This window comes from Miniopterus natalensis, chromosome 20 (assembly GCF_054644295.1).
Source record: "Miniopterus natalensis isolate mMinNat1 chromosome 20, mMinNat1.hap1, whole genome shotgun sequence".
NCBI classification, from domain to species: Eukaryota; Metazoa; Chordata; class Mammalia; order Chiroptera; family Miniopteridae; genus Miniopterus; species Miniopterus natalensis.
Window position 1 is genome coordinate 13,254,754 of NC_142100.1, and position 112,325 is coordinate 13,367,078.

General features: G+C 44.9%; 2 protein-coding genes across 2 annotated transcripts; both read right to left on the reverse strand.

Annotated features, from left to right (window-relative positions):
• Nucleotides 1–8,035: 8,035 nt before the first annotated feature.
• MAPK1 (mitogen-activated protein kinase 1) lies at nucleotides 8,036–67,984 on the reverse strand. The gene is made up of 9 exons (XM_087828519.1): nucleotides 67,866–67,984; nucleotides 37,857–38,039; nucleotides 36,002–36,191; nucleotides 33,441–33,557; nucleotides 29,673–29,787; nucleotides 29,238–29,369; nucleotides 19,712–19,821; nucleotides 16,857–16,982; nucleotides 8,036–12,094 (listed from the first exon to the last, which is right to left on the reverse strand). The coding sequence occupies exons 1-8, from the start codon at nucleotides 67,982–67,984 to the stop codon at nucleotides 16,866–16,868; spliced, it is 1,083 nt and encodes a 360-aa protein (XP_087684645.1). The 3' UTR covers nucleotides 8,036–12,094; nucleotides 16,857–16,865.
• An 11,218-nt stretch (nucleotides 67,985–79,202) lies between these two features.
• PPM1F (protein phosphatase, Mg2+/Mn2+ dependent 1F) lies at nucleotides 79,203–99,133 on the reverse strand. Its single transcript, XM_016204315.2, has 7 exons — nucleotides 98,636–99,133; nucleotides 93,215–93,357; nucleotides 88,464–88,666; nucleotides 87,699–87,887; nucleotides 86,383–86,526; nucleotides 83,917–84,010; nucleotides 79,203–83,279 (listed from the first exon to the last, which is right to left on the reverse strand). Exons 1-7 carry the CDS (start codon nucleotides 98,830–98,832, stop codon nucleotides 82,900–82,902), a joined length of 1,350 nt encoding a protein of 449 aa, XP_016059801.1. The 5' UTR covers nucleotides 98,833–99,133; the 3' UTR covers nucleotides 79,203–82,899.
• Between the last annotated feature and the right edge of the window lie 13,192 nt (nucleotides 99,134–112,325).

The following is a 112,325-nucleotide window of genomic DNA, read 5'->3' on the forward strand; positions in this document are numbered from 1 at the left end:
GACACCCTTCAGTCTGAGGGTCTACACTCTAACCACTGAGCCAAACCAGCTAGGGCAATAGAGCCTTTTTTGTACTGGAGCCCAAGGTAGGTGGCAGGCATACCAAAGTGAGCAAGCCACACACAGTGTGCTTTCCAGGAATTTCCTGGCAGGGGGACAAGAGAAGGGGCAACGTCACTTCAGAGGAGTGGACAGAAATTGGCCTGATTTAGAAGTGTGGCTGGGATTTGCATGTTGGGGGATCAAAGCCTGGAGGAGGTAACATTAAGACACTTAAAACTCTGCCGTTGCTGTACCAACTTGCAAGTTTGCTAGGCCATTCCCTAATGCTTGGCATGGAAGCTGCTTTAATTTGTTCTTGTCATTACAAATGATGCTGGTGCAAATGCCTTTGTACATGTGGCTCTTTTCTCTACAATTATCATCTAGGGGGAAAAATCTCAGTAATGGAATTACTGAGTCAAAACACATCTTCTGATTGGCTCCAGTCTCTGCCAGATTTCCCTGTATTAATTTACAGCACTATTGGCAATGCCTAAGGTTACGTACTTCCTTACATCACATTTGGCTTTTATAATTTTGCTTTTGCTGAAAAAACCAGAAAGTAGGGTATGCACAAAATGGCATTTCATCTTTTTTTAAAATCCTCACCCGAGAAGATATATCCACACATACATATATAGATTGATTTGAGAGAGAGGGGGAGAGAGAGAGAACATTAATTAGTTGCCTCCTGGACACACCCATACCAGGGATTGAACCCACAACCTGGGTATGTGCCCTGACTGGGAATGGAACTGGCGACCTTTTGGTGCATGGGACAGAAGGCATCAATAGGAGCAGGTAAAATGTAAGATTTTTGTGGATAGAATGTCCTGGAATTCTCCGGCCTATATGCAGGCTCCCCACTTTGTGATATGGCATCTTCCATAAAATGCTTTTTGGTTCTGATTCCTTTACCATAGTAATACCAAGTATTAAGCCTCTTGATATACCTTTCTTTCAACTGCACTACATAAGTTCCCGTGTACCAGGATGCTGCCTGAAACTGGGGACACTGGGACAGTTCCTGTCAGGCCAACCCACGGGGCAGGGCTGCCATGCGTGGGGACCTCTGGCTTTTCCTCCATCCTTGTTTGCTCTGCACTGGAGCCGGAACACCAGGGGCAAATTCACCCTCAGGGCAGGTGCGAAGGGGGGAGCCCAGCAGGGCATGGGGTGGGTGGGCTGTAGCAGCAGGAGGGGGGCGAGGTCAGGGCCATCCACAGGAGGGACTTCACAGGGAGATCACTGTGACCTGACCTGGAGATTTGATTCCCTGTGACTGCTATCCAGGAGGGATGAAGGTGGGGACGTGGTGCCCCCAGAGTGGTGGTGGGGTGGGGGCTCCCTTAGGGACCTGATGTGACCTCCGGAACCAGAAATATACATCTGTTACCTTCAAGGAAAAGCACAACGTAAAGCCAAACCAACAAAGAACAAAGGCAAAGGCAAAGGCAAAGGCAAAGGCAGGGGAGCTCCGGGACGGAACCCACTGTGGGTGCAGGACACACGTGTGCTCGTGAATCCTGGGAGCCACTGGGAGGCAGGTTCAGTCATTCGATTTCACCAGTAGAGACCGAGGGCTGGGATGGCCTTGCCCGAAGTCCCTCAGCTCCTCAGCAGTGAGGTCAAGATCAGGCCCAGTTCTCTACCTGGCCCAGGGCGCGTCTGTGCACCTCGCACTGGGACCAAGTGGGGCCTAGTCAACAGCTCGGGGGCCAGACTGTGGCCACTCAGGGTGGACAGGGTACATCTGCCTTCTCTGTGGAACTACTTTGTCTGTAGACACCTGTGTTTTCTGATCTCAGGGGGGGCATCCTACCTCGATGACTGCGTGTTGGAGACCAGGGAGCTTGAACACAGCTCTATAGCAGTCAGTGTAGAAAATATGAGCAACAAAGGGGGTAAAGGGGCATCCGTGCCAGCTCTGCATGCTCCCCATACCCTGCAGACCAGGTGCAGTCACATGCCACCCTGGGGGAGGGAGTTAGCCACTGTGAGCCCACCATCACCCATCCAACAGGGTCTCTAGTGCCTACTGGCAGGGCAGTCTAACCCAGCACATCTGAAAACGGGGAAGACATGCCTTGGGCTTCGGGCAAGTCCAGGACCTCCTTTCCTTTGGACAGAAGCCACGTGGCCAGCCCTGCCCTCTCCCTCCCTTCGCCCCGGTTGTCGATCAGGGGACAGAGCTGAATGCATGTGTGCTGGCTGCCTTCACCTGTGAGAGGCTAAGGCCCGTTTTCTCTTGTCACGACATACCTGCCTTTATTGCCCTTCTGATTTCACTAAAATATAGGGGTGTGCAAAAGTAGGTTTACAGTTGTAATACAAATAAATACAGTAAGTAATAATACAATAATAAACTGTGTTTTGCATACTCACAACTGTAGACCTACTTTTGCGCACACCTGTACTATGCACATCACAGGCAAGTAGCTACTCATCTTTTCAGGGAAGGAACTTTGCCAGCCCAGCCCCTCCCGTAACTCACCCTTGTCCTGTGTGCCCTACTGCAGGCCGCTGTTCCAGCCTGCCAGGGATGGAACCTGCAAACACTGTCCCCCCAGTTTTATTCATCTTCTTGCTCTGGGAGGCCATTACTGAGCGTTCCACCCTCCTTTCTGAAACCTGCTGTGGCCCAGCATGTCCTTAACCAAGTGAGAGCCAACGTAGCTGCCTTTGCAGATCAACAACTTTTCAATCTAGCAGTGACGGTGCCTCTTCTAACAGTGCTCGAGTTCGTGCATCTCTCTCATGCCCGCGCTTGTTCTCCTTTAAGCACTTGGTCGATTTGTAGTTTCCACTATCGTGTAACTACTCACTTAATGCACCTTCCCTCCCAGGTTACCAGCACCATGAGGGATTGTAGTGCAACGCCTACAGCATGCAGTGGGGCCCCACACAAGCATCAGCACTGAATGCTTTGCTCTTCACTCCTTAAAAGTTCATCTTTCTAGAATACCACCTACTGCTCCACCCCAACCCCTATTTGCATGACGTCTCCAGGGGCCGGAATTTTTCCTGTACTTTAAAAACCAGGAGGCTGACCTTGCCTAAGGCACTCTCAAGGCCCTCTTGTCATGACTCCCACACTCCTGACCCCCTCACAAGCCCACCTCAGAGGTGCTGACAGTCATCTGTGGCTTGGTGTTCCTTCAACTGCTCTCTTTGTGGCAGGCATTTGCTCTTCTGTGGGAGGAGACAGGTGGGGGTGCTGGGCTACCCCACCCTAGCTTATTACTCAGAGCAGGTGAACTTTTACTGACTTCATTTCATAAAAGGGCACCAGTGATAGAAATATTTGAAAAGTTGAAAACTGCTGTGTGGGATGTATATAAGCAGCAAAGACTTTCAAAGGCAATTTTAAAAACCATAATCCTTCAAAAGAAACCAGCACTGGCTTTTTGGTGCCATCTTCACACTTCCTCATTCCTGAGGTCTTGCACTACTAGGGCCTGCCTCCTCCCTGGGTAGCTGGTTCAATCTCAGAAAACACACATTTTCTCGCCTGTAGTCAGCCAGTCCCGCATGCTCACAGAATGGGAATACTCTAGTGTGGAAACAGTGGCAACTCTGGGAAGTAAGAGCACTGTCGGGGCTTCAGAGGAAATAAAAAAAGGGGCACAGGTGATGTGGCCACTAGTCCTTGCCTGAATCTCCAAGCTGACCTCAGCCGTTGGCTGTGGTGGCCCACTGCAAGGGGACACCCAACTCATGTGCCTGCACTGGCTGTCTGCAGCAGGCCTCCCTGGGGCCTGAAAGCTTTGGCCCTGGTCACTGCACACTCCCTTCCCCCCACAAAGATGCACCTCCCTTGTCCTCCCACAGCTAATAGGATTCCGTTACCTTTTGGTCTTATTGAAAAAAAAGGGCCTGGCCGGGCATGGCTCAGCGGTTGAGCGTCAACCTGGGATCCGGGAGATTGGGGTTCGGTTCCCGGTCAGGGCACATGCCCGGGTTGCGGGCTAGGCAGCTGATCAATGACTCATCATTGATGTTTCTATCTTTCTCTCTCCCCCTCCTTTCCTCTCTCTGAAATCAATAAAGATATGTTTAAAAAAAAAAAGGAATTGGCTCCTTTGCTCCTCAGGCTAAGAAATTCAAGAGTAATCCTCCCCAACTCCCACCGAATTAGGTGCTTCCCCCCTTCCCTAATGTTTTTATTCCCCAATGTTTCCTTCCCAAGCCAGTGGGCTACAGCGCAGTCGGTCAGGGTTATCGAGCTTAAACAGCTGGGCTTTCTGCCCTTGGGCGCAGCCCAGCATATCACAGCTCCCGGCACCACGGCTGGACACCAACCATGCTCTAGTGGAAAGCATCTCTACACCCCTTGTGTGAACACAGGACATTATTGCATAGACACGTCTTCAGACTCTCAAGTTTAGAAATTAGGAAATGGAAGACAAAGGGGAAGAAGGAAACAGGAAGTAATTCTTCCAGGCACTGGCGATTAAAATGACTTTCATTCAAAATAAGGAGGTCCCTGGCTATTTCCTATGTGTACCCACAGAGGCTCTCAAGGCCCAGGTGAGGGGAGTGATGATGACCCATAGGGTCTTCCTGATCTCAGAAAGAAAACTTTGCTTCTAGATGAGAATACTTTTTCATATTCCCGTTGTAATCATTCAGCTTTTGAATCCATACACTTGTGGACCCCACATGCATACTCTTGCAAAGCCACTGGACATAGTTCCTGGCCTTTTACAGTTGAAAGGTTTCCTCCCTTCCTTCAGAGATCTGCAACATTAGGATTTCCTTAGAGACCATGGCTGGCTTTGCATCAGGTGTAGTATATAGCAGGTACTCAGTGTGCTGATCTCATCTGAGAGCAGATTAGTAAAATCAGCATGAAGTCCAGCAAAAGTAAATCCACACAACTGGTTTCTTCCACTAGGTGATTTGCAAATAGAAATGGACAGGGTCTCTTCCTTCCCTGCTCGCTGCTGACCATCTCCTGTCACATGAAAACACCCCAGTGTGACAAAGCCCACTGTGAGCCTCACAGTTCTCTGAATGGCCCTAGTCTAATGACTCTCTGTTCCCCCAGAGGCTCTAATCATGCTGGGTGAGTGCCTGTGGGAGGGCAGAAAAATATGTTTTGGTCTCTGACCCTGGTTCCTGACAGATAAGAGTGCTAGGAGCATCTGTTATTCTAACATTTGGTCTTTGACCCTGTTTTTTTTTTTTTTTAAATATATCTTTATTGATTTCAGAGAGAGGAAAGGAGAGGGAGAGAAAGAGACAGAAACATCAATGATGAGAGAGTCATTGATTGGCTGCAGCCCGCAACCCGGGCATGTGCCCTGACCGGGAATCGAACCCTGATCGCCTGGATCCTAGGTCGACGTTTAACCGCTGAGCCACGCCCAGCCAGGCGACCCTGGTTCTTGACACAGGGCTTCTGCAAACCTTGTAATTTCCTGAGTGCTGGGCTTGTCTTTTGTTCTAACGAGGCCACTCTGGGTGGGCTCCTGGATGAGGGCTGGTCACTGGAAACAACCGGCCATGATCAGAAGCTTAGAATCTTCAGTCCCATTCCTCATTCTTTGAGAAGAGAGAAGGGCTGAAAATGAAGTTAATGACTGATCATGCCTATTTGAAGCCTCCATAAAACCCCAAAGAAAGGGATTTGAGGAGCTTCTACACATTGGGAGGTTGACACCCCCCAACTCCATGGGGACAGAAGCTCCTGTGCTTGGGACCCTCCCAAAGCTCGCCCTACGTATCTCCTCACCTGGCCATTCATCAGTATCACTGCACCTCTTAATAATGTGATAAACTTAAGTGTTTTCCTGAGTTCTGTGAGATGCTCTAGCAAATTAATTCAACCAAAGGAGAGGTAGGGAACCTCCAATCTATAACTTGTTGGTCAGAAGCCCAGTGACAATCTGAGCTTGTGACTGGTATCTGAAGTTAGGGACGGGAGACAGTCTTGCACAATTAAGCCCTTAACCTGTGGGATCGGATGCTCTCTCTGGGAGGATAGCATCATAGTGAAGTTAAATTCTTGGACACCTAGTTGTTGTCCCAAGAATTGCTTGTTGTTGTATGGAAAACCCCACTCCACCAACATTGGAAACTTGGGTACCAGACCCCATACGGGGGGGGGGGGATGCCTGCCAAGGGCTATTTGGGTATTTATAACATCATTCGTGTGGGCCATACAAAATTATCAACTTAAAAATTAGCCTGCTATATTTGGTCAAACATTTAATATTAACTCACCCCTAATGTGATGGCTGAAACTGCTTCTCTGGTGAACCTTGGCAGGGCCAGACCAAATGATTTCGCAGGGTCGTATACGGCCCGTGGGCAGGACATTCCCCACCCGCCATGCAGCTTCATTTTCAAAGAGCATGACGGGGATTTGACCACTGCCTCCTACTTTTCAGCGTCTCTTACCATATCCCCTGCACCTCAGGCTCCCCTTCCACAACTGCATGGCAGCCCTCTTGGTCAGTCACCTCGCCCCCTCTCCCCAGTCCTCGCAGGCTTCTGCTTTATCCAGCTAATGAATGGCATCACCGCAAGAGAAGAGTGCTGTAGGCCCACAGGTCTACTCCACTACACATAGACTGGGTGGCGCCTCAGCTGGCTCCATGGTGCTGGGCACTCCCATCTCTGCTTCTATCGGCGGCTCCTCCTTTACTCTCCGCAGACTGTTTCCCACTTCACCTGAAAGACATGTCACCGGAACAACCTCACTCCACTGTTCCCTCCCCACCTAGAAAATGACCTTCTGTCTTCAACTCCCTTGGCCCTAGATTTAGAAAAAGCCCCTACAGTCCCTGTCCACCTAGACCCACTCTTTACATGCTCTTAGCCCTGCAAGGCCAGGCTCCATCATCCCATCACTGTCTCCCCCTCCTCACTTAAACTCAAAGACAGTCAAGTGTGTCCTCCAAGAAAACCAATCCTTTCATTGCTCCTCTGTGGACACAGCCACTCTCTCCTCCCTCCACACTCAGGACTCAGGGGGTCCGCAACTCGCCTCCACTTGCTCTGCAACCCCCATGACCTCGGTTTGGTTTCTGCTCTTCTCAGAGGACCGCTCTGCAGTCACTAGTCAGCTCTGAACACTCTGGTTCTGATTAAAGCCAGCCACTGGGCCACCCAGGGTGCTGGTCTGTCTCACCAGCTGGAATGGCCATATTACTGCTAAGGCAAAGAATTCATCGTAAAGTGGAAAAGAACATGATTATTAGATTCCTGTGTTGAATAAGGAAGATGAATATTTTAATTGCTTTCTATAGGATCTGGACAATGAACAGTGTTACTCTCAAAGGTAAAGCAAATGCCACACTCTCATGAGTATTTAAAATACTCATCATAAACTCCCAGCTTAGGTGGGATCAGCCCACTTCTCTGGAGCAAGCTGTGGACAGGTTTTCCTCTCTCAGATCAGTAGAAAACAGTTAGTTCAATTAGCAAACATTTTAGTGCCACCTTAACAAAATTTAAAGAAATAAAAAGCATTTAGGAAAATTTGCTACTTACTAACTGTTTTGAGGTCCTAGACGGTTGAAATATATTTTCATAATCCTTACCACATCCAAGAGAAGGATATTGGTTCCACTTTACAGGTGAAGGACCGGCATGAAGAACAGCACAGTGACCGGCTGTAGTTATAAGCAGAGGGCCCACTTATGGGCCTAAAACCTGTGCTCTTTCTATACTACATCAGAAACATTTCTAATATTTTGTCTTGCAAATAAATATCCCACTGCATGATGCCCAATATTGGCAAGAACCACATGTCCAAGAGTCCCTAATATATTCATGATTTCTTGGTCTGAAAACAGGCTGCTAATGACATCTGCTATGGTGCAGAGTTGCTGAAATTCAAGAAGGTGGAAAGAGACACACATGGGCATTGTGTTAGGACTCCCAGCACTGCCTTCTTTCCCCCATAGCCAGCGGTCTGAAGAACAATCTGGAGAACCTGATGGAACACTGAAATGCCACTGACCTTGAGAGCTCCAGCTTGTGGTTCTATCACTAATTACCATCAGCAAAGTCAGGTTAGGAAGATACACTTATTTGGGAAACAGTCTAATAAAGGACTAGAAGAGTTCATATTTTCACACATAAAATTCCAATTAAACTATACATGCACAATACTATGTTATTTTGGTAACACAGGGACACAATTTAATGTTTCTAATTTTTTTGTAGTTTTTTTTTTTTTACAAGTCAGGTGCCATAACATTCAAATAATCCATCTTTTAAAAAGTACGTTTACAACATCAAAAGAATTAAGATGAAATATAAACCTTTCTACTTACAATTTTTATACAGATTAACCAAATCACAAATACCACAAATAAATGTTAAATTGTAACAATATAATGAATAAACATTCAGATTCTTAATAAAATCTTCCTTTAACTTTTTTTTTTAAAACTTACCATTATACTAAATAATCTATGCAGAGTTTTGGGGTACAATACCAAGAAGGCACCAACAGTACAAAGCAGATACAAAGCAGTTTCAGAACTTTCTTGAGTGCTCTACACGGATAAACAGCACAAAAAAGGCAATGAGCTTTAGGTAAACCTGGTGCAACCCTAGAGAATTTGCTCTGGATTCCCAGTCGTTTCTGACCCACCCTGCCAAGCTGGGTTACAGCTAGAGAAACCACAGATTCACTCTACTGCTACATGCTTCTCATCTGCACTATGGGAGTATCATATTTCAAACACCAGCATAACAATTTTAAAGCACAAATGCTTTAAAAATGTAGAAGCAAAAGGATTGCTCTGATTTTCAAAACCACTACATTTACAAAAATATTTCCCTTAAACTTGGGATTGCTCCAAAACATTGATTTACAAATATAAAAGTATTATGGAAGGACCCAAAGCATGTGTGCATATGTAGGTGTATATTAACACACTGTTACCATACTATATAAAAGTTACCAATTTAAAAACCGTATTAACATATAAGCAAATAAAGGTAAAACAGTCTCCTCTGAATGGTCTGAATATTACGTGGCACGCAGTATGGGCAGTATACCTGTGACTCCTTAGAGACAACCACTAATGAACCACATGTGGCTCCAGAAAGCTAACAGGTACCTCCACACTCATCACCTATGCCTGCCTGCAGCAGAAGGAATCACTGTGAACACACCAAGCACTATGTACTGCACACAAATACAAAGCTATTCTTCAACCCATGCATCAAAATGGTGTGTCTCTATCAGCTCTGAAGACCTGTGTCAACACAGAGTCATCATGAGTTCTCTCAAATCTATCCCACTGGCTTATTAGGTATTTTATTTCACGCTAGATGAAAGAATTGGAATGTTTCAACAGGAATTTTTTGCTTACATTTTAGACACCAAAAAAAGCCATTAATCTGAAAGCTTATGTGAGCATACCAGTAATAGAAGTGTTCGGTCTCACCAATATAAATTTATGACCTAATCTGTACATTTTTAGATTTGCAAGAAGATCCAAATGATGTCTATCACACATAACAGCTAGTACTTTTCACAGGTACCCGACAATCCTCTGAACTATTAAACCAAGTTTGGCATGATTAATAAAAAGCACACAACCTATGGCTACAGTGATTCTAGAATGCAGTTAGTGGTTTCATGCCAATCTGACTCCAGGGTACCAGCAAAGAGGATGGGAAATAGCCCAGTCCCCAGGGATTAGTAACCAAGACTATGGCTTTCTATTTAGAGGATTGCAGATTAACTTCATAATACTACTAACATTCCATTGAAAAAGTACACAGAAACAAGAGTAATAAAACTGTCAATGCTCCTTTTAAAATAAACTGACTTATCAATGTATCAAGTAACAGTCAAATCTGTATCCTGTCATGTTGTGTGGACCTCGACATGCAGCTCTGAGCCTGGAGGTGAAGAGCATGTATTCAGGGCGAGAATCTAGACGTGGTTCCCGTGTCTGAGGATGAGTCAGCCATCCTTCTTTAGCCCGTGAGGTGTGAGCATCAGCACCCTGGGCCGGGTGGAGTGAGCTGAGGGATGCTGAGCAGCCCTTCCCAGTGCTCAGCTGTGCCTAGCAGCAGCTTTGGGGCACACAGGCAAGCCCTCTTTAGAAAGAACCAGAGAATCCAACCTGAGACATTTGGGCTTCTTCATCAGAGTTTGACAAAGTATTTTAGACCTATGATTTGAATAAAGAAACAGGTCAGAATGTATTTCTCTGCTGTGCAAGAAGGAAAAAAGGAAAAAATGCTTTCAAATCATTTCATGTAAACCGAAGTGTTGGGGCAGTGCCCGGGTGGGAAGGTGAGGCCTGTAAGCATTTCTGTTCTAAGCACAAACTGAACCTGACTGTCCCTTCGGACACGCTGATCCAGAGGAAATCAACACTGAATCTTAACATGAATATGAAGATAAAAGATGTACATTTATTTCCATGAATTACAAGTGCATTTCTATTCATATTAGCAGGCAGTCTTTATAGAACCCATTCTCCAATGCTGTCAAAAATCAAACAAGAAATAAAGGACAGCTGAGAAATGAAAAGCTAAAAATAGAATTATTCCTAAGTGATCTGCTGAATAGCATTTTCCGTGGAACACAACTCAGAGGTAACAATAGATTTTTCGTTTCAATCATAGGCATGTGGCACTTGGACAGTCATCTCTGCACAGAAAGCTGTAACAGTCATGCGAGGGTACAGTAATTATTGAACAAGGCAAATTTCTCACCACAGAGAGCAGTGGGGGAGTCAAGAGGAGGCACCGCACGGGGACAGAACACCGAGTCAACGCCACAGTGTACAGTGGCAGAACAAATACTTAAAGAGATCAGGAAAATATGGGATTGCGCTCCAAATGTGACTTAGTGCTAGCTTTTTCTGATGGTCTTAGCTCAGCATAATCAGAAACAGTTGAGAGTACTTGGTACTTGACGACAGAACAGTACTTCATGTCATGAGTGCATGAAGGCTCTATTACAAACTGTTATATCGTAGGTTGAAAAATGAACTTGAGATGCTGACATGCTGTAGGAGGAAAAGAATTGTACACTTTCTCATTTAAAGACGCAGTGTTTACCCTCTGCTAAATCCTCAGGCGCTGAATGTGGCTACATTGAATGTGGCACACCATGTGAAGTAGCTTGGGGTATGAGTACCCTGGGGCGGAGCTCCACCCAATGACATCAGGCAGCCTGCTGGCTACTTCATCAGATATTTTCCTCAGCACCCTGCTGTGACCTTTGTACATCTCTCATTATATCCCGAGTGAAGCTGCCACTTTAAAGCTTTTTTGCATAAGTCTTGCAAACACTCTGTTCTGCATATAACACATTTTGGCAAGTGTTATACCTCTATAAATGGTACAAGTAACCACAGTAAATCTACAGAGTGAAACTGCTGAGTGCAGTACATTTTTCTTTTATTTAGAAAAATGAGTTTTCTAAAAGCTGGGGAAATAGCACATACCTTAAATGTTAGTGATAACATGAGAAAAGACGCTGACAAGTGCCCCCAAAGATTCCCAGGATAGGAGCACTTGCTGTAGGCTGCAATGTCATCCCAGGTGTTTCCACCGAGTTCCTGCTCTGGGGAAACAATTACGGTGAAAAGGTGAAGTGCAAATAAGGGGCTGTCACTGACTTAAAGTGCCCTAGGTAGTAGCCTTCCCTATCATAAAGTGAGATGCCAGTGACGATGCCAACTTGGAAAAAAATATCTCTGGTGTGACTGAATGGGTCAGCAGGGTGTGATGTAAGAAAGGATTCAGGAGAGGGAGGAACCACTGCATCTTTCAAACCAGAAAGCGATTAGTGACTAAAGCAACGGTAAGCAGTAGGTACACTGAAAGTACATACTGCCACAGGTCACCAGTGGGTGACACACACAGGGGTGCCAGGAACAGTTCTCTGGACTGAAGGAATTCTTTGAAAGCATAAAAGCCACAACTACCAGAAACCGCTCCTCTGAATGGCTCAAAGGAGTCAAGGTGGATAAGCCGAGACGGGCTGAAGACAGGACCAGGGTCAAGAACTGGGAAGAAGAACACCGATGTCTGAGCACGTCCAGTCCTCTGATCCCTTGTCCTATCAAAAAACAAACACACAAACAAACCCATGAGTTAAGAGTGAATCACATTAGCGCTGGCTGGTTTGGCTTGGTGGTTAGAGCATTGGCCCACGCACCGAAGGGTCTCGGGTTCGATTTTGGGATAAGGTACACGTACCTGGGTTGCAGGTTTGATCCCTGGCCCTGGTCTGGGAGAGGTCAGGAGGCAACCGATCAATGTCTCTCTCTCACGTTGATGTTTCTGTCTCTCCCCGCTCCCTCCCTCTCTCTAAAAATCAATGGAAAATATATCCTTGGGTGAGGATTAACAACAAAAAAGAATGACTCACATTAGAACAGCAGCAGCATTAGAAAAATGTTAAAGTGAAAAGAATGAACCATATTAAAACATCACCAACAGCAGCATCATGAAAAACAGAAGTGAAAAGGCAAAGGGAAAAAACCTGCAAAAAGGTCATTTCCCTTAGAATCACTTGGGCATGTGTAACATGGCAGTTTTGAAGGGGTGGGGCTCTGCCTTCACTTCAAAGGCACCTCTCCTCAGATGATTCCATAACACTTGTAGGGGAAACACGAATGCACATGCGCACACACACACACCTGCTCACAGGCTGGCTGGCTTCAGTATACCCAAGATGCCTTTTATTAACCACATGATACCCACCATGATAATCAGAGTCTGAGGGTCTTTGTAAAATAATACAAAGCAAAAAACTCTTCTCCCTCTTCCTATTCTTAGTAAGTCTCTTTCTCTCTTGGTGAACAGGTAGGACAAAACCAACTATACAGGCAGCAGAAAGTGTGTTGTTATTAATGCTCAAGTTTCTCTGACTGTGATACAGAACAAAGAGCTGGTTGAAAGAGGGTGGCAGGCCCAGACTCTGGAAAGGTAGGGAACTGTGGCATAGTTCTCACAGGCAGGAGGGGGTTCTGATCATCCAGGTCAGAGTGGAGCTGACTCTGAAAGGCAGCAGGTGGTAACTTGCTGACAGCCTTCACTCATTTCCTACATATGACAGGGTTCACCTGGCTCTCCAGATGTTTACAAATGGGCCACCTCCAAAAGTACAAGCAGCACATTTCCTGCTTCATTATCCTAATGTCTTTATTTCATTTGGAGAAATTATATTCTGAGTCAAGTCTAACCATTTATAGGCTAGCAGTTCTCAACTTCGTGTGTCAGAATCCCCCGGAGGGCTTGTTAAAGCAAAGATTGCTGGGGGGTGGGCCATAGACTTCTGAGAACCACTGCCTAAAGCATCCACTGTATGTAATGAATTTCACCCCTAAGTCTCTCTTAGTTTTGTACCATCCTTGGGAGAACTGAAAACATTGCCACTCAAATCCCATTCTATGTTCTTGGTTCTGATGAGGAAGAATGGTTAAGATGGCCAAGGGGGTAACTTAAGTGTATCAAAATGCAAACAAGGGATCTTCTCCTAGAGGATGTTACTGGTGTGAAAGGTTTGCTAGTATGACGATGTAGAGCAGAATGTCACTTTGGTATTTCACAAAGCACTTTCCAGATGAATGGCTTTTGTGAGAGTCAGGACAGAAAGGGTGGGTATTATGATGAGGAGATGGGCTCAGATATGGGAAATGACCTCCATCTAGAGGTAAGCCATTTTGAACCGCTGCCAAACCTACTGACTACAGTCAGTTGGAAACTTCCTTTGAAATGCATGAAAAAGATAAGATGATTGATGGGTATAGGGAGGAACAGGTACATGAGAAAGCAAGCATAGTAAAATAATCATAGAATCTAGATGGTGGGAATATGGGTGTCTACAGTAAAACTCTCAACTTTTCAGAACAGTTGAAAATTGTCATTTAAAAAACACTGGGGGAAAATCAGGCTATAAGCATGTACTGTGCCTTCTGTGACTCTGGAGGAAGTGGCCTAAACACAGAGTGATTGTCTCTGCCACCCCTCCCCACTGGTAACAAGCCCCAGTCCTGGAATCTTAGAATTGGGGGGGACTCTGGGAGGGGCCTTGGTCTTTGTCTGCTAACTGGGACTTCCAGAGGCATCTAGCCAGCAGCCATGTCCTGTGGCCCCCTGGAGGACCCTTGCCTTCGTCCTGTTCCCTGTGCCCACTGCAGTGCCCTTCTCCAGCAGCCTGCCAGTTGTTCCATAGGTTCCTGCTCTCCGTGGTTCTCCAACATCCTTACTGCCCCAAGTCCAATGCTTCAGGACCTGAAAACTACCTTTAAGGGAGAGGGGGGCTCTTGAAAAGCCTGGGCTTCAGCCTAACCTGGCTCTTGTGGGGCTCCCACATGGGCCTGTCTCCCTGGCTCTACACTGCCATGTCCCTCCTCCACTTGTGGAGTGCCCCCTTCGCAGCACTGTGATGGCGGCCCTCCTCAATCTTTGTGGCCCGTACCCACCCAGGATACTGCACCCAGCTCCTTGTTGTCTCCTATGTCCAGCCATCAATCTGTGGGAAAGCAAAGCCTGGGTCTTACTCCTCTTTGTTTCCTTCTGACCTGGCACCAGGAAGTGTTCAATGGTGATTAAATGAATGATGACAAACTGATAACTATGTCAACCCCAGATGCTCTTTTACACGAAAAACATGCATGACAATTCTGTCCCCTACTACACAATGCGATCCTTTGAGGCCATGTTTAGGTCTTGTTTGTGCTGCTCACTCAGGTGTCTAACACAAGCCTGGCTTAGAGTAAGCAGGTGTATGTGTGCACTGAAACAAGGGGGGGAAAAACAGAGGCCACCAGCAGGTTTTAGCAAAAGACCTGTTACAGGGATTGTGAAGGAAGAAAAGCAACAGACACTGCCCAGCACAATCTTCTAGGCCAGGGGTCAGCAAACCTGCTCTGTAAAGGGCCCAGATAAAACTATTTACAAAACCTGGTAGCAGCCGATCTGGGTGCAGGAAACCTGACCTTGTGCAGGCACCGGGAGAGTCGAGCAGGCTCTTGGGAAATCTCAAGAGATAAGGTCCGCCTGCTGTGAGCACAGAGCAGAGGGGCCAGGAAGGAAGCCCCATAGGGACTCAAGTTAAGGTGTGAACATGGTTGGTTCCTAGGAATTGACTTTCTATCAGTGGCTGAATGTGCAGATTGTTGTATGTAACAAATACGTCAAGAGACTGCCACACCTGTGAGTTGTGAAAAGATACAAGAATTCAACTCTCACTAGACTCTGTCCTCCTCAGCGCCCTGCTACCATCTTCCTCCTTCTCATTCAGACTCTTCCTGGAGGCTGGTTATCAGAGCACAGCCCAAGTCCTTAAGTAAGCATGGGCTTCTGCAGCATTTCACTTGGTTTGAGTTTGTCTTTAGGGTGTGTACAGTATTAATAGGCTAAGAAAGGACTTAACAGTGCCAGCGTCCCTGCCCCCGACCCCTAGTTGCTAGGTTTAGAAAATTTGGAGTCTTTCAGACTTTGCCTTTCCTCCATTCTCCTGAATTCACTGCTTCTCACTGTGCAGCCCTAGTCCAAGACTACAATCCTTTGGTCTGTTCTGAACTCATCTCCCACCCAGGCTTCTCCTCCAACCCTTCCTGCTTTGTTGTCAGACTTCTGAAAGTACCATTTTTCACCCCCAAACTAGTAGAGTCCATCCTCTACCTGTTCCCAGCCCTCTTACTTGCCTGGCTCTCTGAGGCTGAGCAGGCCATGTCTGTTCTCAGCTCCTTTCTACCCTTTCCTTGTCCTCTGTCCTTAATGACCAGGATGGAAACCTGTCAACTGCACTGTAGGACTTCCTTGGCAGCTGGCTTCTGGGGAGATTCTGTCAATGCAGGCAATGAAAGGAAAAGCCACAGTTCCTTCCCTTTTCTGCTTCTAATAACACATGGATTTTCAGGAGGAGGAGTGGCTCCTGCATTTTAGAAGCACTGGCTGTTGATGGTAGTTTCAGACCCTCAAAATCCCTGATGTCAGTGGTAGTACAGGCTCCTGACCCCTCTTCCGTGATGGTGACGATGCTGTAATGGCTGCAATCACAGCAGGTGCCTACCACCCTCCCTTGTGTGGTAATCAAAGACCCTGACTAACACAATTTTCCCTTTTGTTCCTTTTGCTGAAGACTAAGGACAGCAGTTACCCATCTGCAGGTCTCCCCACCTCCCTCTTTTTGCTCTCCAACCCTTCTAAATGCCTTCTGACCAATCACATGCTCTCTATGAGAAAGAAACACCTGAGCAGCTTCTGCTTTCAAGCCTGGATGCTGCCCAACAGTCATGCAAGGATTAACCCTCAGCCTGAGCCATTGTTCTGAGACCCCAATATATGAAAATAAAAAGGACAGGGATGAGAGAATGAAATATAGATAAGAAACCCCCAAATGTGTACCACTTGCAGAATCCACTCTTCTTTAATGCCACCAGGGTGGCTTCCTATTCTAATACAAGCATAGCACCCTCTGGGCCACTTGCCTGCACTCTACAGAAGACACTGCTGCCTGCCAAAGGACACCTTCAGCCCCTTCATGCCAGTCTGTCCAAAGCATTTCCCCAGCAAATGCTTCAACTCTTGGTTGCAATTCCCTATTTCACTGTTCACTTTTACAGAGTTCTAACACAAGCCCTAGTCTCTCTCTTCCCCACATTCTCTTAAAATCAAGATTTGCATTTCCTTTTTTGAGCACTTGTTTTTTTAAAATCTACCAATATCACTGTATTGTCCAGCACACCTTATAATCTAAGCTCATGAAGCTTCCATGTAGGCCCATGGAAATCCCACTTTCTTTTAAATAACTTTTAATTTATTAACTCCCTCTCCAGGGTTTATTGTATGGTCAAAGTTCCAGGTACCTGACAAATTTAAGATCTATATCCTGGCTGGAATCTAGCAGTCTCTTCAAAAATGAGTTCTTTGAGCTTCTCCTTAGGCAAGTCATCCAATTCCATGTCAAACTTGAATGGTGCTTCAGCGATGGGCTTTAGGAGAAAACAAAACATTTAGAAGACATCAGTTGTTATGGTTAAGAAAACTGTTTGATTCTTAAAATAACTACGGCTTAGTCTCTGAAATTTATATAAGACTGACGTCTACTAAAGACCAAGAGTTATGGTAAGTATCCATGTACTTGTGCCCAACATGCCTGAAAGTGCACTTCCTATGAGCACTTAATAAATGGATAGAGAGCAACTGAATTCATTTTCAGTATTCATCTGAACTTATGCCTGGATAATTTTAGAATGTTTTAAGACACTGAAAGTTAAAAATCACATAAACTTATAGGGGTGGTAGTGAAGGTATGTTTATACAATCAAAACCCATGATACTTAAATAGATGCATTTGATTAAATACATTACAATATCTTTACATGAAGAAATATTATGGAACTGTTAAAAATGAAGCTGCAAGAAAGACTAGTACAGTAAACCCTCGATTTTGCAGACCTCGATTTAATGGGACTTTGGACTTAAAGGACAAAATTTCTGGTCCGAATGTCATATGTGAAAATTAACATCCTGTTAATTTTAAAGTACTTTTAACCAAGATTTGCTTATAATTAACAGGTTATTTTTTGTCATTAAGTCACTATTATTTTTAACAAATTTTAGCAAATAGGTCATACTCTGGAAAAAACACTGTAGTAATTTTGCCGACATAAATAAATATTACATATCTACAGCTACAGTCTACATATTTAAATCCAAGAGTCACAGCTCGTAACAATGTTCGGCAAATGATCAGCATGTAATCACATTGCATTCTGCACTGTAATTGTTCCTGTGGTCGAGTGGGGTGGCTTTCTGCAACAGTTTTAAGCCTGTCTGCCGATGCTCAGTAGTGCGCTAAGCCACGCCCCAGCCATGTGCATTTGTTTCTTCTCAGTGACTGGTGAATGCACCCATTTACTAGACCTATTCAGTATAAATTTAAAGTTACTGTAATACACATAGAAAACTTTTCTGTGAAATTAAACTTTTCATACATTACACAAATGTGTCTACGTAAGTAAAAACAGGTAAACTAATTTGTCAATTTTTTTAACATACCTATTTGGAAAACCTACTTTATTATATAATGGACTTTCGGCTTTAATGGACATCCCCTAGCCCAAATTAGTCCGTTATACTGAGGTTTTACTGTACCATGGGAAAATGACCACATTTGTGTTAAAAAGAATGAATCCTGTTTTATTTTTAAAATTTAGATACAGAAATGTAAGACTGGGCAGAAAATACTCCAAATTCTAATAACAGTAACTATAGACTACAAAGTGATCTTTCTTATTTTTTCCCTGTAAGTTTTCATCACTCTTTATAACCAGAAAGCTATTTTAGTTTTAAATTGTCTATTTATGTAAAAAAAACACCCAAACTCATACATAATCAATGACAAAAAATGAAATTAGTCAGTTAATATTATTTATATTTTGATTTTTAAGTATCCTCAACTAATACTATGTTATAGAGCTAATCTAATGATACCAGTTGTCTCACTGGATACCTAGTAGTTATTCATGTATTCCTCACATCAGACCTTATAGGAAGGAAACACGGACCCCAAATTGCACTAAGCTTTGGCCTCTTGAAAGGGGGAAAAGGATTCATGTCCATGAGTGAAGTAAATAGCTAGCTCTCCCTAAAGGATGGCTCTGTGTGGGATTACACAATGTGTCCTACCTACACCATCTGTCTAATCCTCCAAACCCCCTGCTGGGTATGAGGTAGCAACCCAGTTTGTGATGAGGACATGGGGGTTTTGGAAGTCTCTAGCTCACAGTAGTAAGCGCTCCAAAAGGTATACTCTCATCTAGTTAGTTCCCTGTTATTTGCTATGTTGTAGGTATCTTTGCAAGATGTCTTGTTTCTAGAGGAGGGGATAGAGGTAGAAGGGGAAGCTGATTAGTAAATACTTCTTTTTGATTTCTTCTCTTTCATTCATCAGCTTTTAGCTTTTATAGCTTTTCCTCGCCTCTTCCATTTTTCCCTTTAATTTTAATACACTCTCTTGGCTCTACCTCTTTTTAAAAACAGGAGTGTGAAGGCTTATTTTTTACACATATGAGTCTCAACCAAAAAGATCCCAACTTTGGTTCATACTGCATTTTTCTCTGCTATCTTTAATTGGATCTCCAGAATGCCCTGGAGACCTACCACATCAACCTGTGGACTCATCATTTCTCACCACACTAGGCGGCTCTTGTGTCCTCATCTTCAGTGAGGCACACCAGACATGAAGTCACCAAGCTACAGTGGAAACTATCCAGGCTGACCTCCCTACTCCCTTGCTCTTCATGATACCCATCCCCAAGCAGGCAGTCAACCTCCTCTCCACCCTCAGGGCAGGTACTTTGTGGTTCAGGTGTCTACCTGCCATAGACCATGACAATGGTCTCCACAGTCTTGGACCCCCCTTCCTTATCTGTGCTGCCCTTTATCCATCTATTTCCCCAGCCCTACCCCTGTTGCAGGGGGCCTGGGAGAAGTTTTCTAAGATAAAAGGGCTCTAGAGGGATGGGCAAGGGGTTTCAACCTGTGCCCATAGAACTAGGCCTTGAGGTGGAAGAGGTAGGCATGGTGGGAAGACTAGGTATGGCACCAAGTACCTCTCAGGACGATCTAAGCAGGACATCTGGGACCCTCCTGGTTGGACCTGCTGCTGGCTCACAGATATATTCCTGCAGAAGCAGCAAGGAGCACAGGCTCTTACCTCATCACTTGGGTCATAATACTGTTCCAGGTAAGGGTGGGCCAGCGCCTGTTCTACTTCAATCCTCTTGTGAGGGTTGAAGGTCAACATTTTGTCCAGTAAATCCAGAGCTACAAAGAGAAAGGTTTTGTAGTGGTTAGAAACCAAAGGAATAATCACCGACATACTTTCATTTCCTGTTTAAGTAAAGTGACTAAAAAACAACTGAGCTAAGCATTGCCTTGGGGAGAAGAGTCAGCACACTGGGTGCCTATTATATCTCTGAGCTTCTTGAGACTGTGACCATCTGACATTTGCAGACCCAGACTCAGAAAGGTGACATAATTAGCCACAGGCCAAAAGTGGAAGACTACAATTCAAATCCAAGTCTGCCTACTAAACCTGGACTTTTCCTAAATCACGACTCTGCTTTGTAGGTGTTAAAAGTAATGGTTTTGTGTGTGTGTTCTCTTAAGTCAGCTCTGAAGTGATTTCTGCAACAGTCAATTTATCTTTCAACACACAGAGGAGACCTCCAAGGTTATAGAAGAAAATGGTCACTTGTCCTCCTATGTGGAAGCACAGGTGCCCGGTCTACTCTGCAACTTGGCATCTTTCTCCAAGGCTCCAAACTAAAAGTATCCTCTTAACCTGACCATAGTTATCAGCTGAACATTTCTTTCACGTTGAGAGTATAGCAGCAGGAAGCAAGTGTGGGATCAACAGGAATAAGATTGGGGGGGGGGGGCTAATGAAGTTTATCCTGATGGACTCCATAGTTGGTGTCCAGGGACCACGCCTCAAACCATGAGGATAGCCAAAGGGATTGCCTAATTGCAGCTGGGACAAGGGTTAAGGGAAGTGTAACAGAACACTTTCTGTATTCAGTATTAGGAGTAGATTTCAATGAGAAACAATACATGTTAGAAAAGACATTACTGTTCTGATAAAGAGGTAGCAAAGGGGGGCTTCTTTTTTTAAATATTTAAAAAAAATTTTTAGATTTATTTTAGAAAGAGGAAGGGGCAGGGGGGAGGGAAGCAGGGGGGAGGGAGGCAGGAGGAGGGCAGGAGGGAGAGGAGAACATTGATGTGAGAGAAACATCAATCCATTGCCTCCCTTACATGACACTTAAACAAATAGTGGCATCTACTTAATGAAGTAGTGACTGTTTATTAGGTTACCAAGAGCAGAGAGGTAGAGAAAAATCATTGTGCTCGTTCTTTTAATTGTTAAGAGTGGCAGCCAATACACCTTCTGAAGGGGAGGGCTGAGGAGGCACCTAACTGCCCTGAGGTCACTAGAAGGGCATGTGTTTGTGTGTGCATGCCTGTGCATGCTCATCTGACTAATGACTCCCCTAGCTGTATGCCACCCATCTTATCTCCAAGAAAATTCAAAGATAATAAATGTGGTAAACCATATGTTGGACATAATGAGAAATTCCACATAACAAAGAATTTTTCGCACGTCCATAAGGTGAACTGTAAAAGTTTTTTTAAAAGCACATGTAATGAGTATTTGCCTCTATCGATAATGTTTTTAGCACACACGAGTGTACTTCAGGACATCAGGGAACAATGACATTTTGCTCTACAGTCTAGAAGACTTTTCAGAGCAAAGGAGGCTCTTGGGAATCTAGGCATGTTGGGCTTTGGCTAAAGCACTGTCTGGGCAGCAGAAGAGGTGTTCATTCCTGCAGCTGTGACACAGGGTCTCGGGCCTACAGCTGGCTCTGGGTTTCAGAGGCGGATCTCTCAAGGGTTAGGACAGTGCAGCACGATGGTAAAGAACTCAGGCAGCTCCTGCTCAAATCTGAGTCCCATGGAGTATCAGGCAGATGTGTGTGCACACAACACAACTCTTGCTGAGTAAGTTCTGGAGTCTTTCCTGTAACACAGGTGATAAAACCTACCTCACGTACTCCCAACCACCCCTCCCCACAAAGAGCTCACAGACATTTCCCCAAGAACTTTCCTGAGATTAGAAGTCATTTGTCCTTTTGCCCAATTACACAGCACCTGTGTTAGGAAAAGTCTAGGTAGGCCTGGACACAGGTCCAATTCTAACAGCATTATTTCCAAATAGTTGGGGCTGTAGTTTCCTACTTTAAGGCACCCAGATGCTCTGCAGTTTAAGCATTTCTATAATAGATCTGTTAGTTCCTTCAAGTTAAAAAATTCTAGGCCCTTAATCTTCCAAGTAACAATTTCAAAGGAAGATAACCTTTTATTTTGCCACTTGAAAAATAACTGGATCTCTAGTCTCCTTTTACTGCAAGTGCTATTTCTGCATTATTCACCACTACAGAAGGGGAAAAGGAGAGAAATGGGAAGCAGCTGGCAGGTGCTGAGCCCACAGTTAGATTGCCTGGCCTCCTTCCTCCCACGCCACACAGCAATCCACTGGCACCACTCAGATGGCATGAATCACATTGCCTGTGCTTATGTTTCACTGGATACAGGTTTTATCTTTCCTAAAAGAATGTAGTCTCTCTGGGCCTATGATCTCTGACACTCCCTGGTACCCTCTTAGAACCCACACCTTCTCTCTGCTTCAGTGAGTGCTCAACAACATAACCCCAACCTTCTGGCCCATCAGGCCCCCCCCCAGCCCCACTAGCCCAGAGTCCGTGGTGGGTGATCTGTCTGGCTTTCCATAGCACCGATTTAGGTCCATTTTTCCTACCCAGCAAAACTGATCCTGGATCAAGGCTGCAACCTGTCACTTCCATCCTCAATCAGAGTTTCCGAACAGGGACCAAGAAAAAGACCTAGCTGTGCAAACTGTGCCACCACAACTTCTGATCACAGAACCCTACCCTTAAAAACTACTGAAGATTGCTCTGGCTGGTGTGGCTCAGTGGTGACTGTTGGCCCGCACACCAAGGGGGTCTCGGGTTCAATTCCCGGTCAAGGGCATGCACCTTGGTTGCAGGTTCAATCCTTGGCCCCGGTCAGGAGGGGCATGTGCACGAGGCAACCAATGGATGTGTCTCTCTCACATCGATATTTCTCTCTCCCTCCCTCCCTCCCACTCTAAAACAAACAAAAACAAACAATTGAGGATCAATTTCAAAAAGCAGCTAATTCAGCTCATACTTCAAACTGCACAAGTGCTTTTCCTTGAGAAAACCACAGCATTCATATGTGGCAGATATGTTCTATGTGTACTTCCCATTTTGCCACATAGAACATTAAAAAGGCATATGAAGGATGGGGTTTAAGAAAGTATTTCTTACTGCTTCAACAAGGACATTCTGACTACAGCTGGCATTGGTTTTTAGCTGTGAGGGCATGGCACTACCGCCACCTTGTCTGGTGTCGAGGTGCTGGCAGCCTTGCTTACCACTGCTTCTGCACCAAGAATGTAGATGACAGCACAGAGAAAGTGTAAAAAATGCCTTATATTATTATAAAAATAGTTTTGTCCTCGTGGACACCCTGAAACGACACTGGGTGTAAGAGGTGTAAGAAGTATGCTATTGAGAACTCTTGTGGCACAAAATTGCAATATATATATATATATATATATTTTTAATCTCACGAAGGCCCCCAACAGCTCTGGGAAATCCCTGGTCATCCCCGTCTCTATTCTAAGATTCTTCTCAACTCCTACAGCTTGAATCATGACCTTCCTGTCAACTGGCCCTCATTACTCTCAGTGGATCTTACTGAGGGTGCTACTGAGATTCCCCGGGAGTGACATTCCCAGATGTCCCTCCACCCAAATTCACACATATCCTTACTGTAGAAAGAGATCTTCTCCCTAATTAAAGCCAATCCTCTGCGACATGTGGCCTGATCACAACCAGCTCCCCCTCATTGGAACTAGTAATTTCTGTCTCCACTTTCCATTTCAAACTTCTCACTTACACTAATGTTTTGACTGCTCTTATGTGGTCACCAATGGCCCCTTAATTAGAAGCCTCTTTGCTGCATGGAGACTTGCTGAACATGTCCTCTGTCTTATAATGCCATCTTCTGTTTCTGTGAAACACTGTACTGTACTAGTTATCTTCTTTGACCATTCTTTCTACAGTCTTCAAGAGTTCCTTCCTATTCTATTGCCCCCCGAAGGTTCGTGTTATCCAGCTTCTTATACATGTCATTCTTCTATCCTCTCAGCCTCTTGCATGATGTCAAATGCCATGTGTTAAATAACTGCCAGATCTATCTTTAGCCCAAGCTTCAGATTAATAAATATAACTCTCTGTAGGTAATAACAGAGGATATAGCTGGCTTGGCTCAGTGGTTAGTGTCAGCCTGCAGACTGAAGAGTCCCGGGTTTGATTCTAGCCAAGGACATGTACCTCAGTTGTAGGCTCCATCCCCAGCCCCGGTCCGGGCATGTAGGGAGGCAACCAATTGATGTCTCTCTCACATTGATGTTTCTCTCTCTCCCTCCCACTCTCTCTGAAAAGCAATGGAAAGAATATCCTCGGGTGAGGATAAAAAATAAAAAAAGGATATAGCTTATGATCACATTTATAACATATATACATATTTATAGGGAAAATAACAAGCACTAGAAGCTTTTCAAACAGTAGGTCATCTGAGGAAATGGAGAGCCTTATTACATAAACTATTATTTTTTTTTTTAATTAAAAAAAATAAAAGCAAGGGACAAAGAACAGAATTATTCAACTTTTTTAATGCAGAATTCCTCATTTCTTTTTAATTTTTTTTGGTTAATCCTCACCTGAAGATATTTTTCCCACTGATTTTCAGAGAGGGAGGAAGGAGGGGGAGAGAGAAAGAGGAGAGAGAGAGAAAAAAGCACTGAAGTAAGACACATCGATTGGTTGCCTCCTGCAAACACCCCAACCAGGGTCAGGATCGAACCTGCAACCCAGATACGTGCACTTGACCAGGAATCGAACCCAAGACTCTTCGGTGTGTAGGCTGTCGCTCTAAGCACTGAGTCACCCCGGCCAGGTCCTCATCTCTTTTTGTCTGTTGGCTTTGCTTGCCAGTGTCCACTGCCCTTTTAACCACATGGAGCTTCATTTGCCATAGGAGAGCTCTCAGGCTTGCCCACACTCCTTGGCTGTGGGAATGGTGACAATGGCTTGGCCAGTCACCTGGGTGGGTTCCCTTGGCCACAATGACTAGTCTGGGGTGGGTACAAAGAGACAATGAGCTGGGCTGGTGTGCCTCAGTGGCTGAGCGTTGACCCCTGAACCACGAGATCGTGCTTGGATACCCGGTAAGGGAACATGCCTGGGTTTCTGGCTCAATCCCCAGTAAGGGGCGTGCAGGAGGCAGCTGATCAATAACTCTCTCTCTCAACATTGATGTTTCTATCTCTCTCTCCCTCTCCCATCCTCTCTCTGAAATCAATAAAAACATATTAAAAAAAAAAAAAAAAAAAAAAGGCAGAGTGCCAGCCACATACTTGAGGTGAAACTATCAGGAAACCAGTCAGTGGGAGCCTAGAGTTGCTGGTGGCCATCCCGTCACCATGAGGAAGAGACTAAAAATAAAGATAGCAAAGAGGAAGGCAAGCTGAAAGATAAAGAAGTCCAGGTTCCAGTCAAAGTGACTGTGTCTGGGAATCCTAACACTACTGGGCTTGTCAGTTATGAGAGCCAGTGAAGTCCTTCAGGCTTAAGTCAGTTGACAGGTTCTCATTATATGAAACTGAGAAGGCCTCAAATAGCTGACCCTCTAATTCAGGTCTGCCAAGGGCCATTTCGATATTTACAATATCATTCACAGGCCATACAAAATTATCAACTTAAAAATTAGCTATGAAAAAAGCTCCAAGATTTACTGAATTTCGAGTACCACCTGAGGCTGCCTTGGCAGGGCCAGACCAAATGATTTATCGGCCATAAATGGCCAGAGGGCCAGAACTTCCCCACCCCTCTCTAATCCATGTGAATGATTCACCCAAAATCCTTCAATCCCAGCATCCACAGTCCCATCATTCAATGGTACCACTGCTAATCTTTGATGTATTTTACAGAATTTTTCTATCCATTTTCTTGTACATAACTGAGATCATACTATATGTAATAAATGCTGTATTATTTTCCCAGTAGATAGTGCTCATTAGTATTCTCCCATGCTATAAAACGTTTTACCCAAAACAAAACAAAAAAAATCACTTTTTTTTTTGAAAGTGGAAGGGGAAGAGGGAGAGAGAGGGGGAGAGAGAGAGGGAGAGGGGGAGGGAAAGAGGAAGAGGGGGAGAGGGGGAGGGGGAGGGAGAGGGAGAAACATGGATGTGAGAGACATTGATTAGCTGCCTCCCGGCCAGGGATCAAGTCTGCAACCAAGGTACGAGCCCTTGATCAGAACTGAACCTGGGACCCTTCAGTTCGTGGGCCGACACTCTAACCACTGAGCCAAACTGGCTAGGGCAAAAAAAAAAAATCACTTTTAATGACCTTTAATATTCCTTTAGGCAGATGCATCATAATTTACTCAGCCATTCAATAAACATTTGGCATTTTGTTTGTTTCTATTGCCTAACAGGTGTCTTAAATTTAACGTGGCACAAACTAAATTCTCAAATGCTACCCCCAAACTGCTCCTCCTATAGTTCTTCATCTCAGAAATTTCTTAATTGTGATTCTGTAAATTTCTAATTTGTGTCATTTCTATAAATTGTGTGCTTGTTCTTTGCTCATTTATTTATCCACTGAAATCTTAGATTTGTTTTTTATACACTAATATTAATAATGAGTCTAACATTAATAACTAATAATTCACTTAACCCTCCCAAATTACCCTATGAGGGGGGAAATGCAATTTGTCTTAATTTGAGATGAGGAAATTGTGAAATAGAGAGGTTAAATAACTTGCCCAAAGTGAAAGACCTGAGATGGTGGAGCCTGTTTGAACTCAGGAGCCCGACTCCAGAGCACAGTTAACCATTACGCTGTGCTGCCTTCAAAATGACAAGATAGCACTCCTTTAAATCTTATTCCACTTAGAACATTTTATCACTTAGAACATTTTATACCTGGTTGCCCACACCTGTTCCATCTAATCTATTTTAAGTTTTAAAACTTTTATGTGATCAAATCTACTATCTTCCCTTTATGTTTATTTTCTTGGTTTGTTTAGCACAGGAAGATAGTCATTCTCCATGCAGAGATCAGAAAAATATTAAATACTCTAAATACTGTTAGTTTTTAATGGTATGATTTTTAAAAAAGTATTTCATCATTAATTCTTTTGGATTTACTTTGATGTGTGAGTAATAATTTAAATTGGGTTTCTTCCAAATAGCTATTCAACTAGCCCAGCACCATCTGCTGAGTAATAATCATTTCTTCCTCCTCAAGATTTGAAAGAATCTGAAGCTAGACTCCTTTGAAAGAAAAATCTATAATACTGCTGGTTCAAGGGACTCAGCAAGCAGAAATTTCCAACAAACATGTGAAAAAATATTCATTCTCTTAATTAAAGAAAAAACAAATTAAAATGCCACTTCTTTCCAACTTGGTTGGCAAACCCAAAAGTTCAATACCCAGCCAGAACTGCTAGAACAAAAGACATGCGATAGAATTGCCAAATTGTCCTCGAGAGAGAAATCAAACAATTTGCACTCCACCAGCTGTCTCTGAGAGCATCCATTTCCCCATAGCCTTGATGATGCAGTGGGCTATCAAACTTATTGATGCTTGCTACTGTGATGAGTGGGGGAAAATGGAATTACTCACTTTTCAATGTTAGTATCTCATATAATGAATAAAAATGAGTACCTTACCTTTCCCTATATTTAAGAGACATTTACATTTCCTTTTCTGTGAACTATCATTAACATGATTATAATAACACTAATGTTTCAGTTTGAAAAGCTTTATACTACTTTATATCAGAGATTTTAAGATAGTTCCTCCTATATCCAAAAGAAATTCAATTTTAAACCACCAAGTGTTTCTGAACCTTGATGAAACAAATGCAACATCTAAGTAGACAGCTGTTAAAATTTAAAACACACACACGTAAAATAGCAAGAATTAGAAAAAGCTAAACTTTCAACAAAAGGTCAGATGAAAATATCGTAAATTCATTCAAGATAAACCAGATGTATATACTAACATGGAAAAATACTCAAGACAATTCTATTAACAATGACCTTTAGAGAGTAATTATTTAAGTAAAAATATGCATAAGTATGGAGATAGAGAAAATACAGAAGGACAGGCACCAAGGTACTGGCAAGCTGCTCTCTCTCTCTCTGGATCCCTGTTCTGATTCCTTCTTCTACTTTTAAGGACCTTGGCAATGACATTAGGCCCACCTAGATTATCCAGCATAATCTCCCTATCTTAAAGTCAGCTAAGTTTAAGCAACCTTAATTCCCCTTTGCCAGGTAATTGAACATATTCAGAATTTGGGAATTAGGATGTGGATAACTTTGGCAGTGGGGTCATTATTCTGACTACCACAGCTTTATATAATAGTATAAAGGTTTTTTTTAAAGAAGCTACTTAATATATTTAACAGATACATGTTAAATGGGAAATAAAGCATAATTATTAAACAAAGTTTACTTAAAAATATCAAAGGATGAAATCTAATGTATCTCTTATTTCTATTATAAATCATGTATAACCAAAGAACTTATATGCATATATGCATAACTCATGGACACAAACAATAGTGTGGTAAAGGCCTGGGGTGGGGGGCTGCAAGGAAGAAGGGGTCAACGGGGGGAAAAAGAGGACATCTGAAATACTTCCAACACTAAAGATACAAGTTTTAAAAGGGAAAAAAATAAAATGGCAAAAAATCATGCTTTTGGTATCCTAAGAAATTCTCACATAACCTAAGGTCTCAAAGATTGTCCTGTTTACTTCTCAAAGTTTTATAGTCTTGGTGGATTTTTGTCCCTTTTTTTCTTTTTTGCATATGGATGTCTAATTATTCCAACACCATTTGTTGAAGAGACTAACAAAAGTAACAATATAAATAAATCTCAAGTGGAAGAATTTAGGCATTAAAGGCTACATACTGCGTAAGTGATTTGTATGATATCCTGGAAAAGGCAAAACTATAGGGACAGAAATCAAATCAGAAATTGCCAAGGACTAGGGGAGGGAAGTGATTACAAAGGAGCATGAGGCAACTTTTGGGGTTGATGGAAATACTCCATTATCTCAATTGTGGTGGTAATTACATGACTGTATACATTTGCCAAAATTCAAAGACTTGCACAACTAAAAAGGGTGAATTTTACTTTACATAAATTATTGTTCAATAAACCTGACTATAAAAATAATCAAATGAGATGAAAAAAGACATAATTTGTCTTGCAGGATCCTAGACTTTCTGAACCCTAAAAAAGTGAATGTAATCCAAGTTTAAAAGTAGCAAAGAAACTAAAAGGCAGAAAACTAGACAGTCACTCCCAGACTCTCTTAACCTATTGCCACTGCTCCCAAATAAAAAGGGAAGAGAGCAATAAATAGGCATTATCCAACAGCCAAAGGCTAACTTTTCAGGCTAGTGACCTAATGATTTAACAAACAAAACAAACACAAAAACAAGAAGCTAAACCTAAGAAAAATAATCAAAATAATATTTACCTTTGGAGTCAGCATTTGGGAAGAGCCTGTTCCATGGCACCTTATTTTTGTGTGGGAGAGAGAGCAAATAGTTTCTAGCTTTTAAATTGATTATGCAGTTCAGGTCTTCCTGTGATGGAGATCCAAGAATACCTATCAGATAAAATAATTAGCTGTTAATTATCAAGACCAAAGTAAACTGACCACACACCATCAGCTGTAGGGCAGAATCGACCTTGATAATTAACATCCTCTCACACAACCTCCCAATGTTTACCTTTCTTTATTAAAAGTTTTTTATAAGGGTCCTTATCACTTTAAGTCAAGGAAGGTTAAAAACTCAAGACTGTCATAGGTTAAAGAGTTGTTAAAACTCTTAATTTAATGAAATGACTGATATAGCTGTGGGCAGATGAAGTGAGTAAATCCATCCCCTACTGTGCTCGGGAACCTTACCCAGAATGTGGTTCAGCTGGTCGAGATAATGCTTCCCTGGGAAGATGGGCCTATTGGACAGCATCTCTGCCAGAATGCAGCCTACAGACCAAATATCAATGGACTTGGTATAGCCCTGCAGTAGAAAGGGAGAAAAGGCTGAGAATGATATCTGGTATTACATGTCACAATGAGATCTTCCTAACGTGACAGGCACATGGCTGTCAGGAGTTTTAGCTTCTCCTTTGGCTCTATAATTCAGAAATAAATGAAAAGAGATGAAGAAACCAATAATAATTTGGCTTTCTTAGAGAATGTTGAAAAACCAAGACTACTTAATTTTATTTCTCTTCAAAGTTGATTAACTTTTTATTAAATGCCAAGGTATACTTCATTCCTTTTTTTCATGTAATTTGAGAGAATTAGAATCCTTAGAAGTTGAAGCTAGAAACAAGAAAAACAGTCACACCCCCATTGCTTTAGAACATCTGTGGATCCACTCACTCATTTTGGAAACCTGGAAACCACGTCAGAAGGAATACTATTACACTTCCAGAGTATGTTTTATCTATTTTGCAAATCATTTACAAAAAAGTCAAGCTGAAAACCTTTGATTTCTGCAAGAAAAAAAGTGTGTGCTGGCTCCATCCTAACTTAACAATTCCTATTTCTTGTCTTCTATTCATTTTTCAGGCATGATTTTTCTTTCAAAGGAATTCTATGAAAAAATATGGAAGAATTATTTGTTTAAATCATACAAGTGCAAAAAAAGTTTCTCGAAAGGGTATAAAGCTGAATTTTATGGAAAATGCTAGACATAGTGATAAATGAAGAAATTTAAAAAACAGAAAAAGAATTCAGCTAAATATAAAAGTTTAGGGAAACATAGCAACATTTTTTAGGGAAAATCAATTAAAGAATTAATGAATAGATATATGGCTATGATAAAATAGGCTTGAATTTCAAAATAATTCTTTCCGAAATTCTTGTAATCCAAAATAACTTTTGTTTTGGGCCAAAACTATATAAAGAACAACTTTAAAAAAAAAAAAAAGTCCCTTTTAGCTCAGCCAGGCATGGCTCAGGGGTTTGAGCATCGACCTAGTATCCAGGAAATCAAGGTTTGATTCCCAGTCAGGGCACATGCCCAGGTTGTGAGCTCGATCCCCATTCGGGGGCATGCAGGATGCAACCAATCAATAACTCTCTCATCACTGATGTTTCTCTCTCTCTCTCTCTCTCTCTCTCTCTCTCTCTCTCTCTCCCCTTCTCCCTTCCTCTCTCTGAAATCAATAAAGATATATATATATTTTAAATGCCCTTTTAAATACAGTTGTATGGATCACTGTATTATTATTGGAAGTCAGATTTTTAAATTTTTTAAAAAAAAATTTATTTTAGAGAAAGGGGGAGAGAGAGAAAGAGAGAGGCAGACAGACAGACAGACATGGATGTAGGAGAGAAACATCAATCAATTGCTTCTGCTGGGGATCAAGCCTGCAATCTGGGATGTGCCCTGACCAATAATCGAACCTGCCACCTTTTGGTGTATGGGACAATGCTCCTACCAACTGAGCAACACGGGCCAGGGCAAGAAGAACATTTAAAACACAAAAAATAACTAACTAAAAGGAACCAGGGCTCCCTGGAGAAATGACTGCTCCAAGTCTGGGACAGGGAAAGTACTGTAAGGTAAACCTGGAACATCTAGTGCCAAAAAGCAAAGAAGTACAATGGGGACATGTCAAAAGTGGCTCCTACTGGAAAATCTGGGACAGTCTGAGCATCAAAATACAGAATGGCAGGTATGGACTGAATGGTAGATATAGATTATAAGCCAATGAATAAATAACCATGAATTAATGAAGATAACTAAAACAAAGACCAACAGAGTTATAAAATCACCAATGGATAGTACAACTAGTGGGTGCAAGTTTGCTGAAGAAGATAAGTTACACAGTCTTAAAGTATTTCTCCACAAATTCCTATTAATTATTAACATAATAATTACTATAATTAATCATAATTATGGTGGAGACTTGGAGGACACCATCTTAACCAAAAGATCAACATGTACTCCACTAATACTCACATAAACCAGATGTGCCCCTGATATGATGCACTGAGAAGAAAACATTGTTTTTCTGGTCTTCATGCCCAAAATACATGACATAAAACAGGTTCATTCTACAAAATAGCTGACTTACACCCTTCAAAAAATGTCAAGGTCAAGAAAGGCTGAGGAACTATTTCAGATTAAAGGAGACTAAAGAAACTGCAATTATGTGAGCTTAGATCAGGGGAGAAAAAAGGTATAAAGGTTATATTGGAAAAATATCCAAAATCTGAATATAAACTGTGCGTTAGATATTGTATTTAGTGTTACATTTCCTACTTTTGATTACTGTACTATGGTCATTTTAGAGAATATCCTTCTTCTAAGGCAGGGTTTCTCACTCTTGGCATTATTGACATTTTGGGCTGGAAAGATTTAGTTGTTATGAGGGCTGTCCTGTGCATTGTAGGATGTTAAGCAGCATCCCTGACAGCTAACCACTCAACGCCAGTAGCACTCCCCTCTCAGTTGTGAAAACCAAAAATGTCTCTAAACATTGCCAAGTATCCTCAGGAAACATCAGAACCACTGTTTCTAAGCGGCAAAGGAGCACATCTACAAATTATTCTTAAATGACTCAGAAAAAAACACAGAGAATGAAAAAGCAAATGTGATAAAGGATAAAGGCTTGGTGAGTTTGGATCTGGGGTGAAGGGTATGCAGGAGGTCTATCCAGGAGAGCTCTCCAAGGGTGGTCCAGAGGCCCAATGCTTGCCACCTGTTTCATAAGCCTAACAAAGATATACTTCACTTTTTCTTGCTTTTATACACTTATTAATGGTTTTTTAAAATTGATTTCAAAGAGAGGAAGGGAAAGGAAGAGATAGAAATATCAATGATGAGAGTCATTGATCAGTTGTTTCCTGCAAGCCCCCTAACTGGGGATCCAGCCTGCAACCTGGGATGTACCCTGACTGGGAATCAAATCGTGATCTCCTGGTTCATAGGTCGAAGCTCAACCACTGAGCAATGCCAGCCGGGCATACACATCACATACACATACACATACACATACACACACACACACTTTTAAAAAATTATTTAACTTAATTTTTTTCTGACCCAGACCTTATTAGAAAAGTTTGCCTGCGAACTCTTCACAGCCACTTGGATATCAGAGGAACACATGTCATTTGGAAGCAGGATTATCATATAATTTTGAAATAATCCAGAGTAATTCCTATTCTTTCCACATCTATGTTTTTTCCAAATTATATAATAATTTTGCTGAAGAGACATTCTTATTATCAGCTAAATCTGACCTTTACAGAACAGCTCTGGTCCATGTTCACAGAAAGACACCTTACTGGATAACCTCTAACACCAACCCAGCCTGCACCCAGCAGTGCCAGCAGCAGGTGTAAAAGCTGCTACAGGTAGAACTTCAGCAGAGCTGTGCAAGGACAAAGACCATTTATTTCAACGGTGACCAGAGAGGCATGCCCTCCAACTGTGTAACACGTCAGCACTATTCCAGCTGAGGTGGAGAGGCCAAAACCCAGGGCCTAGAGTTCAATGCTCAACAGGAGATTATGATAGCACCTTGGTTCTGGTCATACAGGCCAAGGCTGAACCCAAGTGGAAATAGGCTTACTGAGAGGGAGGCTTACTGTAACATATGTCCAAAGTTCTTTTGCTTCCTGGTTTTCTTTTTATGCAAACTTGCTCCTTACCTTGGAATTCAACATAATTTCTGGAGCCCTGTACCAACGTGTGGCTACATACTCTGTCAGGAACCCTGTATGATCATGGTCTGGATCTGCAACGCGGGCCAAGCCAAAATCACAGATCTAAGAGAGAAAAAAATGGACACCTTAGAGATTCTAACCAATTTAACATCAAAACATCATAAAAATAAAAAAGACAATAGCAATAATGATGGTAATACGTAGTTGCTACTATTACTATATGGCAGGTACTTTGCTGGGAATTCTATATACTCATTCTTAATCTTCACAACAACCTGAAAGAAGGTAGAAGACACCTTTATTACTGGCCTTGATTCATTCATCACATAGTGTCCAACGTGGATCAGATGTCCATAGGAGCTATCTCAACTCTTTCCCAGCTATGGCTACCCCTCCAGTCCAGATGCCAGGCTTTTGTCCATAACACTAGGGAAGCCAACCCTACCTTCCCAGGAGTTCCTGGGATGCTGAGGATCAAGACTGTCCCAGGATTAAAACTTCAGTCTCTCCCATCTTGGCCAGGGGTTCTGGGGAGGACAAGGCATAAGCCTGCACGATCATCTTTTGGTTTCATGACCATTTAAAAAATAGAAAAGATGCCCTAGTGGGTTTTGCTCAGTGGTTAGAGCATCGGCCAGTGGACTGAAGGGTCGAGGGTTTGATTCTAGTCAAGGGTACGTACCTTGGTTGCAGGCTTGATCCCTGGGCCCCCATTTGGGGCATGTGTGGGAGGCAACCAATTGATGTGTTTCTCTCACAAAGTCATCTCTCTCTCTCTTTCTCTCTCCCTTCCACTCTCTCTGGAAAGCAATGGAGAAAATATCCTCAGGTGAGGATTTAAAAAAAAGGAAAAAAAAGAAAAGACAAATATTTCACAGTTTTTAAAAAAAAAGGAGCCTGAGGAGAGAGGCTGGCGTCCTTGGTCTGGGGAATGCCCTTGAGGCCCAAGCAGCTGTGTCCCTTGAGTTCTGTAGACCAGGCCACAGTGCCCCAGTGTCCTGTCACTGGCCAGCGCTGTAGGGCCAGCTGAAGGTACTTCCTTGCAAACAGCAGCATGTTTCAGATGAGCTTCTTATCCACCAGACGCAGGAGATGAGATGGGGACAGTGCACAAGGTAGGAAGCCAGAGCAGCAGGTGCTGAAAGCACTGGGGCTGGGACAGGTACTGGGCCTGCATATACTCAATGAGGGCCACCTGCGCTTTCTCTTAAAGGCTCTCCATGTGCGCTGCATCTAAGAGGCTACAGGCACAGGGTATGAACAGTGTGATGGCCTTGAGGCAGAGGAACTTGGCTGAGTCGGCCTGCAGGTGGCCCAGCTCGTCTACCTGTTCTTGGAAGGTGCACATTCAGTCCACAAAGGCTACAGTGGCCACAGACACCGTGTGCAATGGCAGTGTGGCCTATGATGCATTCAGCACAACGAGCTCACTCTAGCTCAGGCACAGCAGCACCACCTGTTGGGCCACCAGCAGGTAGGGGAAGAAGGGCCTGTGGCACGCCCAACCCAACCTTGCTGAATAGCGGCTCTGCTGCCAGCTCACACACGTTGCCTATGCCAAGTCTGAAGCCCGCTCCACAGCTGCTGGTCTAGAAGTGCCAGGCCAGGCCTCCACACAATCAGCTCTGACACCTGCTACCTGAGGGAAGAGGTCCCTGCCCACCTCTGCTGCTGCCAGCACAGAGCCCAGGGGGCTGCCCAAGGATATCTAGGTCTTCTTGAATACACATGAATTTTTATCAGACTGAATCCATACCCCTTCACCTTATCTAAGACATCTATAGATTTGCCTACTCATTTAGCTCTGCTACCTATTAAAATAGAAATATGTATACACACACACACATATATGGATATACAGACATGCTGCCCATTTTCAAGAGAATTCTCAGGACTACAAAGGATCTAGAGTTTCCCTGTTTACCAGGAATATCTTATTTGGGTATTAAAGTCACTGAGGTTTTCTGAGTATTCTTTCTATAAAATTTATTAAAGAAAAAGATCACTGCCTGGCCAGTGTTGTTCAGTGGTTGAGTGTCGACCTGTACACCAAGAGGTTGCTAGTTTGATTCCTGGTCAGGGCACATGCCCGGGTTGCGGGCTCAATCCCCAGTAGGGATCGATTCAGCAGCCAATCGATGTTTCTCTCTCTGTCCCTTCTCCCTCTCCCTTCCTCTCTTTCTAAAAATCAATAAAAACATATTAAAAAGAAAAAGGGTCACCAATGAAACAGATGATTGTTTTAACTAACACATAATGCACATGATCCTATTTTTATATATAAGTATAAAAGTATACATTATGTAACAGCATAGAAAAAACTTTGGAAGAAAATACACCAATCTGTTATAGTGGTTACCTATGGAGAGGAAGGAGCAATGGGACAGAAGAGAAGAGAAATAGCACTCTTGAATTTTTTTGCCATAAAAATGTTTTCGCGTATTTCTGGTATAATTTTAAATATGAGTAACAATAAATAAAAATATGCCCCAGTAAAAGTTTTTTCAATATATATATCACCCTAAAATGTAAATACCCTGCCTGACCTTGAGATCGCAGGTGGTGTTGAGCAGCAGGTTGGAAGGTTTGAGGTCACGGTGCAGTACGTTAGCTGAATGGATATATTTTAACCCTCTGAGGATCTGGTAAAGAAAATAGCAGATATGGTCGTTGCTGAGGTGTTGTGTCTTCAAGAGCTTGTAGAGATCTGTTTCCATGAGGTCCTGTACTATATATCTGTTTGGACAGGTTAAGGTAACATACCAAATAGCTGGTTACAGTTAGCAAAGCACTGAAAACAAATGAACCCTCTCCCCAAAAGGTTCATTATTACATCATGAGGACCATGCAGGAAATGAGAAACTGATGAAAACTTAGTATTCCTTTTATGGAAGGAATCTGAAGTAGTTAACTCTTTTTTAGGTCCTGTGAGACTTGATAATCACCCGTTACTGACCTAGACTAAGACCTGAAACAGGCTGTTATGGAAATATTCACCAATCTTGAAGTCCTAACCTTCTTGGTCACCAAGCTGTCCACCATCAAAAGGCGTCTCCAAGCCTTGTTGGGAAGAGCTGGGCAAGTGTGGTGACCATCAAGCACCATACACTCCCTCCTTTCTTTGGCCCAGCAACAACTTGTAATGTCACTGCTCTCACTTCTTGTTCTCTTCTTCTCCTCAAAAATCAACTATAAAACTTTTGGAAATACAGGCCTAAAACACGTTGCTATTAAATTCAACCCTCAGTCTATCTGCTTGACTCTTCAATTAATGTTAAGATCCTAAGTAAATAAGACTATGAGGAATTCATACCAAGAAGGAGCTCATGCTAGTTTTGCTCCTCTTGCTTTCCTGCCATGTATCTAAGCATCTAGTATTTTAGCTATGGCTAACTTCTTTATAGAAATTAAGTTATAAAAGCCTTTAGCTTTTAACTTTACCATAATACTATTTCATTAGCAATTTTTTTGCATTTCTTTTATTCATTTCTGTGTTAATATTAATGTATGTCTCTTACAGATTCATGCTAGATGAAACACAGTACGGGATTACAAACTTGTCACCTAAAAGAGATTTTACTTTTATGGCAAAAGGTAAAGCAGGACAACAGGTGGTAGGGGCAGGAGGTATTTCACTTAAAATATCACTACAACTTAGTAACAGAGCTATTTAAATATGGAAAGAAGAGATAGTGAGCTACCTTTCCCTGGAGGGGTACAATGCAAAATAAGCAAAGAGGTAGGAATCCTGCACTATCCAAAACTACAACTTTTTCTGGCAGATCCTCTTCAGTATATTTAATGTCTTTATCTTTCAAATGTAGTCTTTACCCAGGTAGCATCCTCTGTACCTCCTTAGTCCAGATTTCTAAATATTGGTCATATAGTTAGTAACATAATTTCAGAGGTGAGTCGCCTTAAAGATTCTGAGGGCTAGTACCTTAATTTTAAAGATGAGAAAACAGACCTAAAGGTAAAATGACTTTGTCTAAGATTAGGATGGCCTGGATTTGACCAGGTGATATCCAGGGTACCCTCTTTCTTAGTCTACAACTCTTTCTTTTCTGTCTCACCATCATAACAAACCACACCTTGAATAAAGAAAGCATAACTGGAAATGGCATTAACCGGGACTTTCCATAACTACACTTAAAGGAAATTTTTACTGAAATTGACGAAAAAGTGGATTTGTTGAAGAGACACTAAAAATAGAACTGATAAAATGAATCAGGGAAAAGTTTTATATAATGCAAGAATTATAGTAAGTGGCTAACATATTACAATTTCCCCTTAAATGTGCTTTATATATTTTTCCTTTACTCTGATAAGTCCAGGGCATTTCAAATTACATTTACTCAACAAGGTGACCAAGCAGTGGAGCCTGCTGTCTGCAAAGGATACACATCTTTCATTTGCTCGATGGTTGGTGCTCGAATAATATCATTGATTCCAATGATGTTCTCATGTCTGAAGCGCAGTAAGATTTTTATCTCCCTCAGGGTTCTCTGGCAGTAGGTCTGGTGCTCAAAAGGACTGATTTTCTTGATAGCTACTCGAACTTTGTTGACATTATCATAAGCAGAGCTTAAAAAAAAAAAAAAAAAAGGAAAAGGTGGGGTAAGAGATGGCATTAAAAATAGTTCTCAGAATATCTTGGTAGAAAGACTGAAAACTGGTAAAGTATTAAGTGTTTAGCACTCTGGTTAAATACTTGTTTAATACATGTGAAGGCAGCACACATAGGGAAGATGCAGCTGGAACAAGGTAGCAGAGGGCCTGGCCCTGGTAACTGTGGATGCCCATTTTTATAAACTTGGCAACATAGGTTTCTCTCTCACACACTCACAAATGCACACACACTTTCCCACTGTTTTTAACAGCAACTGCATTCTGGTGAGAGCAATCATTTCTGCCTTCAAAACAGCTTCCTACTGTTGTATCAGATTCCTCTGACTCAGCAAACATTCACATGACTATCAACCACAATTTCATCTCTGACAAAAATGGAACCAAGAGGACACACCTTGAATGCTTTTTATCAATTTTGTCTTACTTGCAAATTGACTCTTTCTGCCCCCCCGCCAGAAGAAATTTAAAAAAAAAAGTTTTTATTGATTTTAGAGAGAAAATAAGGGAGAAGGAGAGAAACATCCATCAGCTGCCTCCTGGGGATCAAGCCTGCAACCTGCACATGTGCCCTGACTGGGAATCAAACTGGTGACCTCTTGGTTCACGGGTTGATGCTCAACCATTGGGCTACACCCAGCCCCCTGGAAGAAATTTAACTCAGATGTGTGGGTAGTCTTATAGCAAAACTTATAAAGTATTCTTCAAAAAAATATTTTTAAGCCCCAACAAAGGCCCAGTTCTTTGCAAGTTGTCATTAAGGTCTGATCTAAATAGAAATCCAGCAGAAGCAATAATAACTATATCTTTAATTTTATGATCAACTTGAATCTTGAATATATATATTTTTAAATACATTTCTATTGATTTCAGAAAGAGGAAGGGAGAGGGAGAGATAGAGACATCAATGATTAAAGTCATTGATCGGATGCCTCCTGTATGCCCCCTACTGGGGATTGAGCCTGCAGCCCAGGCATATGCTCTGACCGGGAACTGAACCTGTGACCTCCTGGTTCATCGGTCCATGCTCAGCCACTGAGCCACACTGGCCTGGCTGAATCTTGAATATTATTACTATCTGTATGAGCAGTATTCTATTGAATCTTTTTTGTAAGAGCTTTTCATATGAATAAATATCAACATCTGGTCCACTGACTGAAGCACTGAAATAACGCTGACAGGCAATAAGACATTACTTCTTGTTTCCTCAGGGTTAGTGCTAGAAATAGAAAACAGTAAAATAAGTTTATTTCAAGTTTGTGCTTCTATAATGATATTTATCAATCTACTTATTATTTTTTTTTAATCTTCACCTGAGGATATTTTTTCCATTGCTTTTTAGAGAGAGTGGAAGGGAGGGAAAGGGAGGGGGAGGGAGGGGGAGAAACACATTGATTGGTTGCCTCCTGCACCGGCTCCAGTTGGATCGAGCGTACAACTGAGGTATGTCCTTGGCTGGAATCGAACCCTGGACCCTTTAGTCCTAGGGCTGATGCTCTAACCACTGAACCAAACCAGCTAGGGCTATCAGGCTACTTATTCTGAGAATTATTTGATGCATTTGTCTGACTCTATCACAACTATGCTGTAGGAGGGGCCTTATCTTACTTGGCTTCAATTCTTCCACATACCATTAATATAGTGGACACAGGTACCCTCAATATCTCAAAATGAAATATATTTCCTAAATACAAGAATCATTACTCAAATCTTATTTTGCCTTGGTTTTGCTGAATGAAGATCTAAACCACTGATTTGCAGGTAGGCAGGCAAAGAGATATGTTAAGCAAGCTTGTTCAATATTGGGAATAAATCTTTTTAGAAATTAAAACTTTTTGGGTAATTCAAATTATAGAAAGACCACAAGTTCCACAAAAGGGAACATAGGTTAAAATAGTTGTAAAATATTGTTTTAAACTCAACACTATAAAATTCTACTTTTACCGAAACACAGTAGTCAGACATGACCATGACCATAAATTTGCTTTCAAGAACAAGACTGTTGCAGGAGGGCTTTATGGTCAGTGTGTCCTTCCAATTATATCAATACCCAGTGATGAAATAAAAAAAACAACAGACCTGCTTTAAGTGAGAAGGCATGAGATCATTCTCATTAATGCCCACTTGGAAAGAAGGTATGACCCTATCTATGAAACTGGGTCTGTTCCTATCTGTTCTACTACTCCATTCTGCTGCCTTTTTGGCTTACACAATCTGCTGTAGAACAAATCACAAAGAGCTTACGCTCTTCCATAATAACTCTATTTGCTTATTTCTCCTTGGATTTCTGTTTTGTTTTATATATTTACTGTTCTGATACTTGACAAATATATTTTATTGGTATACCTTTTACCATGGGTTATTTGGTGTCTCTTAATAGTGTTAGTTTTAAAATTACTTTGGTACTGCCAACCCCGTTTTCCTTTTTTCCCCTCTAAGAACTTGATCTTTGCTCATCTGTCTTCTCAACTATTGCTATGCTACAGCTTTTTTTGTGAGTTCTATAAACAACTCACGGCTGCAATTTGGGATCTTAATCCAATCTGTGACTACACAGTCTTTGGGTGGATTAATTTTAGATATTCATATTTTTCTTGTAGCTGATAAACTTGCTCTTTTCAAAAATAAAAATTCAAGGTTAAATAAAGTGCTCAAGGTTAGGAGAATGAAGAGTTTCCTAATTCATCCCTGTAAGGTGAATAATCATTGGAAAGAAATAAAATAAAGACTTCCAGTCCAAAATGGCAACATAGAAAGACCCTTGACTCACCTCTTCCCACATCAAATTTACACCTACCGGCAAAACAATTAGCCCGAAGAAGAAATGAGGGCTAACTGGACAGTTTCTGTACAACAAACCAGAGAGAGACCACACAGGAATAGGTAGGAGAGACAGAAACAAGGTACCATGGGAACCACACTCCCAAAGCACTGACCTGCAGTAAGAAGGGATCACTAAACGGCCTGTGTGTAGACTTGCCTGTCCTGGGGCACAATGAGAAACAGTGGTTTAAAAGACACTTAGACTATACTGAAAGGGCATCCATTTACTAACCCTAGCATATCTGCCAAGTGGGAGGGGAACTGCGGGACCACTTTCTCACACCATATACAAAAATGAACTCAAAATGTGTTTAAAGACTTAAATGTAAGACCTGAAACTATAAAACCTCTAGAAGAAATAGGAAGTAAAGTCTTTGACATCCATCTTAACAATTTTTTTCTTTTAAATATGTCTTTATTGATTTTAGAGAGAGGAAGGGGGGGAGAGAGAGAGAAACATCAATGATAAGAGTGTCATCGATCTGCAGCCTCCTGCATGCCCCCTACTGGGGGTCAAGCACACAACCTGGGCATGTGCCCTGACCAGGAATCGAACCACGATCTCCTGGATCCTAGGTCAACGTTCAACTCCTGAGCCTCACTGGTGGGCTCAGAGAGCATTTTGGAAAAAAAAAGGAACCTTGGGTTCCTTGGATGCATGGTTTATTCCTGGGCTTGGGTGGGTGGGAACAGACAGATTCCAGAAATGTGGAAGTAGAAGACCACAAAATTCTGGAGTATATTATTTAACAGATGTTTTGTGATCACTTAGGGAAGAAAGGGAAACCAGAATGAGTCAATTATGAACAAGTCATCCTAAACTAACTTCATTTCCTGTTGTGATAGGGTTACCACAACAACATGAGAGCGATGCCAGAGTTGCGGTAGATTCAAACCTCACTTGTCAAACACTTCCCATTTGTGAGACTTCATGTTAGGACTGGTGGCAAAAACACACAATAATCCTGCTCTTAAGAAGCTTGCACTTTAATGAGGAAAGACGACAGGAACAGATAACATACATACTGCCTTTATCATACTAAACCACATCTGAAACACAGAAGAAGCTGGGTAGATACAGTCCAAATAAGGGTTTTAAGAAGAGGATTAAGGACGAGCAGGCTTTCAAAAGAGGAGCAAGGCTATAAAGAAAGGTAAGAGGAAAATGAGCAGAACATCTATGAGAATGATTGGCCCTCAGCCAGCCATGCCCCTCCTCATGAGGTTTATGGGGTCCAGGGAACACGCCCATCAGGAGCTCCAGAATCCCCATTTCCTGAGTCCGCTCCCAAGGAGGTGTGTGCCTCCTGCATGATGGCTCTGCTGACAGCAGAATGTTCCTCCAATGTGTGCACAAGGGGTAACCAAGGGCCAGCACTTGCAGGGTGTGTACTGAGCCTGGAATATCTGCCCACAACCATGCATGTGTCCTGACTGGGAATCGAACCAGTGACCTCTTGATTCATTGGGCCGATGCTCGACCATTAAGCCACACTGGCTGGGCTCAACACTGGTTTTAAAACTAAGCAGTAGAGCCCTAATGGGTTTGGCTCAGTGGTTAGAGTGTCGGCCTGCAGACTTAAGGGTCCTGGGTTTGAATCCGCACAAGGGAACATACCTCAGTTACAAGCTCAATCCCTGGCTCTGGTTGGGGCAAGTGCAGGAGGCAACCAATCAATGTGTCTCTCTCACATCAATGTTTCTCTCTCTCTCCTCTCTCCCTTCCACTCTCTCCGAAAAGCAATGGAAAAAATACCCTCTGGTGAAAATTAAAACAAATAAAAATACTATGCAATAGGCAACTTCACAGCTGAAGGAGATGGTCATTATAACAAAGTGAAACCATATTCTGATGCCTAAGAATTAGCTTAGAACAGTTGTGGCTAGAAACTTACAATATTCATCTCATAAAGAAAGCAATTATTTTCAGATTCCCACTTGCACAGGTAGGAATACTTTTATATATTCTGGACTTGGAGAAACAGAAGAGCCATTTCAAATCTACTACTGCTTGCCAGTCAGGACTGACAGCAGCACGTTTAGAAGAAAAAATATGGAAGAAAGGCCTTCTCCAAACTGCTGTATGAAAACTGTATTCTTATACTTTAAAAAAGCAGTATTTCAAAATTTCAGGATTTCTAGTTATTTGTTTATTAGAATTGAGGAACTAGACTTTACTCTTAAGCTTCTATTCATTTGAATACTTTCACTTTTTGTGGTATAGTTCCTTTCACTGATAGTATTTCGAGTGTGTCTCATATTAATATTTCCCCTGCTGTCCTGAATGTACTTGCTTATTCTAGGTACATTTGGGTCTGTCCATGGCCCTGAAAGTAGGGTGCTCAGCACTATCACCCCTCTCCAATGCTGGTGCTGCCCACACAAGCTCAGGAAGTCAACCTGATTTCTGCAGCTACACTTCTAATACAGCTACTGCATTCTTACACAAGCTCTCAGTGCTTGGTTTGAGGAGCTGCTCCATACAGCTGGCTTGCTTATACTGCAAACTTTAAAAAAAAATTTTTTTAATTGATTTTTAGAGAGGAAGAGAGAGGAAGGGAAAAGGATAGATAGAAATATTGGTGAGAGAGAAACATCATCAATCAGCTGTCTCCTGCATGCCACCTACTAGGGATCAAGCCTCCAACTCAGGCATGTGCCCTGACCCGGAATTCAACTGCGACCTCTTGGTTCCTGCGCTGACACTCAACCACTGAGCCATGCCATCTGGGCTTATATTGAGAACTTTTAATACTGTCTACTCCTGATCACATCTCCTCCTTTCAAGGTCTTACTTACTACATTGTAAAAAGCAACAACAATTAACACAGTTGATGTTGAACTTTCAAGTTTTGTTTCCCCCATGTCAAGACTTCTGTTTTTGGTATATATTATATATGAGGCAGGTAAGTACTCAGTAACAATTAAAATATAAAAAACTTAGAATTCTTAGGAGCTTGAGGGTTTTGTTTTATAATAAATGATTGATAGCATTCTAAATCTATCATACCTAAGGATTATTGGTGGTTTTTGTGATGACTAAGGATCAGAAATGTACAGATCTATTAAATTATTTCCTCATTGTGCTGATATAAAATGAATAAACATTCAAATCGAGATCAAAACAATTTTCTAAACATTAATCATTTATGTATTCACTGTGTACTATGTTTGCTTACACTTATTGATACATTTTGCCTTGTTTCCTATATGTACATCACTCAAAATGTTTATAGTTTACTATTGAGAACTAAGTGGTGGTAATAATAAAAAGAAGTCTTATGATTATTATTTAATAAGAGCTATAATTTATTGAGCATCAAGCGCTGCTCTGTGTTAATACCTGTGGAACTCTTTCAGAAGGTGGTATTTTAATGGTAGCTTCAAAAGCAGGTAAGGTTTAAAAACAGGCAGTCAATGAGAAAGACCCGTAGAAAGGAGAGCCGCAGGAGTTAAAGCATGGAAGGCCGAGTACAAGTGCTAGGTTATTCAATATGGCTGGAGTTTAGAACCCATCCAGGAGAAAAGCAAAAAAGGTGACACCAGGCTGAGAAAGCTGAGAAATCAATACTTTGTTCTGATAATCGAAAGAATCCTTGGACCATGAGAATGACACTATCAGAATATAGGCATTTCTGTAGACTGATGGAGGTTAAAACCAGAAATAGTTAAGACTAGTGAGAAGACTATAGTTATAATTCTCAAAATATTTATATTCCTTACTACTTTGAAATTACAATTGATCTTGCTACTTAAGGTATTAATAAAGAAACACATACATTAAAGATGTATTTTCTCCATATTTAAAAAGCAGTATTTCTATATAACTGATTTCCTTGGTAATTGTGCATAATTTATTTTATCCATTTAAAAACATTAACCTGAGATGAGAAGGAGCCATAGATTTCACTGACTGCCTAAAAGATCCATGGCAATAAAGATTAAGAACTCGCTCCCAGCTGGTGTGGCTCAGCAGCTGAGCATCGACTTATGATCTAGGAGATTTGAGGGGTAGCAGAGAAGGTTAAAGTATTCTGTCGAGCAGGGAGGGGTTAGGCCTGAGTCTCTGTAGACCCAAAAGAAGGCCATGTGGCTGAAGTATACCAAGCAGAGAGAGAATGGCTCACCATGAGGCCAAAGAAATAGGCAGTAACCTGGCAGTTGTGCTAAGGATTTAAGATTTATCTTAAATGCACTTCCCTTTAAGCTGGGGACTAAAAGTGCCCAATTTATATTAATGATTTTTCCAGCTGTGATATGAAGAATGGATTGCAAAGAGGAAAAAGGGAAAGAAAAAAAGAAAACCATCTGAAGCACTGCAACAGTGAGAGATGACAGTGGCTTGGACTAAGCAACAAGCACATAACCTGCATTTTAAGCAGGTCAGTTCATTGTGTTAAATCATGCCACCCACTGCAGGACATTTAACATTCCAGGCCCAAGGGCACTATGAACCAGTAGCACTCTCAAGTCAGTAAAATAATTGAAAAAAGAAAAACAACCACACCTTTGAGGGGAGTATTAAAGCCCCTGGAGTCTACAAGAGTGATAACAGTGCAGACAGGAGGAATTAGCAAGACTGGAAAAGAAAGGTGCTGAGTGGGATCTTGTGAATGAAATGGGTGGACAAGCCCAATAATACCATCAAGGCTGAAAATGACCTGTGCAGACAGGAGAGAAAAATTTGCAATATGTATTTAGAATATATATAGAACTCTTACAAACTTCAAAATAAGAAAATACAATATTTAAAAATAGGCAAAAGATTATAGACACTTCTGTGAGATAATAAACACATGAAAAGATGACTGGTGAGTCATAAGGGAAATGCAAACTAAAACCACATACCCATGAGAGAAGAGCTAAAATAAAAAGACCTGACCATATGAAGTGCTGATGAGGATGTAGAAAAGCTTCAACTCTCAGTCTGCAGATGGAACTGCAAAATAGTACAACCACTATGGAAAAGTTTGGCACTTTCTGAAAAGGTATACGTACACTTACCATATAACCCAGCAATTCCATTCCCAGACGTTTATTGAAGAAATGAAAATATATGTCCACAGAGACATGTATACAAATGTTTGTAGGAGCTTTATTTATAATAGCTGCAAACTTGGAACAATCCAAATATCCATCCACAAGGGAGGGCAAACAAACTGTGCGCCATCAATACAATGGAAGAGTACTCAGCAGCAAAAGGGAAACTACTGATATATGCAACAAGGATGAATCTGAAAAGCTGCTAAGCTAAGTGAAAGAAGCCAGACACAAAAAGGGTACAGACTTTAAAAATCCCATTTATATTTAATTCTAGAAAAGTTGAAGCTGATCTACAGTGACAGCTGATCTATGGTTACCTGAGGTGAAGACTGACTGCAAAGGGGCACAAGAAGCTTTCTGGGGTTATGTAATGTTCTGTATCTTCACTGTGGTAGTGGTTACACAAGTATATACATTTGCCAAGATCCACTGAACAGTGCACATAGAAAAGGTGTTATTCTACTGTACATAAACTATACCTCAAAAGGTGATTTTAAAAAACTGAGCTGTGCTATAAAATTATGGTTAATTTTCTTTAATGATTTAAACAGTATTACTTATTAATAATTTTATTTTCCATACGATGAACTGTAAACCTACTTTTGCCTCCACCCTGTATACTCATATTGAAGGCAACTGCAAAGGAAATGTTACAAACTGGTTTTGAGCAATGGCAGGATCATTAGAATAAATGCCTTGCCTTTGACGGTCATTTTCTAAGGCTTTCATATAAATATAAAATTTCTGACATGTTCAGATTTTCTTCCTATCCTTTCCAGCCCCCTGTCATTAAAGTCATTTTATAACAGAGACTCAATAATATTTGTGAAAAATAAATTGTGTCTAAGTAAAGTAGCTATCTTATCATGCACAAACAACACATACTGTACCCGGTGTTAAGCAACTAAAATGCTACCTATCAGCTGTGAATGGGTTATTTTTAGAGAAAGCTATTAAGCTGTTCTCTAAGCTACCCATTTTGGTGAACTTTAATTATCTGAACATAAAACTACAGTACTTCGTTTCACAGATAAAAATTAACTTGTCTTCAGATGCTAAGTTAGACTGATCTAAATTAATGTTCTAAAAATAAGTAGGCAGATAATACAAATGACTGTTTTAAAAGAAAATATATTCCTTATTTTAGCTTAGTTCTCTCATAATTTACTAGCCAAGAAAGCCAGTGCAAAGTTTTAAGAGGGTGCAAATGATTAAATGAGCAAATAAAAAGCTAAAGTCATTTTACCTATAAAACCATCATAATTTTACATTATCTTAAGAACCAATACTCCAATATACTACAGATATCACAGCTAAAATATGATGTCATTAACATGTATGCAACCTCTCTAGAAAAGGTACACAGCTGAGTTTGAACAAATTTGTTTGTTTACATATGCATTTTTTAACCTCTTCAAAAGTAATAAAACACGGCCAAACAGTCAGATGATTTGCAATTCTGGCCCTTATCCCTTACTGACTGAGACATCGCTGAGTTACCTAACATCTCTGAGCAACCATTTCCTTGGCTCAAAAAAATGAGGAAAGCTTTTTTTTAAAAAAAGAAAAAGAAAAAAAAAGAGGAAATCTCAAGGGTTGTAAACAGTGTAGAACAGCAGATGCAAAACTGAAAGATATTAGGCCTTCCCCCCAAAAGCAGTATAGCCATTTTGTATTACTTTATTTATTATTATTATTTATTACATTTATCACCCTAAAAAGGAAGAAACATCAGACCTCAAATCAGGAGGTCTGAGTTTTAGACCCAACTTGGCTCTACCCTATATGTCTGCTCTGATAGCATTGGTCAAGTTACAAAAAGGAGAAGGTTCCATTATTTTGTCAGACTTCTTCCGAACATTAGAAGTACAAAATAAAACAAACAAAACACGATTTATACAAGAGAATGGGGAAAAACCCTCACGCACAGTTGAATGTACATACATATGTACGCATAGATATAAACATACATATAAAGATGAAGACTTGTAGTGACTTAGTAAAGGTTCCACACATTTTTGGTGGATTGAAGTACACAAATTATTATTTTTTTAAGTATAAAAAAACTTAAAGCCCGGTCGGGCGTGGCTCAGCGGTTGAGCGTTGACCTAGGATCCAGGCGATTGGGGTTTGATTCCCGGTCAGGGCACATACCTGGGTTGCGGGCTCGATCAAGGACTTATCACTGATGTTTCTATCTCTCTCTCTCCCTCTCGTTTCCTCTCTCTGAAATCAATAAAGATTAAAAAAAAAAAAAAAGATGACTCCTCTTTAAAAAAAATTAAATTAAAATTAAAAGAAAAAAAAGAAAAAAAAGTGACCTTTGAAATTAGACTGTGCTCTGAACTTGTCATGAGGAGAGAGACTTTGATGAAGGAAAGGGGTTACTCACTTTTTGATCATTCCCCTACATTTCTTTCCTCCTCAGTTATTCCCTCCCACCTTCACTGGGCAAGAATTTTGGAATGGTCCAAGTCAGGCTGGCTTGCAGTGAGCTATGATAACAGCTAGAGGTAATCAACATAGACTAAGAGTATCAAGTCTTCACCAATGCCAAGCATTCAAGGGTACCAGCACAGGCAGCTCCATGTGCCTCTGGAGCTGAAGTAGAGAGTGAGAAGAGACCTCATTAATCATAATGACCATTATTTACTGGACACTTAGCACAGTGTTAGCTTTAGAAAAATCCTCACATACTGTCTTCACCAGAACCCTTTGAAGCATAAACCCTTATTTTATTTTATTATTTTTTAAAAAATATATCTTTATTGATTTCAGAGAGTGGAAAGGAGAGGGAGAGAGAGAGAGAAACATCAATGATGAGTCACTGATCGAGCCTGCAACCCGGGCATGTGCCCTGACCGGGAATCGAACCCAGATCGCTTGGATCCTAGGCCGAAGCTCAACCGCTGAGCCACGCCCGGCCGGGCATAAACCCTTATTTTATAGATGAACAAACTGAGGAAGAGGGGAGGAATCAATTAACTTGTCTATGGTTATATAACTAGTAGCTAACAAAACCAGGATTCAAACCCAGGTGTGCTGACCTCTAAAACCCATGTTCTCAGCCACTACACCATACAAGGGACAATAGTCCTCCACAGGCAATGCTCCCTTGGTGTTGATGAACCAAGGTTAGCCTCATAATTGAGCCAGATTCTGATAGGTCAACTGGAAAGAAATTGAAGAAGGCAGACAGTGATGACAAAAATAAAATAATCATAATGATCATGATACAGAAAATGTTCTGCTTCCCAAAGTAGCCTACGCATTTCAAAGGCTCTCACTATTCAAATCTTAGTCCTGAGGATAAGCCAAAACCTGTCTCCCCCGAAACAGGCAAATATGTGCTGTAAATGAGGTGTGGGAGAGCAGATTTGAAGGCAGAGGATGGAAAAGCAAACCAGACATAAGGGGGTAGGGAAGGGACCTGAATGAGGACAAGTCAGGACAAGTAAAAAGATCATATTGAACACCAGTGGAAATTAGTACCCAGAGATTTTCAGTGATGGCAATCATGACAATTAAGTTATTTTCTCCAGCATATATCATCAGGCTGTGAGCAAGATCAGACAAAATAAAGTTGGGTTCATGTACAATGGGAGGGAAGAGATTAAGAGAAAGTTAGAATCTGGTCAGCGGAGAGGTCAGCAGACAGAATCCAGATCAAGGCTGGACAAGACCAGTAGACTGGGAAAACCACTGTGAAGGGTCTCAAGTCAGGGGGCACAGGGGAGAGAGGGCAGGAGGGTAAGGAGCTACAGTGTGAAAAGAGAATGAATGATCTACTTCTTAAGGCTGAACCTTGAACACCTTTGTAAGCTGTACCCAAACAGGTCAAGGGGGAGAGGCTCAGATGACTGTCCTCATTACTGAAATGTAAAGGAGTCAAGCAATTCAAATCTCTATAAACTGCCTCACTGTCAGAAATATTAAACACCTGCCTCAGACATGTGGAAAATGACTCCCTAAGATAAGGAAAATGGTTAAACTTGCCTGCAAGCGGTGATATATTACATAACAGATTAACTAGGTGAAGTAGAAAAATGTAACATATAATTATAACTCTAAACTGCCTGAAAGAAAATCTCCAGGCAGCTCTGAAAAGCTATTTTTACTTCTTTCCATTAAAAAAGTTTCTGCAGGTTTTCTTTTTTTCTGCAAACCATCATGATAGAAGGGGACATAAATAAGGAAAGAAAGGCCCTGAACGAAATTTGATAATCATTCATAGGTATGTGAAGTTATAAAATATATGCAAGTAACTCTCATATATTGCTGGTGGGAATGAAAATTATACAATCCTTCTTGAGAGTAATTTGACAATATCAATACCTAACAAAATTATATATCTGTGCATCTATCTTTTGATCCAGCAATACCACCCGTAGGAATCTACTATGAAGAAAAATTCCAATAACATGAAAATACATATACACAAGGTTATTCACTGCAGCATAATCTGTAATTGCAAAATACTAGAAACAACCTAAATGGCCATACATTGGAGGGAGGTTGAATAAGCTATGGTACATCCATATGATGAAGTACTATGCAGCTGTAAAAAATGAATGAGAAAAATGAACTGCTATGGAGTGGTTTCCAAGATATACTAAGTGAAAGAAAAAAAAAAAGGTAAAAAGATTTATATTGTTATTTTTCATATAAGGAGTTGTAAGAAAATATACATACATATATCTGCTTATATGTATGACATAAATATAGAAAGGGTAAACAGAAACTAAAGAGACTGGCTACTTACAAGGGAGTGGGTAGTGAAGGGGTGAAGGGTAGAACGGGAACGGGTGGTAGGGATGAGGAGGGAGTAATACTTCTCTGAGTATACCTTGTGTATAGCTCTGCCCCTTAGAATCATAGTAATGTATCACACACTCAAAAAATTAAATGAAAAATTAAAACCAACCAGGATGTGGAAAGAATACAAAATGCAGCACAAACAGTAACAAATGAACCTAACTACAAGAATAACATAACCATACTGGAGGGCATGAGGAAGAAACCAGTCTAAGCAACTTCTGAAAACAGTATTTTAACTGGATACTATAAAGCTAACATCACAAAAAACTGCTGATAAATCCCTAATGCAGTTAGTAAATTTCTTTCTCACAAGGATATTTGGTTAGCAATTCTGAAACTATTTCATGTATAGCATGGGACTGAAGAAATATGTAAACAAGTGGAAGATGAGAGCCAGGTTGGTGAACGAATTACAAGCAAGAAGGAAGGCTAAAATAAACTGCAAGTGTTGGATTAGAGTCAGAGATTATCAGTGTGAACTCACAGTTTTTAACATACACACAGAGTAGGCGATTTAACAAAGACTCAAGGTAGAAGCCCTAAGAAATTAAAAAGTAGACTTCTGGGGAAAACAAAAGTAAAAAGTCTTAAAATACCAGGCAGAGTTAAAAATAATAACTAGACCAATGAACAACCAGATTCCAGAAAGAACTAAGTAAATATCTATGTTTAATATGAAAACTCATGTGAAATTAGACAAAGTAGAAAGCAATTTATAAGTAGTGATAAAACCTAAGCTATTAATATGGAATAAGATAAATAATTTCCACACGTTAAAAAGCTAAATTTAAAGGTTAAAAGTCTTAGCGTATTTTACCAATTCTGAAGCAATAAAATACATAGCAAAGAATTAGTTAATGAATTTGATCACATATTTTTAAAGCTTTCAGAAAGTACACAATACCCAGCTTCTAGTACATAAATGGTCCATTATTTTAAATACAATTCAAGCACCATATAAGTGAGTAAAACTTAGAAAAAAGTTTAGCCTTACAAATAAAACAAAAAAAAGGCAACTATAAGGTCCTACCTTACTTCTATTCAATTATAAATAAAAGAATAATACCATGTTGTAACAACAAAAGGGACACAGGTGGAACAATGAGGGACTTTTAAAGATTAACAGTAGCAGAAGAAATTCAAATGCTGTTTCTGGAGAACAATCTGGCGACATACTACATAAGTTATACTTTTAACCCAGTCATCTTATTTTTGAGAAATAGGTTCCAAGAAAATTACTCAAAGGAGGTGAGATGGGGAGCCTGTTTGTACTAAAAATGTTTATAGCTACATCACTTAAAAATAGTTAAAAACTGAAGCAATTCAAATGCCCAACAAATGGGGAACAGCTATGTAAACTACCTGTTTTTGTTCATTTGTTCACAGGTCAATGTTCAACCTGAGCCATGCCGGCCAGGCTAAACTACCTGTTTTTAATAAAATTTAATGTTACATTGACATTCCATGTTGGATTCACAGATGCATGGAAAGGGGAAAAACAGGACACAACAGTATAAGTATTTAATAGGTTTAAGAAAAAAGAAAAAAAAAGACCTTGCTGAGAACAGGTCCAGAAGAGCAGATGAAACTGAAGGGCAGAACAGTGGGAAAAACTAGAGCAGACAGAACGATGTCAGTGCCTGGAAGGGTACTGGGGGGTTGGCCCTTTTTTTGGTGTTTGTTTTAGGAGAGGAGACATCAGGAGGTAGGAATTTGGATGAGGTCATCCAGAGAAATTGCACTGAACATGAGAGAGCCCAAAAAAACTAAAAACAAAGGGTCATATACTTGGAAAACCGGTTGTGTTTCAGCAACGTGGATGAAACTTTTAAAAAAGAAAATGGTTTATAACATCAAATCTCTAGAAAGACCAAAAATTTGGGGGGCGGGGGAGGCTGTGAAGGTCCTCTTCAGGAAAAACCCACCAATCCAGAAGGATCAAAATTGAGAAAGACATAAAAAATGATCAGAGCATCAGTTCTGAATGAAGTGCTGGGTCTGTAGTCTGGCTGCAGTGAGCACAGAAGGCAAGCTCAGTAGCAAAGGAAGCAGTACAGATCATTCCTGAGAGAATCTGGCCATAGGGAGGAGTAAAAGGTTCTCTTTCCCTCTTTCAGATTCTGGAGAAAAGCACAAGAAAGTTCAAGACTAAATTAAACAATGAAAAAATATTGGCTAGAATAACAAAAACTGGTATTTTCAACAAGTGTTTTACAACAAAAGGCTTGTTTTGTTGATTTAAAAAATCTTTCATCGTAGACCTAGCTGGGTGGCTCAGCATTGTCCCATACACCAAAAAAAGTTCCATGTCCAATTCCCAGTCAGGGTACACACCTAAGTTACCGGTTCAATTCCTGGTTGGGGCACATATGGGAGGAACTAATCAAATGTTTCTCTCTCTCTCAACTCAATAAACATATCCTTGGGTAAGGATAAAAAAAACCTTTCACCATAAAACTGGCTAATTCAACTTCAGAAAAATAAAAATATGATTTTAAATAATAATTATTTTAAATGAAAAGAAATACTGTACAAATCCATAGTAATTTAGGAGGCCTCTAAGATCAGGAATAAGATAAGGATGTCTCATTTCCCAACATTTCTCTTCAATATTATACTAGAGGTTCTAGCCAGGGCAATTAGGAAAGGAGAGGAAAAAAGGCACGCACAGTGGGAAAGATGCAGTAAAATTATCTCTATTTGTAAGTAACAATCTTGTATATAGGAAATTGTAAGGATTATAATAAAGAACTACTAGAATTAATAAACAAATACAACAAGGTAGCAGAATACAAGATCAACATACAAATTATACAATATATAAAATCAACTGTATATATTTCCAACGAAAAATGCAAAAACAAAATCAAAACAATACCATAAAAATAAATAAAATACTTAGGAATAAATTTAACAAAAGAAATATAAAACACTCTGAAACCTGTAAGACATTGATGAAAAAAATTTAAAGATTTAAATAAATGGAAAAATACCCCTTGTTCATGGATCAGGAGATATAATATTGTTAAGACGGCAATACTCCCTAAATCGATCTAACTAATCAACACACTCTCCCTCCATCAGAATCCCAGCTGGCTTCTTTGTACAAGCTGACATATTGATCCTAAAATTCATATGGAGACTCAAGGGAGCCAGAATAACAAAAACAATCCTGTAAATAACAAAGTTATAGGATTCATACTGCCCAATTTCAAAACATATTTCAAAGCAAGTAATCAAGACAGTGTAGCACTGGCACAAGGACAGAGATATAGCAGATGACTTCCCTAATCTCCAAAAGCTTCATTTGCTTCCCCCTGGAATACAGGCCAGTTTTAGTGACTTGCTTCTCCCAAATAAAATGGGGTGGAAGTAATGCTACATGTCTTCTGAGGCTAGGTCATAAAGAGGTGCTCTTTCTGGGGAGAGCCTGACCAGCCACAGTGTAGTGAGGATACTCAAACAGCTTATGGAGAGGCCTCCATGGGGAGAACTGAGGCCTAGCCCTCTGTCCCCAACAACTAGCACCAACCTGAAGCATGTGAGTGAGCTGCTTTGGAAGTGGACTTCTCAGACCCAGGCAAGCCTTCAGATGTCTGCAACCTGAAATCTTGGCTGCAACTTCAAGACACCCTGAGCCAGAATTGGCCAACTAGGCCCACTCCTCAATTCCTGACCCAAAGAAAGTGTGAGATGACAAATGTTTATGGTTGTTTTAAGTCACTAAGTTGTAGGGCATTTATTAGACAACAATAGAATAGTAAGACAGCAATGGAATGAGGAAAAACAAGATAATGGAAAACTTTGTAGATGTCATTTGGTCTGGAAAAGGAATGCAAAATATGAATACTTTAAAACTTCTTCCTTCTAGAACTGGAATATTAATAGCACTACAAAGTGGCAGGATCAGTTACAGAAAAACATGAAAAATCCTCTTCTAGGTTGTTAGCAGTATGCTTTAAAAAGTAAAGTATTGGGGGGGGGGGGTTCTAGTCAAGATGGCGGTGTAGGTAAATGCGGTACCTGACCACAACCACATCAAATTTCAACTAAACTACAGAACCATCATTCAGAACCGCCTGAAATCTAGCTGAACAGAAATCCTACAACTAAGGATATGAAAAAGGCATGTGAAGACTGGTAAGAGGGGCAGACATGTGGGATGGCCCCATACCCACGTGTGGCAGGTAAAAATTGGGAGAAATATCTCAGCGGCAGAGGTACTCCCTGAGGACTGAGGGGTCCCAGCCCCACACCAGGCCCCCCAGCCCAGGGTTCTGGTGCCAGAAGAGAAGTCCCCATAACTTCTGGCTATAAAAGCCAGCAGGAATTGTGACTGAGTGAGACAGAGGGCTGCTGGAGTTCCAGGCATTCTTCTGAGGGGCCCGTGCATGGACTTATTTCGACTCACTCATTCTGAGCTCCAGCACTGGGGCAGCAGTTCAAAAGGCAACAGGGACATATGGGTAGGAACTGAATTACCTGGCAACAGGGTAAGAGCTGGACGGGCAGCTTTCTCCCAAAGGTGCTGGCAAAGGCCACTGTTCCTTTTCTGAGCCCTCCCTCAACAGAGACAGCAGAGGCTGGTGCCATATCTGGGTCTACATAAAACTGGCTAACATTGTTGGCCCCACCCTGGTTATTCTGAGACCCCACCCCACCCAAGCTGTTTCCAGTGGCTTCTCCATACAAAAGTCCTGTCTTGGCTCATGCTTCGTATTTTCCTAAATTCTCTCAAAGCAGCAGCAGCTGACCTCAACGTGCCCTGTACCTCTTGCTAACTGGCCCCGCTGGCAGCCGGCAGTGAGCTTGGCCTGTTCTGGGCACCTCCAAACCTAGTACAAGTAGCAGCCACCTGCAGATTGCTTCATAGTTCATGCCGGGTGGCCCCAAGCAGGGACAGGTGGTGGCTGACCTTGGACCTCCTGGGAGGCCCTAGAGCCTGCACACGTTGACCACGTCGAAAGACCACCCAACCACCTCCAAAAACAACACATTTAAGCGAATCCTATTCTGCAGAGTAGGCCCCTGCATAGCAGCTCCTCTGCTGTGGTTGTGGCCACTCCTTGTAGTCCATAAGCCTGGGAGTAAACCCCTCCCACTGTTGTGCCAACAGCTATCAAGGCTCAACTACAACAGGAAGGTGCACAGAGACCACGGGGTTGGGGGTGGGAGGAGTACTTGTAATGCCCAGCTCAGGTGACTGAGGAGGCTGTACCACTGGACCAATAGGACACCTACTACATAAGGCCACTCTACCAAGCCTGGGAGATGTAGCAGCTCTAGCTAATACATAGAAACAAACGTAGGGAGACAGCCAAAATGAAGAGACAAAGAAAGATGTCCCAAATGAAAGAACAGAACAAAATTCCAGAAAAAGAACTAAACAAAATGTAGACAAGCAATCTGCCAGATGCAGAACTCAAAACACTGGTTATAAGGATGCTCAATGAACTTAGGGAAAGAGTAGAAGTTAGTAGGAACTTAAAAAAAAAAAAAAGGGACAGAAAGTATAAAAGTAGAAATAAAAAACATAAAAAAGAACCAGTCAGAAATGAATAATACATTAACTGATACGAAGAATACATTATAGTGCCCTAGCCAGTTTTGCTTAGTGGTTAGAGTGTCGGCCCATGGACTGAAGGGTCCCAGGTTTGATTCTGGCCAAGGGCATGTACCTCAGTTGCAGGCTCAATCCCTGGCCCCAGCTGGCATGCGAGGAGGCAGCCAATCAATGTCTCCCTCTTATATTGATGTTTCTATTGCTTTCTCTCTCTCTCCTCATTCCACTCTCTCTGAAAAAGCAATGGGAAAAAAATATCCTTGAGTGAGGATTAAAAAAAAAATTTTTTTTTTAAAAAAGGAATACATTATAGGGAATCGACAATGGAGTAGATAAAGCAGAGGATCAAATCAGAGATTTGGAAGATGAGGAAGCAGAAAATACCCAAGAAACACAGCAAAAAGAAAAAAAAGAGGATAGTATAAGGAGCCTCTGGGACAACTTCAAAGGGACAAACATTCCCATCATGGGGGTGCCAGAAGGGGAAGAGAGAAAGGAAGGAATTGAAAACCTATGTGGAAAAGTAATGATGGAAAACTTCCTTAACCTGGTGAAGGAAACAGACATACAAGTCCAGGAAGCACAGAAAGTCCCAAACAAGATAAACCCAAAAAGGCCCACACCAAAACACATCATAATTAAAATGCCAAAGGTTAAAGACAGAGAGAGAATCTCCAAAGCAGCAAGAGAAAAGCAGTTATTTACAAGGGAGCTCCCATAAGACTCAGCTGATTTCTCAACAGAAACTTCGCAGGTCAGAAGCAACTGGTAAGAAATATTCAAAATGATAACAAGCAAGGATCTACAATCAAGATTACTCTATCCAACAAAGCTATCATTTAGAATCAAAGGACAAATAAAGATCTTCCCAGACAAGAAAAAGCTAAAGGAATTCATCACCACCAAACTAGTATTATAAGAAATGTTAGGTCTTAAGAAGAAAAAAGATAAAAAATATAAATAAAATGTCAATGAATACATGTCAACAATTACTTTAAATACAAATGGGTTACATGCTCTAATCAAAAGACATGGAGGCTGAATGGATAACAAGATCTTTACAAATGCTGTCTACAAGAGACTCACTTTAGATCGAAAGACACACACAAACTGAAAGTAAAGGGATGGAAAAAGATATTTCATGAAAAGAAAAACAAACAAAAAAGCTGGGGTAGCAATACATACACCAGACAAAAAACTTTAAAACAAAGGCTATATAATGAGAGACAAAGAAGGACCCAGTAAGTCCACTTCTGGGTATTTATCCTAAGAAACCCAAAACACTAAATTGCAGTATTATTTACAACAGCCAAGATATGGAAGTAACTTAAATGTCCATCAATAGATGAATGGATAAAGAAGTAGTTCATATATAGGGTGTCCCAAAAAATATATATACACACACTTTGAATAATTATAAAGGCAGTTTTTATTAAAATACATTTCATTTTCAAAATTGAGCTATCAGCTGTTAAAGTGTGTATACAATGGAATATGACTTAGCCATAAAAAAGAATGAAATCTTGCCATCTGCAAAAACACGGATGGACCTAGAGTGTATTATGCTACAAGAAATAAGTCAGACAGAGAAAGACAAATACCATAAAATTTTACTTATATGTGGAACCCCAAACAACAAAATAAACAAGACAGAAACAAACTCATAGATACAGAGGACAAACAGATGGTGGCCAGATGGAAGAGGAGTTGGGAGGATCGGTAAGTAAGGGAACAAACTGGCAGTTATAAAGAGTCAAGGGATGTAAAGCACAGAGTAGGAAATATAGTCAATAATACTGTAATAACTATGTATGGTGTCAGATAGGTACTAGATTTATCAGTGAGATCACTTAGTAAGTTATATAATGTCTAATCACTGGGTTACACACCTGAAGCTAATAATATTGTATGTCAACTGTAATTGAAAAATAAACTATTTAAAGTAAAAAAAAATATATGCACAATATGGATGATTCTTGCAATGCCAAATAAAAGAAATCAGATACAAAAGAATACATACTCTATGGTTTTATTTCTATAAAGTACAAAATCAGGCAAACTTATCTACATGTTAGCTGTCAGGATAATGGCTACTCTGGTGGGTAGGGGTAGGTAGTGACTGAAAGGAAGCACAAGACAGACTTCTTTTTCTTGACCTGGGCACTAATTACCTAGGTATGCTCAGTTTGCAATAACCCTTTGGGCAGAACAATTAAGATATGTGCACTTGGCCCTGGCCGGGTGGCTCAGTTGGTTGGCGCATCCTCCCATGCATCAAAAGATTGCACGTTTGATCCCCAGTTGGTGCATAGGAGGAAGTTGGTCAGTGTCTTTCTGTCTCTGTCTCCCTGCCCCTCTCTAAAATACATTTTTAAAAAATCTTAAAAAAAGTACTTTTATAAATGTCCAGGAACAAAAGGCATACTTGGGAAAACACACACACACACACACTCTCTCTCACTCAGACTTCTAACTTGTAAGCTCCCTACTGTATTACAGGTTCCTCTGAGAAAAGGACTGAAGTCTTACATTTTTATTCCAGCAAGTGCTTAACAAACTATTTGTTGAGTCACTCCATTTAAGCCGACAAATATCTACCGCTGATTGATGGCCACCAAAACCCATCAAAATAAACTCTCCACCTCATACTCGTTAGAGTGGATACTATTAAAAAAAAAAAATTGTTGACAAGGATATTGAGAAATTGGGACCCTTGTGCACTGATGCAAATGTAAAATGGTGAAGCTGCTTCAAAAAACAGTATGGTATTTTTTCAAAAAATTAAACATAGAATTACCGTATGATCTGGCAATTCCACTTCTGGGTAGCCAGCCAAAGAATTGAAAGCAGGGTCTTAAAGAGGTATTTATACATGTATGTTTATAGCAATATTATTCACAATAACCAAGAGGTAGAAGCAATCCAACTGTCCACTGGTAACAAGGAAGAAATTCTTGCAACAATACAGATGAACTTGAGGACATTATACTTACTTATTTGAGGTACCTAGAGTAGTCAAGTTCATAGAGACAGAAAATAGAATGGTAGTTGCCAGAGGCTGAGAGGAGGGGAGAACGGAGAGTTTGGTTAATAGATATAGAGTTTCAGTTTTGCAGGATGAAAAAGTTCTACCAATCTGTTGTATAACAATGTGAATATACTTTACATAACTGTATACTCAAAAATGGTTAAGACTAACTTTTATGTCATGTGCATTTTACTGTAATTAAAAAACAAATTTAAAACTCCAAAACGAGCTTCACAGTTATCTGCTTAAACAGGTGTACCCCTGAGTCATTCATTTCAATGCTTTATTCTCTAGCCCATTTTGGGACGTAGGAAAAATTGCTCTAAGGATTACATAGTGGTTTAGTTGATGCAGTTATTTCAACAATCAAAAGACAAGATCCCTGTTTCAAAAAGTGAAATAAAATTCTGAGAAGTTAAATGACATGCTCTAAGTCACCCAGCTATTAGTCCCAGAGCTGAGATTTAAAATGCAATTTCTAAATTCATAAATGAGACATGTTCCCTGCTGCTTTTAAAGAGGGTTACATGCCCTAGCCAGTTTGCACAGTGGTTAGAGCATTGGCCCTGGGACTGAAGGGTCCCAGGTTGGATTCTAGCCAAGGGCACATACCTTGGTTATAGGCTCGACCCCCAGCCCAGGTGGGGTGTGTGAGGCAACCAATCGATGTGTCTCTCTCACATCAATCCAACCCCCCCTTCCACTTTCTCTGAAAAGCAATGGAAAAAATATCCTTGGGTGAGGATTAAAATAAATAAATAGGCTTACAGTTCAGTGAGGAACTTAGTTCTTCCTTCATTTAGGTATTCAAATAATATACAGAAATGAATGTAAATGTCACAAGAAGGTGAAAACTATGAGGACAGCATAGAGCTAGCCAGCCTCAAATGGACTGATACTATTATATCTGCCAAGCTGGATGAAATTCTCTCCCCCCAGGAATCAGGTTCAGAGAACTGAAAACACATACACCTTGGGGAAGCTTGGGTCAGCTCTCTTAGCTAAGTGCATGGGGAAGTGGTAAAAAATAAAAGGAAAAAAAAAACCCTAGCTGTGCAGACATGCAGGGTGCAAGATTTTATAAATGTAAAGGAGGGAGGTAGGTGCCTTCATCTATTTTCTAGGTCCTGGTTGCAACCATACCTGAAGCTTTAACTGTACTTCCTCCTTTCCCCTTGGTAGCATGAAAAGACCCCTGGATCTTAATCATAAACTCAGTATCTACAAGGTAGTGCCTGAAACACTCCAGGACTCGACTCTACGTTTCACTCAGCCAGCTCCAAGTCATTCTCCAGGTCCCAGCTTAACACCACTTCCTCCAGGAAATCCTCCCAGACTACTCATCAAATTTAGTCCACCTTTTATACCCTCCGGTAGCACTCTGCACCACATCATACTCAGTAAATGTTATTACTTTCCTGTTGGACTGTAAATACCAGAGTAAAAACCACTTCTGTTCACTACTTTAATCCTACCACCTAGCACATAAATCAGGTACATGCTTAATATTAGTAAATTTAAAAAAAAATCAGGAAACTAGTAGAGGTAAGTAGGAGTGAGAAGAAATCAATAGTCCCCTCCGGATAAAAAACTAAGTTGCTCTGACCCTATGGCGCTCATCCCTTCCAGGTATTCAGTTTTTCCCTCTTCACCCTCCTCAACAGGCTCAAGTCAACTCTGACAATCATTATTTTATACTTCGGTGCCAATGGAGGAACATAGGCTATATGCAGGAAGCATGTTTCCAGGCAGCTTGGAGTAACAGAGGAAGATCTATAGTAATTAAAAAACAAATCACAGGTTTTGGGGTCTAAACAAATCTCAGTTCTGCTTTGTATTTATTGGCTGTGAACCTTGGACAAGTTACCTATGAGGTGGTTTCCTTTTTTTTTTAAATATATTTTTATTGATTTCAGAGAGAGGAAGGGAGGATAGATAGAAGAAACATTAATGATGAGAGAGAGCCATTGATCGGCTGCCTCCTGCACGCCCCCTAGTGAGGATCGAGTCCACAACTCAGGCATGTGCCCAGACTGGGAATCAAACTGCGATCTCCTAGATCATAGGCTGATGTTCAAACACTGAACCACACTGGCCAGGCAAGACCTGGTTTCCTTATCTGTAAAGTGAAAAAAATAATATTTGAAAGATGAGGATGAAAATGAATTTCACACCATATCACCTAAAGCAAAGGCTTGCAGCAAATGTTGGTGTTGGTCATGGCATATCTCATGCAGACCCTCATCCCTACATACCACTTCCTAGCTCCTACAGGCCATAGGCTTGGAACCCAGAGTCTGCCCTACAACTGAGAATCTGAGAGGTACCTTAGAAGACATCTATCCTGTTGGCTTTCTAATATATAGGAGCCCCAAGAATGAATTAAGAAAAGAGAAGCAAAAAGGGGTAAACAGCACCTCAGGTTTAGGCACATAGGTCGGTGAAGCAAACTGGATGTAGGGAGGAGAAGTTCTGGATATTTATTGGAAAATCAATTTTGTTTTTTATAACTTAGTAAGTACATTAATGTAAGGTGAGAAATAAATTTTATATATGGTTCCTGGGAAAACCCAACTTGGATGCTTTTCATAAAAATGTTTTTATAAACACTTGAAAACTGAGAACATACAGATTAAATTCATGGGAATCACCCTAGCTAGCTTCTAGTTTGGCTCAGTGGATAGAACATCTGCCTGCAGGCTGAAGGGTCCTGGGTTCAATTCTAGCCAAAGGCACATACCTCTCCATCCCTGGCCCCAGTTGGGGCATGTGCAGGAGGCAACCAATCAATGTGTCCCTCTCACATCGATGTTTCTCTTTCTTTCTCTCTTTCCCCCTTCCACTCTCTCTGAAAAGCAGTGGAAAAAATAACCTCAGGTAAGGGTTAAAAAAAGTTTCATGGGAATGGTGTATCAGTTATGGCTAACCACCATGAGTACATTATTTGGGATGTTATAAATATCAAATTTAATTTTGTTCTGAATTTTATTTGCACTCAAAACTCTGTTTAGAAACACTGGATTTTCTGTTACTCATGTAAGTTGGTCTCCTCACATCTTTGAGCTCCAAAAAGCATACAAGAGACTACTTTATTAAAAATTAACAGTTAACAAGCAAAACTAAAAATCTGAATCCAGATCTGTTCCCAAGTCTTGAGCTTTTAAAGATAATACAGTGGTACCTCGGTTTTCGAATGTCTCCGTTGACAAACATTTCGGTTTACAAATGCTGTAACCCGGAAGTAAATGCTTCGGTTTCAAACACGCCTTGCAAGTCGAACATGCCGCACAGCTTCCGCTGAGGGCAAGATCCTGAGGCCTAGCTGTCGACTGTTGATCCCTCGGTTTTTGACCATTTCAGAACTCAAACGGTCTCTGGAACGGATTGCACTCAAAAACCGAGGTACTACTGTACATACTACTGGTGGCCTTGCCTTTCAAACAGGTGGTGCAAATACCCAGTCAAGTTCCAGGGAGGGAGGAAGGTAGCAGTATAGCAGGGAGTAATAAAGGCAAGTTACAGAGCCGATGAGCCTTAAAGGAAGGCAGGACTTGAATAGGGTCCAGAGTCTCTCGAAGGTGGACTGGAGGGGTGTACTACTGGTATCTTGACAAATACTCCCGGACAGGGGAGTAAAGACACACCCAAAGTACCTCTAGATAAGCAGAAAGAGTAGCACAATGGGCAGAAAGCATAAGAGACAAAGGGGAATACAATTCACAAAATTTGATGAGAAAGAGGGCCATCCTTTAATGGCTCTCACCTATAACATCAAATCCAAACTCCTTAGTACACAATGTCCTTCAGGACTTGGCCTTGCCCATCCCAGCTGTCTCAACCCCACCTTTCTCCCTAAGGCACCCTATACTTCTGCCATCCCAAACAACTTGTGGTTTTCTTGACCTGATGTGCTGTTTTCAAATTTCTGTGCTTTTGCATGTATATTTTCCTCTACCTAGAATGCACTTCTCAAAGCTAACTCCTAGTCATACATTAACACCCAGCTCAGAAGTATGTGAAGCCATACAAAGACAACCCCATGCCATGCAGGCCTTTTTTCTCACAGCACTTCACAGATTCCTGTATAGCACTGGTATATTCTCTGCATTATTGCCCAACTCCACCCCACTATTTGGACTAAGAGCTATTAAAGAGCAGGGAACATGTGAATCCTGGCACATAAAAAGGTGCTCAATAAATGTTTTCTGAGTGAATGACCTTGCATGAAAGGTTTTTAAAACGACTAAACAGTGATACAAGCAAAAGCAGACAATAGCTATTTTCTGTTATTGGAAGCATATATTTTTTTCAACTCTGATCTTTGGTTGAGTGTCACTTAGAAACTACACAGACTGGGATGCTCTATTACTTCCTAGCTGTGCGTCCTTGGGCAAGTTAACTAACCTCTCTCATCTCCTCACTTACAAAGTAACCACCGTTGTAGTGTGGTTATGAGGATTAAAGAATGTTAATATTTTAAAAAACAAAACAAAGTGCTGACTACATGGTAGGTCTACTAGTTTGTCATAATCACGAAAACCTTAAATAGAACAGGATATTGTACTATCGGAAATGTGATCAGAATGAAATTTTGGTTGGAACCATCTGTTTTTTTTGGGGGGAGAGTTGAAAGTCAACAAATCCAACAGCTCTGTCTTCAAGCTGCTTTGTTTGCTCTATAAGTATTCTTATTCAATACCAGTCCCTTAATGCCCACTATTTCCCTTGGTTCCTTTGATAATGCGCACTCAGGGTTCTCTGGTCTTTCTGAACACACTTCCTCTGTCCTCTTCTGTAACTTGTCCTCTATTGACACCTAAAGTCAGGCATTCCTTTGGCTAAGTTTTCACATTTTTCCTCATCTTGTCCACTCTCAAGGCTTCAATTAGTATCTTTATGGAGATAGCCCTATAACCTCTCAGTCATATTCAGAAAGTGTTTCAAGTTTAACTTATCCAAAGTAGGTATTTCTTATCTTAGTTAATTAGATAATCAAGTGTACAGCTTCAATTTCTCCTCTCGTACCTTTTCTTTTTTTCCTGATTCTTATGCATCTCACCAGTCCTCAGGTTCCTCTTCCTTTGCCTACCTCTTAAAGTGTTTGCCAGAGTTAACTTCTTCAGTCTTTCCATTCTACCTCAGTGGCTCTTAACCTTTCTGGGATAATGGGCCCCTTTGAAAATCTATTGAATGCTATGGATTGTTTACTAAACGGATGAACACACCCAACATCTGTTTGCAATTTCACCTAACCAATGACCTCAAATAAGAATCTGTGCCCATCCACATAAGACTAAAACTTATACAAATTTTCATCTCCAGGTTCTACTTCCTTGTTACAAATTTCAAGATGCCTTCTGTATATAGCCTAAATGGCCAACAGGCACCACAAATTTAATCTGAACCAGAACTCACTATTTCTCCCTAACAAACCTGCTCTACCTCTGGTAGTCCTTCTTGGATAATGGCACTACCATCCTCCAAGGGTCCCAAGCAGTGGAATTAACAACTATGCCCATACTCTTGTCTTAAAAATTCCTCTCAAATCCAAACCCCACCTCTCCCAGCCTCTTACCCTTTAAGATCTCATCATTTGCTTCTTCCCATACTTGGCCATGATTAAAACTTCCTACCACTCTTCTGACAACAGCCCCCATTACTAATTCTATCTTTATAAGGTCTTATTAAGTCTCTCACCTCCATCTGCTACCTTCCACTGCCACTAGATAGTTACAATAGTCTGACTCCCCCACCTGAGTTTTTTTCTTATGTCCACCAGTGTTGATCTATCTTCCCCTAAAATTTTAAAAATGACCATGTGACTAACTGCCTCTATTCAAAAACAATGATGCTTCTCCACTGCACAAATATACAAACTCAGTTTTGCCTCTAGAGTCCTCTACAATTTGACATCCAAGATCAGATTCCATTGTTCACACTGTCACTTGTGCCTATTAGCTGTCTATCAAAATCACACTCACTCTTCAAGGCTCAATTCAAACTCTGCTCTTCATCTTTATATCCTCCACAAAATGATTAGGAAAGAGCTCTGCACAGAAAAGGTAAAATTCCTAATGAACTGATTCAGGAAATGAAAAAGAAAAGCTTGAAAATCCTTAAAATCTTCTGGAAGCATTATGTTTTTTAAAATATTGTTATTCAAATATTAACATTTCAATCAAGAAGCCCTCCATAAACCCAGCATTGCTAATCAACATTTATTAAATGTTAATAATGTGCAACATAACTGAAGTCTCACTAGGGTCCATCACTGACCTGAATATAAAAAGCTACAATCCAGAATTTTAATTCCAATTATATTTCTACTTTACTTAGGAAAGAAAAATTACAGTAAGAGGACTTGGCATTTCACCTGATAAAGACTTAGAAGGTCAAATAAGTCTACAGCAGAGATATAATTACCAGGTCTAAGTCATTTCAGACTAGTAAAAATCCTATCAGATAGAAAAACACCACCAAAAAAACCCTTTCAATTAAAATGTTCTAAACATAGCCCTGACCAGTGTGGCTCATTGGTTAGAGCGTCCACCCTGGCACAAAAGAGTGCAGGTTGGATTCCCAGTGAAGGGCGTGTACGTGGGTTGCAGGTTCGATTCCTGGCCCAGCTGGGGCACATCTGAGAGGCAACCAGATGATGTTTCTCTCTCTCTCCTCCTGCTTTCCACTCTCTCTAAAAGTCAATAGAAAAAATATCCTCGGGTGAAGACTAACAACAAAAATTGTCCTAAACCTAAAGATTGTTTCAGTCCCTATTTTAGAGGCTAATTTTTTTTAAAAAGGGACGAAAAACGTGATAGGCAATTCTGAGCCTCTGAAAATGAGACATTTACTGGCATACTTACCAGCAGGTGCAACAGCAATCACATGTATGACAGAGAAATGATGCTGCAGGCAGTACTTTCCATTACTTTCTAGTGCCTTATTTCTTTTAAGCCTGACCTAATTTAATTTCTCTTTTGGCTCCTAAGAGTCTGAGTTCATGTTAATTTCCACAGTTGTATACTGTGAAGCATTTTGCTCCTGAAGAGAATGAGAATATTCAATACTGAATTAAAATGTTTTTTTTAAATAAGAATTTTAGCTAGTCTTTCTATCTAGCTAACATACTTAGTAAAATATGCCCTCTATGACATTTCTAAAATTATGACCAAATTTGAATGTTCCTGAAATATATTTGCTTATAACAGTAAAATATGCTAGAATTGTAAAATTAGTAACACCATTTAAGGATAGCAGGGTGTAATGGCGAGAGCGGCAGCATTTGAAATAGGATCTTAGTATACAATCTCAAGTCTGACTCTTTAGTTGCATGACTTGCATGACCTTAGGAATTGGCTTTGCATCAAAATACTTTCTCACCTGAAAGTAGGATATCACCACCTTTCCCTCCCTCGAGGTGGATGTTCAAATAAAATGAGGTAATGCACCTAGCACAGTATCTGCCACTAAGTGTTCAATAAATATTAATTTTGTTCCTTCATTCGACACAAAAGACAGTCACAAGATTTAGGTGTGAAGAAGCCTACACTTCCACAAGTCTTCATCAGCATAACACATTACAGCTAGTTGGTTCTAATAAAAACAATACGGTACCCTCATTCCAAACCTTTCTGAGGGATCTGGATTAAGGTGGGGGAGCCTGCATGTGACTGCAAGAACTCCACTTAAGGCTGCCTATATATTGGCCATTAAAACATTAACAGTAAAAGTCCACAGTAATTGTGCTATACCGTCTGGATGTATTTATGCTGGTAAGAGCTCACTCGGGGTAAAGGAAAAAAACACACGAAAGTGTCAAATTAGGCCCAACGCCAAACAAATCTTCAATAAATCAAGAGAGCGATGCTGACTTACTCTTCCTGAAACGTCAACAGTACGATATTAAAATCCATTTTAAAACTTCAAGATTGAAATATTTCACAACTAACACTGTTACCACTAATGCTTTGTAGAAAGCCTGCTCAAGAGAGCACCATTAGCACTACCGAAGATGGTTAATGAAAGCCGTTCGCGGAAAACATTGGCGAGGTGAGGAAAACAGATCATTTCGGTGTTCTGGCATACAAGCCGAGGTGAACCGCTTTCACCACCAAGGCCCCTGCCACCACCGACAAGCATCTGGAGGAATTCCCGACTTTATAACCGGGTGTCAAAAAGAAGACTATCATACAGCAAATGATGGTCTTCCTGGGGGTCCTGGGTCTAAAACCGGCGCTGCGCCAGGGTCCTGGCCTCCGCCCCCCGCGTCCCTCTCCGCGGCGAATGAAGGCCGGCCCGCGAAGTGCTGTAAACACCCAAACCTCGACCGGCCCAGGGCACCGCCCGAAGCCCCGGTGCGCGGACCGCGGGGAAGCCCGGGGTCGCGTGAGCGGGGGCGCCGGGGCGCGGGAGGCCCAGGCGCGGACGAGGCCGCGGCTTCGTCCGCTGCGGCCCCGAGAGGTGGGGTGAGCGGGCGCGGCCAGGCCTGCCGGCGGACGTCGACACTCACCACACCATGCCGTAGGCGCCCTCGCCAATGTAGGAGAGGTTGGTGTAGCGCGGCCCCACGTCAAACACCTGCCCGCGGACCATCTCCGGGCCCGCTCCCGCCGCCGCCGCCGCCGCCATGTTGGCTGCCGGGCCGCCGCCGCCGCCTCCGCCGCGCTGGGCTTGACGCTCTGCGGCCGTCGCTCGGCCCACGCCGCGCCTCCCGGAGGGACTGCGCCCCCGCCGGTGCAGCTGCCGCCGTTGAGCGGGAAGGAACAAGAAGGGCGCCGCTCAGAAAAGCTTCAGAGCCCACAGCAGCTCGGACCGACTGTCTGACTGACGGGCGGGCCGGCGGGCGGAGGGCGGGGCGCACGCAGAGGAGGGCGCTGGGGCGGAGCCAAGCAGCGTGCGCGTGGATTGGCTCTCCGCGGCCTGGGGGCAGGGTTGTAGGGCCGGCGGATGCGGCGAACTCAGGGCGGAACCCGGCGGCCCGCGGCAGCAGCGGCACCGCCCTACGCGATCACGTGGGCTGGCGGGGGAGACTGCGCGGGAGGCGGCTCATGAGACTCGGGACGTCTCGGAGGCCTCGGGAAAGAACCCGCAGGACACGTTCTGATGGACGGTCGAGGGCAGGGAAAGCCCCAGAGTGCGGTCCTAATTCAGCCTGAGAGCGACCCTGGACTGCCCGTGAGCAACAGCGACGCGCCACACACGGGCTTCGGACCTGGGCCAGGCCTGTGAGAGCGTGTGGTCCCCGCAGCAACTTGCGGATACTGAGACCCGGGCAAAAACCGAAAGGGCCCAGCCGGGCGTGGCTCCCGACCTAAAGATCCAGGCGACCGGGGTTCGACTCCCGGTCAGGGCACATGCCGGGTGTTAGGGCTCCATCCCCAGCCGGGGGCGTGCAGGAGGCCGCCGATCAATGACTCTCTCACCACTGATGTTTCTGTCTCTCCGGCTCCTTTCCTCTCTCTGAAATCAATAAAGATATATTTAAAAACAAAAAAACCCGAAAGGCATGACCGAGACCTAGAAAGACATTTGCATACTGAGAAAGTGTGAAACACAAAAGGTGGGAGGATCCTATAATCAAACAGAGGTTCTTTCAACAAGTGTTTGTTGAGCCAGCTACCAAGTTAGCTGGACCTCCTCTGTCATAGAAGTTACATTCCAGGGGGAGGAGATGGACAAATCAATATGTGTAATGCTGAAGTTGCGATGAGTGCTGCGAAGAAATATAAAGCAGAGTAAAGGGTTATGGAGTACAGTAGTAAGTCCTCAACACTTTGCTGACCACAAGATAACTCTTGTCTGTACTTATATTTAAGTAATTTTAAACACCTTGCTGACTGGTTGGGATGGAAAAGTAGCTGGCCGATCCAGCGAGTTCTGGCTCGAAATAGTCGTAAGCAAGTTAACATTGTGGAAAGGTTCTGAGATGTCAAGTGAAAGAAAGTATAAGGGAACCAATTATACCACAGGCTAATTGATATAAACAAGAATTATTTCCCTACAGCATCTCATCAATCACTATAACCAATCCACCTTATTTGAAGACTTGCTGAACTAGGTTTAGACAGGAGAGAGAGACTGGGATTCAGAGACTGAGACTTAGATTGATATAGAGGGATAGAAACTTAGAGGACATATTGATATATAAATAACAAAGCTGGGAATGCTAAACCAAAGCTTCAAGATCTAGAGAAAGTGAGACATATACACTGAGGCTCAGAAGTAGTCACAACAGAGATTGAAAAACAAAAATTGGAATCCTGAAGCAGGTGAATGCCAAGAATAGCTAAGACAAGACAGAAATGACCCAGCCACTGCTTCTGAAACATTTCACATGCCATCTTCAGAGGGGAGTAAGAGTGGAAAACCCTGCATCCTGATTGCCCAACACTGTGATCTTGAAAGCAGTCAGCTCTGGACTTGCAGACATCTGCAAAGATCAACTAGTCAAACTTGAAGGTGAATAAACTTATTAAAGAGCCCCGTGGGAAAACCATATGTGGCAAATGAGAAAAGAAAGTGCTAGAATCAAAAATTACTCCTTTGAAATCTATTTAGTCCGTGAAGCAGAATCCAATTTTAGAAAACACCTAATTCTTATTCTTGGTTATAAGAGGACATTGCATCTCTTAAAAACAGGACAAGATAAATGGAGAGTACTACAAAACACCACAATAACCAAAGTCAAATTCATTGGTCAAAGTGGTAAAAAACAGATTTGACATCCGTAAAAAAACAGATGTGGAAGGGCAAATCAGTAATATGGAACATAAACAATTGAGTGATGGAATCTTTAAGAGAGAAGAAAATGGATAGAACATCATGGAGATTCAAACTATAGGCATCTCCCAAAAGGAGACAGAGCAAATAAATTAGAGGGGATAATTAAAATTGTAATAGAAGAAAACTTTCCTTAGGCCTAAAAAGATGAGGTGGAGGTCACCCTGGCTGGTTTGGCCCAGTGATAAGAGCATCAGCCTGCAGACCAAAGAGTTCCGGGTTCAACTCCTGATCAAGGGCACGTACTTGGGTTGCAGGTTTTGATCGGTCGCCCGGGTCAGAGGTGTGTGTGGGATGTAGGGGAGGCAACCAATGGATTTGTCTCTCTCACATCAATGTTTCTCTTTCTCTCCCCGCCTTTCCCCTTCCCTCCCTCCCACTCTCTCTGAAAACCCAATGGAAAAGTCCTCCAGTGAGGATTTAAAAGAAAAAAGATCTGAGGTGGAGATTGAAAATTGAGTTCACTGGGATCCAAAAGCAGTAAGCACAAACCAACTTCAAGACATAATCTAGGAAAATTCTTAAATTTCAAGGATAAAGAACAAACACAGTATCCAATCAAAAAAAAAAAAATTATTTACAAAAAAGCTAAAAACTTTTTTTTCTTTTTTCAGATTCCTCCTCTGTAGTAGTTAAATGCCCAAAACAACAGGGAGCAGGATAGACAGAGCTCTGAGGTGCAGGCTGTAATCCTCAGAGGTTTCCTTCCCTCCATGCCTTAATTCCTCCCAGATTTTTAACCATTGCTCAGAATCTCTCTCCTAAACCCCGTCCAGGTCAGCATGTCCCCCTGGACAGCTCAATGTGACAGGCCACAGATGCTCCAGCTCGGCATACCCAAACTGCCAGTGGTTAACTGTACGTGCTCTGCATTCACGCTGCCGGAGGGTTTGAATCTTGCCTGCTCCACTTAATACCTGTATGACCTTGTTCTTCAGTTTCCTCCTCTTCAGAGAATACGTTTGTGGTACGGAATAAATAAGACAGCATAGGTAAGGAGCCTGGTGCATAGTGAGTCCCCAGTACATGTTATCTGTGGTTATTATCTGCCCCACCCAAACCTGTTCATCCTGTGTCTGTGATTAGCATCACCTTCACTCACACTCATGCTGGAAGTTTGGGTACGATCCTTAAGAACTTATTTTACCCCCCTGCTAACCCCTCCCCTACCCAACCAAACACAGACTCTTGTAAAATGTATTTCTTTAATATTTCTGAAATCATTGCTACTCAAAACGTGGTTTCCAAACCAGCAGCACCAGCATTCTATAAGGGTTTGTTAGGAATGCAGCGCCTCAGGCCCCACCTCAGACCTACTAAATCAAGATCTGCATTTTAACAAGATCCAGGTGGTTCTTACTAAACTTTGAAAAGCCCTGTTTTAAATATATTCACTTTATTTCCACTGCCCTTCTGCCGCTTAAAGCCTGCTGTGTCACCCTCTTACCTAGGCTGCCCTAGTAGCATTCAGTGTTGCCCATCTCCAGTGACCTCTCCTTATTCATACCCAGTCTTCCCATAACACAATTGACAATATCATTCCCCTTCTTTTTTTTTTTATAATTTTTTAAATTTTTATATCTTTATTGATTTCAGAGAGAGGAAGGGAGAGGGAGAGAGAGACAGAAACATCAATGATGAGAGAGTCATTGATCAAGCCCACAACCCAGGCATGTGCCCTGACCAGGAATCGAACCCTGATCACCTGGATCCTAGGTCGACGCTCAACCTCTGAGCCATGCCCGGTTGGGCTCATTCCCCTTCTTAAAGCAACTCAGTGGCTCCCAGTGCTCTCAGAGTGAGGACGTGGCTGAGCATCCCTGCACTCCAACTCCTTTTATTCGGCCCTTCCATGGTCCAGCAGAACTAAACCACTTTCAGTTTTCTCTTGTGTTCCAGTCCTAGCACGTACCAATCTCTCTCCACTCTCCCAGCATTTGTGGACATTTTAGAGCTACCACACTGTCATGGCATGATGCACCTGACAGCTGATTTTCTCCAGAGAACTTCTCTTGACTGGTTCCATGGGCACTAAGCAACCTTGTAATTAGAGATCGGCATCATTTGTGGTTTTCTGATAAAGTACACTTACCAGAAGACAACCCTGTTCAGGTCCTGTGGCAATTACTGCTCATTCTAAGATGGGTTTTAGTTATATATCAGTCTCTACCGAGTCAGATTAGCATGAGCCAGGTATAGAGGGAAAAATGATCTAGCTACAGGGACAACAACAAATTTCTGGAACCACAAAGGTGAGAACTAGGCTCTGGAACACTGAAACCAAACTAAGCCACTATCAAAGCATTATACTCAGATGGCTAGCTGGCCACCTGAATGTCTTCCCTATTGTCTTTCTAGGGTGGTCACAATTCACAGATCTGTAGAATCTTAGAGAACAATGGACATCTGCCCGGCAGGGCGTGGCTCAGCGGTTGATTGTTGACCTAGGATCCAGGCGATCGGGGTTCGATTCCCACTCAGGGCACATGCCCCGGTTGTGGTCTCGATCCCCAGTTGGGGGCGTGCAGAAGGCAGCCAATCAATGACTCTTTCATCACTGATGTTTCTATCTCTCTTTCCCCTCTCCTTTCCTCTCTCTGAAATCAATAAAGACATATTTTTTAAAAAATGAAAGAAAACAATGGACATCTGTTATTTTTGCCTGCACAACATTGCCTTTTCCTCCCTCTGGCAGCACAACCCAATTTTCCATCGGTGAAGTGTCTCCTCTGCACTCTCGTGAATAAGCATGTGACCCAGGGCTCCCCAATCAGAGTCACAGACAGTTCAAAGGATGAGCATGTGAGCTGATCCGGGACAATGACTCTCAACCCAGACTTTTTAAGAAACAATTGGGGAAGGGCGTCTTCCCTTTCTGCTGGGGTGCTAGGTCAGTGAGTATGAGTCTGGGGCTAAACATACCATGATGCGAGCAATGCTCTCTGAGAATGATGGTGATACAGGAAAAACAGAGTCCAGAGTTGGAGACAATTTTCTGATGACATAGTTTGAGACTCCATTCGGCTGAGCCTGGACTTTACAGGCTCAGCTGAATATATTCTCTTTTTTTACTGAAGTCAACTTGACTTAGGTTTCTGTCATTTGAAACCACAGAGTTTCTGACTAATACACTACCTAATTAACTCCCTTTTCTGCAAAAATTGCTCAGAATTGTACAGTAAATCACCAAGACATGAATCAGAAACTCATGAATGATGAAATGAGAGAAAAGAACTGGCAATGAGCCTTGAAACAAGCTAAAGATAGAGAGATAACTGACTAAAAGCACCACTCAGTATAGACTGATGCTGATAGGTTGAAATGATTGTTACTATGGTAACAAACAAAATGCAAAAGAAAAAAATTGAGCAAGAGGATTTTTTTAAATAGCAGGGTTTTAAACCTCAGATTAATGCAATAAAAACTAGAGAGGGAGGAAGCAAGGCACACTAGGTCTTGTTTTACATAAAATAAAGATAAAAGTTATTTTTTAAAATAGTATAATTTTATGTTATTTCAGTCTATAAAGCTTTTTTGTGGCACAAAAAGCTTTATGACTACCATATAAATTATGACTAAAGATAAAGGGGAAAATGTAATTTACATAGCAAAAATAAAGAAATGCACTAGACACTTTCCTCACAATATAAATGGAAAAGAAATGGCAAAGAGTCATAAAAACAGTATCAAAACACCAGAAAATTCGATGATGGAAAGTTAGACAAGGTGTAACAAATAAGACAAGTGTAAATAAGAAAATGTAAATAACTAAAATCCCTATATAAATATATGAAAATCTCAGATCAGATCAAAGGGAAGCTCTGAAGATGTACTGTTGTTAAAAAAAGATGTGCCAAAAAATATATATAATAAAAAAAGCATTGTGAAATAAAATGCATCAAATGACATAGCAACATAAAACAATAAACAAAAATCTTTAGAAATACAATACAACCAATAGAAACACAGTTATAGTAAAATATATTACCACTATCGGACTGTGATATATAAAGTAAACAAAAATAGAGATGAGTGAAACAACAGGATTAATAAGATATAAAAGTACATGCTGAGTTCTACACCTATATAAAATACAAAAAGTATCCTACACTGGGCCACAAAAACTTTTAATAAACTCAAATAAGCAAATCTTATTCAAGTCAAATCCTCTGATCATAGCACAATTTAACAAATAAGTACACAAACTTAAATTTTAAAATCTCCAGCCAGTGGGAAATTAACAAACATTTTAAATAATGTTTCAGTCAGGGAGGAAATATGAACACAATAACATACCCTGGAAAATCAAGAAAATAAGATGACTGCTTCTGAAAGCTTAGAGGGCGATTTTGTTAGTATTAGGTTGAAGGCTGGGCTGGTTGCTGGCACCAGCTGTTTTTCATCTCCTTTTCTAGGTTCCTCTTATCTGTCTATTCCTTGAATTTCAATGTCTCCTACTTGCCAGTTAGCAGCTTTCAGCTGTAGGCCCAGAAAACCTTGAATCAAACAGGGCCAGGACTAGGATGAGGCAAGTAAGGGACACAGCTAGAGTGCAAGATTTAAGGAACTGCTCACTCTCAGGGTGGTGCAAGTGCAGCATTAATACCCAAGGGCAAGCACTTCCTTAAGCATTGCATCCTAGGCTCCTCAGTTGCCTCACCCAAACCCTGTCCCTGCCAAACTAAATTGGTATAAACAGTTGGGACCTGTACTTTCTCATCTAACAAGACCCCACAGATAAGGCTGTGGCTCCTCTTTGCCTTGCTAGGCTCTGCATATTCTGGGCATCATCTCCAGGCCGCAGCAGTTCCAGACCATACTGGGTGCCACACTATTCAAAGGCAGAAAGGCACTGCCTCTTTGGGAGTCTCCTTAGGAGTGATGAACCTCTTCAGAAGTCACCCAGCAATCTTTTCCTCATACCTCATTGGCAGACTGAGTCACATGCCAACCCCATCTAATCATCATCAAGAAGAATGTGACCACCATGAGTGTCTTAGGCCATCAAGGTCCAGCCTTGGAACCTGGCTTGGTTGGTCAGAGGATTGTCCAGTGCACCAAAAGTTTGCAGGTTCAAAACCCATGTGGTCATTTAGAGGCAAGAACAGAATGGGAATCTAACTCTGTATCTTGTTCCTTAAAAAAAGTCACCAATGATCAATACACACATAAGGTGCTCGCCTTCTCAGGTAACCAAGGAAATGCAAACTGAGACCACAAGGAGATGCCATTTTACATTCATTACATTGACAAAAATTTAAGCCTGATGAAGCAAGTGCTGGAGAGGTTGGGAAACAGAGGACACTCTATGCACTGCCATCTGCATGGCACAAGCCCTTTGCACGACCCTGTCAGGTGGGTAAAGAAGCAGCAACAGGTTGCCTCCTGGTTGTGCACCTGGCACAATGCTCTACCACTGCTGTCCTGAAATACCTACTAACTTATCAAAGGGCCTGTGTTTTGATTTGCATTGGGCCTTGTAAATTCCATGGCCAGTCTGTCCCAGCGTTTTCACTCCTTGGTATATGCCCAAGAAATTCTTGTATATGGGTGCTCGGTGACCTGATGAGAATGTTCATAGCAGCTATTTCTGCAAAAAGCCAGAAACCCATACAACATGGATGAATCCGAGAAGCAGAACACTGACTGACGAAAACATGAAGTAAAACACATACAGCAAAAAATTGTAAAGTCTTTTCATGTTTTTATCTTCATTACTTTTCTATCTTTTTCTAAAAAGACAAGCAAAATGAGTATTGTTTACAACAGCCAAGATATGGAAGCAACCCAGTGCCCATCAATAGACAAGTGGATAAAAAATTTGTGGTACATATATGACAGAATATTATTTGGCCATAAAAAAGAATAAATTCTTACCATTTGTGACATCATGGACCTAGAAGGTATTATGCTAAGTGAAATAAGTCAGAGAAAGAAAAACACTATATAATTTCACTTATATGTGGAATATAAACAACAAAATGAACAAAATTGTAGCAGACTCATAGAGAGCAAACTGGTGGTTGCCAGAGGGTGAGAGGGGTTGGGGGATTAGGTGAAAGAGGTGAAGGAATTAAGAAGTACAAATTGGTAGTTACAAAATAGTCATGGGGATTAGGTAAAGCACAGGGAATATAGTCAGTAATATTGCAATAACTATGAATGGCATCAGTTGAGGTATTGGAAATACCAAGGGAAACACTGTGTAAAGTATATGGTTATCTGCCCGGCCAGGCGTGGCTCAGCAGTTGAGCATCAACCTAAGATCCAGGCGATCAGGGTTCGATTCCTGGTCAGGGCACATGCCCGGGTTGTGGGCTCGATCCCCAGTTGGGGGCGTGCAGGAGGCAGCTGATCAATGACTCTCATCATTGATGTTTCTATCTCTCTCTCTTCCTCTCCTTTCCTCTCTCTAAAATCAATAAAGATATATTTCAAAAAAAAAAAGTATATGATTATCTAACCACTATGCTATATACCTGAAACCAATACAAAATAATTTTTTTTAAAAAAGACAAGCAAAATAAAGTATATAGGGAGATATACATATATGGCAAATCTATAAAGAAATCATCTCTAAAGATGACGGAAAGGGTTGGCTCTCAAAGGTGCACAATGTTGGCAAGACAATGTTTTGAGGTTGGTTGGTGGATCTGTAATTAGCATGCTTTATATCCGATCCATGACATCAGTTCTCAAGTATTTATGTCAAATACTTTATATTGTAAAAATGGAAGAACCAGTCCAGGTGTGCCACACTGCGGGGATCAGGCATGGAGAGATGGATGGCACCAGGCAGAGGTGGGCGCCTGCGCCTGTCACCTTGGCTGAGCTTGGAGGCGAAGAGAGGCAGCTGTGAAAGGGGAATGTTCTCCCGCTGAGGCAGGCCCTCCTGGAAGTTAGCAGCAGCTGCTGAGAACCAGCTTCATGAAGTGAGGCTTCAATTCTCAAACATGATGATGCAAATAGACATTAAATGTACCAAACTGCAGCCTATTTTTGCCAATGCAATACGTACATATAGTTCTGACTCTGAAATACATAGCTCTTATATTTAATCTGTCTCATCTTCAGCAATTTAAATTGTTTTAGTCTTTCTGGCCAAAAGGTGCCTTTCATTTCAAGAAGTTTTATTTTTTAAACTGTATTTCTAAACACTTACCTTGTTTATTGGGTTATTTTGTTCCATATCCAAAATAAAATCTTGTTTTTCTTTTTTCCAAGTTTGGTCATGTTGTCATACTGCTTTTATAATTTAGGAAAGGAGGTGGGAGGGGCAGGGAAGAGAGGAGGAGGAGGTCTCCCTTGCCATAGCCAGAATGACTGACAGTGGTCTAAGGAGGGGTCTGCCTGTGGCGGGCAGTGGAACCCCTATGGGCCCCTGTGCTGTACCTGGAACTGGTACCTGCCCAGGACCCTTTTCTGAGGTTGCTCAAAACTACTCTGAGGAGGCCATGCCCATTCCTTGGTCTTGGATGTCCAGCTGTCTGGACTCCCCCAGCCCAGTCCCAAGAAGCAGACCCAAGATGAAGCATAGCTTCGTGCATGGGCCTGGCTGAGGCCTTGTCCTTCACTGGTTCAGAACCTGCCTCTGCCCCAGACCAGCCTGATGAGGACAGAAGGGCAGTGCAGGACCAGAAGGGGCAGCTGGGGGGCTGTCAGGACCCTCTGAAGGCAACTCTGAGGGTAGGCTAGTTATCAACTTACCCAGCTGGGCTTCCTACCTCTGCCCCTCAACCCAAGCCCTGGCCTCAGGGAACCTGGCTAGCTGCTTGAGACCCAGTCCCCATGGCCCTGGCTCTCACCCCTCCCCCAGGGAGACCCTATTCCAGACTTGACCTCTGGGTGCAGATTTGTCTCCTTGATGGCAGAGAACCTGGCTGACGTCCCTGGCCTCCGCTCCACCTGCCATCATGATGGTCTGGTCCGGCAGGGGCCGCTCAGCCCCTGCTCGCCCAGTGTGCGCAGTCCTTCAGGCTTCCTACTGCCCCCAGCCAGTGGCCCCACAGAGAACGCTCTCCTGGGCTCCAAGCTCTGTGGCTGTGGGAGGAAGTGCAGAACCACCATCTGGTTGTAGTGATGAGATTCAGACACGAGGCAGCTCATTAGGGAACAACCAAGACAGCATATACTTAAGCCCAAGGATCTGCCAGGCAGATTCTGCGGGAGCTTTGAGGGAGGCGGAGGGGGCGAGGGAGGGAGAAGGCAGATGGGTGAGTAGGTGGGGCTGGGGGGAAGCAGGGCCTGATTGGAAGCTCCAGCCCCCACTCAGAGGCAGGATGGAGAGATCAAGCTGCCTCCCTAGCAGTGTGGTCTGGAGAATGGGAAAGTAATGCCCCAGGCTGTCTGGAGCAGGAGGGGTTACTGAAAGCTCCCAGGGGTGATTTGGAAAGGACTAGGAGAAATGAGGCCAAGCAGGCCTGAAAGTGGGCAAGAGGGTCCCCAAAAGCAAGGAGAGTGGGCAAAGGCCCAGTGTCTGGGACAGGGGCTGACAGGGAGGGAGCAACACAGCAACCCACAGCTAGCTGGCCCCAATGAACCTGAAAGCACAAGTTACCCTAGCCTGTTTTGGGGAGAAGTTCAGGCAGCATTTGGGGGCCCTGGCTCAGCAGCTTCTACATGGAGGAGGTATTTTTGATGCTGTCCATGTTCCATACAGGCCTGAATTCAACCAGGAGCACAAGGAAGAATCTCCCATTGGCTGCTGACCTGTTCTCTCCCAACTGAGTGTTGTGCAGGCAGGGTCTCCAACCTCAGTGGCCCAGGGACACCAAGGACTCCTGCGGGCTCCCCAGAGGCCTTGCCTCTCTCCTGTCACCCCTGCACATGCTCACAGTGAACGTGACTTCCTGCTGCTGGTAAGGGTGGGCTGGGAGCCCAGAGATGTGAACGAGGCTGAGCAGGATGGCTGGAGAGGCTGTGCCAGTAGGGCACCCTTCAGAATTCATCTGTTCCCCTTGCAAGATTTGAAGATGGTTCCCCTGACCCCAGGAGCTTCCAAATACCCTGGACACCCAGGAGAACCAGGAATTCAGAGGTGAGAGAAGGCAGAATTCAGGACTCAAGACAGGTTTCAGAACTTGTGGTTTATTGACACTTGAGCACAATAGCCCTGGGAGGAAGGAGATCGCCTTTCTGGGCTCTCATCCTGGGACTTGTCCCTACAGTCAGGGGAAACAGTCATCCCATAAAACCTCTCCCAGAAACCTCACTGAAATGTGCACAGATAAACCCTTGGCAAGGCTGGCACAGCATGTGAATGGCAAAGCTTGGTGAATTTGGCAAAACTGTAGAGCCTTGCAAAAGCACAGGCTCCCAGGTACCCCCTTTGGACTATGGCAGAATCAAACCAAATGGCTTATTTTGCACAAGCCCACCTAATTTCCATTTAGCTGGCATGGGGGGCGAGGCCTAGGAGCTGTCAGAATTGTGCCCCTGGCCCTGGGGATACTGCTGAGGTAGCTGGGGAAGGGGTGAGGCTGGGACTACTTGTGGGCCCAGGAAGGACAGGAGACAGGACTATGGCCAAAGGCAGGGAGGAGACAAAAGCTGACCTAGTACCTCAGTGAGCTTGTGCTTCTTCCTGGGGCCCGAATCCTGTTGTTCTCTCCCTAAAACACACCTATTGCCTAGCCCTGAATGCTGAGCACAGGCTGAGTTGGGGAGGCCATGCATCACCTCAGAATTTCAGCGGGTTGGGAGTTTGACTAGCCGCTCTGGGGAGCCCCGCTGTGCCTACCCCCTCTCAGGCCCTCCCACCTCAGCTGCCTACCTCTCCCACCCCTGCTGGCTCTGGATCAGCTCTACCTGTAAAAGCAGGGCTGGAATTCTCCAGCTTTTGTATTCCATATAAGGCGCTGGCATCAGTAGCTCAATTCTTTTCCAACCCACTTAATTTTAAGAATAGACACAAGTAATACTTATTCACCCCTCCCTGCTGGCAGTGGGGGAAGGGCCTCAGAACCGGCAGCATCTCCCCTCCAAATTTCCAGAAGCTGCTGCAGACTCAGTGCAACCCTGTGCCCTACAAAGGGGAAACTGAGGCCCAGGGTAATGCAACAACTGACTCAGATTGCATAATGAGCTAGTGGCAAAGGTGGGACTTGAGAATGGGATCAAGGTTTCTGGACCAGTGTCTTGGCTAGGGGCACTCTTGGGACTGTGTCCCGAAGAGGAAGTGGACCAGGATGCTCAGAGGTTGAAGATTGCCCAGTGGCTCCCAGTGCAGCCCAGTCAAGATGGAAAAGACCTGCTTTGTGCTAGCACAGGCCAGCCCCTGAGCAGCGGGAGAACTAGGACTCCCTGGGCTAACAACGGGGTCACACCAGACAGCAAAAGCCTCTGTTGTTTGACCCCAGCAGCCTGGTTCGAGTTCGGAGAGGTGTCAGGACAATCCTGGAGAAATGTCCTGGTGGAGCCTCAGATCAGGGCACAAATCAGGCCACCAAGTGGTGGAATCCAGGCTCCACGCAGTGAAGCTCCTCTCTTGGCAGCAATCAATGGAGTAAGATTAGCAAAGAAGAGAAAAACAAACCCATTGCTCCCTCCATTAAGGGCATGCCTTCAGGATGCCAGGCTGGTAGTGAAGGGTGGGCCCATGTCCAGCCTGTTGCCAGCCTTGTGCTGGGAGGGGCTGACGAGAGGACTTCTGGCCCCCAGAAGGCAGCAGAGCCTTCAAGTTAAATGGGGTAACACATGGTCATGTTGGTTGCCAAACATTTTCTGAATTGCATGACCATGTTTAAGATGCTTTTTATCATGAGGTCCTGAGCAAGGCATTGACTACACGGCCTCAGAGTCTTCATCCTGTTGTGGGGGTGGGGTAAACTCAGAACCTGCAGGCGGTGGTCCCCCATGGCTCCTTCCCTTTCTGCTGGACAGCCCAACTGCCTCAGGAGGGGTGGCTCTCATCATCAGCCCCTTCCCCAGAACTCCCTTCAATGCCACTGGGGTCAGGGGCCTCCCTATGCAGATCTTTCTGGAGCCCTGCGGTTATTGGTGGATTCAGAATACCTCTACAGGACCTCCTGGCCTTGGGGACCTGGCACTAAGCTTCTTCCCACTGCCCAGTCCCCCAGCAACATTCAGCTGAAGACTCAGTTAAGCAACCCACTGCCCTTCCCAGACTTGCCAGCCTCTGCCTGCAGCGGCTCTGCCCACCACTACAAGCCCAGGTCCTCCCACCAGATACCTGTCTGCCCCTGGCCTGATTTCTACCTCAAGCCCTCACACAGCCCTGCCACCTTCAACTCCACACAGCAGCTGTATTGCCCCACTTGATGTGAGCAAGTGAAATCACCTAAGCTTTACCTTCCCAGGGCAGGAGGGGACACAGGCAGTCAAGGCTGGGGGCAGAAGAGCAAGGCAGCAGAGGCTGCCAGTTATTGGCAGAAAGAGGGGCATCAGTTGGGCAGGTGGGACAGACTCCCAGCCACATCCCCACTGCCTCCAAACAGACCCACAGACTTGCAAGAACCTCTTACATGTGTTTCTGAGTGAAACCAATCCAACTACCAACACACAAGACATTCTGGAACATTTCAAACAGCAGCAAGAACCTGCCTGCTCATGGAGCTCAGGCCCTCAGCCTAGGGTCCAGCCAGATACCAAGTGGGGCCAAGGAAGGTGGGGATCAGGCTCCTGGGGTCTGGCCTGGGTGACCTGGAACAGCCCATGCTCTTAGGAACTGCCTTGCTGACTGTCAGTGGCTCATCACAAAGTGGCAAAAAGAACTCTTCCAGGAAGAACTCTAGCCTAAACCATCCACTGTAACAAAATAAATCCTGCTTTTGTGGAAACTTAAACATGCCTATTGGCACCTATCATAGGCCCAGCAGATTCTAGCATTTCCTAAAACTGTTTAAGGCACTTGAATGGCTTATTAACACTACCTGAAAAGGTTTTTGTTTCAATCTTGATTTAAGAAAAAAAATTCAGTAATACTGCAAAAGAAGTTTCCCCTAAAAAAACACACCAATACATAAGTTTCCTAAGGAATAAAATAAATGCTAAGCTCAGCTTAAGTTATTTGACACAACAGGTCACCTTGGCACTGACAGAACAAAGACAAAACCTGAAATACTGCTTCTGAATTAGACTTTTCCCTGGAAAAAAAAGAACACAAGAGACAAGTGCAGCATCTCTGAGCTTCCCCTCCCTGGGTGTGCCAGGGATGAGAGGGACCAGTGAGGCCAGAGCCACACATGTCATGGCTGCCACTGCAGATGCAATCCTAGATCCTCTCTCGTTTGGGAAGCGAGCTCAACCAGCTAGGCCCCACCAAGTGCGTCTGGAGACATGAACCCTCCCAGCTGTGGCCTATGAGGAATGGATGAAAAACCTGTACTGGATGCCCAGGGCGTGTTTGCAAGTACCCATGGCTCCTGGGTGTGCCCAAGGGTCCCACACACAGGGTTCTGCTGCCCGGTGTCTTTGGTCTGGCTGCAGTCAGTGACTGTGGCCTCTGGTTCCATCCCTGCCTCGTAGGGGGCAAGAGCCAGTACAGTTCCCAGGCCATCTTCTCTTTGGTGAGGCTTCCTTTGGAGGATTCCTTTGTCCCACTGCCTGTCACGAGAAAGGTGTGACAACCACCATCCCATGCAGTTCTACAGCCATCAGGAGGGACCAATGCAGCAGCACAAGAGGCTTGGGGTTCCCAGGGAAAAGCACTGCTTGGGTGGTGCCCACCTGCCCACCACTGCCTATTGGGTCCTTAGGCATTTGAGGGGTAGGGTTATAGGGTGGGGACCAGGGCCCTGGACATCCTAGCTTCTCCATGGAGTGTTGTTCTCTGGCTCTGAGATATCAGAGACAAAGTTCTGGCTTCTCCTGTCTGTCTGAGATTCCCCAGGCCCCTGGGCCCCACCCTCCAGCAGGTCTCGGGGGTCTCTGAGGAAGACCACTATGACTGTGATGTTGTCATGGGAGCCCCGCTCCCTGGCTGCAGCCACCAGCTCCTCAGCGACATGCAGCCCTCTGCCCTGATGCCTGACCAGGTGGCTTTGCACAAGGCCGGCCACCTCCTCGTGGGGGACTACGTCAAAGAAGCCATCACAAGCCAGCAGCAGGTAGTCCTCAGAGCCGGTCAGCTCCCGGGAGGCCACGTCTGCTTCTCCAGACACATAGGGCTTCTGGAAGACATCCCCTAGGCATGGGAGAGAAGTGCCTGGTGTCAGACGATTGCGCGGCCTGCTGCTCCATTCACCTTGCCAGGCCTGGCCTCACTGTGGCCACCCTTTCTCCAATATCCAAGCTCACAAGCAAGGACACAGGGTGAAAAGATAACTTCACATGGAGAGGATGTGACAGATTTATTCTGGTGTTCCTGAGGAATGAGAACCCAGCAGGGCCAGAGTTCAGCTCTACAAAACAGCTTCTCACTCCTCGTGGAGCAGGGCCCAGAGTGAGCGGCCCAGGACATCACGTGGGCTATGGCCCTGGGCCTGGCCCTGCTGAGCTCCCGATAGCGCCCCTCAAACACCTGACAGGCACTCAGCTAAGCTTACTTCTCCTCCCTCACACCTGTTCTTCCAGAAAAATCTTTCCATCTAGATTTTTCCGAGGAAGTGTTTCAACAAAGAGATAATGACATATAACTTGGACCACAGTTATTTGTGTGATATGTCTGTGCCCGTACTCTCCAAATTCCATTCACAATCTGATTGATAACACAACCCTATTGATGACAGGCACCTTTTCAGCACGACACTGCCATCCCCAACAGCTGGGCCCAGAGGTCTGAGCTCTAGGTAGCCTTTCTCTCCTGCCCCTTGCCTCCTTACCAATGGCTCTGGAGACGGCCAGGGTCCCGTTGACTCTCCAGCAGTCCATGTAAGACACGAAGCCACCCAGAGCTTCAATGCGCTCCTTCTCGTCCTGCGGAAGACAGCCAGAGTGGGGCCTAGGCGCTCTGACGGGGTAGGGCATCTAGCACTGCCAGCTGGGAGATGAGCTGGTTTCTAAGACAGAGCTAGGAGCCACAGCTCTTGAAAGGTGCCCAAATGAGGCATTAGTAACACAGTGAGAAATTATAAATAGCTTAATCGTCCTTCAGTTGCAGGAATGGCTGAACAGGTTATGGTGCAAATACAGACAGGCCATTTATAGACACTGACCAAAGCCCATCCCTGAGCAGCGTCTCAGGGCCAGAGAGATGCTCACAGGCAACAGAAAGAGCACAAGCCCCAGGGTCAGATGGCAGGTCCCTTAGCTATCTCACTTTTCATGCAGGACACTGTCCCTTCTCTGTAAGTTGTGCGAGGAGACCAAGCGTGTGCTACATGTGGTCATTTGGCAGGGCTGGATGAAACCTGAGCCAGGCCCTGGACAAGCCCTGTGGCCCTGGGTCTTCATGCTTCTCCTCCACCCACAGACCCTGCCCGGCTCCCCAAAGGACTGTGTTGCTCCAGGCCTCAGAGGACAGGACAGAGGCCCAGTCCAACTGTGAGTCCTGAAACCGCTTTGGTTCTATAAATTCCCCCAAAGGGTTTCCAGGTGTGAGCCTACTGCTTGAAGGTGGTAATAGTGCCTGCTGTTTGATGGTGAGCCTGACACTTGGAAGGGGTGGAGCCAGGCCCAAGCATGGACATCTGTCCTTGCTCTTTGCCTGGTGCCAGTCTGCTGAACTCAGGCAGTGTTTGGAAAAATGCTACCTGCAAAAAGTCCACAGTGGGCCTCAGAGGAGGTGCTGAACACTGAGCTTACATGGGTGCAGCTGGTAGATGCAGAACCAGGACCCCAAGCAAAGATTTGTATCTAGTCCTAACTTGGATCACATGTTACCCGGCTGCTTGTCTTGGGGTAGGAAAGTCCAACAGAGAACAGGCACTGGAGGCCCCAGAGAGACAGAATACCTGCCCCTTCCTGGCTATGTGCTTTGAGGAAGTTATTTAACCTCTCTGGGCTTCAGTTCTCTCCTCTATACAATGGGGAGAGCATATATAGAAGGCAGAGCACAGGCTGTGAGCTGCTGTGAGGTTAAGGAACGCTGTCATTTCTGCTGCATTGCTTTCTAGAAGCCACAAAAGAAAAAACAGTTCCACACAATTACATAAAACCAACACTTCCAGATGGAAGAGCCCATAAAGAAAGACAAAAGAATTTGCAAGTCGCTGCATAGACAGGGAGTCAACCTCCCTAAAGTATATAAGATGCCTACAGATCGATAAGAAAAATAGTAACAGTTGAGGACAAAAATGGGCAACAGACAGGAACGGGGTGTTCTCAGGAAAGGTGACATAAATTATCTTCAGCGTTTGAGAAGATGCTCAAGCTGGCTCCTTAACTGAAATGCAAACTAAACGAAGGCTTCTCACCTATCCAACAGCAGGACCTCACACAGCCTGAGGGGGCATTTGGCAAACCTGTACAATGACTCAGCTATCGCACTTCTTGGAATGTGCCCTGTAGATATACCTGACCCTGAACAAGGAAATGCTGTACTAAGCTATTTACAGCTGCCTTGTTTCTAGTACCAAAAGACTGAAAAAAATCTCACTGTTCATGAAGGAAAGATGGAAATGAATGGAACTCCACCAGCCCTAGGAGAGGATGGGAACTCTTTATGCGTATGTGCTGATGTGGAACACCCACCAGGCGCACAGGTAGAGGAAAAAGCCAGTGCAGAGCAGCATGTGGGGCCTACAGGCATCCCCCAGATGCACAAACTCTCGCTCTCCCACGTCAGGAGACAGCATGGACACTTCTGTGAGATATGGTCTGAGTAGGAATATGTCATCCTCGCTTCCAGGTGAGAACCCTGAGGCTCAGGTGGGTGAATGACCTCAGCATAGCTTCTGCCTAACAAAGCCCCTAGCCTGGTTCCTTCCAGCCCAGCATCACCTCCTCCCTCCCCTCATTCCCCATAGCCCAGGTGGGCCGCTCCTTGTCTGCATGCACGATAAGACCCTGCACATTGACTCCATTTACTGGGCTGCCTGCTGGGCACAGAGCCCAGCTCTCCCCTGCAGCTCTGGGCTCCATGTTGCTGTGACAGAAGGGGTTCATTTGGGACTACTGGTTGTTAATGTCCCAAGCTTTAAGGGACCTCTAGCCACTGGAGTCAGACATAGGAGCTCTCCCCATGGAAGAGTGCCAAGGGTTTCCTGGGAAGATAGTCCAGGGTCCCTTTTGCTTCCTAATCTGCCCCAGCAACCCCTGGCCAGGGCTTCCTGACCATCTGCTTCCCTGACAGGCTCAGCACAATGGGGCCAGGGATGTCCCAGGTGTGAGTGGAGGAAGCCCCTTACCTGTCGCTCAGGTTTATGCGGCTCCATCAGCTTCACCACCTGTCCCTGCTGTACCAGGATGACCTGCGAGTCCCCGAGCCAGGCGATGTGCAGGGTCTTTCCTGTGATGAGTGCACACACACCTGTGGTTCCACTCTGCAGCCGCTGTAGGAAGAGAAGGCCAAGAGCAGTGAGGGCGGGCCAGGCACCTGCCCCACGCACAGGCACACGTGGCCCAGGTGGAAGAACTGCTGGAAGACTGCTCAGAGAGAGGAAAGAGCTGTCGGTGCATGATGGGCACCGTGAAGGATACAGGATTACGCCGAGTGCAGGGAGAGCACATCTGTGTGATCTTATTTATATCAAACTCTGGAAAATGCAAAGTACTGTCTGTCAGAGAGCAGAGGAGTGGGGAACAGGTGGGCAGGAGGGAGGGACAACAGGGCAGGAAGAAACTTCTGGGGTTGATGAATATGTCCATTATTGTGAGCGTTTCACAGGTATAGCCATATGCTAAAACCTATCTAATTGTATACTTTAAATATGTGCAATTAATTATGTGTCAATTATATCTCAATAAAGATGTTTAAAAATAATAAACTAAACTAAACATCTGCTCAGAGAGTTTTCTTACCTACTAGGGGTGATGGTGGCCAGGAGGGCTGAGATGTCAGGTTTTCACTGGTTCCTACCTCACTATTTTAGATGCCTTATGGTTTTCTGTTGTCTGGCTTTGCTGATTTCCACTCTATGCTCAGAGTGTCTGATGATGGTGCAGCCCCCACCCCAAATCTCACCAGCTGTGTCAACTGGGGAAGCTCAGCTAGGCCTCAGTTTCCCATTTTCTAAAATGGACATGATCTTAGTATCAATCCCACAGGGCTGCGGGAGAACCTACTGAAGAGAACACAAGTAAGGCTCAGTGGGGGGGGGGGGTGTGTGAGTGGGGGTGGATGAGTTCTTTCTTCTTTCAGAAGCAGATGCTTCATCCCTGTGTGGCTCTAACTCTGAGGAAAGAACACTCTGAATGGACACCAGTTCCTGCTGAGACCCTGCCCAGGAGAGCAAGGGCAAGTGCGGCTGTATACTAACATGTTTTCTTTTCTGTATTTTATGATGCTTTCTCAAATCAGGGGCCTTATTAATCCTGGACAGAATCACCCCCTACCCCCAGGGCCAGGTAATTCCTAAACAATGACACAATGCCAGCAGCATTTAGTGAGGACCTTCCAGCCCCACCAACCACTTCCATTTCTATCCCTCTACAGGGCTGGGCCTCTCTGATGCTAATGGCTACTAGCCCCCACACTCTACAGGACTGGCCCACCTGTCCTCACCTCTCGTTTGGCTTTCCAGAGGAACATCTCATCGGTGCGCCGGAAAGCTTCTCTGAGGGCTGCCTCTGGGTCTGTGCGCAGCTCCGGCTGGCGAGCAGCATTGGCATGCACGTGCACAGCAGCATACCTTGCAGCATCCACTCCTCCATGACCGTCAAACACTGCAAAGTAGGCGCGGTCCACAGGGTCCTGGTGGGGAATGCAGTGGGAGTCACTGCCCTGCTGGCCTCATGCCTGGCCGAGGCTGTGACCCAGTCGGAGGCTCTCATCAGGCGCTGACTGGAAGGGTCAGGAGGGGTCTGGAAGATTCAGCATGGCCTTCGCCATCAGACAACCCTCCAGTGCCTCAGATCCACCTTCTGTACCGAGTTGCTGGGAACATAAGATGAAGTAAGATGTACCAGGTGGCTCCCAGTGCTTGAGACAGAGCAGGGCTCAGCAATCATGAGTCTGGGTGAATGTGGTGGGTGAATCCCTGAGCTGGGAAAGCAAGGCAACTAGTGGCTTCCCTGGCCCAGAAGAGCTGGGATGATGAACTGGGCCTCCTAGAACTCCTGGAAGAGCTTTGAGAGATGTCTAGCACCTCAGCTTTCGGACGGAAGCTGTAGGCATCACTCCTATCTCGGCTCTGGCTGGAAGGTCTGCTTGGCACTCAGTAGTTTCCCACCCCCTGGGCAAGCCCTCCTAAGCTGTCCTGATCGGGAACACTGGCCTCTTGAGCCGCCCTAGGCCCGGGAGGTGGAGCACTGCAGGTGGAGCACTCACGGACAGTCCGAAGAGCTGGTTGAAGGTAGGAAGGCACACGTGCCGGTCTTCCATCCTGCGGCGAGTGTTCCGGATGGCATGAATGGAGACCAGCCACTGCTGCTGTCGAACCCTGGCAGTCAAGGGCACTTGCTTCTGCCACTGGCTGCATACTTCCCAGAGTTGGTTAAAGAAGTTCAGCGCCAGGCCCTTGGCATCCAGCACTGATGGGTAAGATGGAGGGTTGTTAGGGAAGCATCTACGCAGGCCATCTGGAGCTCTGCTTGCTCTCCCTGCCCCCGCTTCCTGTGGCCTCTACAGCTCTCAAGATAGCCCATCACAGGTCTGCACAGGCCCCTCCAGCCCATCACACCCCAGGCACACCAGCCTCAAATGAACTGTGCATGACAGGCTGTGTCATCAGCAGTGAGAAGTGTCTGGTTTGGCAATAGGCACCAATGGCCTCCTGCCCCACTCCATTCATAGAGCCCACCACAAGGAAACAGCCAGAAATGCACGGATGATTTAAGGGCAAAGTACAGAATCACTTAAAATTTTGCATTAATTTGAAACAATGTATATCCATGACAGAGTAAATTATGGTCTATTCTCTGGACAAAGAATTAAGCTGCTATTAAAAATGATTTTCGCAACTTAATATGTAAAGTGCCACTGACCTAGCAACTGCACTCCTGGGCATTTATCCCAGAGATATTAAGACTCTGTTCATACAAAACTTGTGTATGACTGTTCACAGCAGCTTTATATATAATAGGTGAAAACCGGAATCGGCCCAGATGTCCTTCAATGTGTGAACAGTTAAACAAACTTGGGTACATCATGCCATGGAACACCACTCAGCAGGAGGAAGGAAGGAGCTACTGACACACACAGAAACCTGAATGAATCTCCAGGGAATCATGCTGAATGAGAAAAGCCAACTCCCAAAAGTTATATACTGTGTGATTCCATTTATATGCATTCTTGAAATGACGAAGTTATAGAAATAGAGATTAGTGGTTGTCAGGGGTTGGGGGGAGGGGTGGGGGTTAGGGTGGTCATACATGAGGAAATCTTGTGGGATGAAACTGTTCAGTATCTTGACTATGTCAGGATCCTGATCATGATATTTCAGTATTGTTTTGTAAAGACGTTACCATTGGGGGGAACTGGTAAAGGATGCCTGGGATCCCAATGTGTTATTTCTTATAACTGCATGTGAGGCTATGGGTCTCCCAAATAAAGTTTAATTTAAAAAAACTAAAGGGTAAAATAAAAATGGACTTTTACAGAGTTTGTAAGCATGCAAAATGCTTAATGTCATAATATTAAGGAAAAAAACTGATATTAAGGAAAATATCATGAAAAAAGGAGGAATGAAAATTCCATATCATGAGTGTGTGAACCAGTCTTCAACCACTTGGACCCAGAAAGTAAAAGTCAGGGAAGGCATACAGGCGCAATGTCCGCAGTGGCTGTCTATGGTGGTGGTTTATGGGTGGTTTTTTTCTTAAGGACACTTTTTTTAGTGCTTTCCCAATTTGCCACTACCAGTGTTAGTCCCAGGTGATGGTTTTAAAATATGCCAGAAGTTCTTTGATACTGCTCCCTTTAGGAGTGGGAGCCCCGTTCCCTCCCCTTGAATGTGTAACTCCGTGACCTGATTCTGATAAATATAATAAAACCGAAGTGACCATGGGCGGCTTCAGATACCAGGTCCTAAGAGGCACTGTGGCTTCCACCTTGTATGCCCTGTCTTTCTCGTCTCTCTCTCCCTCCCTCTCTCTCTCCCTTATGAATCACTGGCTCTGAGGGAAGCCAGCTGCCATGTCATGAGGATGCTCAGGCATCCCTGTGGCAAGGCCACATGGTATAGAACTGAGACCTCTTGCCAACAGCTGTGTGACTGAACCATCCTGGAAGTTGAGCCTCTGCCCCCACTGGCCTTTGTCTGACCTCATGACAGACCCTAAGCAAGAACCACCAGCTCAGTTGCTCCCAAATTCCAGACCCACAGAAACTGTGGGATAATAAATGTTTATTGTTTTAAGCCCTTACAGTTTGGGGCAACAGGTAATACCCCCTACAACACGGATTTTAAAAGAAAATTTCAAGTCCTACTTAAACCTGGCTCTAAAGGAAAGATTAACAAGGAACGAGTCCAAAGGAAACCTCAGGTGCTGCACCTCAAAGACTCAGTTCATTCTGATATACAAATCCCTCCTGGGACCCCTGCAGGCCCAGGTGCTGGGGCCAGGTATAGCTGGTCACCTAAGAGGGTGGCCCCAGGGCAAGTAACTAGAAACAGGGCAGACTCAGGAGTGTCACAGGCCACACTCGAAGGATTTGGGGAGCTAGAGAAGGAATAGCTCGTGCCCAAAGGCAGTGGCTACAGAAGAAAAGAAGGGCCAAGGCCAGGGGAGGCATGGAGGGTCTGCGAGCACAGGAAGCCTTGGGGAAGATACTTCTGAGAAAATCCACACATTGGGGGTGTCTAGAATTGGCTGCTGCCACCACACCCAGAAGTTGGTGGCCATTCAGGCATTTGTCAAGAACTGGGTTTTATCAGGTCTGAAATACCCAGGGAGGCACAGAGCACCATTTACTCTCTTGCTACTGTTTTCATCAACGTGTTTAAACTTGAATCTTGGCTCCAGCAAAGGGCAAATACCAATAAGAATAAGCTATGGGGAGGATCACCTGGCCCACACACTCCTGATGCTGCTCACAGGACACACCTGCTTTCCAGGCACCCAGGGAACTGCTCACTGGGGAGAGGTAGCTGGTGGCTCCACCTAATCCTGTCACGTAGAGGTCTTAGTCACATCTCTGCCCTTAGGTGATGATTCTCATACTGCCCATGGATAGACTTTAACTAAGTTCTACCCCCATGACAGGGACAGCTAATCAAGGCAGGGAGACCAGGCCTGCATGGAGGGTGGAGGGCTCTGCTGCTGCCAGCCACCGCACTGCTCCTTCCCTGCCAGCAGGTGGTGCTGATCTCCTGCCTGAAAGTGGGCGGGCAGGGGCGAGCGCCTTAGGGCTTTGTAGAGAACAATGACTGCCAGTCACTGAGCCACTGTCTTCAGCTTGGAGGCCAGAGGAGGCTGTGCTGGGATGGAATGAGGGCAGGGAGCCTGGGAAAAGGGCAGGGGACCCGGACAGAAAGGCCCTGCACCTACTGCAGGGACAGGCTGTGTTTTTCTTCTCTTTTCCTGGTCTGTTCCTGGCTTTGGCCTCAGTGCTCTCACTAATGCTGAGATAGTCGGATAATACAGGAATACCTTGTTTTATTATGCTTCGCTTTATTGTGCTTAACAGATGTTGCATTTTTTATAAACTGAAGGCAAGATTCCTCCCCCACCCCAGCAAAAAGATTATGACTTGCTTTATAGCGCGGTGGCCTGGAACCGAATCCCCAATATCTGGGAGGTATGCCTGTAATTAAGTGACATGAGGGAGGTGTTAGCAAAAACACTATATAGCCCTAGCCGGTTTTGCTCAGTGGTCAGAGTGTCAGCCCGCGGACTGAAGGGGAGGACACCAAGGTTGCAGGCTCAATCCCCAACCTCGGTCAGCAAATTAGTGGGAGGCAACCAATCTATGTGTCTCTCTCACGTCGACCTTTCTCTCTCTCTCTTTCTCCCCCTTCCACTCTCTCTGAAAAGCAATGGGAAAAAATATCCTCAGATGAGGATTTAAAAAGCACTATATAAATGAACCAAATCAACACTTTAAACTTACACGTGTGATATGTCAATTGTATCTCAATGAAAAACTATGAAAGTAACACAGTCCAATAGGATATGGCAAAGGAAGAGGAATCTGCTGGGGCTCCTACTACTCTGATGGCCAGGTTGGGCCCCAGAACCTGCTCTGCCTTCTGCATCTCATCTGGCCTTCAGCCCAGCCTGAGGTCTGAGTTGCACCTTTCACCAGCAACATGGAAAGACACCAAAAGCTGGCACCCAACCTGGGCCCACAGCACACTCCACCACAGGCCATGCCCGAGCAACCCTTGCTTGATGTAGTTCTGTTCTGACATGAACCGATATTTTGGTGAAATATGATAGAAAGGAATTACTAGGGAAGTGAAAGGAAGACATACAAAATAAGAACCTTGTCTCTTTAGTATAAGGTTCACCCTGTTTCTGGGTCCCTTTTACCGCATGGCTCGGGATTCCCTGCTGACCACTGTCCCAGGAGCAGGCTGCCTCCCCAGGCTCTCACAGAAACCCACTAAGTCTTTACCTGATGGGGTTGGGTCAGCCCATGCCATGGGCCAAGCTCTGGCATTTTCCACTGGCTGGACATCAAAGCTGCCTCTGGGAACCCACTCCCACCTCACCCTCCCAACTCCCACATCAACACGGGCTGATTGATGTTGGCTGAGGCAGAAGAGCAGAAGCGTGACCCAGAGACAGAACCTTGGTGTCCTCCCCTGTAAAACAGGCCACACATTATTCATCCCCTGGCTGTTCTGAAGCCCAGTGAGTGGCTGCTGTGCTCCCCCTGCTGACTTCAGGCTGTGAGTGCTCTCTCTGTATCTTGATCCTGCTGCCCCATCATGAGCATGCGCACGTGGAACTGCCCCTTCAAGGTTCTCAGCCATGTGCTGCCACAACCATCTTTCCACCAGCAAAACAGGAAAGGTGATGAAGGCCAGGTGAGCCTTGCCTTCTCCCACACTGGTGCTTGCCAGCAGCCTGCCCCTTGTCTGCCTGGCAAGTCTGTTGCCTGCTAAGCCTGGGGTCCCGAGAAAGAAAACTCACGGGTCACAGGGGCCTTTTCTTCCTCCACTTCCTCGCTGTCCTCCTCCTGCCTAGGTAGCTTCCTGAATTCAGAAAGGTCTGTTTGCAGCAGCTGGGAAACGGCTTCGTGGGCTAAAGATGAAGCAAGTGGTGGTGGAGCATTCCTGGAAAGGGAACAAGAAACGAACTGGGGCCGGCTTCTCAGCAGAAGCCAACATCTGAGTGTCAGCCCGAACCCTCCAGAGGAAGATCTCAGGCCCCCCTCCACCCAGGGAGGCTGCCCTGGAGGCAATGACCACTTGCACCCAATGTGGGGCCACAATGAGCAGGTCGGTCTCTGGTCCTTGGGGAGCCAATGTCCACATGATACCATTACCTGGGGCCTGTGCTGCTCCAGATGTGGGCTGAGGCTGGTGTAGCAGGGGTGTCACAGACTTGTGAGTTGTGTCCACTGGCTTCCATGGCCAGGCCAGGCAAACTGTCCAATGTCCAGCCTAATGACAGGTGCCTGGTCACCAATACCAGCTGGGGACCTTTGGGTGTTGGGAGCTTATGGGTTGAATTGTGTCCCTCAAAATTCATATGTTGAAGTTCTAATCCCCAGTGCCTTACACTGTGATCTTGTTTGGAAGTAGGCTGGTTGCAGATATCATTAGTTAAGATGAGGTCACCCTGGAGTAAGATGGGCCCCTAATCTAATAACATGGTGTCCTTAACAAAGGGGAAATTCAGACATAGACACACAGAGAATGCTATAAGGGTGAAAGTAGAGACCAGAGTGATGAACCTACAAGCCAAGGGCAGCCAACAACCACCAGAAGGAACCAGCCATGCTGATACCTTGATCTTAGACTTCTAGTCTCCAGAACTCTGAGACAATACATTTCTGTTGTTTAAGGTACCCAGGCTGTGGTCCGTCATCATGGTCACCCCAGAAAACAAATCCAGGAAGCACAGGACCCTTGGGCTGTGCTTAGAAGGTGGGCTGTGCATGGCCCAAGGGGTCCCCGGTCCATCAGAGCAGCTGGTACAAGGGGATGCTGAGGGCAGGGAGGCAGGTGTCAGGGAAATGGGGAGCCATGACCTTGGAGTGTTTTGAAGAGGGACGTGACATGATGGGATAGGCTTCTCTCTGTCCTCTCCATTCAGGGTGGACGGAAGGGTAAATGCTGCAAGGTGGCCAAGGCCCTAGCTGAGGAGGGCCTGGTGGTGGACAGGAGGGGAAAGAGCAGGCACTGGGCAGGGGACTGGACAGGTTCCTTGTCCACAGTGAGTCTCAGGTTTGGCTGAAGTCAAGAGGTCTGGGGCGAATGGGCATGTAGTCCGGCCTGGAAATGGGGCCTCTAAATGAATGTGGGTAAGGGCTAGAGCCTGAAGGAGCTTGCCTGGGTAGACAGCAGCTGGAGGGCTGGGAATAGCTGGAGAGATGGCAGCCCAGGGTGGTGGAGGAACAATTCTGGGAAGCAAGACTTGGTTGAGTGCTTCAAAGGTCACAGCCAGGCTACCCGGAACAGACCTGGGGGGTCGGCATGGGCAGGAGTAGGAAAGCAGATGGAGGGAGGAAATGGAACTTCGAGCGCAGGAGAAGAGGGACAGGTATGTGGCAGCTCCTAGGATGTGGTGGGGATGGAGAGACTGAGGCCAGTGGGGAAGGACAATAGAAAATTCTGCCATGGGTACACTTTTCCATGGGCTCTCTTGCCTGCCTGCCCAGCCTCCAGCCTCGGGGCCAGGTCCCACACCATGTTCCTAGGAGGCCCTTCCTGGCTCCCCCAGGCACTACCCCTGGTACCCCTACAGCCTTAAGAATATATTCTGACCCCAGCTCTGGCCAGTGTTTCTCACTGGGTAGAACATTGGCCCACACACCAAAGGGTCGCAGGTTCGATTTCCACTTAGGGGCACATACCTGGGTTGCAGGTTTGATCCCTGGCCCCAGTTGGGGTGTGTCGGGGAGACAACTGATCGATGTGTCTCTCTCACATCTATGTTTCTCTCTCTCTCCCCTCCTCCCTCCCTCCCTCCCTCCCTCCCACTCTCTAAAAATCAATGGAAAAAATATCTTTGGGTGAGGATTAACCAAAAAAAAAAAAAAAAGAACATATCCTGACCCCAGAATCTGTCTCCTCACCAGTGGGAGCCCCTTGCAGGCTCGAGGACATGTGCTCACCACCCTGTGCCTTTCCCTGAGGGCTGGAGATCAAGGTCCAGTTCAGGTGGCCTGTGATTCTCTGCTGGGCTGACACTCTGAGCTTCACCCTGAGGCCAAGGACCTCCCATCAGCCTGGCGGATGGGTCACATCCCTTTGGGACTAGGCATTTGTGGTGTCTATAGCTAGTCTTAGGAATCTACTGGGATGAATGAGAGGGTGACTCAGGGGAAGAAGCCCCTGGCACTGCCCTTGAAAAACAACCAGCCAAGACATGAGAAATGAGTTCCTCTGCTATTTGGGGATTTCCTGCCCACCACCGGGTTTTCCTTTCTCACAGCAGGGAGAAAGGGCGCCTGTTCTCCTGGTGAGGTTGAGCTGTGTCTTCCTGCAGGCCCTCTGAAGTCCTACTGCTGAGGCCACTGAGCTTCCGGCCGTGGGGACCAAGACAATGTCTGGCTTTGGGCCACAGGCTTGCTTCCTGGATACCTCTCCGTTTCATCCAGGGGTTCCCACCCAATACACTCACAAGGCACTCAGGCCCTGCACCAGTCGGGACTCCTAAAGTGGCCAGAAGATGCAGTGAACGGGACAGGTGTGTGTGCAAGGCCCGGGGACCCAATGAACACTCTAGTCCCACCCACCTTGGAATTTAAAAGGCATTTCCAGTTTAGCAGCAGAGATGAAAAGGCACATAAATAATATAGTGCAAGGAATGCACTGCTTGGGGACCTGAGATATGACACAGAACTGCTAACAACAGGGGAAAGACAGGATGTAAATTATCACACCCTTGAACTCGGTGATCTGACTTCCAGACAGTTTCATAAAGGATATCATTTAAAATCTGAAAAAACTCCATGGACCAATATGCTCAAGATCCCTTTCACCCAAGAGCCCGCACACTCGAGCTCCAGGAATAGGAACCAGCTGGGGGGAACATGTGTGGGGTGCTCCTGACAGTCACAAGAAGTGTAGACAACATGTGAACATCTGTGGCTACATAGGAAAGAACAACTAGAAAAGGACAAATATAACTGAAAATAAATCCACTAAGATGGCTGGGAAATATAATACTTTGAAATATTACATTTTAAGGTGCTTTAAGGCAGATTCACAGAGCCCAGTACCACCTGCTCCAGTCTCAGGCCAGGGGGCTGTGACACTGGTCTCTTCTGTCATTAATAGTCTCAGGCCTGCTCTGTCATCCTGTTAATTAACGGGGTGCCCATTTAACACTTGAGCCCACGCCTGCTGCCACCTCCTGCCCTCTCAGCCTCGCCTGTTGCCAGGGCCTTGAGGAGCCCCACTCCACCTAAGTCCTGCTTTTCCCTACATTTACCCTGAGACACCTGCCCTCCATCATAACTAAAACTTGCTCCCCCCCAAAGCCCTATGCCCCACACACCCTGGGGAACAACTCCTGACTTCTCCAGCTCAGACCTCTCTCTGGGCAGGAGGGTGGTCACCTGCTCCTGCTCGGTCACCCTCCTCTTCCTCTACTGTCCCCCCCCCATTTCCACTGCTGTGAAGCAAAAACAGCCCCACCCATCCTGGATCCTCCCCATCCTTGCACATCCCTTCTCTGAGCCCTCTCCCTCCCTGACCTGAGAAATGACCTTTAAGTTAGCCCCAAGCTGTGGCAAATCCCTCTTCTAATGCTGTGCCCCTTGCCCAGAGGCCCAGCTAACCTGGGGCTCTGCTGTCACCCAGGCAGCTTTCCTACCTTGGTCCCCAGCTTGTTTCTCTCTGTCCCTCTGGAAACATTATCCTTGGTACAGCAGTGTGCTGGGCCCTCTTGTTCTCCTCAAGCCCTGGTCAACAGAGGTACCAATCCTCCCGAGCCTGCTTTTCCTCCCACAATCCCTGAACCCCCTGGGCCCCTCGATTTCCCTTCTCCCATGAGTGCACTGTTGAGCCTGGCTGGCTCCCTCTCCTCCTGTTCTTCCTGCTCCTGGCCCTGAGGGAGGCAGAACTCTGGGAGCCCTCCCACCTCCCACACCTCTAGCACCCATCCAGCACCCCCAATATGGTGGTGTCAGGTCCCAGGCCCGCTCTGCTCCACCTACCTCTAAAATACTTCCTCAAAGTCAAACATGCTGACAACCCCCTCTATACATGCCATTCCCTGAGGGATATGGTCACTGGGCATTTTCTCCTGAGCTCTGTGGGGCCATGGGGGATGCTGGGATGGGAGTGGCCCAGAAGTAAGCCCACAACTGGGGCCTTTGTGCTCAGCGATCCAGGCTCCCATGCTGCGGAGTGGGTAACTCTGCTAGTGGGGGGCAGGTGTGTGGGAATGGAGCTGACCTGCTGTAAACGAAGCACACCGAGGACAGAGCCATGTCCTGATTTTAGGGATGATGCAGTGACTAGGGGCTATAGGTGTGGTCCCTCAAGGACGGATGAAGTTCACATGAATACCACATGGCCTGCCAGCTCACACGCCATGAGCTTTCCCATATCACTCTTGAAATCTGCTAAGCTGGTTGTGATCCCTTTCTGTGTCTCAGCTTCCTCGTCTGAGAAATGGGGGAAGCACCACTACCTCTCTGTGGGACAGCATGGCCTGCAGCTGGGCCCATGGCCAGGCCCTAACCTGTTTCAACATGGAGGTATAACCCATCTGACCTCTGTCTCCCTATCAGTAAAACAGGACCTACTACTTAGCACCTATCGTGAACTGAACTGTGTCCTCCAAAATGACATGCTGAAGTCCTAACCTACAGTGGCCCACGATGTAACCTTATTCAGAATTAGGGTCTTTGCAGGTCATACTGGAGCAGGGTGGGCCCCATATCCAATAGGACTGGCATCCTCATAAGAAGAGAAGGCACACAGAAAGACAGGAAGAGACGCCACGTGAAAACAGGCACATGGGAAGATACCATGCCATGTGACAATGAAAACTAGATTGGAGTGGTGTGTCTCCAGGTCAAGGCACACTAAGGACTGCAGATGACACCAAAAGCTAAGAGAAGGGTCTGGAATAGAGTCTTCTAGACAGCCTTTGTCAGAGAACATGGCCCTGCTGACACCGCGATCTCTGACTGCCGGCCTCCAGAGCTGAGACAATACATTTGTGTTGCTCTAAGCCATGCAGCCTGTGGTAGTTTGTTACAGCTGCCTTTGGAAACCAACACAGCATTGTCACAGGGATTCACATGGGGAACATAATTTGCACAGGGCAGGATATGTGGGATAAATGCCAGGTTCAAGGTCAGCATGTGGCATATGCCATGCCCCTTCCTCCTGTCCTGTGCTGTCCCCTCCCAGTGGGTGCATGGCCTACCTGCTGCTCAGGAAGCCCACTGCCAACTCGGCCAGTTCGCCCTCCACCTCCTCCTCGCTCAGTGCTGTCCCTGGGATCTTCCACGGCAAAGGGATCTCTGGGCTCAGTGGGGCTGGGAAGTCTCGGAGAAACTCATCCAGGAAGCTGGGGGTTTCCTCTGCCATCTGGCTGCTCTGCTCTGGGGCTCCAGAGGACATGCCCAGAGCATTCCAGGGGGCCTGCTGCCAGGGTTCCAGTGAGGATTCACACTAGGGAAAGACATGAGGGTCAGCAAAAACAGAGAGCATTCAGCATCCTGCTGTGGGGTATTAGGGCCCTTCAGTGCTGACTAACAGGTCTCCTGCACCTCCAAGCATCACACAGCAGGTGCCACACCAAGCCCAGGGCTCAAGGCAAAAGGTCAGGGCAACCCAGTTTCACACACAGTTCAGGGGGCACAAGTAAGTGGGAGGTACAACCCTGGCTGGGCTGGTGTGATCTGATGTGGGGGAACCTAGAGAAACGGCTTCAGATGGATCCAGGAGCAGCAGCTGTATGGATGTTCTGAAGGAAGGCATGTTCCTGGCAGAGATGGCCAGCACGCCCAGTGGGGGGCAGGAGAGGGACACTAGGACCAGGCCACTGAGGCAAGTGAATGTGGCAAGTGAGGGGGTTCAACTTGACCCAGGATCTAGACATTCAGGAGGTGAGGAAGTGATGGCAGCAGGGCTGTGAGCCTAGAAGTGGTATTGAGAGGGGAGAAGGGTCACCTGTTGGGGGAAGGAAGAAAAGGGCCTGGAGAGGTTGGTAGCAGGACCCACATGCAGGAAAGGGCTGGCCCTGGGCTATTTCAGAGATGGACCAGAGGGGGAGCAGGAAGGGCTCCTGAGAGGCTGTGGGGTGCCCCAGGGTGTGGGCAGGAGGGAGGCAGAGGGTTAATCCAGGACAACTGGGAGTTTGGGATGTAGTCAAGCCTTATAAGTACTCTCCAACAGCAGGAGTCCAGGCCTCCTAAGGTCCGGCTGGAAGACAGGCACTGTAGACGGCACAGGCCACTGACCTCACCATCCCAGGCATAGCTCCAGCCTCAAGGGCTCTTCCTCACAGCAACCATAGGAAGGCAGAGGGCTTACTAGTTATGAGTCCCTGTACATTACCTGCAACACTCCTGGGAGCCAGGATAAACTCCCATTTTACAGATGGGAACACTGAGGCTTGGGGAGGGGTAGTCCTTTGCCTGAGAATGAATGATGGGGTCATAGAGGGATTCTGGAGCCCAAGCTCATCATCCCTCCCTTCCTCCACCCCACTTCTCTCACATCTGGATGATGGTGTCACTCATCCCCATCCTCCACCCCAAGGTGGGACTCCACCTCCTCTCCCCCAGCTAAGAACCACCTACTCCACCTCAAACCTGGCCCCTTTCTTCCCAGCCTGCTTGTCTCAGTTTATATGCTAGCAAAGGTCCTATCGGTCAAACAAACCCATGGCCCCAAGGGTCCGCTAGACTCCCGCCTCCTACTCACAGCCCTCCAAATCCAAAGAGTCCCATAGGTCTTCCACTCATTGCCCCTCCGGGTTAGACTCTGCAGCCCTCCTTACTAATATACACATCTGGGTAGTCATCTCCCAGTGCCACCTGCTCCTGACAGGCTCCTCACTCTTCCCCTTCCTTTCTTCCTCTCCATAGCATCCAGGCTGGGAAACTTTTCTTTGGGAATAAATTGCACAAATTTATCCCCCAGAAAAATAAAGTCTCTCTTTCTTTTTTAAAAATTTGATTTTTAGAGTGAGAGGAAGAGAGAGACATCGAATCGTTGCCTCCTGCATGTGCCCCAACCCAGGATTGAATCCACACCTGACTGGGAATCAAACCTGCTACCTTTCAGTGCACAGGACGACACTCCAACCAACTCAGCTACACCAGCCAGGGCAAAAGTTAATTTTTAGATGTAAACACACAGAAATAATATAGGAATGGGGCCACATGTGATGGGACATGGGGACAGACTTAAGTTCACTGTTGCCCTTCTCTTTGCTTACCAGTAGAAGTGAAAACAATGCAGCCCCAGTTTACAAAGGCAAACAGGTTAAAAGCTCAAGATGTAAAATAAAGAAGGGAGACCACTGCATTATGACCACCAGGGTAAGACTGTGAAATGGGGAGATGAGGAAAGGCTGGGAGCTCCGTGGGGTGGTGAGGGTCAGCTTTGGAGGAGGCTGTCCGGGCCATACCAGTGCCAACAGATACAAGAATCAAGCCAATGAAAACAACAAGATGACAGCAAGAATTTCCCAGCAGGCTTGGACATCCTTGGCCAGAGAAAGAGGCCTCCTCTGCTTCCCCCTCCTCTGCATTCAAACGTTCTGGCCTCCTGTTGCTTAGAAGAGAGAAATGTGAGTAATGTGAAGCTGCCCCAAGCAACACAGTGTCCCAGCTTGGGTTGGGAAATGCTGAGCCCAGAAACAAATACTCCACAGGCATTGAAAACTCAGGATCCAAAGTAAAAGTGTCCTCACTGACCTCCCCAGAATGCACGGTAGGGCCCCAGTTAGAGAACCCTGACTCACAGTATAAAGCAGAGAGTTCAAGCCCTTCACCTTCGACCTCACTTGCTGGTAGTGCCACTGCTGGACATTTTGTAATATAGGAGCCTCCTAGCCTTGGGATACTGTTTTTTATGCCTGGGAACCCTCCCCCACAAGAGGGCCAGTTTCCCTGGGGTTTGGGGGCCCCTCCTCTCAGCACTGCAGCACCGCAGACCTGGTCTCTGCCACGGCCCTGCTCACCACACAGGGGGTTGAGGTCATGTGCCCTGTGTCCACTGCCTCAAGTCCAGGGTCTGGTATGGGCCTGGACAGCAGCCTGAGTGGGACATGTATGCCAAAGGGGGCCCAGGGAGCGAGGTAGCACAGGTATGACAGTGCTCATGCGCAGGGTTGGCCTGTAGTCTGGGGTGCAGGCTGGCTTACTCTCAAGGCCTGCACTAGCCCACGCTCCTTCGCTACACAGGTGGGTGACCCAGAGCCACCCTGTCTGCTGAGGACCAACCAGGCTTGTTTCTGCCTCACCTAGAGGACTCGAGGTGCACAGAGAGGAACCAGGACATGGTTTCCGTTCTCTGGGGCCCAGCTGGTTTATGACATACAAGCAATTTCCTTCCCTGCCCTTCCTTTTTGCAACAAACTCCCAACTCTGTGATGGAATCATGTGGATGTGAGCAAAACAATCCCTGCCCTTGGAAGCCCAGGGCCTAGAGATAAAGGCAAGAAGACGGGGGGGGGGGGGGGGGGTGTTGCAGAATTCCTAACCCAAAGGGGGACCCAGAGGTGGCCCTGGGAATGCCAGGAGGTATGGGGGATAGTGCTGTGGCCCTGAGCTCTCAAAGAAACAACTGAGGAGACAGTTTCAGGAACCATGCAGTGGCCGGCAGGCAACAAGACCAAGCAGTGCAGGATGAGGTGGTGCTGAGCCTGGTGCAGGGATGTCCCAACTGGGGATGCTGGTAAGGGGCTCAGGAGGGACATGTGCATGACTTTGTGCAAGTCACCAAAGACCTGGGGTGAGTCTGGGAGGGATACCGGGCCTCCAGAACCCAATGCCACCTGTCTCAACCAGTCTGGCTAAACCTGGCTCCTGGAATGACGCCCCTCTGCACTATTCATCAGCAGGCAGCCAGAGTGGCCGGAATGACAGTGCTGCCAGCTAACAGCTGCCAGGAGCCCACAGATGCCATCACTGCTTTGAGTACTCTTCCTGGATCACCTCTTTTCACCTCCCAACAATCTGTTATCCCCACTTTATACAGGTGGGGGCTGCAGTATAAGGGCCAAGTAACTTGCCCAGTGTCCCTCGATGGGGTTCATGACTGGCTCCTAAATGCAACGGAAACCCTGCCCATCCTGCATCCGTCACCAGCTCCAATTCAGCCTCTCTCACGGCCCTTTTCCATTTCTGTGCCCCTTGCCCCTGGCACAGCCCCTCACCTCCGTGATCCTGTGCCTTCCTGGTGGGTGGCATTCCATTTTGCCCTGAGGCCTCTCTAGTCCAAGCTCTGCTGAAATCACACCACCTTTGGAGTCCAGCCCTCTGTCTTCTGTGGCTCTAGAACACTTTTGCTGACACCTGACTTGTAAAAAGTTCATTTTTCCCCCATTTAAAATACTGCTTTTCCTCTAGTGTACTAGTTTTGACTCATAAGTTCAACTACAGCTTATTTGTACAACTGCATTTTCCTAGGTCTGGACAAAACACTTGAGTCCTGCTTGACTTCAGAAGCCCCGTGGGGGAAAAATAGCAATCCGTACTTAGAAAAGGAAACTGCATCGCTGTTACAAAAGCATTGTATTCAGTGTTAAAAATTCTTCTACAGATGGAGAATCTTACTTCTTTACCTCTGAATAACTACTGGGAAGAGTTTGTATACGCTTCCAGATCTTTTCATATATATATAACATACAATTTATCATTCTACCCATTTTTAAGGGTACAGTTTTTTGGCATTAAGCGCTGTTGTGCAGCCACCACTTTTTACAGGCTTGACTTTCTCACTAGAACTGTAAGCTTCCTGAGGTCAAGGAGCCCACCTCTGTCCTTTCTGGTGTTAACATGCTTCTGTGCATGGCAGCTGGCAAGTGTGATGGCAGAGGGAAGGTGCTGCCTTCCTTCCTCCACCAGTGGGTGGTGCGGGCTGAGTTGTGCAGCCTGAGGTCTGGAACCTTCGAAGTGGAAGCTAAAACACTGTAGAATATGGTGGGTAGCTGAGGAAGATTTTAAAGACAGAATTGGCATCAGGCAATATCTCAAAGGAATTCTACAAATGAACCTGTGTGGTTTATAGTTTTCAAAGTGGCTTTTGTTTGTTTGTTTGTTTACCTCTTACAACTATGCAGAAAGTACATGCTGTTAGGTCACGTGGCAGATGAAGAAATAGGCTCAGGGACAGTGAGCAACCCACCTAAGGTCACTAAGGCAAAGCCAGACTCAAACAGGATCTTCAGATGCCTTTATCAGTTCCACCTCAGTTGCAGAAGGAAAAGAGTGAAATCTGACAACAGGCTGGATATTAGCATAAAGGCCAGAAATGAGCTGGAGATGACCTCAGAGTGCTGGCCCTCACAGTCTCTCTCCCAAAGTGGGAGCACAGCTCCACCCAAAGAATATGCCCCAGGGAGTGCCACGAGGACATGTGTCACTCGGGACATGTGTCTGGCTGGGTGGAAGGAGTCCATCACCATCCACCAGGCCCCACTAGGTCAGGCCCTGCATTAAAATCCCTACAATCAGGTGCCATTTCTATTGCACAGTGAGGTTAAGGGGCCCGCCTGAGGTCACACAACTGCAGTGGTGAAGCTCATGTTCTCCATGTCCAAGGTTCTATCTCACACATGTCCCCCTAAAGCTGCTGCAGCCCAAGCACTGGCTTTACGTAAAACACCTTAACTACACTAGGAGGGCCAAGAGTGACAGCAGGCCATGAGGTGGGGGCACTGGGGCAGAGATGCAACCCTGCAGAGGTGCAGGGGCTGGTGGGGTAGGGGTCTGGGCAGTGGGCCCGGCCCAAATGCTCCCGAGTGTGTGTGGGGGGAGAGCCACACTCCGCGCAAATGGGGGCGGTTCACCCCTCAGCACCCCATTCTGTTTCGGCCCTCAGTCCCCACATGGCCTTGGCTCGGCCACACCCCCGCCAGGCCAACGGCCCCAAGGTCTGCACCCTTGGCTCCCCAGCTCTCCCAATTCCCCCCCCTCAGGTTCCTCAGCAGCTCCTCCCGCTCTTCAGCCCCCTACTCGGCCCCCTAACCCTCTGAGCCTCTCCATCTCGGCCTCCCTGCCTCGGCCCCCCACGCCGCCGCTTCTCGGCCTCAGCGCCCCATTTCACCCCTGCACAACTAGGGCCCGCACCTGAGCCTCACCCCAGCGCCGTCAGCCGCGCACTCCCGCGCCCCGGGTTCCCTCACCCCCAGGTCAACGCGGGCCTCACCTGCCACTCAGCCTCTCCGCGCCCTGCGAGCCACTCCAACCGGCCCCGCCCACTTCCCGTCCCCTGCCGCCGCTGGCGTCGCGCAGGCGCAGTCGGGCCCGGGCGGGTGGGGCCCGTCCTCTGCTGCCCCCTGGCGGCCTCCAGGCTCGTGACTGCGGCCCTTTCATTTCAGGTGAAGAGCGGCCCCCCTGGGACCTGGCTGCTCCCTGGCGACTCGCTTCCCGTCTCCAGGCCCCAGCCGGGAACGGGTGGGGAGCTGCGGGAAAGCAGCCCCCGTCGCCCGGCGCCGGGAATTAAGCACCTTGGGCAGTGAACAGCCGTTAAGTGGTCGGGCAGGGATGCACCCTCAGACCGCCGAGGGCCCGCCATCCATCGGGAGAGGAGGCCCGGGCCACCATACTTTTAGGGACTCTATGTTTCCGATCCCTGCTGTGACAATTACCACAGACTTACACAGATTTATTAACAGTTCTGGAGGTCAGAAGCCCACAAGGTCTCAGTGGGCTGAGTTCAAGCTGTCAGCAGGTGCGTTCCTTTCTGAGGGCTCTAGCGGGAACCTGTTTCCTCACCTTTTCCAGCTTCTAAAGACTGCTCCACTCCTTGCTTGTGGTCCTTTCCATCGTCAAAGCCAGGAAAGTAAAGACATGGGCCACCCAAATAATGTGGGATAATCTCCTATTTTAAAGTCAAGTGATGAGCAATCTTAATTCCATTTGCAATCCTGATTCCTTTTTGCCACACAGGGACCAGGAGGATATAGACATCTTTGGGGGGCCATTTTTCTGCCACCCCAGAGGCCCACAAAAATGTTTTAATGCCAAAAGAAATAGATGAACTTTTAGGCCAAAGAAAATGTTTTAATGTGTAATATTAATATGCTCACCTTTATATCAATGCAGTTGTAAAGTATAATTTTTAAAATCTATTTTATGGAAGAAGGACCCTCAAAAGTTCTACCGTGGCCCTGCCCGCCTGACCTTAAGGTCCACACACTGGCCTATGTCCTTCCTTCCCAGGAATCAAGGTCTCTGGGATACTTCACCAACAGGAAGGTTTTGGTGAAGCCAGGAACCTGGAGAACTAGCACTTGGCCAATTTGAAAGGAAACTGTCCAGGATGGGGCTGGGGCTGGAAGGCAGGGGTGTCTGGGCAGATAAAGCCGGGTGGAGGGGGGTGCTGCTTCATCCCATTCTCTCACTGACACCTCCCTAGATTCTGTTGTCAACAAGCCCTGAGGCTACTTCTTATAACCTGTGACCTTGGACTTGGTTCTTTAGCTCCCTCAGGCCTCAGTCTCCCTACCAGAAAAATGGGACCACCTGCAACAGAATGACCCAGAATGACCGGGGGTGAAGTCTGAGAACCACAGTGTAGGTGAAGTGGCACGTGGGACAGGACCTCCCACGCTGTGGAGTGGAGTGCCCGTGAAAGCTGATATGCCTTCAGGCCTCCTCAGCGGGGCCCACATGTTTTAGAGCAGATTCCCTTCAAGGTTGGCAGCTTGGAGATGAGGCAAAGTGAAGCACTGACACTTGGCTAGGAGCTTGCCCCTTACAGGCGCTGGGCCAAGGACATGCCGGTGAGATTACTCCTGCCCTGTGGCTGCTGTCAACCCCTCCCTGTCTGCATTCCATCACACCTCAACTCCTGGCTCTCAACTTTCACCCTTGTGAAAGGAATCTCTTTGCTTCTCACAAAGCTTGCCCCTGGCGAGGTGGAGGAGTACTGGGGGCTCCCAATGAGCTCAGTCTGGGTTTTCCTTCTGTCTCTGGCCCCTCTGACTGAACTCTCTCCTGGTCTCCAAATGTCTCCCGTTCTGGAACCCCACCCTGAGCCTTCTGCTGCCCCCACCATCTGCAGGTGGTTATAACACTTCCCTTCTTTGGCTCTTCCACTTGCTGTGGCATCATAGATTGCCAGACTCATTGTAGAGATGGGATCATATCTGTCTTGGGCTTTCAAACCATCACTGAGCTGTGACCTTGGGAAGGAAGTGTAAACCCTCACCCCTAAATTCCAGGCCACTTGCCATGGGGTGCTCACCTGGCTTTCTGTCTACAGAAGTGCTGCCTTCTAAAGGGAACCCTGGGGTCTCCTTCGGCCACCAGTGTCTTCAGGTCTTTAAGAGCCTGACCCATGTAAGTAGAGGTGGAGCAGGTTCATATCTGCAGGTCTGTGGTGCCTTCTCCTGTCCAGCAGCCCTGGAAGGGCTGCTATACTCACCTGAGCACACACATCTGGGGCATCCAGTGTCAACCTGTGCCAGGGACAGGGTTTATCAAGGACAAAGGTCTGTGTCTAACCAATTCAGCTGGACAACTAATCAAGGGCTATCTCAATGAGCCATTTGCAAAAATGGGAGGCCTGGTCTGCAAGGGTTCTGCCTGCAGCCACTGACCTTCCTCTTCACTTCTACCCATACCCTCTGCTTTTAATGTAATCTTCCCCCAGCAGTCAGTGTGATCCTGTTAAAATGAAAGTCAGACCACATCCCTCCTCTGCTTGAAACTCCCCAGTGGCTCCCCATTTCATTCAGAGTAAAAGTTAGTCTTAGTAGCTTCAAGGTCTTACACGATCAGTCCCCACCCTTGACCACTCAGACCTCCTCCCCTCCTCCTCTCCTCCCCACTGTCACACTAGTATTCCTCCAGCCCACCAGGCACACTCTTGCCATGGACTCTGCACTTGAGGTTCCTTCCGCAAAGAAGGATTCTCTTCTCTGACATATTCATGGCTCACTTTTCACCTCCTTCATGTCTTCGTACACATGTCTCCTTTTCAGGCTATTTCTAAACACCTTATTTAAGAGTGGACACCTACACACACACACACACACACACACACACACACACACAGAGTACCTCTTAACCTCTTCCGCTGCTTCTTTTATCTGCTTGGAACTTATCACCATATTACTTACCATAATTTTATTTACCCTGTTTATTGTCTGTCTCCACCATCGGAATGTAAGCTCTCTGCAGGCAGGGGATTTTGCCTGTTCACTGCTTTATGCCCAGCTCCTGATTGGCATATAAGATGCTCAAAAAACGTTCATTGAATGAATGAATGAATGAATGAATGAATGGCACTCCAAGATTCAACTCCTGCCAGCCTGACCAGGCACCTCTCTCATCTTCTGACCCTCCATGCCAAGGCATATTTAACGTCCAGTCCCCCTCCCATGCCTATAACCCCCTGCTTTTCTTCTACAGCAATAGAATTTTTAGTTAGGCACATTGCCAAAGTTAAGACTACATTTCCCAGTTTTCCCTGCAGCTGGGTGTAGCCGTAGGAGCAAGTTATTTGCATTTTATGTGCTAATTTGCATGTTCTATCCTTACAACCTTGATTTGTCTGTTGGGTCCACTTCTCCAGAAGCAATCTCCTTCCTGCCTTAGACCCAGCACAGAGGATGGAGGAAATATCGTGATATTAGGCACTTGGCACCATTTTTGTAAAAGTTTCTGTCCTTTGGTGGGTCACGATTCTCCCTCCCTCCCAACCACAATGACAGAGGGCGGCGTAGGCCTCATCCAAGCAGGACACCAGGTGAGATCAAATGGCTGCCTTTCCTTGCGTGGCCATATTTTTCCTGGTATCCTCCATGTGGGCACATACTTTTTTTCAGGAATGTTGATGCTACGTGACCTCTCTAAATGGCCTGCGCCCCCATGTAAAATGTGCCACCCCATGGCTCCCCTTTGTGAACCGGATCAACCAGAAGCCCTGATGTAACGGCATGTGTTTGAGCTACAAATGGCCATGCTTACTAGAATGAGTTTCTTTTGTGTTGCTTGGTGGGACCTTGGTGCTCATATTAAACTTGATAAATATGGAAAATGTGATTAATGGGTAACAGAGTATTACATTTGTTTATTCTTTTCACTACTTAATTCTGAAAATCACTTCTTTTGGAATTTGAGGATGTATAATAAATAGCATACCTCTCTATGCTGCACCCAAATTTGTAACAAAACAAAACAAATTAAATCAATGGAGAACCAAATATTGAATTATTGCATTTATTACAAATAAATAATAATAATAATAATGTTTCTGTCCTTTGAGTAAGCTTAAGACTGGACACAGCTTTCTTCCCTGGTACCCCAGATATCACAAAAAGAAAGCTCCTAAGGTCCATGAGCCCAACTGAGCTCTGTCTTGCCTGAATATACGATTAATTCTGGTGATGGCCGGGGACGGGTCTCCCTAGTTTGCTTACTTTTAAACAGGGGAGTGTTCACAGCTCGGTGGACTTGTGTTTGCCTGTGGAAAACAGGCTGATGTGAAGTAACATGAGTTCAGCATTTCTGAGGGAGATCAGGTTGAATTTGAGGCAGTTCCAAGAATGGATTCAGAGAAGGAAACCCTGGAATTTCAAGGAGGAAAGGCCTTCCCTTTCCACTCCACTCTGGATATATTCCGTTTCTATCCAGCCTAGATGGCCAAGTCAGTGGCCATCATCAGTCCTACCCATTTGTTTGCACAGTCTATTATCTTGGATTTTCAAGAACCCTTTTTGTTGCACGTGACAGAGACCCGATTCAAATTAGTTTAACTAAAAATAAGAAGAATGTAGTGACCCATAAGAGTCCAGGGGTGGCTAACATCAGGCACAGCTGGATCCAGCAATCCACACAATGCCAGAGGCTGGGTCAGTTTTGCCACATAACCACCTCCCCTCACCAAGCACCCATTTACTTGCTCCTGGTTCTGGGAATTGACTGGCTCACCTGAAACTGAAGGTCTACAACATTTTCACTCACATGTCTGGCAATTGGCTCAATATCAGTTGGAAAATCAAAAGCCTTAGCCATGTCTTTCTCATTAACCAGCAGGCTGGTCTGAGCTCATTCACATGGTCACTGGGCTCTAAAAGTAGCAAGAGAAAGGACAAGTCCCAATAGGCATGCCCTTTTTAAACCTTTGCTTACAGCGAGTTTGCTAATGTCTCCATCAAAACAAGCCACAGATCCTTCTTCAAGAGACAGAAAGAGATGCTCCACCTCTTAATGGAAGGAACTGCAAGGTCAGCAGTGCAGAGGGGTGTGCATACTGGGATGGGAAAAATTTGAGAGCACTGTTTTAGATTTTCTTGGGTAATCCCTCTCCACTGGCAGGGAAAATAGCTCTTCTCTCCACGGGGGTATTCTCTGCTGCCCCACAGGACACATCTGGGTCACCCATGCAGCCCTTATTTATATGGGCAAACAGGGTTGTTCAAGGGAGTTAACACCCCATGGAGCAATCCTTGACCAACGGAAAGACAGGAACCAGTGAATGCATACTCCCCTCCCGCACCTCCCAAGAGAGGCACATTCTACACGGCCCCTCAGACAGTCCCCAGTGGGCTCAAACCCAGGCTACACACAGTAGTGATCAATTCAGTGATATTCCTCGGAATAGTGTTTCTTCCTTGTCAATCAGCCACAACTGTCCTTTGGGATCACTGGTCAAAACAAGTCACCCTCATGCAAGCTTTTAGGGAAACTCAAGCTAAGGTAACACCTGACTTTATGACACGACAGGGAAGCTGGGAACCGCAGGACCAAAGGAAGAGCAACAGAAACAGTAATGATCTGGATCAATGTGATGGCCTATTTTCTCCTCTCACGTTATGTAATATGCGTATGAGTTGAAGGGGAAAAAAAAAAGTAAACCACAGTCTCAGAGGGTGACTTTCAAGTTCTATAAAGGTAACACATATGACAACTACAACAGGGGAAGGTAAAAGAATCTGTATGGTGGTAAGACTTTTACATTTCACTTAACTGATAAAATACTAACTCTAATGAGACTGTGAAACGATTCTTATACTTAGTGTTCCCAGAAAAGCTGAAAAATAATTACAAATTCATTCAAGACAAGTTGGACAGCTTCAAGAGTCTTCTGTCTGGTAGTTGTGGATAAAATAGCTAAAAGATTCACTTACAGGTTTTTGTGAGAAAATAACTTTTATTTCTCTTGGTTAATTGCCTAGAATTGGAATTTTAGGGTCATATGTTAAGTATGTCCCCCTCAGCTTTTAGGTGTCTCCCAAACAGGATCTTGAGTGGTGTGGGCACTTTCGATCTAAGTGGCTCTCCCTCGCCCCTCCTCTCCAGTGTCCCCAAGGGAAAGGGCAGGAGGACTCAGAGGTGCTGATGCCAAAGCTGCTACCTGTGTGTAGGTGGTTGGGCCAGGACCCCTGCCCTCCAGCTCCCCATTTACTTGACAGAACACCTCCCCCCTTTGGCGCTACACAGTTACTTCCTCTAGGGCTGCAGAGCGCACAGGGAAGCAGGGGCCTCTGTCAACAGCTCATGGCCCTCAGGTCAACACCTCCAACCCTCAGCAGATCAGGAAGCACCTGAGGGTTAGGCAGATCTGCACCTTTGTTGGCCCTGGGTTCTCCCATGTCCTACGCACCTGCCCCTCCCCCCAAAATCCGTGAGCCTGGCACTTCTGCAACTGTCACCCATTGTTTGCTGGCACATTCCAAGTGCATCCCAGCAACAGGCCCAACAACAAGCTCTTGGCTTTCAGCAGTGTTGGCAGCTGAAACAGCTTGCTGGGAGCCCACTCTCCGTCCAAGGACCTCACTCAAATGCCAATGGGCTGTTACCTGGGCAGGCTTTGTCCCGCCTTCAGCCCTTGGTGGGTGGGGGGCAGCACCACGTTCGCTGTGCCCCCCATTTTCCCTTGGTCCACCGCTATCTACTCGCAGGCCGTCCTGTAAGTATCTGCTGAGTTGACTTCCAAGCTGTGTCACAGTGTCTCTCAGACAATGTTCCAGGATTCTGCAGACTCTGTGCTTTTTGCTGAGGGGTCCTTATTACCTCAATCTGCAGGAGTGGCCATCAGAGGACAAAGGTGCTGTTTGCTCCCAACTCAAAGAAGTCCTGCAACTCAGTGTCTGTAGGGGGCGAGTCACTCTCTGTGTGGCACAGCAACAAGCCATCATCCTCATGCCGCTCACAACACCTAGGTGTGTGTAAGATGCCTGCACAGAGCAGACCAGCCTGAGAGCCCTGGGGGAGAGAGGGAAAGAGATAGCCAAGCAGGAGGGACACTCCAGAGTCCTAGTGAGGTAGGTAGCACAGGGAAGAGGCCCTGATTGCTCTGGGAAGCACAATCTGCTTTTAGACTTCTGGGGGTCCAAGGAGGCCTCTCTTCCTTTGTGCCCAGGCCTGGGCCTCTGCAGAGAATCCTCCACATGCAGAGCCCAGAAGATGCCCGCAACAGGAAATCCCAGGCCTCTGTGACGAGCTCCTGTCCTCAAAGAAATGCTATCACCAGCTCCTACAGCTCCCCTTGAGGTTTCCCACCAGTGCAGAGGAGGAGGGGTACCACCGCTTGCCACGTCAGGCTGACCTAGAGGTCCTCAAAGACAGTGAGCCAGGAGGGCCTCAGGCTCCTGCTTTCCCAGAGGAAGAGCCAGCGTGGGAAGGACGAAGGTGCAACCAGAGGGCTGGACCAGTCTCGAAAGAATAGCTCCACTGGCCTCCGACAGTCCCAGGCCCCGAGAACGCAAGGCTCGCATGCGAGGGGAACCCCTGAGTCTCTGAGCTGGGTTTCCGAGTCACTGTTGAAGACGGAGACGCAGAGAAGGAAGCAGTGTTCCTGCGCATCAACAGTGCATTTCGGAGTGCGGAGCTCCAGAGCCTCCCTCCTCTTGCCCACTGCCTGCTGCAAGGACGAATCCTGCACCAGCTGCCCCTCCAGCCCCTGGCATGAATCCACAGCTGGTG

What these genes read in the sequence shown, in the direction of transcription:
- MAPK1 (XM_087828519.1), bottom strand. Translation starts at nt 67,984, where the DNA reads ATGGCGGCGGCGGCGGCGGCGGGAGCGGGCCCGGAGATGGTCCGCGGG. An exon ending in ATCGAGCAAATGAAAGATGT is followed by an intron (nt 36,192 to 37,856) that starts GTATCCTTTGCA and finishes CTGTCCAAACAG; the next exon opens with ATATATAGTACAGGACCTCA. An exon ending in CCAGCTGAACCACATTCTGG is followed by an intron (nt 29,370 to 29,672) that starts GTAAGGTTCCCG and finishes TTTATCTGATAG; the next exon opens with GTATTCTTGGATCTCCATCA.
- PPM1F (XM_016204315.2), bottom strand. Translation starts at nt 98,832, where the DNA reads ATGTCCTCTGGAGCCCCAGAGCAGAGCAGCCAGATGGCAGAGGAAACC. An exon ending in ACCAGCTCTTCGGACTGTCC is followed by an intron (nt 87,888 to 88,463) that starts GTGAGTGCTCCA and finishes ATTCCCCACCAG; the next exon opens with GACCCTGTGGACCGCGCCTA. An exon ending in CGCATAAACCTGAGCGACAG is followed by an intron (nt 84,011 to 86,382) that starts GTAAGGGGCTTC and finishes TGTCTTCCGCAG; the next exon opens with GACGAGAAGGAGCGCATTGA.